Source organism: Anthonomus grandis, chromosome 16 (assembly GCF_022605725.1).
Source record: "Anthonomus grandis grandis chromosome 16, icAntGran1.3, whole genome shotgun sequence".
Classification (NCBI taxonomy): Eukaryota; Metazoa; Arthropoda; class Insecta; order Coleoptera; family Curculionidae; genus Anthonomus; species Anthonomus grandis.
The window spans coordinates 4,683,274-4,827,452 of NC_065561.1; positions in this window are offsets into that span (position 1 = coordinate 4,683,274).

The window sequence follows — 144,179 nt, forward strand, 5'->3', positions numbered from 1 at the left end:
AGGCAAGACACGATGAACATGTATCAAAACAAAACTATGATTTTAAAATCGGTGACAAGGTTTACGTGAAAGAATCTCAAATTAAGTCTAAAGCTGAAAACCTTTTTAATGGCCCTTTCGAAATAATTGAAATTTTCCAAAACTTCGCAAAACTATTAAACCTCGACAAACCAATTTTCAAAAATTAATTTCGACAGATTAAAACCATACTATGAATACATTTTCTTCTTTTCAAATTCTGCGGCCTGTTCGCAATGTCCTTATCCCAAACATTCCTTACCCCCTATAAACAACAAAAATTCTAAAACCATCAAAGATTATATCGCGAATCTTACTGATACTACGGATTAATATGCTGCGAAAATAAGAGTTCTTGAATCTCTTATGGAGAACTATGCCTTTATTAAAGAATCCTTAAATGATATTCTAAATGCCATTACCTTTGCACGACTAAAAATTCTACATAGTTCCATTATCACAATTGATTTGATCAGCTCTCTTAAACAAATCTCTCAAGCAATAAATGAAAACAATCTATCCTTACCAGTCTATTCATCTAATATTGCTCAATATCTCACCATAATTGAATTAGAAGCATATCAATCTGACTCGAAAATAGTTTTCATTCTTAAAATTCCTCTTGTAGAAGCAGAAACTTATACGTTATATCATGTTTAGCCTATACCTATATCAGATAATAGAAATGGATTTCATCACATCCTTTCAACAACACAGAAATATATTGCGCGAGATGATGATTCGATGCTTTACGTATCTTTGCAAAATTTGGAACACTGTAAAAGCTTAGGACGAAGCCAGAAAATCTGCCTGGAAACACTACCTCATCCAATCGATAGAGATGCAATTTGTGAAGCACAACTCTTGAAGCAGAACGCCCAACTACTAACACAAACCTGCCAAATTAACGTTCTCCTAGCCAAAGATGACTTCTCATCAACCTCGAGAATTCACAACCGTAAATTCCAAGGCTTTAGACTCAGCGGCATCCTCCCCAGAAGAAGACCTACCGTTCATCCTGATGACTCCTCCGAGGACTCCACAGAGTTGACCTCGCCCTAAAAAGTTGCTGCAAGGCATCAGCTTTTAACTAAATGAGGGAGCTGTTATATGTTGAAATACAAAACCACACACGTGTGTTATTTCGCAACGAACCAGAGTCAGCAGTTCTAGGAATTGGCAACAATACCATTTCCGTCGATTAGCAAACCGGTGGCCTGATTCCTTTACCATGGGAACCGCTGACACCGCTGTACTATTTTGTATAAATACAGTACACATAATAATTTTAAGTTAGTTCTGTAAGATTAATTTTAAGTTGTATATTAAATCTATGTCCATTTGAATTTTGAAGTTTTAATAATTATTTTAATTAAATAATAATTATCTTATTAAATAAAACTTTTTTAAAAAGCGAAATTGAGTTTTAGAGTAATAACATGTATATGCGAAATAGTAAATTTAAGTTATATTTGAATAATAGATAACAGTAATAGAAGAGAAAATCAGAAAAATTTTAACAATAATTTACAGCAGATCAAATGAAATTGGAATCAAATCCGACAATGCTATAGTGATTAATTGTTCTATTTTCTTAACCTTGGTTATGTCCAAAACTTAAAGAGGATCATTTGGTTCATCTTGAACAACCTAAATATTAATTTTAAAATAAATTTAAATAATAGATATCCGTAATTCAGTGAGATATGACTATTTTTTTTAAACACAATAAATCAAAATAATTTAAAAAATTAGATATAATTCAAATTATATCTAAAAATTAATATAAAATTAAATCGGAACAATCGCTAACGCTATTAGTTATTATATTTTCTTAACTCCGGTTATGTTCAAACCGTAAAAAACATCATTTCGCTATCTCGTATATATGAAATAGTAAATTTAAATTATCTTCGAATAATAGATAACAGTAATGGAGTGAAATATAATTATTTTTTTTTAAAAACAATACATCAGAAAAAATGTAAAAGTAATTTACAGTACATGAAAATAAACTTCAAAAATTAAATTGGAATCAAATCGGACAATGCTATAGTGATTAATTATTCTATTTTCTTAGCCCTGGTTCTGTCCAAAACTTAAAAAGGATCAGTTGAGTCATCTTGTATAACCTAAATATTAATTTTAAATTATATTTGAATAATAGATAACTGTAATAGAGTGAGATATGCCTATTTTCTTTAAACACAATACATCAAAATATTTTAAAAAATCATTTAGGGTTAAACAAATTATATCTAAAAATTAAATTGAAATTATATCGGAACAATAGCGATAGATAATAGTAATCGATTTTCTTTATCCTGGTTATGTCCAAAACTTAAAAAGGATCAGTTGAGTCATCTGGTATAATCTAAATATAAATTTTAAAATAAATTCGAATAATAGACAACAGTAATAGGGTGAAATATGATTATTTTTTTTAAACACAATACATCAAAATATTTTAAAAAATTATTTGAGGTTAAACAAACTATATCTAAAAATTAAATTAAAATTAAATCGGAACAATCGCTAACGCTATTAGTTATTATATTTTCTTAACTCTGGTTGTGTTCAAACCGTAAAAAACATCATTTGGCTATCTCGTATATGCGAAATAGTAAGTTTAAATTATATTCGAGTAATAGAGTGAGATATAATTATTTTTTTAAAAAACAATACATCAGAAAAATTTTAAAATAATTTACACTACATCAAATGAACTTCAAAAATTAAATTGAAATCAAATCGGACATGCTATAATGATTAATTATTCTATTTTCTTAACCCTGGTTATGTCCAAAAGTTAAAAAAGATCATTTGAGTCATCTTGTATAACCTAAATATTAACTTGAATAATAGATAACCGTAATTGGGTGAGATATGACTATTTTTTTTAAACACAATACACCAAAATAAATTAAAAAATTATTTGAGGTTAAACAAATTATATCTAAAAATTAAATTGAAATCATAGCGGAACAATCGCTAACGCTATTAGTAATAGTATTTTCTTAACTCTGGTTGTGTTCAAACCGTAAAAAACATCATTTGGCTATCTTGTATATGCGAAATAGTAAATTTAAATTTTATTCGAATAATAGATAACAGTAATAGGGTAAAATATGATTATTTTTTTTAAAAACAATACATCAAAAAATTTTAAATATAATTAACAGTACATCAAATGAACTTCAAATATTAAATTGGAATCAAAACTGACAATGCTATGATTAATTATTCTATTTTCTTATCCCCCTTGGTTATGTCCAAAACTTAAAAAGGATCATTTGAGTATTCTTGTATAACCTAAATATTAATTTCAAAATAAATTTGTATAATAGATAACCGTAATTGAGTGAGACATTACTATTTTTTTAAAACACGATAATACAACATCAAAATATTTTAAAAAAATATTTAGAGTTAAACAAATTATTTCTAAAAATTAAATTAAAATCATATCGAAACAGTAGCTATAGGTAATAGTAATCGATTTTCTTTATCCTGTTTATGTCCAAAACTTAAAGTGATCAGTTGAGTCAACTTGTATAATATAAATGTTAATTTTAAAATAAATATGAATAATAGATAACCGTAATAGAGTGAGATATGACTATTTTTTTAAAACACAATACATCAAAATATTTTTAAAAATCATTTAGCGTTAAACAAATTATATCTAAAAATTAAATTGAAATCATATCGGTACAATTGCTAACGCTAATATTTATTATATTTTCTTAACTCTGGTTGTGTTCAAACTGTAAAAAAACATCAGTTGGCAATCTTGTATATGCGAAATAGTAAATTTAAGTTATATTCGAATAGTAGATAACAGTAATAGTAAGATATGATTATTTTCTTTAAAAATCAGAAAAATTTTAATAATAATTTAGAGCAGATCAAATGAAATTGGAATCCAATCGGACAATGCTATAGTGATTAATTGTTTTATTTTCTTAACCTTGGTTATGTCCAAAACTTAAGGAGGATCATTTGGTTCATCTTGAATAACCTAAATATTAATTTTAAAATCAATTTGAATAATAGATATCCGTAATTCAGTGAGATATGACTATTTTTTTTAAACACAATAAATCAAAATAATTTAAAAAATTATTTAGGATTAATCAAATTATATCTAAAAATTAATATAAAATTAAATCGGAACAATCGCTAACGCTATTAGTTATTATATTTTCTTAACTCTGGTTATGTTCAAACCGTAAAAAACATCATTTGGCTATCTCGTATATATGAAATGGTAAATTTAAATTATCTTCGAATAATAGATAACAGTAATGGAGTGAAATATGATTATTTTTTTTTCAAAACAATACATTAGAAAAAATTTAAAAGTAATTTACAGTACATGAAAATGAACTTCAAAAATTAAATTGGAATCAAATCGGACAATGCTATAGTGATTAATTATTCTATTTTCTTAGCCCTGGTTCTGTCCAAAACTTAAAAAGGATCAGTTGAGTCATCTTGTATAACCTAAATATTAATTTGAATAATAGATAACCGTAATTGGGTGAGATATGACTATTTTTTTTAAACACAATACATCAAAATAAATTAAAAAATTATTTGAGGTTAAACAAATTATATCTAAAAATTAAATTGAAATCATAGCGGAACAATCGCTAACGCTATTAGTAATTGTTATTTTCTTAACTCTGGTTGTTGTCAAACCGTAAAAAACATCATTTGGCTATCTTGTATATGCGAAATAGTAAATTTAAATTATATTCGAATAATAGATAACAGTAATAGAGTGAAATATAATAATTTTTATAAAAAGACAATACATAAAAAAAATTTTAAAATTAGTTTACCGTACATCAAATGAACTTCAAAAATTAGATTGGAATCAAATCGGAAAATGCTATAATGATTAATTATTCTATTTTCTTAACCCTGGGTATGTCCAAAACTTAAAAAGGATCATTTGAGTCATCTTGTATAATCTAAATATAAATTTTAAAATAAATTCGAATAATAGATAACAGTAATAGGGTAAAATATGATTATTTTTTTTTTAAAACAATACATCAGAAAAATTTTAAATATAATTAACAGTACATCAAATGAACTTCAAAAATTAAATTGGAATCAAAACTGACAATGCTATGATTAATTATTCTATTTTCTTATCCCCCCTGGTTATGTCCAAAACTTAAAAAGGATCATTTGAGTCATCTTGTATAACCTAAATATTAATTTTAAAATAAATTTGTATAATAGATAACCGTAATTTAGTGAGACATAACTATTTTTTTAAAACACAATACATCAAAATATTTAAAAAAATTGTTTAGAATTAAACAAATTATTTCTAAAAATTAAATTAAAATCATATCGAAACAGTAGCTATAGGTAATAGTAATCGATTTTCTTTATCCTGTTTATGACCAAAACTTAAAAAGGATCAGTTGAGTCATCTTGTATAATCTAAATATTAATAACCGTAATAGAGTGAGATATGATATTTTTTTAAAACACAATACATCAAAATATTTTTAAAAATCATTTAGGGTTAAACAAATTATATCTAAAAATTAAATTAAAATCATATCGGAACAAGCGCTAACGCTATTAGTTATTGTATTTTTTTAACTCTGGTTGTGTTCAAACCGTAAAAAACATTATTTGGTTATTTTGTATATGCGAAATAGTAAATTTAAATTATATTCGAATAATAGATAACAGTAATAGAGTGAGATATAATTATTTTTTTAAAATACAATACCTCAAAATATTTTAAAAAATTATGTGAGGTTAAACAAATTATATCTAAAAATTAAATTGAAATCATATCGGAACAATCGCTAACGCTATTAGTTATTATAGTTTTTTAACTCTAGTTGTGTTCAAACCGTAAAAAACATCATTTGGCTATCTTGTATATGCGAAATAGCAAATTTAAATTATATTCGAATAATAGATAATAGTAATAGAGTGATTATATTTTCTCAACTCTGGTTGTGTTCAAACTATAAAAAACATAATTTGGCTATCTTGTATATGCGAAATAGTAAGTTTAAATTATATTCGAGTAATAGATAACAGTAATAGAGTGAAATATAATTATTTTTTTAAAAAACAATACATCAGAAAAATTTTAAAAGTAATTTAGAGTACATCGAATGAACTTCAAAAATTAGATTGGAATCAAATCGGACAATGCTATAAAGATTAATTATTCTACTTTCTAAACCCTGGTTATGTCCAAAACTTAAAAGCGATCATTTGAGTCATCTTGAATAATCTAAATATTAATTGTAAAATAAATTTGAATAATAGATAACCGTAATTCAATGAGATATGACTATTTTTTTTAAACACAATACATTAAAATAATTTTAAAAATTATTTAGGGTTAATCAAATAATATCTAAAAATTAAATTAAAATTAAATCGGAACAATCGTTAACGCTATTAGTTATTATATTTTCTTAACTCCGGTTATGTTCAAACCGTCAAAAACATCTTTGGCTATCTCGTATATACGAAATAGTAAATTTAAATTATATGCGAATAATAGATAACAGTAATAGAGTGAGATATAATTATTTTGTATATTATTTTTAAATTATATTCGAGTAATAGATAACAGTAATAGAGTGAAATATAATTTTTTTTTAAAACACAATACATCAAAATATTTTAAAAAATTATTTAGGGTTAAAGAAATTATATCTAAAAATTAAATCGAAATCATATCGGTACAATCACTAGCGCTATTAGTTATTATATTTTCTCAACTCTGGTTGTGTTCCAACCGTAAAAAACATCATTTGGCTATCTTGTATATGCGAAATAGTAAATTAAAATTATATTCGAATAATAGATAACATTAATAAAGTGAGATATAATTATTTTTTTTAAACATAATACATCAAAATAATTTAAAAAATTATTGAGGGTTAATCAAATTATATCTAAAAATTGAATTTAAATTAAATCGGAACAATCGCTAACGCTTTTAGATATTTTTCTTAATTCTGGCTGTGTTCAAAACGTAAAAAACATCATTTGGCTATCTTGTATATGCGAAATAGCAAATTTAAATTATATTCGAATAATAGATAACAGTAATAGAGTGAGATATAATTATTTTTTTAAAATCAATACCTCAAAATATTTAAAAAAACTATTTAGGGTTAAACAATTTATATCTAAAAATTAAATTGAAATTATATCGGAACAATAGCGATAGGTAATAGTAATCGATTTTCTTTATCCTGGTTATGTCCAAAACCTAAAAAGGATCAGTTGAGTCATCTTGTATAATATAAATATAAATTTGAATAATAGATAACCGTAATTGAGTGAGATGTGACTAATTTTTTTAAACACAATACATCAAAATATTTTAAAAAATTATTTGAGGTTAAACAAATTATATCTAAAAATTAAATTAAAATTAAATCGGAACAATCGCTAACGCTATTAGTTATTATATTTTCTTAACTCTGGTTGTGTTCAACCCGTAGAAAACATCATTTGGCTATCTCGTATATGCGAAATAGTAAGTTTAAATTATATTCGAGTAATAGATAACAGTAATAGAGTGAAATATAATTATTTTTTTTAAAAACAATACATCAGAAAAATTTTAAAATAATTTACAGTACATTAAATAAACTTCAAAAATGAAATTGGAATCAAATCGGACAATGCTATAGTGATAATTGTTCTATTTTCTTAACCCTGGTTATGTCCAAAACTTAAAAGCGATCATCTGAGTCATCTTATATAACCGAAATATTAATTTTAAAATCAATTTGAATAATAGATAACCGTAATTGAGTGAGATATGACTATTTTTTTAAACACAATACATCAAAATATTTAAAAAAATTATTTGATGTTAAACTAATTATATCTAAAAATTAAATTGAAATCATATCGGAACAATCGCTAACGGTATAAGTTATTATATTTTCTCAACTCTGGTTGTGTTCAAACTATAAAAAACATCATTTGGCTATCTTGTATATGCGAAATAGTAAGTTTAAATTATATTCGAGTAATAGATAACAGTAATAGAGTGAAATATAATTATTTTTTTAAAAAACAATACATCAGAAAAATTTTAAAATTAATTTAGAGTACATCAAATGAACTTCAAAAATTAGATTGGAATCAAATCGGACAATGCTATAAAGACTAATTATTCTATTTTCTAAACCCTGGTTATGTCCAAAACTTAAAAGCGATCATTTGAGTCATCTTAAATAACCTAAATATTAATTTAAAAATGAATTTGAATAATAGATAACCGTAATTCAGTGAGATATGACTATTTTTTTTAAACACAATACATCAAAATAATTAAAAAAATTATTTAGGGTTAATCAAATTATATCTAAAAATTAAATTAAAATTAAATCGGAACAATGTCTAACGCTATTAGTTATTATATTTTCTTAACCCAGGTTATGTCTAAAACTTAAAAAAGATCATTTGAGTCATATTGTATAACATAAATATTAATTTTAAAATAAATTTGAAAAATAGATAACAGTAATTCAGTGAGATATGACTTTTTTTTTTAAACACAATACATCAAAATAATTAAAAAAATTATTTAGGGTTAATCAAATTATATCTAAAAATTAAATTAAAATTAAATCGGAACAATGGCTAGCGCTATTAGTTATTATATTTTCTTAACTCTGGTTGTGTGTAAACCGTAAAAAACATCATTTGGCTATCTCGTATATACGAAATAATAAATTTAAATTATAGTTGAGTAATAGATAAGAGTAATAGAGTGAGATATAAATATTTTTTTAAAAAACAATACATCAAATGAACTTCAAAAATTAAATTGGAATAAAATCGGACAATGCTATATTGATTAATTATTCTATTTTCTTAACCCTGGTTATGTCAAAAATTTAAAAAGAATTAAATGAGTCAACTTGTATTACCTAAATATTAATTTTAAAGTAAACTTTAATAATAGATAACCGTAATTTAGTGAGATATGACTATTTTTTTTTAAACACAATACATCAAAATAATTAAAAAATTATTTAGGGTTAATCAAATTATATCTAAAAATTATAGAGATTTGACTATTTTTTTAGAACACAATACATAAAAATATTTTTAAAAATCATTTAGGGTTAATCAAATCATATCTAAAAATTAAATTAAAATTAAATGGGAACAATCGCTAACGCTATTAGTAATTGTATTTTCTTAACTCTGGTTGTGTTCAAACCGTAAAAATCATCATTTGGCTATCTTGTATATGCGAAATAGTAAATTTAATTTATATTCCAATAATAGTTAACAGTAATAAAGTGAGATATAATTATTTTAAAAAATCATTTAGGGTTAAACAAATTATATCTAAAAATTAAATTGAAATTATATCGGAACAATAGCGATAGATAATAGTAATCGATTTTCTTTATCCTGGTTATGTCCAAAACTTAAAAAGGATCAGTTGAGTCATCTGGTATAATCTAAATATAAATTTTAAAATAAATTCGAATAATAGACAACAGTAATAGGGTGAAATATGATTATTTTTTTTAAACACAATACATCAAAATATTTTAAAAAATTATTTGAGGTTAAACAAACTATATCTAAAAATTAAATTAAAATTAAATCGGAACAATCGCTAACGCTATTAGTTATTATATTTTCTTAACTCTGGTTGTGTTCAAACCGTAAAAAACATCATTTGGCTATCTCGTATATGCGAAATAGTAAGTTTAAATTATATTCGAGTAATAGAGTGAGATATAATTATTTTTTTAAAAAACAATACATCAGAAAAATTTTAAAATAATTTACACTACATCAAATGAACTTCAAAAATTAAATTGAAATCAAATCGGACATGCTATAATGATTAATTATTCTATTTTCTTAACCCTGGTTATGTCCAAAAGTTAAAAAAGATCATTTGAGTCATCTTGTATAACCTAAATATTAACTTGAATAATAGATAACCGTAATTGGGTGAGATATGACTATTTTTTTTAAACACAATACACCAAAATAAATTAAAAAATTATTTGAGGTTAAACAAATTATATCTAAAAATTAAATTGAAATCATAGCGGAACAATCGCTAACGCTATTAGTAATAGTATTTTCTTAACTCTGGTTGTGTTCAAACCGTAAAAAACATCATTTGGCTATCTTGTATATGCGAAATAGTAAATTTAAATTTTATTCGAATAATAGATAACAGTAATAGGGTAAAATATGATTATTTTTTTTAAAAACAATACATCAAAAAATTTTAAATATAATTAACAGTACATCAAATGAACTTCAAATATTAAATTGGAATCAAAACTGACAATGCTATGATTAATTATTCTATTTTCTTATCCCCCTTGGTTATGTCCAAAACTTAAAAAGGATCATTTGAGTATTCTTGTATAACCTAAATATTAATTTCAAAATAAATTTGTATAATAGATAACCGTAATTGAGTGAGACATTACTATTTTTTTAAAACACGATAATACAACATCAAAATATTTTAAAAAAATATTTAGAGTTAAACAAATTATTTCTAAAAATTAAATTAAAATCATATCGAAACAGTAGCTATAGGTAATAGTAATCGATTTTCTTTATCCTGTTTATGTCCAAAACTTAAAGTGATCAGTTGAGTCAACTTGTATAATATAAATGTTAATTTTAAAATAAATATGAATAATAGATAACCGTAATAGAGTGAGATATGACTATTTTTTTAAAACACAATACATCAAAATATTTTTAAAAATCATTTAGCGTTAAACAAATTATATCTAAAAATTAAATTGAAATCATATCGGTACAATTGCTAACGCTAATATTTATTATATTTTCTTAACTCTGGTTGTGTTCAAACTGTAAAAAAACATCAGTTGGCAATCTTGTATATGCGAAATAGTAAATTTAAGTTATATTCGAATAGTAGATAACAGTAATAGTAAGATATGATTATTTTCTTTAAAAATCAGAAAAATTTTAATAATAATTTAGAGCAGATCAAATGAAATTGGAATCCAATCGGACAATGCTATAGTGATTAATTGTTTTATTTTCTTAACCTTGGTTATGTCCAAAACTTAAGGAGGATCATTTGGTTCATCTTGAATAACCTAAATATTAATTTTAAAATCAATTTGAATAATAGATATCCGTAATTCAGTGAGATATGACTATTTTTTTTAAACACAATAAATCAAAATAATTTAAAAAATTATTTAGGATTAATCAAATTATATCTAAAAATTAATATAAAATTAAATCGGAACAATCGCTAACGCTATTAGTTATTATATTTTCTTAACTCTGGTTATGTTCAAACCGTAAAAAACATCATTTGGCTATCTCGTATATATGAAATGGTAAATTTAAATTATCTTCGAATAATAGATAACAGTAATGGAGTGAAATATGATTATTTTTTTTTCAAAACAATACATTAGAAAAAATTTAAAAGTAATTTACAGTACATGAAAATGAACTTCAAAAATTAAATTGGAATCAAATCGGACAATGCTATAGTGATTAATTATTCTATTTTCTTAGCCCTGGTTCTGTCCAAAACTTAAAAAGGATCAGTTGAGTCATCTTGTATAACCTAAATATTAATTTGAATAATAGATAACCGTAATTGGGTGAGATATGACTATTTTTTTTAAACACAATACATCAAAATAAATTAAAAAATTATTTGAGGTTAAACAAATTATATCTAAAAATTAAATTGAAATCATAGCGGAACAATCGCTAACGCTATTAGTAATTGTTATTTTCTTAACTCTGGTTGTTGTCAAACCGTAAAAAACATCATTTGGCTATCTTGTATATGCGAAATAGTAAATTTAAATTATATTCGAATAATAGATAACAGTAATAGAGTGAAATATAATAATTTTTATAAAAAGACAATACATAAAAAAAATTTTAAAATTAGTTTACCGTACATCAAATGAACTTCAAAAATTAGATTGGAATCAAATCGGAAAATGCTATAATGATTAATTATTCTATTTTCTTAACCCTGGGTATGTCCAAAACTTAAAAAGGATCATTTGAGTCATCTTGTATAATCTAAATATAAATTTTAAAATAAATTCGAATAATAGATAACAGTAATAGGGTAAAATATGATTATTTTTTTTTTAAAACAATACATCAGAAAAATTTTAAATATAATTAACAGTACATCAAATGAACTTCAAAAATTAAATTGGAATCAAAACTGACAATGCTATGATTAATTATTCTATTTTCTTATCCCCCCTGGTTATGTCCAAAACTTAAAAAGGATCATTTGAGTCATCTTGTATAACCTAAATATTAATTTTAAAATAAATTTGTATAATAGATAACCGTAATTTAGTGAGACATAACTATTTTTTTAAAACACAATACATCAAAATATTTAAAAAAATTGTTTAGAATTAAACAAATTATTTCTAAAAATTAAATTAAAATCATATCGAAACAGTAGCTATAGGTAATAGTAATCGATTTTCTTTATCCTGTTTATGACCAAAACTTAAAAAGGATCAGTTGAGTCATCTTGTATAATCTAAATATTAATAACCGTAATAGAGTGAGATATGATATTTTTTTAAAACACAATACATCAAAATATTTTTAAAAATCATTTAGGGTTAAACAAATTATATCTAAAAATTAAATTAAAATCATATCGGAACAAGCGCTAACGCTATTAGTTATTGTATTTTTTTAACTCTGGTTGTGTTCAAACCGTAAAAAACATTATTTGGTTATTTTGTATATGCGAAATAGTAAATTTAAATTATATTCGAATAATAGATAACAGTAATAGAGTGAGATATAATTATTTTTTTAAAATACAATACCTCAAAATATTTTAAAAAATTATGTGAGGTTAAACAAATTATATCTAAAAATTAAATTGAAATCATATCGGAACAATCGCTAACGCTATTAGTTATTATAGTTTTTTAACTCTAGTTGTGTTCAAACCGTAAAAAACATCATTTGGCTATCTTGTATATGCGAAATAGCAAATTTAAATTATATTCGAATAATAGATAATAGTAATAGAGTGATTATATTTTCTCAACTCTGGTTGTGTTCAAACTATAAAAAACATAATTTGGCTATCTTGTATATGCGAAATAGTAAGTTTAAATTATATTCGAGTAATAGATAACAGTAATAGAGTGAAATATAATTATTTTTTTAAAAAACAATACATCAGAAAAATTTTAAAAGTAATTTAGAGTACATCGAATGAACTTCAAAAATTAGATTGGAATCAAATCGGACAATGCTATAAAGATTAATTATTCTACTTTCTAAACCCTGGTTATGTCCAAAACTTAAAAGCGATCATTTGAGTCATCTTGAATAATCTAAATATTAATTGTAAAATAAATTTGAATAATAGATAACCGTAATTCAATGAGATATGACTATTTTTTTTAAACACAATACATTAAAATAATTTTAAAAATTATTTAGGGTTAATCAAATAATATCTAAAAATTAAATTAAAATTAAATCGGAACAATCGTTAACGCTATTAGTTATTATATTTTCTTAACTCCGGTTATGTTCAAACCGTCAAAAACATCTTTGGCTATCTCGTATATACGAAATAGTAAATTTAAATTATATGCGAATAATAGATAACAGTAATAGAGTGAGATATAATTATTTTGTATATTATTTTTAAATTATATTCGAGTAATAGATAACAGTAATAGAGTGAAATATAATTTTTTTTTAAAACACAATACATCAAAATATTTTAAAAAATTATTTAGGGTTAAAGAAATTATATCTAAAAATTAAATCGAAATCATATCGGTACAATCACTAGCGCTATTAGTTATTATATTTTCTCAACTCTGGTTGTGTTCCAACCGTAAAAAACATCATTTGGCTATCTTGTATATGCGAAATAGTAAATTAAAATTATATTCGAATAATAGATAACATTAATAAAGTGAGATATAATTATTTTTTTTAAACATAATACATCAAAATAATTTAAAAAATTATTGAGGGTTAATCAAATTATATCTAAAAATTGAATTTAAATTAAATCGGAACAATCGCTAACGCTTTTAGATATTTTTCTTAATTCTGGCTGTGTTCAAAACGTAAAAAACATCATTTGGCTATCTTGTATATGCGAAATAGCAAATTTAAATTATATTCGAATAATAGATAACAGTAATAGAGTGAGATATAATTATTTTTTTAAAATCAATACCTCAAAATATTTAAAAAAACTATTTAGGGTTAAACAATTTATATCTAAAAATTAAATTGAAATTATATCGGAACAATAGCGATAGGTAATAGTAATCGATTTTCTTTATCCTGGTTATGTCCAAAACCTAAAAAGGATCAGTTGAGTCATCTTGTATAATATAAATATAAATTTGAATAATAGATAACCGTAATTGAGTGAGATGTGACTAATTTTTTTAAACACAATACATCAAAATATTTTAAAAAATTATTTGAGGTTAAACAAATTATATCTAAAAATTAAATTAAAATTAAATCGGAACAATCGCTAACGCTATTAGTTATTATATTTTCTTAACTCTGGTTGTGTTCAACCCGTAGAAAACATCATTTGGCTATCTCGTATATGCGAAATAGTAAGTTTAAATTATATTCGAGTAATAGATAACAGTAATAGAGTGAAATATAATTATTTTTTTTAAAAACAATACATCAGAAAAATTTTAAAATAATTTACAGTACATTAAATAAACTTCAAAAATGAAATTGGAATCAAATCGGACAATGCTATAGTGATAATTGTTCTATTTTCTTAACCCTGGTTATGTCCAAAACTTAAAAGCGATCATCTGAGTCATCTTATATAACCGAAATATTAATTTTAAAATCAATTTGAATAATAGATAACCGTAATTGAGTGAGATATGACTATTTTTTTAAACACAATACATCAAAATATTTAAAAAAATTATTTGATGTTAAACTAATTATATCTAAAAATTAAATTGAAATCATATCGGAACAATCGCTAACGGTATAAGTTATTATATTTTCTCAACTCTGGTTGTGTTCAAACTATAAAAAACATCATTTGGCTATCTTGTATATGCGAAATAGTAAGTTTAAATTATATTCGAGTAATAGATAACAGTAATAGAGTGAAATATAATTATTTTTTTAAAAAACAATACATCAGAAAAATTTTAAAATTAATTTAGAGTACATCAAATGAACTTCAAAAATTAGATTGGAATCAAATCGGACAATGCTATAAAGACTAATTATTCTATTTTCTAAACCCTGGTTATGTCCAAAACTTAAAAGCGATCATTTGAGTCATCTTAAATAACCTAAATATTAATTTAAAAATGAATTTGAATAATAGATAACCGTAATTCAGTGAGATATGACTATTTTTTTTAAACACAATACATCAAAATAATTAAAAAAATTATTTAGGGTTAATCAAATTATATCTAAAAATTAAATTAAAATTAAATCGGAACAATGTCTAACGCTATTAGTTATTATATTTTCTTAACCCAGGTTATGTCTAAAACTTAAAAAAGATCATTTGAGTCATATTGTATAACATAAATATTAATTTTAAAATAAATTTGAAAAATAGATAACAGTAATTCAGTGAGATATGACTTTTTTTTTTAAACACAATACATCAAAATAATTAAAAAAATTATTTAGGGTTAATCAAATTATATCTAAAAATTAAATTAAAATTAAATCGGAACAATGGCTAGCGCTATTAGTTATTATATTTTCTTAACTCTGGTTGTGTGTAAACCGTAAAAAACATCATTTGGCTATCTCGTATATACGAAATAATAAATTTAAATTATAGTTGAGTAATAGATAAGAGTAATAGAGTGAGATATAAATATTTTTTTAAAAAACAATACATCAAATGAACTTCAAAAATTAAATTGGAATAAAATCGGACAATGCTATATTGATTAATTATTCTATTTTCTTAACCCTGGTTATGTCAAAAATTTAAAAAGAATTAAATGAGTCAACTTGTATTACCTAAATATTAATTTTAAAGTAAACTTTAATAATAGATAACCGTAATTTAGTGAGATATGACTATTTTTTTTTAAACACAATACATCAAAATAATTAAAAAATTATTTAGGGTTAATCAAATTATATCTAAAAATTATAGAGATTTGACTATTTTTTTAGAACACAATACATAAAAATATTTTTAAAAATCATTTAGGGTTAATCAAATCATATCTAAAAATTAAATTAAAATTAAATGGGAACAATCGCTAACGCTATTAGTAATTGTATTTTCTTAACTCTGGTTGTGTTCAAACCGTAAAAATCATCATTTGGCTATCTTGTATATGCGAAATAGTAAATTTAATTTATATTCCAATAATAGTTAACAGTAATAAAGTGAGATATAATTATTTTTTATAAACATAATACATCAAAATAATTAAAAAAAATATTTAGGGTTAATCAAATTATATCTAAAAATTAAATTAAAATTAAATCGCAACAATGGCTAGCGTTATTAGTTATTATATTTTCTTAACTCTGGTTGTGTTCAAACCGTAAAAAACATCATTTGGCTATCTCATATATGCGAAGTAGTAAGTTTAAATTATATTCGAGTAATAGATAACAGTAATAGAGTAAAATATAATTATTTTTTTAAAAAACAATACATCAGAAAAATTTTAAAAGTAATTTACAGTACATCAAATGAACTTAAAAAATTAGATTGGAATCAAATCGGACAATGCTATAAAGATTAATTATTCTATTTTCTTAACCCTGGTTATGTCCAAAACTTAAAAGCGATCATTTGAGTCATCTTGAATAACTCAAATATTAATTTTAAAATAAATTTGAATAATAGATAATTGTAATTCAGTGAGATATGACTATTTTTTTAAACACAATACATCAAAATAATTTAAAAAATTATTTAGGGTTAATCAAATTATATCTAAAAATTAAATTAAAATTAAATCGGAACAATGGCTAACGCTATTAATTATTATATTTTCTTAACCCTGGTTATGTCCAAAACTTAAAAAAGATCATTTGAGTCATCTTGTATAACGTAAATATTAATTTTGAAATAAATTTGAATAATCGATAACCGTAACGAGTGAGATATGACTATTTTTTTAAAAACAATACATCAAAATATTTTAAAAAATTATTTAGGGTTAAACAAATTATATCTAAAAATTAAATTAAAATCATATCGGAACAAAAGCTAGGTAATAGTAATCGATTTTCTTTATCCTGGTTATGTCCAAACCTTAAAAGGGATGAGTTAAGTCATCTTGTATAATCTAAATATGAATTTTAAAATAAATTTGAATAATAGATAACCGTAATTCAGTGAGATATGACTATTTTTTTTAAACACAATACATCAAAATAATTTAAAAAATTATTTAGGGTTAATCAAATTATATCTAAAAATTAAATTAAAATTAAATCGCAACAATGGCTAGCGTTATTAGTTATTATATTTTCTTAACTGGTTGTGTTCAAACCGTAAAAAACATCATTTGGCTATCTCATATATGCGAAGTAGTAAGTTTAAATTATATTCGAGTAATAGATAACAGTAATAGAGTGAGATATAATTATTTTTTTAAAAAACAATACATCACAAAGGGATCATAAAAAGGATCATTTGAGTCATCTTGTATTATATAAATATTAATTTTAAATTATAATTGAATAATAGATAACTGTAATAGAGTGAGATATGACTATTTTTTTTAAACACATCAAAACATTTTTAAAAATCATTTAGGGTTAAACAAATTATATCTAAAAATTTAATTTAAATCATATCGGAGCAATCGCTAACGCTATTAGTTATTATATTTTCTTAACTCTAGTTTTGTTCAAACCGTAAAAAACATCATTTGGCTATCTTGTATATGCGAAATAGCAAATTTAAATTATATGCGAATAATAGACAACAGTAATAGAGTGAAATATAATAATTTTTTTAAAACACAATACATCAAAATATTTTAAAAAATTATATAGGGTTAATGAAATTATATCTAAAAATTAAATTGAAATCATATCGGTACAATCACTAACGCTATTAGTTATTATATTTTCTCAACTCTGGTTGTGTTCAAACCGTAAAAAACATCATTTGGCCATTTTGTATATGCGAAATAGTAAATTAAAATTATATTCGAATAATAGATAACATTAATAAAGTGAGATATAATTATTTTTTTTAAACATAATACATCAAAATAATTTAAAAAATTATTGAGGGTTAATCAAATTATATCTAAAAATTGAATTTAAATTAAATCGGAACAATCGCTAACGCTTTTAGATATTTTTCTTAATTCTGGCTGTGTTCAAAACGTAAAAAACATCATTTGGCTATCTTGAATATGCGAAATAGCAAATTTAAATTATATTCGAATAATAGATAACAGTAATAGAGTGAGATATAACTATTTTTTTAAAAATCAATACCTGAAAATATTTAAAAAAATTATTTAGGGTTAAACAAATTATATCTAAAAATTAAATTGAAATTATATCGGAACAATAGCGATAGGTAATAGTAATCGATTTTCTTTATACTGGTTATGTGCAAAACCTAAAAAGGATCAGTTGAGTCATCTTGTATAATATAAATATAAATTTGAGTAATAGATAACCGTAATTGAGTGAGATGCGACTGTTTTTTTAAACACAGTACATCAAAATATTTTAAAAAATTATTTGAGGTTAAACAAATTATATCTAAAAATTAAATTAAAATTAAATCGGAACAATCGCTAACGCTATTAGTTATTATATTTTCTTAACTCTGGTTGTGTTCAAACCGTAAAAAACATCATTTGGCTATCTCGTATATACGAAATAGTAAATTTAAATTATATTCGAATAATAGATAACAGAAATAAAGTGAAATATAATTATTTTTTTAAAAAACAACACATCAGAAAAATTTTAAAAGTAATTTTACAGTACATCAAATAAACTTCAAAAATGAAATTGGAATCAAATCGGACAATGCTATAGTGATAATTATTCTATTTTCTTAACCCTGGTTGTGTTCAAAACTTAAAAGCAATCATTTGAGTCATCTTGTATAATCTAAGTATTAATTTTAAAATAAATTTGAATAATGGATTACCGTAATTGAGCGAGATAACAATTTTTTTAAAACACAATACATCAAACTATTTTAAAAAATTATTTAGGGTTAAATAAATTATATCTAAAATTTAAATTAAAATCATATCGGAACAAAAGCTAACGCTATTAGTAATTGTATTTTCTTAACTCTGGTTGTGTTCAAACCGTAAAAAACATCATTTGGCTATCTCGTATATACGAAATAGTAAATTTAAATTATATTCGAATAATAGATAATAGAAATAAAGTAAAATATAATTATTTAAAAAAAAAAAATACATCAGAAAAATTTTAAAAGTAATTTACAGTACATCAAATGAACTTCAAAAATTAGATTGGAATCAAATCGGACAATGCTATAAAGATTAATTATTCTATTTTCTTAACCCTTCTTATGTCCAAAACTTAAAAGCGATCATTTGAGTCATTTTGAATAACCTAAATATTAATTTAAAAATAAATTTGAATAATAGATAAACGTAATTCAGTGAGATATGACTAATTTTTTTAAACATAATACATCAAAATTATTTAAAAAATTATTTAGGGTTAATCAAATTATATCTAAAAATTAAATTAAAATTAAATCGGAAAAATGTCTAACGCTATTAGTTATTATATTTTCTTAACCCTGGTTATGTCCAAAACTTAAAAAAGATCATTTGAGTCATATTGTATAATATAAATATTAATTTTAAAATAAATTTAAAAAATAGATAACAGTAATTCAGTGAGATATGACTATTTTTTTTTAACACAATACATCAAAATAATTTAAAAAATTATTTAGGGTTAATTAAATTATATCTAAAAATTAAATTAAAATTAAATCGGAACAATGGCTAGCGCTATTAGTTATTATATTTTCTTAACTCTGGTTGTGTTTAAACCGTAAAAAAACATCATTTGGCTATCTCGTATATACGAAATAGTAAATTTAAATTATATTCGAGTGATAGATAAGAGTAATAGAGTGAGATATAAATATTTTTTTAAAATACAATACATCAAATGAACTTTAAAAATTAAATTGGAATAAAATCGGACAATGCTATATTGATTAATTATTCTATTTTCTTAACCCTGGTTATGTCCAAAATTTAAAAAGAATTAAATGAGTCAACTTGTATTACCTAAATATTAATTTTAAAGTAAACTTGAATAATAGATAACCGTAATTCAGTGAGATATGACTATTTTTTTTAAACACAATACATCAAAATAATTAAAAAAATTATTTAGGGTTAATCAAATTATATCTAAAAATTAAATTAAAATTAAAACGGAACAATCTTTTACGCTATCAGTTATTATATTTTCTTAATTCTGGTTGTGTTCAAACCGTAAAAAACATCATTTGGCTATCTTGTATATGCAACATAGTAAATTTAAATTCTATTCGAATAATAGACAACAGTAATAGAGTGAGATATAATTATTTTTATAAAAATCAATTCATAAGAAAAATTTTGAAAATAATTTACAGTATATCAAATGAACTTCAAAGATTAAATTGGAACTAAATCGGCCAATGCTATAATGATTAATTTTTCTACTTTCTTAACACTGGTTATGTCCAAAACTTAAAAAGGATCATTTGGGTCATCTTGATAACCTAAATATTAATTTTAAATTATATTTGAATAATAGATAACCGCAATTGAGTGAGATATGGCTATTTTTTTAAAACATAATACATAAAACTATTTTTAAAAATCATTTAGGGTTAATCAAATTATATCTAAAAATTAAATTAAAATTAAATCGAAACAATCGCCAAACCTATTAGTTATTACATTTTCTTAACTTTAATTGTATTCAAACCGCAAAAAACATCATTTGGCTATCTTGTATATGCGAAATAGTAAATTTAAATTATATTCGAATAATAGATATTAGTAATAGAGTGAGATATAATTATTTTTTTAAAAAACAATTCATAAGAAAAATTTTTTAAATAATTTACAGTCCATCAAATGAACTTCATAGATTAAATTGGAATCAAATTGGCCAATGCTATAATGATTAATTGTTCTATTTTGTTAACCCTGATTATGTCCAATACTTAAAAAGGATCAATTGAGTCATCTTGTATAACCTAAATATTAATTTTAAAATAAATTTGAATAATAGATAACCGTAATTGAGTGAGATATGACTATTTTTTTAAAACATAATACATACAATTATTTTTAAAAATTATTTAGGGTTAATAAAATTATATCTAAAAATTGAATTAAAATTAATTCGGAACAATCGCCAACCCTATTAGTTATTATATTTTCTTAACTCTGGTTGTGTTCAAACTGCAAAAAACATCATTTGGCTATCTTGTATATGCGAAATAGTAAATTTAAATTATATTCGAATAATAGATATTAGTAATAGAGTGAGATATAATTATTTTTATAAAAAACAATTCATAAGAAAAATTTTAAAAATAATTTACAGTACATCAAATGAACTTCAAAGATTAAATTGGAATCAAATCGGACAATGCTATAATGATTAATTGTTCTACTTTCTTAACCCTGGTTATGTCCAAAACTTAAAAAGGATCATTTATTTGGGTCATCTTGATAACCTAAATATTAATTTTAAATTATATTTGAATAATAAATAACCGTAATTGAGTGAGATATGACTATTTTTTTAAAACATAATACTTAAATTATTTTTAAAAATTATTCAGTGTTAATCAAATTATTTCTAAAAATTGAATTAAAATTAAATCGAAACAATCGCCAAACCTATTAGTTATGACATTTTCTTAACTCTGGTTGTGTTCAAACCGTAAAAAACATCATTTGGCTATCTTGTATATGGGAAATATTAAATTTAAATTCTATTCGAATAATAGATAACAGTAATAGAGTGAGATATAATTATTTTTTTAAAAAACAATTCATAAGAAAAATTTTAAAAATAATTTACAGTACATCAAATGAACTTCAAAAATTAAATTGGAATCAAATCGGACAATGCAATAATGATTAATTGTTCTATTTTGTTAACCCTGGTTATGTCCAAAACTTAAAAAGGATCATTTGAGTCATCTTGTATAACTTAAATATTAATTTAAAAATAAATTTGAATAATAGATAACCGTAATTGAGTGAGATATGACTATTATTTTAAAACATAATTTATAAAATTATTTTTAAAAATTATTTAGGGTTAATCAAATTATATCTAAAAATTGAATTAAAATTAAATCGGAACAATCACCAACCCTATTAGTTATTACATTTTCTTAACTCTGGTTGTGTTCAAACCGCAAAAAACATTATTTGGCTATCTTGTATATGCGAAATAGTAAATTTAAATTATATTCGAATAATAGATATTAGTAATAGAGTGAGATATAATTATTTTTATAAAAAACAATTCATAAGAAAAATTTTAAAAATAATTTACAGTACATCAAATGAACTTCAAAGATTAAATTGGAATCAAATTAGACAATGCTATAATGATTAATTGTTCTATTTTCTTAACCCTGATTATGTCCAAAATTTAAAAAGGATCAATTGAGTCATCTTGTTTAACCTAAATATTAATTTTAAAATAAATTTGAATAATAGATAACCGTAATTGAGTGAGATATGACTATTTTTTTAAAACATAATACATAAAATAATTTTCAAAAAGTATTTAGGGTTAATCAAATTATTTCTAAAAATTGAATTAAAATTAAATCCGAACAATCGCCAAACCTATTAGTTATTACATTTTCTTAACTCTGGTTGTGTTCAAACCGTAAAAAACATCATTTAGCTATCTCGTATATGCAAAATAGTAAGTTTAAATTATATTCGAGTAATAGATAACAGTAATAGAGTGAAATATAATTTTTTTTTTAAAACAATACATCAGAAAAATTTTTAAAATAATTTACAGTACATCAAATGAACTTCAAAAATTAAATTGGAATCAAATCGGACAATGCAATAATGATTAATTGTTCTATTTTCTTAACCCTGGTTATGTCCAAAACTTAAAAAGGATCATTTGAGTCATCTTGTATAACCTAAATATTAATTTTAAAATAAATTTAAATAATAGATAACTGTAATTGAGTGAGATATGACTATTTTTTTAAAACATTATTTATAAAATTATTTTTAAAAATTATTTAGGGTTAATCAAATTATATCTAAAAATTGAATTAAATTAAATCGGAACAATCACCAACCCTATTAGTTATTACATTTTCCTAACTCTGGTTGTATTCAAACCGCGAAAAACATCATTTGGCTATCTTGTATATGCGAAATAGTAAATTTAAATTATATTCAAATAATAGATATTAGTAATAGAGTGAGATATAATTATTTTTTTAAAAAACAATTCATAAGAAATTTTTTTAAAATAATTTACAGTCCATCAAATGAACTTCAAAGATTAAATTGGAATCAAATTGGCCAATGCTATAATGATTAATTGTTCTACTTTCTTAACCCTGGTTATGTCCAAAATTAAAAAAGGATCATTTGGGTCATCTTGATAACCTAAATATTAATTTTAAATTATATTTGAATAGTAAATAACCGTAATTTAGTGAGATATGACTATTTTTTCAAAACATAATACATAAAATTATTTTTAAAATTTATTTAGGGTTAATCAAATTATATCTAAAAATTGAATTAAAATTAAATCGGAACAATCGCAAACGCTTTTAGTTATTTTTCTTAATTCTGGTTGTGTTCAAAACTTAAAAAACATCATTTGGTAATCTTGTATATGCGAAATAGCAAATTTAAATTATATTCGAATAATAGATAACATTAATAGAGTGAGATATAATAATTTTTTTAAAAATCAATACCTCAAAATATTTAAAATAATTATTTAGGGTTAAACAAATTATATTTAAGAATTAAATTGAAATTATATCGGAACAATAGCGATAGGTAATAGTAATCGATTTTCTTTATCCTGGTTATGTCCAAAACTTAAAAAGGATCAGTTAAGTCATCTTGTATAATCTAAATATAAATTTTAAAATAAATTTGAATAATAGATAACCGTAATTGAGTAAGATATGACTATTTTTTTAGACACAATACATCAAAATATTTTAAAAAATTATTTGAGGTTAAACAAATTAAATTAAAATTAAATCGGAACAATCGCTAACGCTATTAGTTACTATATTTTCTTAACTCTGGTTGTGTTCAAACCGTAAAAAACATCAATTAGCTATCTCGTATATGCAAAATAGTAAGTTTAAATTATATTCGAGTAATAGATAACAGTAATAGAGTGAAATATAATTATTTTTTTAAAAAACAACACATCAGAAAAATTTTAAAAGTAATTTACAGTACATCAAATAAACTTCAAAAATGAAATTGGAATCAAATCGGACAATCACTAACGCTATTAGTTATTACATTTTCTTAACTCTGGTTGTGTTCAAATTGTAAAAAACATCATTTGGCTATCTTGTATATGGGAAATAGTAAATTTAAATTCTATTCGAATAATAGATAACAGTAATAGAGTGAGATATAATTATTTTTTTAAAAAACAATTCATAAGAAAAATTTTAAAAATAATTTACAGTACATCAAATGAACTTCAAAAATTACATTGGAATCAAATCGGACAATGCAATAATGATTAATTGTTCTATTTTGTTAACCCTGGTTATGTCCAAAACTTAAAAAGGATCATTTGAGTCATCTTGTATAACTTAAATATTAATTTTAAAATAAATTTGAATAATAGATAACCGTAATTGAGTGAGATATGACTATTTTTTTAAAACATAATACATAAAATTATTTTTAAAAATTATTTAGGGTTAATCAAATTATTTCTAAAAATTGAATTAAAATTAAATCGAAACAATCGCCTAACCTATTAGTTATTACATTTTCTTAACTCTGGTTGTGTTCAAACCGTAAAAAACATCATTTGGCTATCTTGTATATGGGAAATACTAAATTTAAATTCTATTCGAATAATAGATAACAGTAATAGAGTGAGATATAATTATTTTTTTAAAAACGGACAATGCAATAATGATTAATTGTTCTATTTTCTTAACCCTGGTTATGTCCAAAACTTAAAAAGGATCCTTTGAGTCATCTTGTATAACCTAAATATTATTTTTAAAATAAATTTGAATAATAGATAACCGTAATTGAGTGAGATATTACTATTTTTTTAAAACATAATTTATAAAATTATTTTTAAAAATTATTTAGGGTTAATCAAATTATTTCTAAAAATTGAATTAAAATTAAATCGAAACAATCGCCTAACCTATTAGTTATTACATTTTCTTAACTCTGGTTGTGTTCAAACCGCAAAAAACATCATTTGGCTATCTTGTATATGCGAAATAGTAAATTTAGATTATATTCGATTAATAGATATTAGTAATAGAGTGAGATATAATTATTTTTATAAAAAACAATTCATAAAAAAAAATTAAAAATAATTTACAGTACATCAAATGAACTTCAAAGATTAAATCGGAATCAAATTAGACAATGCTATAATGATTAATTGTTCTATTTTCTTAACCCTGATTATGTCCAAAACTTAAAAAGGATCAATTGAGTCATTTTGTTTATACAAGATGACTCAATTTAAATATTAATTTTAAAATAAATTTAAATGATAGATAACCGTAATTGAGTGAGATATATATTTTTTTTTAAACATAATACATAAAATTATTTTTTAAAATTATTTAGGGTTAATCAAATTATATCTAAAAATTGAATTAAAATTAAATCGGAACAATCGCCAACCCTATTAGTTATTACATTTTCGTAACTCTTGTTGTGTTCAAACCGTAAAAAACATCATTTTACTATCTTGTATATGCGAAAGAGTAAATTTAAATTATATTCGAATAATAGATATTAGTAATAGAGTGAGATATAATTATTTTTTTAAAAAACAATTCATAAGAAAAATTTTAAAAATGATTTACAGTCCATCAAATGAACTTTAAAGATTAAGTTGGAATCAAATCGGACAATGCTATAATGATTAATTATTCTATTATCTTAACCCTGGTTTTGTCCAAAACTTAAAAAGGATCATTTGTATCACTTGTATAAACAAGATGACTCAATTTAAATATTAATTTTAAAATAAATTTAAATGATAGATAACCGTAATTGAGTGAGATATGACTTTTTTTTAAAACATAATACATAAAATTATTTTTAAAAATTATTTAGGGTTAATTAAATTATATCTAAAAATTGAATTAAAATTAAATCGGAACAATCGCCAACCCTATTAGTTATTACATTTTCTTAACTCTGGTTGTGTTCAAACCGCAAAAAACATCACTTGGCTATCTTGTATATGCGAAATACTAAATTTAAATTATATTCAAATAATAGATATTAGTAATAGAGTGAGATATAATTATTTTTTTAAAAAACAATTCATAAGAAAAATTTTAAAATATTTAAAAAAATTACTTAGGGTTAAACAAATTATATCTAAAAATTAAATTGAAATCATATCGGAACAATAGCTATAGATAATAGAAATCGATTTTCTTTATTCTGGTTATGTCCAAAAGTTAAAAAGGATTATTTGAGTCATCTTGATAACCTAAATATTAATTTTAAATTATATTTGGATAATAGATAACCGTAATTGAGTAAGATATGAATATTTTTTTAAAACATAATACATAAAACTATTTTTAAAAATCATTTAGGTTTAATCAAATTATATCTAAAAATTGAATTAAAATTAAATCGGAACAATCGCCAACGCTATTAGTTATTAAATTTTCTTAACTCTGGTTGTATTCAAACCGTAAAAAACATCATTTGACTATCTTGTATATGCGAAAGAGTAAATTTAAATTATATTCGAATAATAGATAACAGTAATAGAGTGAGATATAATTATTTTTTTAAAAAACAATTCATAAGAAAAATTTAAATAATAATTTACAGTACATTAAATGAACTTCAAAAATTAAATTGGAATCAAATCGGACAATGCTCTAATGATTAAGAGTGCGGTCCACCACGTGACAAAATCGGTTTCGAAGCGCGACAGTAGTTTCGTGGCCGGTGCAGTTTTCGCTGAAAGTAGCAACACTGGCTGCCATAATTACCCATTCCACCGTTTCCTTCTCCCTGATATATCGAATCTCGATTACCAGGGACGCAAGTCAACTGTTGTTACTTCTTGTTAGGTTTATTAACTACTTTTTATGTTATAAAGTTTTACATATGTACATACAGGGTGTTGGAAGGAAAAGGAAATATTTTGGGAACATGTTCAGAAGGTCAAAATAAGATAAATTAACTCATATGTTCTAATCCGATTCTCGACCGTTTCAGAAATAATCGGTTCTGAAGTTTATTTGTAAGATTGTTGGCCGTTTGGTTCAAACGTGGCATGAGGATTTTCATCTGACTACCGATGTTCATTGTGTCGGTTATTAATTCCATTGCGAGTAAAATAAGCTTCATCGCTAAATAAAATGTAATTATGTAGGTCTCGACTTTGTGGGATCCATTCACAAAATTGAACCTCTAAGCCAAAATCACCCTCTTGAAGATGTTGAACCGGTTGAATATGGATAGGCTTAAAACCGTTTTTCCTAAGTGTCTTCCAAACGTCTACATGTGATGCTAATCGAAGTTCTTTTGTAATCCGCCTCGTACTAACACTCGGGTTCTCTTCAGCCATATCCAGAACATTTTCTTCATTTTCTACATTTAGTCTGCCTCTCGTTCAGAATTAATTCTTATGCTTGGAAACATTCCTGTTTCCTGAGCGTTTGCAAAAACTGTCTGAAAAACTTTTCGATTAGGAATTCTTCGATTTGGAAAACCACGTCGGTATTCATCAACAGCACGTAATGCGCTACCATTACAGAAACCATACACGAATAATACTCCCTATGGGTGAATGTGTGAGGCATTACGTAATGGAACCGTTTGCAACGAGGTTTCAGGCTAATCACGCGCAACTGGGATATACACTAAACTAGTTTCAAACCATTCCAAATATTGTGCTAGAACAAACCTAACGAATATATTGTATTATAATAATATGTTTGATTCTTTTGCTTTGTCTCTAAGTGGTATTCCTTTTGGACAAAGTGGATCAACTTCCGGTAAAAGGTAATGTTCATAAAAATATTTTAGTTTGGGCAACATTTTAACTCTCCAAAATTCTTTATTACGAGGAATCTTCAAGAAAAACGACTATTAAAAATTATAAGGCATAGCTATAATGAATAATGGTGATGTTTCATATTTTAAAAATCATAATACATTTTTCAAAAAAAGGTAAAAATACATTATGTAGTATATAGTTAAAGTAAGAGTTAAAATTATACCTTTATCGCAATATTATTGATCTTATAACATTTTTTTTAAATGTCCTCAACGAAAGTTAAATTTTAATACTGTTAAAATTACGGATTATAGGTTGAATGAGAACTTATTAATACAATGATTTACCTTCTATACAATTAATCCAAGAGGGCTTTATACTACAAAGAAACAGAATTTTCTTTTTGAACCTGCAACTGTCCCTCGATTTGATAGTAATAGTTGTGATTCCTTTTTAGATGTAAGGAACCATTTTCAATGATAGCAAATGTAAGTTTTTTTCTCTAATTCCCATTTCAGTACTAATTTTTGAAATTACAAATGGGCATTTAATTTTAATAATTTGAACGGAGACTCGTACTTAGAAATAAACCATTAAATGTTAAGTAGAACATGTATTTTATGTAAGATACATGTTCGCGCATTTTTCTCGACAGGTACGCAATTATCTTGACGAATAATATCCCGAACGTTGGATTGGCCGTGGAGGACCTTTGCTTTGGTCTGCGCGTGGTCCAGACTTAAACCCCATGGACTTCTGTATTTGGGGATATTTGAAATCAATTGTTTATGATAGTCCTATAATTAATAATGAACTAAATGTAAAAATTGTAAAATCTGTAAATATGTTAAAAAATAATGAGGATCTTCTTTTTAAAATACGGCAGATATAAGAATTAACAAAAGTCGTAATATTTTTTTAAAAATAATCTTAGGTATTAATTTTATTTTATTTAGGATTGCATTGCTAAAAATCTAGTAAATTTAAGTCATTACACATATTATGAAAACCTAAAAGTGCGATTATGTTCTAAAAAAGTAAAAACTAACACGACGAACGCCCTTTACCAAAAACACAAAAACTGTATAAAACTCCAAGTCACCGGTCTCAAATAACTTTAAAATTGTATAATAAATAAAATTGGTTACATATTTCGCTTTTATTACGAGCATCTCTAGACCATATACTGGGACACCTTGTACACTTATTAATTACAAAAAAAAGCATTATATTTATAGTTTAGGTGAAGTTACTTGGACAAGTATAAAAACTAAAAACGTTTAGCATGCGGCGTTTTCTTTATAGGGCATTAGCGTGCATATAATTTTTGTTTCTCTGGCTTAATATATATAGTAAAAATTTAGTTAAAAGTTATTTTACAACCAACAAAAACATTTATCAAGTCACGCAAAAGTCGTGGTTAGATTTAATGAAATATACACAGTTTTTTTTTAATTATTAAAAAAATTGTCAAAAAGTTGGGTGGTTTGTTGTTACATAGGTATAAAATAATGTCGTGGCCGTGCTGCAATAGAATATTGTTATACTTGCCTCCGCTGATATTTGTTTCGATAAGCCCAAAAATTTCCGCTGAAAAATGAATTTTCATTGAAATGAAAACGAAAATGAAATTTTTCGGCTTATCGAAATCAAATATAAGTGAAGTTAACTATGTATTCATAACTTTGCACCCACATTTTTTTACGTCCAAAAATGCTTATCTATTTAGCATCACTATCCATCTCTTCAGAACTGGATTGGCATGAATTATAATTGGATTCATTTGCGGTATCTATTATATCTATTTAAATTATTGTATTTAAGACTTATTGAACTTTGATTAAAGTAATAATAACGAAAGGTTTTGTTAAAAATTTAAACTCAAATATATTTTAAATATGTGAATAAGTCTATTTTCTTCTTCTTTTCAATATTTGAGCGTATGAGATTGATATTTAATATAAGTAACATAATACCCAAATAAGTGACTCGTTAATTTTAATGTCAAAAATTTAATTTAACCTTGAATCTTTACCTTAAAAAAACAGTACTGTATTTTTTTTGTTAAGCAAATATTAATGATATTTTTTAACGTACATTATGTTTAAAAATTATAATTCAGGTTTAAAATATATTCAGGTCAAAAATGACACGTGTTAAGAAACTGATGCTCTCTTAAAATTTGACCGGTAAAACGATCATAAACTAACAGATTATGAAATGCCTAAAAATACGTATTTACCACAACTATTCGATTCATTATTACTAGTATCAAAAGGCCGCAAAAATGTCATTTTTATTGTTCAAAAGTTGAGACGAAAGTAAATAAAAGAAAACATCAACAGTATATAACAAATAGAATAACAACAAGAACTACAGTATAATATAAACGCGAAACCGATTTTGAGGTGAGCCAAGTCTTCACCATGCTAATTTTAACACACTCACAAAATTCAAAATTGTTTTAATTATTACCATATACAGACCTATATATTATGGCAGGCATCTTAAGAAATGGTTGATTCTTCGCAACATTATTTCCACGTACAAAAGGGGTGGTCCAATAGCGCCCCAACAAGAAATATAAATTTAAATATTTTTTAAACAAATGTTCAAATGGCACATTCTTAGGCTCAAAAATGCGAAACTTCGTCCTAAATTTAACCATCTTCGTAACTCTTATATTTACCGAGATCCCAATAGTGAGCTAGGACTTTGTAACACGTCGTATAATATATAATATCTAATAAAAAATTACGTTTATAAATAATGGAACACAATAAAAGTTAATATTTTGCTTATATTTGTTTAGTTGAAGAAAACTGTAAAATAAAAATAATGAAACGTATAAAATAATTGCATTTCCTATTTTTGAGCGCGCGACTGTGTTTCCTATTTCCGGCCCGTTCACAATTCAATCCCAGCAGCATCGAGAGAATCTCGTATCTTCGTCTGTTTCACGTTATCCGCGCCGAACTTGCCTATCTTTATCTGACAAATATTGATTGTTGAACGGGCCACCGGAGGCTGTGCTGGAAAGACTCGAATCCACCGTAAATATATACGGGAATCGATCACTAAATATCGTAATATATTTTGCAGTTTATTTTAATGCGTATATGTAGTATGTTGATTGTATTTTGTACATACTTAATTTTGGAGCTTGACCAAGTCACTTCACCTAAACTATACCAGACGTTTTTTGAAATACGTTTTTTACTTTTACGAAAAGTAGTTAAACCTAAATGTTTTTTATCCACAACGTTTCGTTTATTACGACCCATAACGAAAATTTTTAAACAACGACGAAAGTACACAATCACGAAAGTACAAAACACAATGCACTAATAAAATAAAGGAAAATAATAATTGGGAATATCACTTAGAATAAAATCAAGACTACTTAGCACTACCCGTTTATCGAAACCGTTTCGACCAATGAAAGCTGACCGGCAAATATTGCGCGTCTTAAGAAACAAAAACGGTGTTGCCAGATCTGCCTAAATATCCTATGGAGACCCAATTTTTAGCCAAAATTATTATTATTTTTTGGGTTAGGTTTTAAAAGAAACCAAAAATGTTTACAACATATATATTTCGTGTGTTATGTTTTATTAGATTTAAGGAACAGGGGATGGTCGATTTTACATTGTTTTAATAAAAAATAAAAATTTTCAACATTGTTTTTTTTGATTTTCAAAATTTTAAATAGCATCCCGTCTAGATAATCCAATAAACAATCCCTACACAAAATTGGAGCTTTCTAACTTTTTTTGTCTTGGTATAGGAGCTAACCCCGTTTTACGCAGGTAGACCGCCCTCTTAATTGTTCTATTTTCTTAACCCTGGTTATGTCCAAAACTTAAAAAGGATCATTTGAGTCATATTGTTTATACAATAAACAAGATGACTCAATGTAAATATTAATTTTAAAATAAATTTAAATGATAGATAACCGTAATTGAGTGAGATATGACTTTTTTTTTAAAACATAATACATAAAATTAATTTTAAAATTTATTTAGAGTTAATCAAATTATATCTAAAAATTGAATTAAAATTAAATCGAAACAATCGCCAACCCTATTAGTTATTACATTTTCTTAACTCTGGTTGTGTTCAAACCGCAAAAAACATCAATTGGCGATCTTGTATATGCGAAATAGTAAATTTAAATTATATTCGAATAATAGATATTACTAATAGAGTGAGATATAATAATTTTTTTAAAAAACAACTCATAAGAAAAAATTTTAAAATAATTTACAGTCCCTCAAATGAACTTCAAAGATTAAATTGGAATCAAATCGGACAATGCTATAATGATTAATTGTTCTATTTTCTTAACCCTGTTTATGTCCAAAACTTAAAAAGGATCATTTGGGTCATCTTGATAACCTAAATATTAATTTTAAATTATATTTGAATAATAGATAACCGTAATTGAGTGAGATATGACTTTTTTTTTAAAACATAATACATAAAATTAATTTTAAAATTTATTTAGAGTTAATCAAATTATATCTAAAAATTGAATTAAAATTAAATCGAAACAATCGCCAACCCTATTAGTTATTACATTTTCTTAACTCTGGTTGTGTTCAAACCGCAAAAATCATCAATTGGCGATCTTGTATATGCGAAATAGTAAATTTAAATTATATTCGAATAATAGATATTACTAATAGAGTGAGATATAATAATTTTTTTAAAAAACAACTCATAAGAAAAAATTTTAAAATAATTTACAGTCCATCAAATGAACTTCAAAGATTAAATTGGAATCAAATCGGACAATGCTATAATGATTAATTGTTCTATTTTCTTAACCCTGTTTATGTCCAAAACTTAAAAAGGATCATTTGGGTCATCTTGATAACCTAAATATTAATTTTAAATTATATTTGAATAATAGATAACCGTAATTGAGTGAGATATGACTATTTTTTTTAAAACATAATACATAAAATTATTTTTAAAAATTATTTAAGGTTAATCAAATTATATCTAAAAATTGAATTAAAATTAAATCGGAACAATCGCTAACCCTATTAGTTATTACATTTTCTTAACTCTTGTTGTGTTCAAACCGTAAAAAACAACATTTGGCTCTCTTGTATATGCGAAATAGTAAATTTAAATTCTATTCGAATAATAGATAACAGTAATAGAGTGAGATATAATAATTTTTTTAAAAAACAATTCATAAGAAAAATTTTAAAAATAATTTACAGTACATCAAATGAACTTCAAAAATTAAATTGGAATCAAATCGGACAATGCTATAATGATTAATTGTTCTATTTTCTTAACCCTGGTTATATACAAAACTTAAAAAGGATCATTTCAGTCATCTTGTATAACCTAAATATTAATTTTAAAATAAATTTGAATAATAAATAACCGTAATTGAGTGAGATATGACTATTTTTTTAAAACATAATACATAAAATTATTTTTAAAAATTATTTAAGGTTAATCAAATTATATCTAAAAATTAAATTAAAATTAAATCGGAACAATCGCCAACCCTTATAGTTATTACATTTTCTTAACTCTTGTTGTGTTTAAATTGTAAAAAACATCATTTGACTATCTTGTATATGCGAAAGAGTAAACTAAAATTATATTCGAATAATAGATATTAGTAATAGAGTGAGATATAATTATTTTTTTTTAAAAACAATTCATAAAAAAAATTTTAAAAATAATTTACAGTCCATCAAATGAACTTCAAAGATTAAATTGGAATCAAATCGGACAATGCTATAATCATTAATTGTTCTATTTTCTTAACCCTGGTTTTGTCCAAAACTTAAAAAGGATCATTTGAGTCATCTTGTTTATACAAGATGACTCAATTTAAATATTAATTTTAAAATAAATTTAAATGATAGATAACCGTAATTGAGTGAGATATGACTTTTTTTTTAAAACGTAATACATAAAATTATTTTTAAAAATTATTTAGGGTTAATCAAATTATATCTAAAAATTGAATTAAAATTAAATCGGAACAATCGCCAACCCTATTAGTTATTACATTTTCTTAACTCTGGTTGTGTTCAAACTGCAAAAAACATCAATTGGCTATCTTGTATATGGGAAATAGTAAATTTAAATTATATTCGAATAATAGATATTAGTAATAGAGTGAGATATAATAATTTTTTTAAAAATCAATTCATAAGAAATATTTTTAAAATAATTTTTAGTCCATCAAATAAACTTCAAAGATTAAATTGGAATAAAATCGGACAATGCTATAATGATTAATTGTCCTATTTTCTTAACCCTGGTTATGTACAAAACTTAAGAAGGATCATTTCAGTCATCTTGTATAACCTAAATATTAATTTTAAAATAAATTTGAATAATAGATAACCGTAATTGAGTGAGATATGACTATTTTTTTAAAACATAATACATAAAATTATTTTTAAAAATTATTTAAGGTTAATCAAATTATATCTAAAAATTGAATTAAAATTAAGTCGGAACAATCGCCAACCCTATTAGTTATTACATTTTCTTAACTCTCTGTTCAAACCGCAAAAAACATCAATTGGCTATCTTGTATATGCGAAATAGTAAATTTAAATTATATTCGAATAATAGATATTAGTAATAAAGTGAGATATAATTATTTTTTTAAAAAACAATTCATAAGAAAAATTTTAAAATATTTTAAAAAATTACTTAGGGTTAAACAAATTATATCTAAAAATAAAATTGAAATCATATCGGAACAATAGCTATAGATAATAGAAATCGATTTTCTTTATTCTGGTTGTGTCCAAAAGTTAAAAAGGATCATTTGAGTCATCTTGATAACCTAAATATTAATTTTAAATTATATTTGAATAATAGATAACCGTAATTGAGTAAGATATGAATATTTTTTTAAAACATAAAACATAAAACTATTTTTAAAAATCATTTAGGGTTAATCAAATTATATCTGAAAATAAAAATAAAATTAAATCTGAACAATTGTTAATGCGAAGAGTTATTATATTTTCTTAACTCTGGTTGTGTTCAAACCGTAAAAAACATCATTTGGCTATCTTGTATATGCGAAATATTAAATTTAAATTATATTCGAATAATAGATAACAGTAATAGAGTGAGATATGGTTAATTTTTTTAAGAACAATTCATAAGAAAAAATTTAAAAATAATTTACAGTACATTAAATGAACTTCAAAAATAAAATTGGAATCAAATCGGACAATGCTATAATGATAAATTGTTCTACTTTCGTAGGGATTATATCCAAAACTTAAAAAGGATCATTTGGGTCATCTTGTATAACATAAATATTAATTTTAAAATAAATTTAAATAATAGATAACCTTAATTGAGTGAGATATGACTATTTTTTTAAACACAATACATCAAAATATTTTTAAAAGTCATTTAGGGTTAATCAAATTATATCTAAAAATTAAATTAAAATTAAAACGGAACAATCTTTAACGCTATCAGTTATTATATTTTCTTAATTCTGGTTGTGTTCAAACCGTAAAAAACATCATTTGGCTATCTTGTATATGCGACATAGTAAATTTAAATTCTATTCGAATAATAGATAACAGTAATAGAGTGAGATATAATTATTTTTTTAAAAAACAATTCATAAGAAAAATTTTAAAAATAATTTACAGTACATCAAATGAACTTCAAAAATTAAATTGGAATCAAATCGTACAATGCAATAATGATTAATTGTTCTATTTTCTTAACCCTGGTTATGTACAAAACTTAAAAAGGACCATTTGGGTCATCTTGATAACCTAAATATTAATTTTAAATTATATTTGAATAATAGATAACCGTAATTGAGTGAGATATGACTATTTTTTTTAAACGCAATACATCAAAATATTTTTAAAAGTCATTTAGGGTTAATCAAATTATATCTAAAAATTAAATTAAAATTAAAACGGAACAATCTTTAACGCTATTAGTTATTATATTTTCCTAATTCTGGTTGTGTTCAAACCGTAAAAAACATCATTTGGCTATCTTGTATATGCAAAATAGTAAATTTAAATTCTATTCGAATAATAGATAACAGTAATAGGGTGAGATATAATTATTTTTTTAAAAAACAAATCATAAGAAAAATTTTTAAAATAATTTACAGTCTATCAAATGAACTTTAAAGATTAAATTGGAATCAAATCGGACAATGCTATAATGATTAATTTTTCTACTTTCTTAACCCTGGTTATGTCCAAAACTTAAAAAGGATCATTTGGGTCATCTTGATAACCTAAATATTAATTTTAAATTATATTTGAATAATAGATAACCGTAATTGAGTGAGATATGACTATTTTTTTTAAACGCAATACATCAAAATATTTTTAAAAGTCATTTAGGGTTAATCAAATTATATCTAAAAATTCAATTAAAATCAAAACGGAACAATCTTTATCGCTATTAGTTATTATATTTTCTTAATTCTGGTTGTGTTCAAACCGTAAAAAACATCATTTGGCTATCTTGTATATGCAAAATAGTAAATTTAAATTCTATTCGAATAATAGATAACAGTAATAGAGTGAGATATAATTATTTTTTTAAAAAACAATTCATAAGAAAATTTTAAAAAATAATTTACAGTACATCAAATAAGCTTCAAAAATTAAATTGGAATCAAGTCGGACAATGCTATAATGATTAATTGTTCTATTTTCTTAACCCTGGTTATGTCCAAAACTTAAAAAGGATCATTTGAGTCATCTTGTATAACCTAAATTTTAATTTCAAAGAAAATTTGAATAATAGATATCCGTAATTCAGTGAGATATGACTATTTTTTTTAAACAAAATTAATTAAAATAATTTAAAAAATTATTTAGGATTAATCAAATTATATCTAAAAATTATTATAAAATTAAATCGGAACAATCGCTAACGCTATTAGTTATTATATTTTCTCAACTCCGGTTATGTTCAAACCGTAAAAAACATTATTTGGCTATCTTGTATATCCGAAATAGTAAATTTAATATCTATTCGAATAATAGATAACAGTAATAAAGTGATATATAATTATTTTTTTAAAAAACAATTCAGAAAAATTTTAAAAATATTTTACAGTACATCAAATGAGCTTCAAAAATTAAATTGGAATCAAATCGGACAATGCTATAATGAATAATTGTTTTATTTTCTTAACCCTGGTTATGTCCAAAACTTAAAAAGGATCATTTGAGTCATCTTGTATAACCTAAATATTAGTTTTAAAACAAATTTGAATAATAGATAACCGTAATTGAGTGAGATATGACTATTTTTTTAAAACATAATACATAAAATTATTTTTAAAAATTATTTAAGGTTAATCAAATTATATCTAAAAATTGAATTAAAATTAAATCGGAACAATCGCCAACCCTATTAGTTATTACATTTTCTTAACTCTTGTTGTGTTCGAACCGTAAAAAACATCATTTGACAATCTTGTATATGCGAATGAGTAAATTTACATTATATTCGAATAATAGATATTAGTAATAAAGTGAGATATATTTATTTTAAAAAAAAAAAATTCATAAGAAAAATTTTAAAAATAATTTACAGTCCATCAAATGAACTTCAAAGATTAAATTGAAATCAAATCGGACATTGCTATAATGATTAATTGTTCTATTTTCTTAACCCTGGTTTTGTCCAAAACTTAAAAAGGATCATTTGAGTCATCTTGTTTATACAAGATGACTCAATTTAAATATTAATTTTAAAATAAATTTAAATGATAGATAACCGTAATTGAGTGAGATATGACTTTTTTTTAAAACATAATACACAAAATTATTTTTATAAATTATTTAGGGTTAATCAAATTATAAGTAAAAATTGAATTAAAATTAAATCGGAACAATCGCCAACCCTATTAGTTATTACATTTTCTTAACCTTGGTTGTGTTAAAACCGCAAAAAACATCAATTGGCTATCTTGTATATGCGAAATAGTAAATTTAAATTATATTCGCATAATAGATATTAGTAATAGAGTGAGATATAATTATTTTTTTAAAAAAAAATTCGTAAGAAAAATTTTTAAAATAATTTACAGTCCATCAATTGAACTTCAAAGATTAAATTGGAATCAAATCGGACAAAGCTATAATGATTAATTGTTCTATTTTCTTAACCCTGTTTATGTCCAAAACTTAAAAAGGATCATTTGAGTCATCTTGTATAACCTAAATATTAATTTTAAAATAAATTTGAATAATAGATAACCGTAATTGAGTGAGATATGACTATTTTTGTTAAAACATAATACATAAAATTATTTTTAAAAATTATTTAAGGTCAATCAAATTATATCTAAAAATTGAATTAAAATTAAATCGGAACAATCGCCAACGCTATTAGTTATTACATTTTCTTAACTCTGGTTGTGTTCAAACCACAAAAAACATCATTTGGCTATCTTGTATATGCGAAATAGTATATTTAAATTCTATTCGAATAATAGATAACAGTAATAGAGTGATATAATTATTTTTTTTAAAAAACAATCCATAAGAAAAATTTTAAAAATAATTTACAGTACATCAAATGAACTTCAAAAATTAAATTGGAATCAAATCGGACAATGCTATAATGATTAATTGTTCTATTTTCTTAACCCTGTTTATGTCCAAAACTTAAAAAGGATCATTTGAGTCATCTTGTATAACCTAAATATTAATTTTAAATTATATTTGAATAATAGATAACCGTAATTGAGTGAGACATGACTATTTTTTTTAAACACAATACATCAAAATATTTTTAAAAGTCATTTAGGGTTAATCAAATTATATCTAAAAATTAAATTAAAATTAAAACGGAACAATCTTTAGCGCTATTAGTTATTATATTTTCTTAATTCTGGTTGTGTTCAAACCGTAAAAAACATCATTTGGCTATCTTGTATATGCGAAATAATAAATTTAAATTCTATTCGAATAATAGATAACAGTAATAGAGTGAGATTTTTTTTGTGATATTTTTTTAAAAAACAATTCATAAGAAAATTTTAAAAAATAATTTACAGTACATCGAATGAACTTTAAAAATTAAATTGAAATCAAATCGGACAATGCAATAATGATTAATTGTTCTATTTTCTTAACCCTGGTTATGTCCAAAACTTAAAAAGGATCATTTGAGTCATCTTGTATTACCTAAATATTAATTTTAAAATAAATGTAAATAATAGATAACCGTAGTTGAGTGAGATATGACTTTTTTTTTTAAACACAATACATCAAAATATTTTAAAAAATTACTTAGGGTTAAACAAATTATATCTAAAAATTAAATTGAAATCATGTCGGAACAATAGCTATAGGTAATAGAAATCGATTTTCTTTATTCTGGTTATGTCCAAAACTTAAAAAGAATCATTTGTGTCATCTTGATAACCTAAATATTAATTTTAAATTATATTTGAATAATAGATAACCGTAGTTGAGTGAGATATGACTATTTTTTTAAAACATAATACATAAAATTATTTTTAAAAATCATTTAGGGTTAATCAAACTATATCTAAAAATTGAATTAAAATTATGTCGGAACAATCGCCAACGATATTAGTTATTACATTTTCCTAACTCTGGTTTTGTTCAAACCCTAAAAAACATCATTTGGCTATCTTGTATATGCAAAAGAGTAAATGAAAATTATATTCGAATAATAAATAACAGTAATAGAGTGAAATATTACTATTTTTTTAAAACATAATACATAAAACTATTTTTAAAAATCATTTAGGTTTAATCAAATTATGTCTAAAAATTGAATTAAAATTAAATCGGAACAATCGCCAACGCTATTAGTTATTACATTTTCTTAACTCTGGTTGTGTTCAAACCACAAAAAACATCATTTGGCTATCTTGTATATGCGAAATAGTAAATTTAAATTATATTCGAAAAATAGATATTAGTAATAGAGTGAAATATAATTATTTTTTTAAAAAACAATTCATAAGAAAAATTTAAAAAATAATTTACAGTACATCGAATGAACTTTAAAAATTAAATTGAAATCAAATCGGACAATGCAATAATGATTAATTGTTCTATTTTCTTAACCCTGGTTATGTCTAAAACTTAAAAAGGATCATTTGAGTCATCTTGTATAACCTAAATATTAATTTTAAAATAAATTTGAATAATAGATAACCGTAGTTGAGTGAGATATGACAATTTTTTTTAAACACAATACATCAAAATATTTTAAAAAATTACTTAGGGTTAAACATATTATATCTAAAAATTAAATTGAAATCATATCGGAACAATAGCTATAGGTAATAGAAATCGATTTTCTTTATTCTGGTTATGTCCAAAACTTAAAAAGAATCATTTGTGTCATCTTGATAACCTAAATATTATTTTTAAATTATATTTGAATAATAGATAACCGTAATTGAGTGAGTTATGACTATTTTTTTTAAACACAATATATCAAAATATTTTTAAAAATCATTTAGGGTTAAACAAATTATATCTAAAAATTAAATTAAAATTAAATCGGAACAATCGTTAACGCGAAGAGTTATTATATTTTCTTAATTCTGGTTATGTTCATCATCATCATCATTTGGCTATCTTGTATATGCGAAATAGTAAATTTAAATTCTATTCGAATAATAGATAACAGTAATAGAGTGAGATATAATTATTTTTTTTAAAAACAATTCATAAGAAAAATTTTAAAAATAATTTACAGTACATAAAATGAACTGCAAAAATTATATTGGAATCAAATCGGACAATGCTATAATGATTAATTGTTCTATTTTCTTAACCCTGGTTATGTACAAAACTTAAAAAGGATCATTTCAGTCATCTTGTATAACCTAAATATTAATTTTAAAATAAATTTTAATAATAGATAACCGTAATTGAGTGAGATATGACAATTTTTTTAAAACATAATACATAAAATTATTTTTAAAAATTATTTAGGGTTAATTAAATTATATCTAAATATTGAATTAAAATTAAATCGGAACAATCGCCAACCCTATTAGTTATTACATTTTCTTAACTCTGGTTGTGTTCAAACCGCAAAAAACATCACTTGGCTATCTTGTATATGCGAAATACTAAATTTAAATTATATTCGAATAATAGATATTAGTAATAGAGTGAGATATAATTATTTTTTTAAAAAACAATTCATAAGAAAAATTTTAAAATATTAAAAAAAATTACTTAGGGTTAAACAAATTATATCTAAAAATTAAATTGAAATCATATCGGAACAATAGCTATAGATAATAGAAATCGATTTTCTTTATTCTGGTTATGTCCAAAAGTTAAAAAGGATCATTTGAATCATCTTGATAACCTAAATATTAATTTTAAATTATATTTGAATAATAGATAACCGTAATTGAGTAAGATATGAATATTTTTTTAAAACATAATACATAAAACTATTTTTAAAAATCATTTAGGTTTAACCAAATTATATCTAAAAATTGAATTAAAATTAAATCGGAACAATCGCCAACGCTATTAGTTATTACATTTTCTTAACTCTGGTTGTGTTCAAACCGTAAAAAACATCATTTGGCTATCTTGTATATGGGAAATAGTAAATTTAAATTCTATTCGAATAATAGATAACAGTAATAGAGAGATATATAATTATTTTTTTAAAAAAGAATTCATAAGAAAAATTTTAAAAATAATCTACAGTATATCAAATGAACTTCAAAACTTAAATTGGAATCAAATCGGACAATGCATTATTGATTAATTGTTCTATTTTCTTTACCCTGGTTATGTCCAAAACTTAAAAAGAATCATTTGAGTCATCTTGTGTAACCTAAATATTAATTTTAAAACAAATTTGAATAATAGATATCCGTAATTCAGTGAGATATGACTATTTTTTTTAAACAAAATAAATCAAAATAATTTAAAAAATTATTTAGGATTAATCAAATTATATCTAAAAATTATTATAAAATTAAATCGGAACAATCGCTAACGCTATTAGTTATTATATTTTCTTAACTCCGGTTATGTTCAAACCGTAAAAAACATCATTTGGCTATCTTGTATATGCGAAATAGTAAATTTAAATTCTATTCGAATAATAGATAACAGTAATAGAGAGATATATAATTATTTGTTTAAAAAAGAATTCATAAGAAAAATTTTAAAAATAATTTACAGTATATCAAATGAACTTCAAAAATTAAATTGGAATCAAATCGGACAATGCATTATTGATTAATTGTTCTATTTTCTTTACCCTGGTTATGTCCAAAACTTAAAAGGGGTCATTTGAGTCATCTTGTATAACCTATATGTTAATTTTAAAATAAATTTGAATAATAGATAACCGTAATTGAGTGAGATATGACAATTTTTTTTAAACACAATACATCAAAATATTTTTTAAAGTCATTTAGGTTTAATCAAATTATGCCTAAAAATTAAATTAAAATTAAAACGGAACAATCTTTAACGCTATTAGTTATTATATTTTCTTAATTCTGGTTGTGTTCAAACCGTAAAAAACATCATTTGGCTATCTTGTATATGCGAAATAGTATAATTAAATTTTATTCGAATAATAGATAACAGTAATAGAGTGATATAATTATTTTTTTAAAAAACAATCCATAAGAAAAATTTTAAAAATAATTTACAGTACATCAAATGAACTTCAAAAATTAAATTGGAATCAAATCGGACAATGCTATAATGATTAATTGTTCTATTTTCTTAACCCTGGTTTTGTCCAAAACTTAAAAAGGATCATTTAAGTCATCTTGTTTATACAAGATGACTCAATTTAAATATTAATTTTAAAATAAATTTAAATGATAGATAACCGTAATTGAGTGAGATATGACTTTTTTTTTTAAAACATAATACACAAAATTAATCTTAAAAATTATTTAGGGTTAATCAAATTATATCTAAAAATTGAATTAAAATTAAATCGGAACAATCGCCAACCCTATTAGTTATTACATTTTCTTAACCTTGGTTGTGTTCAAACCGCAAAAAAACATCAATTGGCTATCTTGTATATGCGAAATAGTAAATTTAAATTCTATTCGAATAATAGATAACAGTAATAGAGTGATATAATTATTTTTTTAAAAAACAATCCATAAGAAAAATTTTAAAAATAATTTACAGTACATCAAATGAACTTCAAAAATTAAATTGGAATCAAATCGGACAATGCTATAATGATTAATTGTTCTATTTTCTTAACCCTGTTTATATCCAAAACTTAAAAAGGATCATTTGAATCATCTTGTATAACCTAAATATTAATTTTAAAATAAATTTGAATAATAGATAACCGTAATTGAGTGAGATATGACTATTTTTTTAAAACATAATACATAAAATTAATTTTAAAAATTATTTAAGGTTAATCAAATTATATCTAAAAATTGAATTAAAATTAAATCGGAACAATCGCCAACCCTATTAATTATTACATTTTCTTAACCTTGGTTGTGTTCAAACCGCAAAAAACATCATTTGGCTATCTTGTATATGCGAAATAGTATATTTAAATTCTATTCGAATAATAGATAACAGTAATAGAGTGATATAATTATTTTTTTAAAAAACAATCCATAAGAAAAATTTTAAAAATAATTTACAGTACATCAAATGAACTTCAAAAATTAAATTGGAATCAAATCGGACAATGCTATAATGATTAATTGTTCTATTTTCTTAACCCTGTTTATGTCCAAAACTTAAAAAGGATCATTTGAGTCATCTTGTATAACCTAAATATTAATTTTAAATTATATTTGAATAATAGATAACCGTAATTGAGTGAGACATGACTATTTTTTTTAAACACAATACATCAAAATATTTTTAAAAGTCATTTAGGGTTAATCAAATTATATCTAAAAATTAAATTAAAATTAAAACGGAACAATCTTTAGCGCTATTAGTTATTATATTTTCTTAATTCTGGTTGTGTTCAAACCGTAAAAAACATCATTTGGCTATCTTGTATATGCGAAATAGTAAATTTAAATTCTATTCGAATAATAGATAACAGTAATAGAGTGAGATTTTTTTGTGATATTTTTTTAAAAAACAATTCATAAGAAAAATTTAAAAAATAATTTGCAGTACATCGAATGAACTTTAAAAATTAAATTGAAATCAAATCGGACAATGCAATAATGATTAATTGTTCTATTTTCTTAACCCTGGTTATGTCCAAAACTTAAAAACGATCATTTGAGTCATCTTGTATTACCTTAATATTAATTTTAAAATAAATGTAAATAATAGATAACCGTAGTTGAGTGAGATATGACTATTTTTTTTAAACACAATACATCAAAATATTTTAAAAAATTACTTAGGGTTAAACAAATTATATCTAAAAATTAAATTGAAATCATGTCGGAACAATAGCTATAGGTAATAGAAATCGATTTTCTTTATTCTGGTTATGTCCAAAACTTAAAAAGAATCATTTGTGTCATCTTGATAACCTAAATATTAATTTTAAATTATATTTGAATAATAGATAACCGTAGTTGAGTGAGATATGACTATTTTTTTAAAACATAATACATAAAATTATTTTTAAAAATCATTTAGGGTTAATCAAACTATATCTAAAAATTGAATTAAAATTATGTCGGAACAATCGCCAACGATATTAGTTATTACATTTTCCTAACTCTGGTTTTGTTCAAACCCTAAAAAACATCATTTGGCTATCTTGTATATGCAAAAGAGTAAATGTAAATTATATTCGAATAATAAATAACAGTAATAGAGTGAAATATTACTATTTTTTTAAAACATAATACATAAAACTATTTTTAAAAATCATTTAGGTTTAATCAAATTATGTCTAAAAATTGAATTAAAATTAAATCGGAACAATCGCCAACGCTATTAGTTATTACATTTTCTTAACTCTGGTTGTGTTCAAACCACAAAAAACATCATTTGGCTATCTTGTATATGCGAAATAGTAAATTTAAATTATATTCGAAAAATAGATATTAGTAATAGAGTGAGATATAATTATTTTTTTAAAAAACAATTCATAAGAAAAATTTTAAAAATAATTTACAGTACATCGAATGAACTTTAAAAATTAAATTGAAATCAAATCGGACAATGCAATAATGATTAATTGTTCTATTTTCTTAACCCTGGTTATGTCTAAAACTTAAAAAGGATCATTTGAGTCATCTTGTATAACCTAAATATTAATTTTAAAATAAATTTGAATAATAGATAACCGTAATTGAGTGATTTATGACTATTTTTTTTGACTATTTAAGGATTGCATTGCTAAAAATCTAGTAAATTTGAGTCATTACACATATTATGAAAATTTAAAAGTGCGATTATGTTCTAAAAAAGTAAAAACTAACACGACGAACGCCCTCTACCAAAAACACAAAAACTGTATAAAACTCGAAGTCAGCGGTCTCAAATAACTTTAAAATTGTATAATAAATAAAATTGGTTACATATTTCGCTTTTATTACGAGCATCTCTAGACCATATACTGGGACACCTTGTACACTTATTAATTACAAAAAAAAGCATTATATTTATAGTTTAGGTGAAGTTACTTGGACAAGTATAAAAACTAAAAACGTTTAGCACGCGGCGTTTTCTTTATAGGGCATTAGCGTGCATATAATTTTTGTTTCTCTGGCTTAATATATATAGTAAAAATTTAGTTAAAAGTTATTTTACAACCAACAAAAACATTTATCAAGTCACGCAAAAGTCGTGGTTAGATTTAATGAAATATACACAGTTTTTTTTAATTATTAAAAAAATTGTCAAAAAGTTGGGTGTTTTGTTGTTACATAGGTATAAAATAATGTCGTGGCCGTGCTGCAATAGAATATTGTTATACTTGCCTCCGCTGATATTTGTTTCGATAAGCCCAAAAATTTCCGCTGAAAAATGAATTTTCATTGAAATGAAAACGAAAGTGAAATTTTTCGGCTTATCGAAATCAAATATAAGTGAAGTTAACTATGTATTCATAACTTTGCACCCACATTTTTTTACGTCCAAAAATGCTTATCTATTTAGCATCACTATCCATCTCTTCAGAACTGGATTGGCATGAATTATAATTGGATTCATTTGCGGTATCTATTATATCTATTTAAATTATTGTATTTAAGACTTATTGAACTTAGATTAAAGTAATAATAACGAAAGGTTTTGTTAAAAATTTAAACTCAAATATATTTTAAATATGTGAATAAGTCTATTTTCTTCTTCTTTTCAATATTTGAGCGTATGAGATAGTATTTTCTAAATTGATATTTAATATAAGTAACATAATACCCAAAATAAGTGACTCGTTAATTTTAATGTCAAAAATTTAATTTAACCTTGAATCTTTACCTTAAAAAAACAGTACTGTATTTTTTTCGTTAAGCAAATATTAATGATATTTTTTAACGTACATTATGTTTAAAAATTATAATTCAGGTTTAAAATATATTCAGGTCAAAAATGACACGTGTTAAGAAACTGATGCTCTCTTAAAATTTGATCGGTAAAACGATCATAAACTAACAGATTATGAAATGCCTAAAAATACGTATTTACCACAACTATTCGATTCATTATTACTAGTATCAAAAGGCCGCAAAAATGTCATTTTTATTGTTCAAAAGTTGAGACGAAAGTAAATAAAAGAAAACATCAACAGTATATAACAAATAGAATAACAACAAGAACTACAGTATAATATAAACGCGAAACCGATTTTGAGGTGAGCCAAGTCTTCACCATGCTAATTTTAACACACTCACAAAATTCAAAATTGTTTTAATTATTACCATATACAGACCTATATATTATGGCAGGCATCTTAAGAAATGGTTGATTCTTCGCAACATTATTTCCACGTACAAAAGGGGTGGTCCAATAGCGCCCCAACAAGAAATATAAATTTAAATATTTTTTAAACAAATTTTCAAATGGCACATTCTTAGGCTCAAAAATGCGAAACTTCGTCCTAAATTTAACCATCTTCGTAACTCTTATATTTACCGAGATCCCAATAGTGAGCTAGGACTTTGTAACACGTCGTATAATATATAATATCTAATAAAAAATTACGTTTATAAATAATGGAACACAATAAAAGTTAATATTTTGCTTATATTTGTTTAGTTGAAGAAAACTGTAAAATAAAAATAATGAAACGTATAAAATAATTGCATTTCCTATTTTTGAGCGCGCGACTGTGTTTCCTATTTCCGGCCCGTTCACAATTCAATCCCAGCAGCATCGAGAGAATCTCGTATCTTCGTCTGTTTCACGTTATCCGCGCCGAACTTGCCTATCTTTATCTGACAAATATTGATTGTTGAACGGGCCACCGGAGGCTGTGCTGGAAAGACTCGAATCCACCGTAAATATATACGGGAATCGATCACTAAATATCGTAATATATTTTGCAGTTTATTTTAATGCGTATATGTAGTATGTTGATTGTATTTTGTACACACTTAATTTTGGAGCTTGACCAAGTCACTTCACCTAAACTATACCAGACGTTTTTTGAAATACGTTTTTTACTTTTACGAAAAGTAGCCAAACCTAAATGTTTTTTATCCACAACGTTTCGTTTATTACGACCCATAACGAAAATTTTTAAACAACGACGAAAGTACACAATCACGAAAGTACAAAACACAATGCACTAATAAAATAAAGGAAAATAATAATTGGGAATATCACTTAGAATAAAATCAAGACTACTTAGCACTACCCGTTTATCGAAACCGTTTCGACCAATGAAAGCTGACCGGCAAATATTGCGCGTCTTAAGAAACAAAAACGGTGTTGCCAGATCTGCCTAAATATCCTATGGAGACCCAATTTTTAGCCAAAATTATTATTATTTTTTGGGTTAGGTTTTAAAAGAAACCAAAAATGTTTACAACATATATATTTCGTGTGTTATGTTTTATTAGATTTAAGGAACAGGAGATGGTCGATTTTACATTGTTTTAATAAAAAATAAAAATTTTCAACATTGTTTTTTTTGATTTTCAAAATTTTAAATAGCATCCCGTCTAGATAATCCAATAAACAATCCCTACACAAAATTGGAGCTTTCTAACTTTTTTTGTCTTGGTATAGGAGCTAACCCCGTTTTACGCAGGTAGACCGCCCTCTTAATTGTTCTATTTTCTTAACCCTGGTTATGTCCAAAACTTAAAAAGGATCATTTGAGTCATATTGTTTATACAATAAACAAGATGACTCAATGTAAATATTAATTTTAAAATAAATTTAAATGATAGATAACCGTAATTGAGTGAGATATGTCTTTTTTTTTAAAACATAATACATAAAATTAATTTTAAAATTTATTTAGAGTTAATCAAATTATATCTAAAAATTGAATTAAAATTAAATCGAAACAATCGCCAACCCTATTAGTTATTACATTTTCTTAACTCTGGTTGTGTTCAAACCGCAAAAAACATCAATTGGCGATCTTGTATATGCGAAATAGTAAATTTAAATTATATTCGAATAATAGATATTACTAATAGAGTGAGATATAATAATTTTTTTAAAAAACAACTCATAAGAAAAAATTTTAAAATAATTTACAGTCCATCAAATGAACTTTAAAGATTAAATTGGAATCAAATCGGACAATGCTATAATGATTAATTGTTCTATTTTCTTAACCCTGTTTATGTCCAAAACTTAAAAAGGATCATTTGGGTCATCTTGATAACCTAAATATTAATTTTAAATTATATTTGAATAATAGATAACCGTAATTGAGTGAGATATGACTATTTTTTTTAAAACATAATACATAAAATTATTTTTAAAAATTATTTAAGGTTAATCAAATTATATCTAAAAATTGAATTAAAATTAAATCGGAACAATCGCCAACCCTATTAGTTATTACATTTTCTTAACTCTTGTTGTGTTCAAATTGTAAAAAACATCATTTGACTATCTTGTATATGCGAAAGAGTAAATTAAAATTATATTCGAATAATAGATATTAGTAATAGAGTGAGATATAATTATTTTTTTTTTAAAAACAATTCATAAAAAAAATTTTAAAAATAATTTACAGTCCATCAAATGAACTTCAAAGATTAAATTGGAATCAAATCGGACAATGCTATAATCATTAATTGTTCTATTTTCTTAACCCTGGTTTTGTCCAAAACTTAAAAGGGATCATTTGAGTCATCTTGTTTATACAATTTAAATATTAATTTTAAAATAAATTTAAATGATAGATAACCGTAATTGAGTGAGATATGACTTTTTTTTAAAACGTAATACATAAAATTATTTTTAAAAATTATTTAGGGTTAATCAAATTATATCTAAAAATTGAATTAAAATTAAATCGGAACAATCGCCAACCCTATTAGTTATTACATTTTCTTAACTCTGGTTGTGTTCAAACTGCAAAAAACATCAATTGGCTATCTTGTATATGGGAAATAGTAAATTTAAATTATATTCGAATAATAGATATTAGTAATAGAGTGAGATATAATAATTTTTTTAAAAATCAATTCATAAGAAAAATTTTTAAAATAATTTTCAGTCCATCAAATGAACTTCAAAGATTAAATTGGAATAAAATCGGACAATGCTATAATGATTAATTGTCCTATTTTCTTAACCCTGGTTATGTACAAAACTTAAAAAGGATCATTTCAGTCATCTTGTATAACCTAAATATTAATTTTAAAATAAATTTGAATAATATTTTTTTAAAACATAATACATAAAATTATTTTTAAAAATTATTTAAGGTTAATCAAATTATATCTAAAAATTGAATTAAAATTAAGTCGGAACAATCGCCAACCCTATTAGTTATTACATTTTCTTAACTCTTGTTGTGTTCAAACCGTAAAAAACATCATTTGACTATCTTGTATATGCGAAAGAGTAAATTTAAATTATATTCGAATAATAGATTTTAGTAATAAAGTGAGATGTAATTATTTTTTTAAAAAACAATTCATAAGGAAAATTTTAAAAATATTTTACAGTCCATCAAATGAACTTTAAAGATTAAATTGGAATCAATTTGGACAATGCTATAATGATTAATTGTTCTATTTTCTTAACCCTGGTTTTGTCCAAACCTTAAAAAGGATCATTTGAGTCATCTTGTTTATACAAGATGACTCAATTTAAATATTAATTTTAAAATAAATTTAAATGATAGATAACCGTAATTGAGTGAGATATGACTTTTTTTTTAAAACATAATACATAAAATTATTTTTAAAAATTATTTAGGGTTAATCAAATTATATCAAAAATTGAATTAAAATTAAATTGGAACAATCGCCAACCCTATTAGTTATTACATTTTCTTAACTCTGGTTTTGTTCAAACCGCAAAAAAACATCAATTGGCTATCTTGTATATGCGAAATAGTAAATTTAAAGTATATTCGAATAATAGATATTAGTAATAGAGTGAGATATAATAATTTTTTTAAAAAACAATTCGTAAGAAAAATTTTTAAAACAATTTACAGTCCATCAAATGAAGTTCAAAGATTAAATTGGAATCAAATCGGACAATGCTATAATGATTAATTGTTCTATTTTCTTAACCCTATTTATGTCCAATACTTAAAAAGGATCATTTGAGTCATCTTGTATAACCTAAATATTAATTTAAAAATAAATTTGAATAATAGATAACCGTAATTGAGTGAGATATGACTATTTTTTTAAACACAATACATCAAAATATTTTTAAAAGTCATTTAGGGTTAATCAAATTATATCTAAAAATTAAATTAAAATTAAAACGGAACAATCTTTAAAGCTATCAGTTATTATATTTTCTTAATTCTGGTTGTGTTCAAACCGTAAAAAACATCATTTGGCTATCTTGTATATGCAACATAGTAAATTTAAATTCTATTCGAATAATAGATAACAGTAATAGAGTGAGATATAATTATTTTTATAAAAATCAATACATAAGAAAAATTTTAAAAATAATTTACAGTACATCAAATGAACTTCAAAGATTAAATTGGATTCAAATCGGACAATGCTATAATGATTAATTGTCCTATTTTCTTAACCCTGGTTATGTACAAAACTTAAAAAGGATCATTTCAGTCATCTTGTATAACCTAAATATTAATTTTAAATTATATGTGAATAATAGATAACCGTAATTTAGTGAGATATGACTATTTTTTTAAACACAATATATCAAAATATTTTTAAAAATCATTTAGGGTTAATCAAATTATATCTAAAAATTAAATTAAAATTAAAACGGAACAATCTTTAACGCTATTAGTTATTATATTTTCTTAATTCTGGTTGTGTTCAAACCGTAAAAAACATCATTTGACAATCTTGTATATGCGAATGAGTAAATTTAAATTATATTCGAATAATAGATATTAGTAATAAAGTGAGATATATTTATTTTAAAAAAAAAAAATTCATAAGAAAAATTTTAAAAATAATTTACAGTCCATCAAATGAACTTCAAAGATTAAATTGAAATCAAATCGGACATTGCTATAATGATTAATTGTTCTATTTTCTTAACCCTGGTTTTGTCCAAAACTTAAAAAGGATCATTTGAGTCATCTTGTTTATACAAGATGACTCAATTTAAATATTAATTTTAAAATAAATTTAAATGATAGATAACCGTAATTGAGTGAGATATGACTTTTTTTTAAAACATAATACACAAAATTATTTTTAAAAATTATTTAGGGTTAATCAAATTATAAGTAAAAATTGAATTAAAATTAAATCGGAACAATCGCCAACCCTATTAGTTATTACATTTTCTTAACCTTGGTTGTGTTAAAACCGCAAAAAACATCAATTGGCTATCTTGTATATGCGAAATAGTAAATTTAAATTATATTCGCATAATAGATATTAGTAATAGAGTGAGATATAATTATTTTTTTAAAAAACAATTCTTAAGAAAAATTTTTAAAATAATTTACAGTCCATCAATTGAACTTCAAAGATTAAATTGGAATCAAATCGGACAAAGCTATAATGATTAATTGTTCTATTTTCTTAACCCTCTTTTTGTCCAAAACTTAAAAAGGATCATTTGAGTCATCTTGTATAACCTAAATATTAATTTTAAAATAAATTTGCATAATAGATAACCGTAATTGAGTGAGATATGACTATTTTTTTAAAACATAATACATAAAATTAATTTTAAAAATTATTTAAGGTTAATCAAATTATATCTAAAAATTGAATTAAAATTAAATCGGAACAATCGCCAACCCTATTAGTTATTACATTTTCTTAACCTTGGTTTTGTTCAAACCGCAAAAAACATCATTTGGCTATCTTGTATATGCGAAATAGTATATTTAAATTCTATTCGAATAATAGATAACAGTAATAGAGTGATATAATTATTTTTTTAAAAAACAATCCATAAGAAAAATTTTAAAAATAATTTACAGTACATCAAATGAACTTCAAAAATTAAATTGGAATCAAATCGGACAATGCTATAATGATTAATTGTTCTATTTTCTTAACCCTGTTTATGTCCAAAACTTAAAAAGGATCATTTGAGTCATCTTGTATAACCTAAATATTCATTTTAAAATAAATGTGAATAATAGATAACCGTAATTGAGTGAGATATGACTATTTTTTTTAAACACAATACATCAAAATATTTTTAAAAGTCATTTAGGGTTAATCAAATTATATCTAAAAATTAAACTAAAATTAAAACGGAACAATCTTTAACGCTATCAGTTATTATATTTTGTTAATTCTGGTTGTGTTCAAACCGTAAAAAACATCATTTGGCTATCTTGTATATGCGACATAGTAAATTTAAATTCTATTCGAATAATAGATAACAGTAATAGAGTGAGATATAGATATTTTTTTAAAAAACAATTCATGAGAAAAATTTTTAAAATAATTTACAGTACATCAAATGAACTTGAAAGATTAAATTGGATTCAAATCGATCAATGCTATAATGATTAATTTTTCTACTTTCTTAACCCGGGTTATGTCCAAATCTTAAAAAGGATCATTTGGGTAATCTTGATAACCTAAATATTAATTTTAAATTATATTTGAATAATAGATAACCGTAATTGAGTGAGATATGACTATTTTTTTTAAACGCAATACATCAAAATATTTTTAAAAGTCATTTAGGGTTAATCAAATTATATCTAAAAATTAAATTAAAATTAAAACGGAACAATCTTTAACGCTATTAGTTATTATATTCTCCTAATTCTGGTTGTGTTCAAACCGTAAAAAACATCATTTGGCTATCTTGTATATGCAAAATAGTAAATTTAAATTCTATTCGAATAATAGATAACAGTAATAGGGTGAGATATAATTATTTTTTTAAAAAACAAATAATAAGAAAAATTTTTAAAATAATTTACAGTCCATCAAATGAACTTCAAAGATTAAATTGGAATCAAATCGGACAATGCTATAATGACTAATTTTTCTACTTTCTTAACCCTGGTTATGTCCAAAACTTAAAAAGGATCATTTGGGTCATCTTGATAACCTAAATATTAATTTTAAATTATATTTGAATAATAGATAACCGTAATTGAGTGAGATATGACTATTTTTTTTAAACGCAATACATCAAAATATTTTTAAAAGTCATTTAGGGTTAATCAAATTATATCTAAAAATTAAATTAAAATTAAAACGGAACAATCTTTATCGCTATTAGTTATTATATTTTCTTAATTCTGGTTGTGTTCAAACCGTAAAAAACATCATTTGGCTATCTTGTATATGCAAAATAGTAAATTTAAATCCTATTCGAATAATAGATAACAGTAATAGAGTGAGATATAATTATTTTTTTAAAAAACAATTCATAAGAAAATTTTTAAAAATAATTTACAGTACATCAAATAAGCTTCAAAAATTAAATTGGAATCAAGTCGGACAATGCTATAATGATTAATTGTTCTATTTTCTTAACCCTGGTTATGTCCAAAACTTAAAAAGGATCATTTGAGTCATCTTGTATAACCTAAATATTAATTTAAAAATAAATTTGAATAAGAGATAACCGTAATTGAGTGAGATATGACTATTTTTTTAAAACATATTACATAATATTATTTTTAAAAATTATTTAAGGTTAATCAAATTATATCTAAAGATTGAATTAAAATTAAATAGGAACAATCGCCAACCCTATTAGTTATTACATTTTCTTAACTCTTGTTGTGTTCAAACCGTAAAAAACATCATTTGACTATCTTGTATATGCGAAAGAGTAAATTTAAATTATATTCGAATTATAGATATTAGTAATAGAGTGAGATATAATTATTTTTTTTAAAAACAATTTATAAGAAAAACTTTAAAAATAATTTACAGTCCATAAATGAACTTCAAAGATTAAATTGAAATCAAATCGGACATTGCTATAATGATTAATTGTTCTATTTTCTTAACCCTGGTTTTGTCCAAAACTTAAAAAGGATCATTTGAGTCATCTTGTTTATAAAAGATGACTCAATTTAAATATTAATTTTAAAATAAATTTAAATGATAGATAACCGTAATTGAGTGAGATATGACTTTTTTTTTAAAACATAATACACAAAATTATTTTTAAAAATTATTTAGGGTGAATCAAATTATAAGTAAAAATTGAATTAAAATTAAATCGGAACGATCGCCAACCCTTTTAGTTATTACATTTTCTTAACCTTGGTTGTGTTCAAACCGCAAAAAACATCAATTGGCTATCTTGTATATGCGAAATAGTAAATTTAAATTATATTCGCATAATAAATATTAGTAATAGAGTGAGATATAATTATTTTTTTAAAAAACAATTCTTAAGAAAAATTTTTAAAATAATTTACAGTCCATCAATTGAACTTCAAAGATTAAATTGGAATCAAATCGGACAATGCTGTAATGATTAATTGTTCTATTTTCTTAACCCTGTTTATGTCCAAAACTTAAAAAGGATCATTTGAGTCATCTTGTATAACCTAAATATTAATTTTAAAATAAATTTGCATAATAGATAACCGTAATTGAGTGATATCTATCTTGTATAATAGATAACAGTAATAGAGTGATATAATTATTTTTTTAAAAAACAATCCATAAGAAAAATTTTAAAAATAATTTACAGTACATCAAATGAACTTCAAAAATTAAATTGGAATCAAATCGGACAATGCTATAATGATTAATTGTTCTATTTTCTTAACCCTGTTTATGTCCAAAACTTGAAAAGGATCATTTGAGTCATCTTGTATAACCTAAATATTAATTTTAAATTATATTTGAATAATAGATAACCGTAATTGAGTGAGACATGACTATTTTTTTTAAACACAATACATCAAAATATTTTTAAAAGTCATTTAGGGTTAATCAAATTATATCTAAAAATTAAATTAAAATTAAAACGGAACAATCTTTAGCGCTATTAGTTATTATATTTTCTTAATTCTGGTTGTGTTCAAACCGTAAAAAACATCATTTGGCTATCTTGTATATGCGAAATAGTAAATGTAAATTCTATTCGAATAATAGATAACAGTAACAGAGTGAGATTTTTTTTGTGATATTTTTTTAAAAAAAAATTCAAAAGAAAAATTTAAAAAATAATTTACAGTACATCGAATGAACTTTAAAAATTAAATTGAAATCAAATCGGACAATGCAATAATGATTAATTGCTCTATTTTCTTAACCCTGGTTATGTCCAAAACTTAAAAAGGATCATTTGAGTCATCTTGTATTACCTAAATATTAATTTTAAAATAAATGTAAATAATAGATAACCGTAGTTGAGTGAGATATGACTATTTTTTTTAACCACAATACATCAAAATATTTTAAAAAATTACTTAGGGTTAAACAAATTATATCTAAAAATTAAATTGAAATCATGTCGGAACAATAGCTATAGGTAATAGAAATCGATTTTCTTTATTCTGGTTATGTCCAAAACTTAAAAAGAATCATTTGTGTCATCTTGATAACCTAAATATTAATTTTAAATTATATTTGAATAATAGATAACCGTAGTTGAGTGAGATATGACTATTTTTTTAAAACATAATACATAAAATTATTTTTAAAAATCATTTAGGGTTAATCAAATTATATCTAAAAATTGAATTAAAATTAAATCGGAACAATCGCCAACGCTATTAGTTATTAAATTTTCTTAACTCTAGTTGTATTCAAACCGTAAAAAACATCATTTGGCTATCTTGTATATGCGGAATAGTAAATTTAAATTCTATTCGAATAATATATCACAGTAATAGAGTGAGATATAATTATTTTTTTAAAAAACACTTTATAAGAAAAATTTTAAAATATTTTAAAAAATTACTGTGTGTTAAACAAATTATATCTAAATATTAAATTGAAATCATATCGGAACAATAGCTATAGATAATAGAAATCGATTTTCTTTATTCTGGTTATGTCCAAAACTTAAAAAGGATCATTTGAGTCATCTTGATAACCTAAATATTAATTTTAAATCATATTTGAATAATAGATATCCGTAATTGAGTAAGATATGACATTTTTTTAAAACATAATACTTAAAACTATTTTTAAAAATCAAATGAACTACAAAAACTAAATTGGAATCAAATCGGACAATGCAATAATGGTTAATTGTTCTATTTTTTTAACCCTGGTTATGTCCAAAACTTAAAAAGGATCATTTGGGTCATCTTGATAACCTAAATATTAATTTTAAATTATATTCGAATAATAGATAACCGTTATTAAGTGAGATATGACTATTTTATTAAAACATAATACATAAAACTATTTTTAAAAATCATTTACGGTTAATCAAATTATATCTAAAAATTGAATTAAAATTAAATCGGAACAATCGCCAACGCTATTAGTTAATATATTTTCTTAATTCTGGTTGTGTTCAAACCGTAAAAAACATCATTTGGCTATGTTGTATATGCGAAATAGTAAATTTAAATTATATTCGAATAATAGATAACAGTAATAGAGTGAGATATAATAATTTTTTAAAAAACAATTTATAAGAAAAATTTTTAAAATTATTTACAGTACATCAAATAAACTTCAAAAATTAAAATGGAATCAAATCGGACAATGCAATAATGGTTAATTGTTTTATTTTCTTAACCCTGGTTATGTCCAAAACTTAAAAAACATCATTTGGCTATCTTGTATATGCGAAATAGTAAATTTAAATTCTATTCGAATAATATATAACAGTAATAGAGTGAGATATAATTATTTTTTTAAAAAAACAATTTATAAGAAAAATTTTAAAATATTTTAAAAAATTACTGTGTGTTAAACAAATTATATCTAAATATTAAATTGAAATCATATCGGAACAATAGCTATAGATAATAAAAATCGATTTTCTTTATTCTGGTTACGTCCAAAACTTAAAAAGGATCATTTGAGTAATCTTGATAACCTAAATATTAATTTTAAATTATATTTGAATAATAGATAACCGTAATTGAGTAAGATATGACTATTTTTTTAAAACATAATACTTAAAACTATTTTTAAAAATCATTTAGGGCTAATCAAATTATATCTGAAAATTAAAATAAAATTAAATCTGAACAATCGTTAATGCGAAGAGTTATTATATTTTCTTAACTCTGGTTGTGTTTAAACCGTAAAAAACATCATTTGGCTATCTTGTATATGCGAAATATTAAATTTAAATTATATTCGAATAATAGATAACAGTAATAGAGTGAGATATGGTTAATTTTTTTAAAAAGAATTCATAAGAAAAAATTTAAAAATAATTTACAGTACATTAAATGAACTTCAAAAATTAAATTGAAATCAAATCGGACAATGCTATAATGATTGTTTTATTTTCTTAACCCTGGTTATGTCCAAAACTTAAAAAGGATCATTTGAGTCATCTTGTATAACCTAAATATTAATTTTAAAATAAATTTGAATAATAGATAACCGTAATTGAGTGAGATATGACTATTTTTTTTAAACACAACACATAAAACTGTTTTTAAAAATCATTTAGGGTTAATCAAATTATATCTAAAAATTGAATTAAAATTAAATCGAAACAATCGCCAACGCTATTAGTTATTAAATTTTCTTAACTCTGGTTGTATTCAAACCGTAAAAAACATCATTTGGCTATCTTGTATGTAGGAATAGTAAATTTAAATTCTATTCGAATAATAGATAACAGTAATAAAGATATATTTATTTATTTTTTTTTAAATCCATAAGAAAAATTTTAAAAATAATTTACAGTACATTAAATGAACTTCAAAAATTAAATTGGAATCAAATCGGACAATGCTATAATGATTGTTTTATTTTCTTAACCCTGGTTATGTCCAAAACTTAAAAAGGATCATTTGAGTCATCTTGTATAACCTAAATATTAATTTTAAAATAAATGTGAATAATAAATAACCGTAATTAAGTGAGATATGACTATTTTTTTTAAACACAACACATAAAACTATTTTTAAAAATCATTTAGGGTTAATCAAATTATATCTAAAAATTGAATTAAAATTAAATCGGAACAATCGCCAACGCTATTAGTTATTAAATTTTCTTAACTCTGGTTGTATTCAAACCATAAAAAACATCATTTGGCTATCTTGTATGTGGGAAATAGTAGATTTAAATTCTATTTGAATAATAGATAATAGTAATAGAGATATAATTATTTTTTTAAAAAACAATCCATAAGAAAAATTTAAAAAATAATTTACAGTACATCAAATGAACTTCAAAAATTAAATTGGAATCAAATCGGACAATGCAATAATGATTAATTGTTCTATTTTCTGAACCCTGGTTATGTCCAAAACTTAAAAAGGATCATTTGAGTCATCTTGTATAACCTAAATATTAATTTTAAATTATATTTGAATAATAGATAACCGTAATTGAGTGAGATATGACTATTTTTTTTAAACACAATACATCAAAATATTTTTAAAAGTCATTTAGGGTTAATCAAATTATATCTAAAAATTAAATTAAAATTAAAACGGAACAATCTTTAGCGCTATTAGTTATTATATTTTCTTAATTCTGGTTGTGTTCAAACCGTAAAAAACATCATTTGGCTATCTTGTATATGCGAAATAGTAAATGTAAATTCTATTCGAATAATAGATAACAGTAACAGAGTGAGATTTTTTTGTGATATTTTTTAAAAAAAAAATTCAAAAGAAAAATTTAAAAAATAATTTACAGTACATCGAATGAACTTTAAAAATTAAATTGAAATCAAATCGGACAATGCAATAATGATTAATTGCTCTATTTTCTTAACCCTGGTTATGTCCAAAACTTAAAAAGGATCATTTGAGTCATCTTGTATTACCTAAATATTAATTTTAAAATAAATGTAAATAATAGATAACCGTAGTTGAGTGAGATATGACTATTTTTTTTAACCACAATACATCAAAATATTTTAAAAAATTACTTAGGGTTAAGCAAATTATATCTAAAAATTAAATTGAAATCATGTCGGAACAATAGCTATAGGTAATAGAAATCGATTTTCTTTATTCTGGTTATGTCCAAAACTTAAAAAGAATCATTTGTGTCATCTTGATAACCTAAATATTAATTTTAAATTATATTTGAATAATAGATAACCGTAGTTGAGTGAGATATGACTATTTTTTTAAAACATAATACATAAAATTATTTTTAAAAATCATTTAGGGTTAATCAAACTATATCTAAAAATTGAATTAAAATTATGTCGGAACAATCGCCAACGATATTAGTTATTACATTTTCCTAACTCTGGTTTTGTTCAAACCCTAAAAAACATCATTTGGCTATTTTGTATATGCAAAAGAGTAAATGTAAATTATATTCGAATAATAAATAACAGTAATAGAGTGAAATATTACTATTTTTTTAAAACATAATACATAAAACTATTTTTAAAAATCATTTAGGTTTAATCAAATTATGTCTAAAAATTGAATTAAAATTAAATCGGAACAATCGCCAACGCTATTAGTTATTACATTTTCTTAACTCTGGTTGTGTTCAAACCACAAAAAACATCATTTAGCTATCTTGTATATGCGAAATAGTAAATTTAAATTATATTCGAAAAATAGATATTAGTAATAGAGTGAGATATAATTATTTTTTTAAAAAACAATTCATAAGAAAAATTTTAAAAATAATTTACAGTACATCGAATGAACTTTAAAAATTAAATTGAAATCAAATCGGACAATGCAATAATGATTAATTGTTCTATTTTCTTAACCCTGGTTATGTCTAAAACTTGAAAAGGATCATTTGAGGCATCTTGTATAACCTACATATTAATTTTAAAATAAATTTGAATAATAGATAACCGTAATTGAGTGAGATATGACTATTTTTTTTTAAACACAATACATCAAAATATTTTAAAAAATTACTTAGGGTTAAACATATTATATCTAAAAATTAAATTGAAATCATATCGGAACAATAGCTATAGGTAATAGAAATCGATTTTCTTTATTCTGGTTATGTCCAAAACTTAAAAAGAATCATTTGTGTCATCTTGATAACCTAAATATTAATTTTAAATTATATTTGAATAATAGATAACCGTAATTGAGTAAGTTATGACTATTTTTTTTAAACACAATATATCAAAATATTTTTAAAAATCATTTAGGGTTAAACAAATTATATCTAAAAATTAAATTAAAATTAAATCGGAACAATCGTTAACGCGAAGAGTTATTATATTTTCTTAATTCTGGTTATGTTCATCATCATCATCATTTGGCCATCTTGTATATGCGAAATAGTAAATTTAAATTCTATTCGAATAATAGATAACAGTAATAGAGTGAGATATAATTATTTTTTTAAAAAACAATTCATAAGAAAAATTTTAAAAATAATTTACAGTACATAAAATGAACTGCAAAAATTAAATTGGAATCAAATCGGACAATGCTATAATGATTAATTGTTCTATTTTCTTAACCCTGGTTATGTACAAAACTTAAAAAGGATCATTTCAGTCATCTTGTATAACCTAAATATTAATTTTAAAATAAATTTGAATAATAGATAACCGTAATTGAGTGAGATATGACTATTTTTTTAAAACATATTACATAAAATTATTTTTAAAAATTATTTAAGGTTATTCAAATTATATCTAAAAATTGAATTAAAATTAAATCGGAACAATCGCCAACCCTATTAGTTATTACATTTTCTTAACTCTTGTTGTGTTCAAACCGTAAAAAACATCATTTGACTATCTTGTATATGCGAAAGAGTAAATTTAAATTATATTCGAATTATAGATATTAGTGTTAGATTGTGGATTTCAAAAATAACTTTTTAAAAAAACTTTTATTTCAAATTACAAAAATAAAAACCGACATAGGTTTATCTTACACTAAATACTTAATAATAATGATTATTGAGCTAACAAGCAATGGCTTTTTATACAAACAGAAAATGCTGACTATCATGAGAACAATAAGATAAGGTTCTTTCCACAGTCTTTTTAAACAAACAACAGCTAAGCATAAAAGGTGCTACGTTTGCTTATTCCCGGAAACGCCTACGGATCTGGTTGAGACGGTAAACATGTGGGTTGGGCTTGGTATCGGGTTTCATGGTATATTCTTATCTAACAGCTCCCCTTTTAAAAGAAAAGTTGGTGTTAATCTAAACAGCAACTTTTAAGCAGAACTCTTATTGGTGTTGAGTTCCATTGCTTCTTCTTGGTCTCCTAGGTGGATACTAGGACGTCTTCTTGGGACCATCCTCGAAAGCTGCTCTCTAAATGTCCGTATTCTGGGCTTAGGTAGGAATGGTGGGAAGTCATCATTGTTTGAACTATTCGTCACTATACCAATGGTTGGAGTTCGACGTCTTCGGCATTTGCAAGTAATGTAAAGGACTATGAGCAGAGCTATGGATACAATTGTTGTAATGGTGAACCAATTCATGTGTTTTTCGATGAAGGGTTGATTGATTAGTTTGTCAAGCTGTTCGGAATACTGATTGAGATTATGTTCGGCAATGTTCAGGTCATCAACATTTAGTTCACTGATGCGTAATGGTTTCAGTTTCGGCATTTTCGTTTTCTCTGGCAATTGATCACAGCAAGAGTATGGAATCAATATTGGAGATGAGTTTGGCTTCGACGAAGTCTCATTTGTTTCTCGTTCAAGTGAAGCTTGGATCCTCGTACTTCCAACAAACGCACCACAGGTAGTTCCAAGGATTACTATGGTATTGTCCGTGAGAATTTCTGAGACTATACCCTTGTTTTGACACTTAATGGTGATTGGAACTGGACTTGATGTTGTGACTAGCCATGAGTTTTGACGGATAGGCTGCACATGGTAACCCTCTGCATAGAAAATGGAAGGTCTACAGGTTTTAGGCAGTTTTGTATGTTGCCTAAGGAGTTGTGCTTCACAGATCGCATCACTGTCGATGGGGTACGGAAGTACATTAGTACAGATTTTCGTTGCCCTGTCGATATTTTTACAATGGTCCAAGTTTTGAAATGTAGTGAAAAACAATGAATCATAATCACGCGCAATATAATTATTTGTAGTTGATATTGTGTGATAAAGACCTGTTCGATTATCTAAGATCGGGATTGGATAAAGGCGATACAGGGTATATACTGAGGGTTCAACAAGAGGTATTCTTAAAACAAATACTATTTTTGTATCAGATTGATAAGCATCTAATTCGATTAAATCTAAGTATTGAGCAATAGTTGAAGTTGAAATTGGCAAAGGTAAGTTGTATTTTTGTAGAGAGTGAGAGATTTCCCCAAGTGAATCCTCTAAATCTGATGGTTTTATTATAGAGCCATGTAATATCTTTAAGCGTGCAAAGGTGACTGCATTTAATGCGTCATTTATAGTGTCTTTAATGAATGTATAGCTTTCCATTAGCGATTCACATAAGTCTAGGATTTTAAATTGTGCACGATAAAAAGCTAGATCATCTGAAAGTGAAGCAATTAAGGTTTCTATTTCGCAAATATTCTGATTAAAGGTTTCTTCATCGATTTTAAGTTTTTGTATGGTAGAATTGAAACTCTTTATAACAGAAGTTGTAACTGAAATTTGTTGTTGCATAAGCCGTTCGATATTTGCCTCATTACTATTGATTTTGTCAATACAGTCATTAAAGTATTGTCCATCTGATGCATCTAAGTTTCCAGTTATTGCTTTCCAAACAGTTCCGATACCGTCGAATATTCCTCGTTTTTCTCTTAAATTAATATCTTTAGTACCGATGATTAATTCTTGATATTTGACGTTTACGTATTTCGAAATTTGCTTAAGAAGACTAGTGTGAGTTTGTATTTCAACAAAAGCTGCCATCATTCGATTAGATTTTTCGATTGACAGGCTGTCTAATAAACCGTTTAGGATGTTATCATTATGCTCAATTGCTTGTTTAAAGGGAAGTAAATCTTGATATACTAAAAGTGTCCATTTGTCGTTTGAAATTTTAATGTTAATTTCTTCATTGAAAAAGAGTCCAACTGTATTATTAATGGGCGTTATTCGGTATTGGCTGCTGGCGATCGAAGTCAATCCCAGTAACCTGCAAGGAAATGATAGGGAGATAAAACCTATTCGAAATATGGTTTCATTCTATCGAAATTAACTTTGGTTGTTTTATTCGTTTCGGGGTTTAATAAATTGGCTGAATTTAAAAGGATTTCAGTTATGACATACGGACCGTTAAATTTGTTTTCTGATTTGGATTTTATTTGTGATTCTCGGACGTAAACCTTATCACCAACGGAGAATTCGGGTTGTTTTTCCGATATACGTTGATCAAATCTTTCTTTTGACTTTTGTTTGGCATGTTCGGTTCTTTGCCTAGCAACTTTATAAAAATAGCTCATTCTATTATTTAGATCGCGGATGTATTTTGAAATAAGGGCTTCTTGATTGTAAAGTGTTTCTGGGGGTCTATTTGATGTATGGCCAAATACAAGCTCATACGGAGTAAAGCCGTGTGTTCTGTTTTTAGTGTTATTGTAACAAATAACAGCATAAGGTAAGATCGAGAAGGGTTGGTCTTCGGGATGTTCGGCCAGATTTACTCTTATCATTTCGCCTAGGGTCGCGTGGAAACGTTCTAAAGAGCCATTCGATTCGGGATGACCTACACTGGAAAATGTTATTTTCGTATCAAAAAGTTGACATAGGTCTTTTAGAAGTGTGTTATCAAATTCTTTGCCAGAATCGCAATGAATTCTTAGGGGCGTACCAAAGTGTTGGAAGTAAACTAAGAGTGTATTTACAATGGTAGAAGCTTTTTTGTCTTGTAAAGGATAAGCTTGAACAAATTTCGTGAGCTCATCGTTAATGGTTAAAGCGTAGTTACGAGTTGGGTATTCAAAAATGTCAATGTTTATTCTTTCGAATGGTGTTCGGGGGGTTTCCGTAATTACTAGAGGTCTACTTAAGTTTTTCCTAACAATTTTGACTTTTTGGCAAATTTCGCACTTTTTTATAAAGTCTTCGATGTTCTTATTCATACCGCGCCAATTGTATTTTTGTCTAATTCTTCGACAAGTTTCGTTAATTCCGCGGTGTAAATTGTTTTTGCCAAGGTGGTATTGTTCTATGATAATAGGTATTTGGTCTTCATCAGGTGTAGTTACAATATTTTGACAAATTTTTAATTTGATTTCTTTGTCGGCAAAAATAAATGACATCATTTCTAGAGAAGGTAGATCTAAATTATTTTCAATGCAATAAACTTCATTTAATTCAAATAAGTCTTGATATTTAAATAAACAATAAAACAAGTGTTGGCTACAAGAATTATTGTCAAATGGTAAAGGGATTATTAAATACTTCCGGTTTTTAACTGATTTACTATTAGCAACATTAATTTTTAATTCTTGGAAATCTAAATATTCTTCAAGAATGTCGTCAATAATTTTAAAATGTAAATCTTCCATTTTGTTTTGCCTAAAGAATGTAACGATATTTTTATTTGATTTGTCTAGTAGTTGGTCATTTGTAACCTCTATTTTAGAATAATCGATTAAAGATCTAGTTTTATAATTATCAACAAATCGATTGTATTCCTCGGTTATGTTTCGATCGTCTTCTTCAGTAAATGAGGGTTGAGGGCTCGGTTCAGGGATAACAGTGTCTTCTTCTAATGCAAAAATGTTTACTTTTTTATGAAAATCTACGCATTCTTTAAGGTGATTTATTTTAATTCGAGAAAGTGCGTCAGCATTTTTATTATATTTACCGGGTTTAAATTCGATTTTAAATGAATATTCCTCGAGTTTGAGGCGCCAACGCGTTAACCTGCTTCCGGGGTCTTGAATGGACCATAACCATGTAATTGGACGATGGTCAGTAACAAGCGTGAATTGTCTGCCGAATAAATACGGTCGAAAATGTTTTACGGCCCAAACTATGGCTAATAACTCACGTTCTATGGTGGAGTATTTAGTTTCTGCGGCACATAAGGTTCTTGATGCGTAAGCGATGGGCATATCTTTCCCGATCGGTCCTTGGGATAAAACGGCTCCGATTGCAAAAGCACTTGCGTCAGTAGTTAAGATGAATGGTTCTTCGAAATTCGGATAAATTAAAAGTGGGTCAGTGGTTAAAGCAGTTTTTAATGTATTAAAAGATTCTTGACATTCTTTACTGAAAATAAAAGGGGTATCTTTTTGAAGAAGGGTTGTTAGGGGCTTCGAGATTTTAGCAAAATTTGAAATAAACCGTCTGTAATAACCTGCTAATCCGAGGAAAGATTTTATGTCTTTTTGATTTTTTGGTTCTGGAAAATTTAAAATACATTCGACTTTTGCCGGATTAGGTTTTACACCGTTTTCTGTTATTAAATGTCCGAGATAGGCTACTTCTTTGCGTAAGAATTCGCACTTATCTGGTTGTATTTTTAGATTGGATTTTCTTAGGCGTTTAAAGACTTCTTGTAGGCGGTTAATGTGCTCGTGGATAGTAGGGGAATAGATTATGATGTCGTCCATGTAGACGAGGCATCTTTCGTTTAAAATTCCCATAAGAATATTATCCATAACTCTCTGAAAAGTTGATGGAGCGTTTTTTAGGCCAAATGGCATTCGAACGAATTCGTAGTGCCCATTTTCTACGGAAAACGCGGTTTTAGAAATATCCTTTGGGTCTATCTCTATTTGATGGAACCCTGACGCTAGGTCTAAAGTAGTGAAATATTGGCATTTACCAAGTTGGTCGAGGAGGTCTGAGATATTAGGTAATGGGTATTTATCGTTAACCGTAACTTCGTTTAGTTTACGATAGTCGATAACTACTCGCCACTTTTGCTTGCCTGAAGCGTCAAGTTTTTTAGGAACTACCCAAACCGGGGCTGACCAGGGAGATACGGATGGTCTTATAATATTTTCGTCGAGCATTTTAGAAATTTGTCTTTTAACTTCCTCTTTATGAATATGAGGATATCTATATGATTTTGTGTAAATGGGTTTGGCGTTATTAGTATCAATCGAGTGTTTAATTTCGTTGGTAAACGTAAGTTGATCACCTTCGATATAGAAAATATCGGAAAATTCTAAACAAAGTTTAGTAATTTCCTCACGTTCTTCTTCGTTAAGGTGGTCAATTCTCAATTGTTCTTTTATTAGTTGCCGTCTATCAACAGGTTCGGCTGACTCATAATAATTAAAATTATTTATCGATTGTAGATCAGGTAGAGGTTCAAAAGATAAATTCGAGAAATCGATTATTTTATCAATTGCGTTAGGGTTAATAATGGTTGTTAAAAATTCGCCCTGTTCGTTTACGTGAATAATAGCATTTGGGACTTTTACTTTTTCTTTTTCTTGACCTAATAAAATTACATCGGTGTTTTTTAAATTGCATTTTAGTTTAAAGACTTTTTCAGTACGGGGTTCTATTGATATTAAATTTTTATTTTTTATTGTTTTATTTTGAAAATGCTGATTAGTTTCAGTAGCAACTGTTGGGGTTAGAATTTGAGGTAGATAAGAAGAGTTTTTAGCTAAGTTTGATTTTACTACAGGTTTTTCATCCTCTGGTGTAAATTTATACATAGGAATATCTTTAAAATTTGTCTTAAGTATTTTTGATTTTAAGTCGATAACGCATTCATAGTGTTGTAGAAAATCGAGTCCTAAAATACCATCGAATTCGATATCTAAGTTACAAATATAAACTTTACAAGGATTATCTACATTAAAAGGAATCAAAGTGGATTCTTGGATCAATATTTTTTGATCAGTAATACCTTGTACGACAATATTTTCCGCAAAGCGTTGCTTAAAACCGTCTGCAACATGATCTTTAAAAACTGAAATTCCCGCGCCTGTATCTATGAGTAATTTATATGTTTTGGAAGCATCGTAAATGTAGTAAAGGTTTTTTGAGCTTACGGTGTGTAAATTATTTAAAGAAAGCTTTGTTCGGGATTTTGTTTCGGTTCGTTGATCCGCAATGTTTGGATTTGTGTTGCAATTTGCGACATTGTCTGGTCTGTTTGTTTCTGATCTGGTGGGTGGTTTTGGTTCGATATTAATGGAAAATTTCGATTTGACATTACTAAAGGATTTTGTTGTGTTGCCAAGTTATTATTAGGTTCGTGTTGATTTCCTATTGGTTGTTCAAATAAATTATAATCAATTTGATTAGAAAAATCTTCGACATTTTGATCGTAATAATAGGTTTGACTATTATCGGAATAATAGTTGTACTGCTCGAGGTAGTTATCAGAATAACTATTCTCATCAAAATAATTATTTTCGTCAAAATAGTTATATTGTGAACCATCATCAAAGTTCATATGATAGGTTCTTTGATAGTTTGGGTTTCTTTGGATGACACTGGGACGATACTGGTTTTGGCTACTTTGTCCAAAATTTGGTCGTGGTTGGGGGTTAGAAGGGTTTTGAAATGAAGGTTGATTTTGTGAATATGGCCTTTGAAAATTATTTGGGTTACTATTTAAATTTGGTGCTGGGTTTCCAAAAATATTAGGTCTGGGGCTTGACTGTATTCTACATTCAATTGAAGTATGGCCAATTCTTCCGCATTTAAAACATTTTATACTAGGATTTTGCGGGCGTCTTAAGGTAGTGTTTGGTCTGGATGATGGATGTGGTTGTATGGGTCTATTTTGTTTTTGGTTTTCAAAATAGGACAATTGCAATTCTCGCCTAATTCTAGCTTGAGCTTCAAGTAAATTGTTGGGATTACTTGCACGTACTATGTGACCAATACGTGGGTCTAAACCAGTTAATAGTGTGTTTAGAGCCATCGAGTCTATTAAATTCGTTTGTGCTATTTTTTGAGGTGCGGTTAAATTTTGTTTTTGTACGGCAGAGTGCATTTTAGAGTTAAGAGTTTGAAGCCTATTAAAGAATATTAACGGGGATTCATTTGGTAATTGTTTTAATCTTTGCAAATCTTGGATTAAAGAAGAGAGGTCTCGACTATCACCAAAATGTAAACTTAATAATTGCTTAACTTCTAAATATGATAATAAATTTCTAGAATTAATAAGTTGTGCGGCTTTTCCTTTTAATTTATTTTTTATGTGAATAACTAAAAGATCGCGTTGTTCACCGACTGCCATGTTGTAAGCACAATCGCACGCATGTAAAAATGAGCCTAAAAATATTGCATCACCATCAAATTCAGGAATTAGAGAAAAAATTTCAGATAGTTTATAAGTTTCAAGGTGAATAACGTGAGCTGACGTATTCGCTTGTCGATTATTTTGTTCAGTTTGTTCAATTTCATTTGTGGTAGACATTGTAATATTTTAAATACTTTTTTCGAAATACGAAATTAGAAAATCGAACAGTATAAAAATAATAAAATAAAATGTGTATAAAATATTAAAATACACAAAAACAAAAATATAAACGAATGATTCAATGCTTTTACTTACAAAAGAATCTTCTTAACCATTGTCTTGTTCTCTGCTTGTTGGATACCAGGGGCTTCACCAGGTGTTCCTTCCGTACCCTTGTTGCTGAGTGAGGACGCTGGATTACCTTAGGGTGCTAGTGGTTCTTACTGTAGCTAATATTACTCGCGAATTTGGATCAACCTGTTTTCGCGGCGTATAACTATCCGTTCCGACTGCGCCAATGTTAGATTGTGGATTTCAAAAATAACTTTTTAAAAAAACTTTTATTTCAAATTACAAAAATAAAAACCGACATAGGTTTATCTTACACTAAATACTTAATAATAATGATTATTGAGCTAACAAGCAATGGCTTTTTATACAAACAGAAAATGCTGACTATCATGAGAACAATAAGATAAGGTTCTTTCCACAGTCTTTTTAAACAAACAACAGCTAAGCATAAAAGGTGCTACGTTTGCTTATTCCCGGAAACGCCTACGGATCTGGTTGAGACGGTAAACATGTGGGTTGGGCTTGGTATCGGGTTTCATGGTATATTCTTATCTAACATTAGTAATAGAGTGAGATATAATTATTTTTTTAAAAAGCAATTCATAAGAAAAATTTTAAAATATTTAAAAAAATTACTTTGGGTTAAACAAATTATATCTAAAAATTAAATTGAAATCATATCGGAACAATAGCTATAGATAATAGAAATAGATTTTCTTTATTCTGGTTATGTCCAAAACTTAAAAAGGATCATTTGAGTCATCTTGATAACCTAAATATTAATTTTAAATTATATTTGAATAATAGATAACCGTAATTGAGTAAGATATGACTATTTTTTTTAAACATAATACTTAAAACTATTTTTAAAAATCATTTAAGGTTAATTAAATTATTAACATCATTTGGCTATCTTGTATGTAGGAAATAGTAAATTTAAATTCTATTGGAATAATAGATAATAGTAATAGAGATATAATTATTTTTTTAAAAAACAATCCATAAGAAAAATTTTAAAAATAATTTACAGTACATCAAATGAACTTCAAAAATTAAATTGGAATCAAATCGTACAATGCAATAATGATTAATTGTTTAATTTTCTGAACCCTGGTTATGTCTATATAACCTAAATAATAATTTTAAATTATATTTAAATAATAGATAACCGTAATTGAGTGAGATATGACTATTTTTTTTAAACACAATACATCAAAATATTTTTAAAAGTCATTTAGGGTTAATCAAATTATATCTGAAAATTAAAATAAAATTAAATCTGAACAATCGTTAATGCGAAGAGTTATTATATTTTCTTAACTCTGGTTGTGTTCAAACCGTAAAAAACATCATTTGGCTATCTTGTATATGGGAAATAGTAAATTTAAATTCTATTCGAATAATAGATAACAGTAATAGAGAGACATATAATTATTTTTTAAAAAAACAATTCATGAGAAAAATTTTAAAAATAATTTACAGTACATCAAATGAACTTCAAAAATTAAATTGGAATCAAATCGGACAATGCAATAATGATTAATTGTTCTATTTTCTGAACCCTGGTTATGTCCAAAACTTAAAAAGGATCATTTGAGTCATCTTGTATAACCTAAATATTAATTTTAAATTATATTTGAATAATAGATAACCGTAATTGAGTGAGATATGACTATTTTTTTAAAACACAATACATCAAAATATTTTTAAAAGTCATTTAGGGTTAATCAAATTATATCTAAAAATTAAATTAAAATTAAAACGGAACAATCTTTAACGCTATTAGTTATTATATTTTAGTTATTAATTTTAAAATAAATTTGAATATTAGATAACCGTAATTGAGTGAGATATGACTATTTTTTTAAAACATAATACATAAAATTATTTTTAAAAATTATTTAAGGTTAATTAAATTATATCTAAAAATTGAATTAAAATTAAATCGGAACAATTGCCAACCCTATTAGTTATTACATTTTCTTAACTCTTGTTGTGTTCAAACCGTAAAAAACAACATTTGACTATCTCGTATATGCGAAATAGTAAATTTAAATTCTATTCGAATAATAGATAACAGTAATAGAGTGAGATATAATTATTTAGTACATCAACAATCAGTACAACCCTAAAAAACATCATTTGGCTATTTTGTATATGCAAAAGAGTAAATGTAAATTATATTCGAATAATAAATAACAGTAATAGAGTGAAATATTACTATTTTTTTAAAACATAATACATAAAACTATTTTTAAAAATCATTTAGGTTTAATCAAATTATGTCTAAAAATTGAATTAAAATTAAATCGGAACAATCGCCAACGCTATTAGTTATTACATTTTCTTAACTCTGGTTGTGTTCAAATCACAAAAAACATCATTTGGCTATCTTGTATATGCGAAATAGTAAATTTAAATTATATTCGAAAAATAGATATTAGTAATAGAGTGAGATATAATTATTTTTTTAAAAAACAATTCATAAGAAAAATTTTAAAAATAATTTACAGTACATCGAATGAACTTTAAAAATTAAATTGAAATCAAATCGGACAATGCAATAATGATTAATTGTTCTATTTTCTTAACCCTGGTTATGTCTAAAACTTGAAAAGGATCATTTGAGGCATCTTGTATAACCTAAATATTAATTTTAAAATAAATTTGAATAATAGATAACCGTAATTGAGTGAGATATGACTATTTTTTTTTAAACACAATACATCAAAATATTTTAAAAATTTACTTAGGGTTAAACATATTATATCTAAAAATTAAATTGAAATCATATCGGAACAATAGCTATAGGTAATAGAAATCGATTTTCTTTATTCTGGTTATGTCCAAAACTTAAAAAGAATCATTTGTGTCATCTTGATAACCTAAATATTAATTTTAAATTATATTTGAATAATAGATAACCGTAATTGAGTAAGTTATGACTATTTTTTTTAAACACAATATATCAAAATATTTTTAAAAATCATTTAGGGTTAAACAAATTATATCTAAAAATTAAATTAAAATTAAATCGGAACAATCGTTAACGCGAAGAGTTATTATATTTTCTTAATTCTGGTTATGTTCATCATCATCATCATTTGGCCATCTTGTATATGCGAAATAGTAAATTTAAATTCTATTCGAATAATAGATAACAGTAATAGAGTGAGATATAATTATTTTTTTAAAAAACAATTCATAAGAAAAATTTTAAAAATAATTTACAGTACATAAAATGAACTGCAAAAATTAAATTGGAATCAAATCGGACAATGCTATAATGATTAATTGTTCTATTTTCTTAACCCTGGTTATGTACAAAACTTAAAAAGGATCATTTCAGTCATCTTGTATAACCTAAATATTAATTTTAAAATAAATTTGAATAATAGATAACCGTAATTGAGTGAGATATGACTATTTTTTTAAAACATATTACATAAAATTATTTTTAAAAATTATTTAAGGTTATTCAAATTATATCTAAAAATTGAATTAAAATTAAATCGGAACAATCGCCAACCCTATTAGTTATTACATTTTCTTAACTCTTGTTGTGTTCAAACCGTAAAAAACATCATTTGACTATCTTGTATATGCGAAAGAGTAAATTTAAATTATATTCGAATTATAGATATTAGTAATAGAGTGAGATATAATTATTTTTTTAAAAAACAATTCATAAGAAAAATTTTAAAATATTTAAAAAAATTACTTTGGGTTAAACAAATTATATCTAAAAATTAAATTGAAATCATATCGGAACAATAGCTATAGATAATAGAAATAGATTTTCTTTATTCTGGTTATGTCCAAAACTTAAAAAGGATCATTTGAGTCATCTTGATAACCTAAATATTAATTTTAAATTATATTTGAATAATAGATAACCGTAATTGAGTAAGATATGACTATTTTTTTTAAACATAATACTTAAAACTATTTTTAAAAATCATTTAAGGTTAATTAAATTATTAACATCATTTGGCTATCTTGTATGTAGGAAATAGTAAATTTAAATTCTATTCGAATAATAGATAATAGTAATAGAGATATAATTATTTTTTTAAAAAACAATCCATAAGAAAAATTTTAAAAATAATTTACAGTACATCAAATGAACTTCAAAAATTAAATTGGAATCAAATCGTACAATGCAATAATGATTAATTGTTTAATTTTCTGAACCCTGGTTATGTCTATATAACCTAAATAATAATTTTAAATTATATTTAAATAATAGATAACCGTAATTGAGTGAGATATGACTATTTTTTTTAAACACAATACATCAAAATATTTTTAAAAGTCATTTAGGGTTAATCAAATTATATCTGAAAATTAAAATAAAATTAAATCTGAACAATCGTTAATGCGAAGAGTTATTATATTTTCTTAACTCTGGTTGTGTTCAAACCGTAAAAAACATCATTTGGCTATCTTGTATATGGGAAATAGTAAATTTAAATTCTATTCGAATAATAGATAACAGTAATAGAGAGACATATAATTATTTTTTAAAAAAACAATTCATGAGAAAAATTTTAAAAATAATTTACAGTACATCAAATGAACTTCAAAAATTAAATTGGAATCAAATCGGACAATGCAATAATGATTAATTGTTCTATTTTCTGAACCCTGGTTATGTCCAAAACTTAAAAAGGATCATTTGAGTCATCTTGTATAACCTAAATATTAATTTTAAATTATATTTGAATAATAGATAACCGTAATTGAGTGAGATATGACTATTTTTTTTAAACACAATACATCAAAATATTTTTAAAAGTCATTTAGGGTTAATCAAATTATATCTAAAAATTAAATTAAAATTAAAACGGAACAATCTTTAACGCTATTAGTTATTATATTTTAGTTATTAATTTTAAAATAAATTTGAATATTAGATAACCGTAATTGAGTGAGATATGACTATTTTTTTAAAACATAATACATAAAATTATTTTTAAAAATTATTTAAGGTTAATTAAATTATATCTAAAAATTGAATTAAAATTAAATCGGAACAATTGCCAACCCTATTAGTTATTACATTTTCTTAACTCTTGTTGTGTTCAAACCGTAAAAAACAACATTTGACTATCTCGTATATGCGAAATAGTAAATTTAAATTCTATTCGAATAATAGATAACAGTAATAGAGTGAGATATAATTATTTAGTACATCATGGAAAAATTTTAAAAATAATTTACAGTACATCAAATGAACTGCAAAAATTAAATTGGAATCAAATCGGACAATGCTATAATGATTAATTGTTCTATTTTCTACATCCTGGTTATGTACAAAACTTAAAAAGGATCATTTCAGTCATCTTGTATAATCTAAATATTAATTTTAAAATAAATTTGAATAATAGATAACCGTATTTGAGTGAGATATGACTATTTTTTTAAAACATAATACATAAAATTATTTTTAAAAATTGAATTAAAATTAAATCGGAACAATCGCCAACGCTATTAGTTATTAAATTTTCTTAACTCTGGTTGTATTCAAACTGTAAAAAACATCATTTAGCTATCTTGTATATGCGAAATAGTAAATTTAAATTCTATTCGAATAATAGATAACAGTAATAGAGTGAGATATAATTATTTTTTTAAAAAACAATCCATAAGAAAAATTTTAAAAATAATTTACAGTACATCAAATGAACTTCAAAAATTAAATTGGAATCAAATCGGACAATGCAATAATGATTAATTGTTCTATTTTCTGAACCCTGGTTATGTCTAAAACTTAAAAAGGATTATTTGAGTCATCTTGTATAACCTAAACATTAATTTTAAAATAAATTTGAATAATAGATAACTTGTAATTGAGTAATTACTATTTACTTAGTAATTGAGTGAGATATGACTATTTTTTTTTAAACACAATACATCAAAATATTTTTTAAAGTCATTTAGGTTTAATCAAATTATACCTAAAAATTAAATTAAAATTAAAACGGAACAATCTTTAACGCTATTAGTTATTATATTTTTTTATTTCTGGTTGTGTTCAAACTGTAAAAAACATCATTTGGCTATATTGTAAATGCGAAATAGTAAATTTAAATTCTATTCGAATAATAGATAACAGTAATTGACTGAGATATGACTATTTTTTTTAAACACAATACATAAAACTATTTTTAAAAATCATTTAGGGTTAATCAAATTATATCTAAAAATTGAATTAAAATTAAATCGGAACAATCGCCAACGCTATTAGTTATTAAATTTTCTTAACTCTAGTTGTATTCAAACCGTAAAAAACATCATTTGGCTATCTTGTATATGCGGAATAGTAAATTTAAATTCTATTCGAATAATATATCACAGTAATAGAGTGAGATATAATTATTTTTTTAAAAAACACTTTATAAGAAAAATTTTAAAATATTTTAAAAAATTACTGTGTGTTAAACAAATTATATCTAAATATTAAATTGAAATCATATCGGAACAATAGCTATAGATAATAGAAATCGATTTTCTTTATTCTGGTTATGTCCAAAACTTAAAAAGGATCATTTGAGTCATCTTGATAACCTAAATATTAATTTTAAATCATATTTGAATAATAGATATCCGTAATTGAGTAAGATATGACATTTTTTTAAAACATAATACTTAAAACTATTTTTAAAAATCAAATGAACTACAAAAACTAAATTGGAATCAAATCGGACAATGCAATAATGGTTAATTGTTCTATTTTTTTAACCCTGGTTATGTCCAAAACTTAAAAAGGATCATTTGGGTCATCTTGATAACCTAAATATTAATTTTAAATTATATTCGAATAATAGATAACCGTTATTAAGTGAGATATGACTATTTTATTAAAACATAATACATAAAACTATTTTTAAAAATCATTTACGGTTAATCAAATTATATCTAAAAATTGAATTAAAATTAAATCGGAACAATCGCCAACGCTATTAGTTAATATATTTTCTTAATTCTGGTTGTGTTCAAACCGTAAAACACATCATTTGGCTATCTTGTATATGCGAAATAGTAAATTTAAATTATATTCGAATAATAGATATTAGTAATAGAGTGAGGTATAATAATTTTTTAAAAAACAATTTATAAGAAAAATTTTAAAAATAATTTACAGTACATCAAATGAACTTCAAAAATTAAATTGGAATCAAATCGGACAATGCTATAATGATTAATTGTTCTATTTTCTTAACCCTGGTTAGGTCCAAAACTTAAAAAGGATCATTTGGGTCATCCTGATAACCTAAATATTAATTTTAAATTATATTTGAATAATAGATAACCGTTATTGAGTGAGATATGACTATTTTATTAAAACATAATACATAAAACTATTTTTACAAATCATTTACGGTAAATCAAATTATATCTAAAAATTGAATTAAAATTAAATCGGAACAATCGCCAACGCTATTAGTTATTACATTTTCTTAACTCTGGTTGTGTTCAAACCGTAAAAAACATCATTTGGCTATGTTGTATATGCGAAATAGTAAATTTAAATTATATTCGAATAATAGATAACAGTAATAGAGTGAGATATAATAATTTTTTAAAAAACAATTTATAAGAAAAATTTTTAAAATTATTTACAGTACATCAAATAAACTTCAAAAATTAAAATGGAATCAAATCGGACAATGCAATAATGGTTAATTGTTTTATTTTCTTAACCCTGGTTATGTACAAAACTTAAAAAACATCATTTGGCTATCTTGTATATGCGAAATAGTAAATTTAAATTCTATTCGAATAATATATAACAGTAATAGAGTGAGATATAATTATTTTTTTAAAAAACAATTTATAAGAAAAATTTTAAAATATTTTAAAAAATTACTGTGTGTTAAACAAATTATATCTAAATATTAAATTGAAATCATATCGGAACAATAGCTATAGATAATAAAAATCGATTTTCTTTATTCTGGTTACGTCCAAAACTTAAAAAGGATCATTTGAGTAATCTTGATAACCTAAATATTAATTTTAAATTATATTTGAATAATAGATAACCGTAATTGAGTAAGATATGACTATTTTTTTAAAACATAATACTTAAAACTATTTTTAAAAATCATTTAGGGCTAATCAAATTATATCTGAAAATTAAAATAAAATTAAATCTGAACAATCGTTAATGCGAAGAGTTATTATATTTTCTTAACTCTGGTTGTGTTTAAACCGTAAAAAACATCATTTGGCTATCTTGTATATGCGAAATATTAAATTTAAATTATATTCGAATAATAGATAACAGTAATAGAGTGAGATATGGTTAATTTTTTTAAAAAGAATTCATAAGAAAAAATTTAAAAATAATTTACAGTACATTAAATGAACTTCAAAAATTAAATTGAAATCAAATCGGACAATGCTATAATGATTGTTTTATTTTCTTAACCCTGGTTATGTCCAAAACTTAAAAAGGATCATTTGAGTCATCTTGTATAACCTAAATATTAATTTTAAAATAAATTTGAATAATAGATAACCGTAATTGAGTGAGATATGACTATTTTTTTTAAACACAACACATAAAACTGTTTTTAAAAATCATTTAGGGTTAATCAAATTATATCTAAAAATTGAATTAAAATTAAATCGAAACAATCGCCAACGCTATTAGTTATTAAATTTTCTTAACTCTGGTTGTATTCAAACCGTAAAAAACATCATTTGGCTATCTTGTATGTAGGAATAGTAAATTTAAATTCTATTCGAATAATAGATAACAGTAATAAAGATATATTTATTTATTTTTTTTTAAATCCATAAGAAAAATTTTAAAAATAATTTACAGTACATTAAATGAACTTCAAAAATTAACAGACGAAAAACAATGAAAAACACAAAGTCACGGTCTCACAACATTTACTTAAAGCTACACGTGTTTCGCTCTATTCAGAGCATCATCAGGCCTAAAACAATAATAATTAGTCTTGAAAGAAAAAAGAGGACATTAAAAAGACTAAAACCTTAAAAAGCCACTGACGTTGGCAAAACAGTAAATAAACATACATTTAAGGTTAGGATGACTATACAGTTATTTAGAACCAAAAAAATAAAAAATAAAAAATAAAAAATTACACCTATTGGGAATCGAACCCGCAACAACAAGCTTACAAGCCAGAGACTATAACCTATGGGCTACCGGAACACTGAGGAGAAGTTCAAAACATTTGATGTTAAGCCAAGGCATTCTAACACAATATTAAACTTATTTCAGTTGGAAGAGATTATGTAAATATAAAATTGATTAAATAAGATTATTAAAAATAAGGTTGGGTTCAAAATTAAATACGTCATTAACACAGACAAGAACAGGACTCTTCTTGGCTTTAGTAATTTCCATCCTCTCCAGAAGGTCAAGCTTTTTCCCTTTAGGGCATTCATGAAGTATTTCAGCTCCGACCTCTGGAGAAAAGTGATGTGTGGAAGCTAACAGGTGATTCGCAAACGCTGACTTTGTATCACGGACGTCTGTATTTTTAAATTTCTCAAACAACGCTACATGTTCTTTAACGCGTGTAGAAATTTTTCTTCCAGATTGGCCAATATATACAGCGTCACAATCCCCACATTTCAAAGAGTAAACCCCTGATTTCGAAAAGACATTTGCCTTGTCTATCACGCTCACTAACTGTTTTTTTAAATTATTCGCGGTTTTGAAAGCGATTTTGATATTAGAGGTCTTAAAAAATTTAGCTAAATTTAATGAAATTGAGCCGAAAAAGGATAAAGATCTAAAGGACTTTTTGTCGTCTTTCGCATGAAGAAGGTTGTAAGTCAACCTATATTTATTTAAGAACTTAAAGTATAATTTGTTAATTAAGTAAAGTGGAAATCCATTATTAAAAGCAATATGTTTTATAATATTAAGCTCTTTAGCAAACGCTTCCTTTGACAGGGCGATGTTAAAAAGTCTGTAAAAGAAAGAATTGAAGGAGGCAAATTTGTATGGATAGGGAGAAATAGACGCATATTGAATGACATTATCAGTAGTTGTGGGTTTACGATATATTTCAAATATTAGTTTATTATTGAGTCTTTCTATAAGGAGGTCTAGGAATGGCAGTTTACCATTTTGTTCTTCCTCAATGGTAAAAGAAATCTTTGGGTGCAAAGAATTCACAAAACGAAGAAAATTTGTCAAATCTTCTTTCTGGCCATTCCAGACAATGAAAATATCGTCAACGTACCTCTTATATTCAATGAGAAACTCCCCAAACCTACCCTTAACAATCCTTTCTTCTAGGTTGCTCATAAAAATTTCACTTAACAGTGGGGAAAGGCATGAACCCATAGCCAATCCAGAGACTTGTTTGAAAATTTTATTATTGAATTGAAAGAAATTTTGATTCACAACAAGGCTGAGCAAGTCCAAGAGGTTATCAACTATAACTCGACTAAGGGAAGATTTTAATAATAGAGTTTTTACCAGATCTATACATTCTGTAGGGGGAATACTAGGAAAAAGATTTTTTACATCCAAAGAAATAAGTATATTCAACTAAAAATTCAGTGGATTTGTCAAATAGTCTGAAAAATCTTTACATACCTGACGGATCTATACTTATTTCTTTGGATGTAAAAAATCTTTTTCCTAGTATTCCCCCTACAGAATGTATAGATCTGGTAAGAACTCTATTATTAAAATCTTCCCTTAGTCGAGTTATAGTTGATAACCTCTTGGACTTGCTCAGCCTTGTTGTGAATCAAAATTTCTTTCAATTCAATAATAAAATTTTCAAACAAGTCTCTGGATTGGCTATGGGTTCATGCCTTTCCCCACTGTTAAGTGAAATTTTTATGAGCAACCTAGAAGAAAGGATTGTTAAGGGTAGGTTTGGGGAGTTTCTCATTGAATATAAGAGGTACGTTGACGATATTTTCATTGTCTGGAATGGCCAGAAAGAAGATTTGACAAATTTTCTTCGTTTTGTGAATTCTTTGCACCCAAAGATTTCTTTTACCATTGAGGAAGAACAAAATGGTAAACTGCCATTCCTAGACCTCCTTATAGAAAGACTCAATAATAAACTAATATTTGAAATATATCGTAAACCCACAACTACTGATAATGTCATTCAATATGCGTCTATTTCTCCCTATCCATACAAATTTGCCTCCTTCAATTCTTTCTTTTACAGACTTTTTAACATCGCCCTGTCAAAGGAAGCGTTTGCTAAAGAGCTTAATATTATAAAACATATTGCTTTTAATAATGGATTTCCACTTTACTTAATTAACAAATTATACTTTAAGTTCCTAAATAAATATAGGTTGACTTACAACCTTCTTCATGCGAAAGACGACAAAAAGTCCTTTAGATCTTTATCCTTTTTCGGCTCAATTTCATTAAATTTAGCTAAATTTTTTAAGACCTCTAATATCAAAATCGCTTTCAAAACCGCGAATAATTTAAAAAAACAGTTAGTGAGCGTGATAGACAAGGCAAATGTCTTTTCGAAATCAGGGGTTTACTCTTTGAAATGTGGGGATTGTGACGCTGTATATATTGGCCAATCTGGAAGAAAAATTTCTACACGCGTTAAAGAACATGTAGCGTTGTTTGCGAAATTTAAAAATACAGACGTCCGTGATACAAAGTCAGCGTTTGCGAATCACCTGTTAGCTTCCACACATCACTTTTCTCCAGAGGTCGGAGCTGAAATACTTCATGAATGCCCTAAAGGGAAAAAGCTTGACCTTCTGGAGAGGATGGAAATTACTAAAGCCAAGAAGAGTCCTGTTCTTGTCTGTGTTAATGACGTATTTAATTTTGAACCCAACCTTATTTTTAATAATCTTATTTAATCAATTTTATATTTACATAATCTCTTCCAACTGAAATAAGTTTAATATTGTGTTAGAATGCTTTGGCTTAACATCAAATGTTTTGAACTTCTCCTCAGTGTTCCGGTAGCCCATAGGTTATAGTCTCTGGCTTGTAAGCTTGTTGTTGCGGGTTCGATTCCCAATAGGTGTAATTTTTTATTTTTTATTTTTTTGGTTCTAAATAACTGTATAGTCATCCTAACCTTAAATGTATGTTTATTTACTGTTTTGCCAACGTCAGTGGCTTCTTAAGGTTTTAGTCTTTTTAATGTCCTCTTTTTTCTTTCAAGACTAATTATTATTGTTTTAGGCCTGATGATGCTCTGAATAGAGCGAAACACGTGTAGCTTTAAGTAAATGTTGTGAGACCGTGACTTTGTGTTTTTCATTGTTTTTCGTCTGTTGTATACGTCGGTCTCTTTGTGAAAAATGGATGAGATTTTCTTATTCAAAAATTAAATTGGATTCAAATCGGACAATGCTATAATGATTGTTTTATTTTCTTAACCCTGGTTATGTCCAAAACTTAAAAAGGATCATTTGAGTCATCTTGTATAACCTAAATATTAATTTTAAAATAAATGTGAATAATAAATAACCGTAATTAAGTGAGATATGACTATTTTTTTTAAACACAACACATAAAACTATTTTTAAAAATCATTTAGGGTTAATCAAATTATATCTAAAAATTGAATTAAAATTAAATCGGAACAATCGCCAACGCTATTAGTTATTAAATTTTCTTAACTCTGGTTGTATTCAAACCATAAAAAACATCATTTGGCTATCTTGTATGTGGGAAATAGTAAATTTAAATTCTATTTGAATAATAGATAATAGTAATAGAGATATAATTATTTTTTTAAAAAACAATCCATAAGAAAAATTTAAAAAATAATTTACAGTACATCAAATGAACTTCAAAAATTAAATTGGAATCAAATCGGACAATGCAATAATGATTAATTGTTCTATTTTCTGAACCCTGGTTATGTCCAAAACTTAAAAAGGATCATTTGAGTCATCTTGTATAACCTAAATATTAATTTTAAATTATATTTGAATAATAGATAACCGTAATTGAGTGAGATATGACTATTTTTTTTAAACACAATACATCAAAATATTTTTAAAAGTCATTTAGGGTTAATCAAATTATATCTAAAAATTAAATTAAAATTAAAACGGAACAATCTTTAACGCTATTAGTTATTATATTTTCTTAATTCTGGTTGTGTTCAAACCGTAAAAAACATCATTTGACTATCTTGTATATGCGAATGAGTAAATTTAAATTATATTCGAATAATAGATATTAGTAATAAAGTGAGATATATTTATTTTTTTAAAAAAAAATTCATAAGAAAAATTTTAAAAATAATTTACAGTCCATCAAATGAACTTCAAAGATTAAATTGAAACCAAATCGGACATTGCTATAATGATTAATTGTTCTATTTTCTTAACCCTGGTTTTGTCCAAAACTTAAAAAGGATCATTTGAGTCATCTTGTTTATACAAGATGACTCAATTTAAATATTAATTTTAAAATAAATTTAAATGATAGATAACCGTAATTGAGTGAGATATGACTTTTTTTTAAAATATAATACACAAAATTATTTTTAAAAATTATTTAGGGTTAATCAAATTATAAGTAAAAATTGAATTAAAATTAAATCGGAACAATCGCCAACCCTATTAGTTATTACATTTTCTTAACCTTGGTTGTGTTAAAACCGCAAAAAACATCAATTGGCTATTTTGTATATGCGAAATAGTAAATTTAAATTATATTCGCATAATAGATATTAGTAATAGAGTGAGATATAATTATTTTTTTAAAAAACAATTCTTAAGAAAAATTTTTAAAATAATTTACAGTCCATCAATTGAACTTCAAAGATTAAATTGGAATCAAATCGGACAAAGCTATAATGATTAATTGTTCTATTTTCTTAACCCTCTTTTTGTCCAAAACTTAAAAAGGATCATTTGAGTCATCTTGTATAACCTAAATATTAATTTTAAAATAAATTTGCATAATAGATAACCGTAATTGAGTGAGATATGACTATTTTTTTAAAACATAATACATAAAATTAATTTTAAAAATTATTTAAGGTTAATCAAATTATATCTAAAAATTGAATTAAAATTAAATCGGAACAATCGCCAACCCTATTAGTTATTACATTTTCTTAACCTTGGTTGTGTTCAAACCGCAAAAAACATCATTTGGCTATCTTGTATATGCGAAATAGTATATTTAAATTCTATTCGAATAATAGATAACAGTAATAGAGTGATATAATTATTTTTTTAAAAGACAATCCATAAAAAAAATTTTAAAAATAATTTACAGTACATCAAATGAACTTCAAAAATTAAATTGGAATCAAATCGGACAATGCTATAATGATTAATTGTTCTATTTTCTTAACCCTGTTTATGTCCAAAACTTAAAAAGGATCATTTGAGTCATCTTGTATAACCTAAATATTCATTTTAAAATAAATGTGAATAATAGATAACCGTAATTGAGTGAGATATGACTATTTTTTTTAAACACAATACATCAAAATATTTTTAAAAGTCATTTAGGGTTAATCAAATTATATCTAAAAATTAAACTAAAATTAAAACGGAACAATCTTTAACGCTATCAGTTATTATATTTTGTTAATTCTGGTTGTGTTCAAACCGTAAAAAACATCATTTGGCTATCTTGTATATGCGACATAGTAAATTTAAATTCTATTCGAATAATAGATAACAGTAATAGAGTGAGATATAGATATTTTTTTAAAAAACAATTCATGAGAAAAATTTTTAAAATAATTTACAGTACATCAAATGAACTTGAAAGATTAAATTGGATTCAAATCGATCAATGCTATAATGAATAATTTTTCTACTTTCTTAACCCGGGTTATGTCCAAATCTTAAAAAGGATCATTTGGGTCATCTTGATAATCTAAATATTAATTTTAAATTATATTTGAATAATAGATAACCGTAATTGAGTGAGATATGACTATTTTTTTTAAACACAATACATCAAAATATTTTTAAAAGTCATTTAGGGTTAATCAAATTATATCTAAAAATTAAACTAAAATTAAAACGGAACAATCTTTAACGCTATCAGTTATTATATTTTGTTAATTCTGGTTGTGTTCAAACCGTAAAAAACATCATTTGGCTATCTTGTATATGCAAAATAGTAAATTTAAATTCTATTCGAATAATAGATAACAGTAATAGGGTGAGATATAATTATTTTTTTAAAAAACAAATAATAAGAAAAATTTTTAAAATAATTTACAGTCCATCAAATGAACTTCAAAGATTAAATTGGAATCAAATCGGACAATGCTATAATGACTAATTTTTCTACTTTCTTAACCCTGGTTATGTCCAAAACTTAAAAAGGATCATTTGGGTCATCTTGATAACCTAAATATTAATTTTAAATTATATTTGAATAATAGATAACCGTAATTGAGTGAGATATGACTATTTTTTTTAAACGCAATACATCAAAATATTTTTAAAAGTCATTTAGGGTTAATCAAATTATATCTAAAAATTAAATTAAAATCAAAACGGAACAATCTTTATCGCTATTAGGTATTATATTTTCTTAATTCTGGTTGTGTTCAAACCGTAAAAAACATCATTTGGCTATCTTGTATATGCAAAATATTAAATTTAAATCCTATTCGAATAATAGATAACAGTAATAGAGTGAGATATAATTATTTTTTTAAAAAACAATTCATAAGAAAATTTTTAAAAATAATTTACAGTACATCAAATAAGCTTCAAAAATTAAATTGGAATCAAGTCGGACAATGCTATAATGATTAATTGTTCTATTTTCTTAACCCTGGTTATGTCCAAAACTTAAAAAGGATCATTTGAGTCATCTTGTATAACCTAAATATTAATTTAAAAATAAATTTGAATAAGAGATAACCGTAATTGAGTGAGATATGACTATTTTTTTAAAACATATTACATAATATTATTTTTAAAAATTATTTAAGGTTAATCAAATTATATCTAAAGATTGAATTAAAATTAAATAGGAACAATCGCCAACCCTATTAGTTATTACATTTTCTTAACTCTTGTTGTGTTCAAACCGTAAAAAACATCATTTGACTATCTTGTATATGCGAAAGAGTAAATTTAAATTATATTCGAATTATAGATATTAGTAATAGAGTGAGATATAATTATTTTTTTAAAAAACAATTTATAAGAAAAACTTTAAAAATAATTTACAGTCCATCAAATGAACTTCAAAGATTAAATTGAAATCAAATCGGACATTGCTATAATGATTAATTGTTCTATTTTCTTAACCCTGGTTTTGTCCAAAACTTAAAAAGGATCATTTGAGTCATCTTGTTTATAAAAGATGACTCAATTTAAATATTAATTTTAAAATAAATTTAAATGATAGATAACCGTAATTGAGTGAGATATGACTTTTTTTTTAAAACATAATACACAAAATTATTTTTAAAAATTATTTAGGGTGAATCAAATTATAAGTAAAAATTGAATTAAAATTAAATCGGAACGATGCCAACCCTTTTAGTTATTACATTTTCTTAACCTTGGTTGTGTTCAAACCGCAAAAAACATCAATTGGCTATCTTGTATATGCGAAATAGTAAATTTAAATTATATTCGCATAATAAATATTAGTAATAGAGTGAGATTTAATTATTTTTTTAAAAAACAATTCTTAAGAAAAATTTTTAAAATAATTTACAGTCCATCAATTGAACTTCAAAGATTAAATTGGAATCAAATCGGACAATGCTATAATGATTAATTGTTCTATTTTCTTAACCCTGTTTATGTCCAAAACTTAAAAAGGATCATTTGAGTCATCTTGTATAACCTAAATATTTATTTTAAAATAAATTCGCATAATAGATAACCGTAATTGAGTGATATCTATCTTGTATAATAGATAACAGTAATAGAGTGATATAATTATTTTTTTAAAAAACAATTCATAAGAAAAATTTAAAAAATAATTTACAGTACATCGAATGAACTTTAAAAATTAAATTGAAATCAAATCGGACAATGCAATAATGATTAATTGTTCTATTTTCTTAACCCTGGTTATGTCTAAAACTTAAAAAGGATCATTTGAGTCATCTTGTATAACCTAAATATTAATTTTAAAATAAATTTGAATAATAGATAACCGTAGTTGAGTGAGATATGACAATTTTTTTTAAACACAATACATCAAAATATTTTAAAAAATTACTTAGGGTTAAACATATTATATCTTAAAATTAAATTGAAATCATATCGGAACAATAGCTATAGGTAATAGAAATCGATTTTCTTTATTCTGGTTATGTCCAAAACTTAAAAAGAATCATTTGTGTCATCTTGATAACCTAAATATTAATTTTAAATTATATTTGAATAATAGATAACCGTAATTGAGTGAGTTATGACTATTTTTTTTAAACACAATATATCAAAATATTTTTAAAAATCATTTAGGGTTAAACAAATTATATCTAAAAATTAAATTAAAATTAAATCGGAACAATCGTTAACGCGAAGAGTTATTATTATATTAGTTACTATATTTTCTTAATTCTGGTTATGTTCATCATCATCATCATTTGGCTATCTTGTATGTGCGAAATAGTAAATTTAAATTCTATTCGAATAATAGATAACAGTAATAGAGTGAGATATAATTATTTTTTTTAAAAACAATTCATAAGAAAAATTTTAAAAATAATTTACAGTACATAAAATGAACTGCAAAAATTATATTGGAATCAAATCGGACAATGCTATAATGATTAATTGTTCTATTTTCTTAACCCTGGTTATGTACAAAACTTAAAAAGGATCATTTCAGTCATCTTGTATAACCTAAATATTAATTTTAAAATAAATTTTAATAATAGATAACCGTAATTGAGTGAGATATGACAATTTTTTTAAAACATAATACATAAAATTATTTTTAAAAATTATTTAGGGTTAATTAAATTATATCTAAATATTGAATTAAAATTAAATCGGAACAATCGCCAACCCTATTAGTTATTACATTTTCTTAACTCTGGTTGTGTTCAAACCGCAAAAAACATCACTTGGCTATCTTGTATATGCGAAATACTAAATTTAAATTATATTCGAATAATAGATATTAGTAATAGAGTGAGATATAATTATTTTTTTAAAAAACAATTCATAAGAAAAATTTTAAAATATTTAAAAAAATTACTTAGGGTTAAACAAATTATATCTAAAAATTAAATTGAAATCATATCGGAACAATAGCTATAGATAATAGAAATCGATTTTCTTTATTCTGGTTATGTCCAAAAGTTAAAAAGGAGTCATTTGAGTCATCTTGATAACCTAAATATTAATTTTAAATTATATTTGAATAATAGATAACCGTAATTGAGTAAGATATGAATATTTTTTTAAAACATAATACATAAAACTATTTTTAAAAATCATTTAGGTTTAACCAAATTATATCTAAAAATTGAATTAAAATTAAATCGGAACAATCGCCAACGCTATTAGTTATTACATTTTCTTAACTCTGGTTGTGTTCAAACCGTAAAAAACATCATTTGGCTATCTTGTATATGGGAAATAGTAAATTTAAATTCTATTCGAATAATAGATAACAGTAATAGAGAGATATATAATTATTTTTTTAAAAAATAATTCATAAGAAAAATTTTAAAAATAATTTACAGTATATCAAATGAACTTCAAAACTTAAATTGGAATCAAATCGGACAATGCATTATTGATTAATTGTTCTATTTTCTTTACCCTGGTTATGTCCAAAACTTAAAAAGAATCATTTGAGTCATCTTGTATAACCTAAATATTAATTTTAAAATAAATTTGAATAATAGATAACAGTAATTGAGTGAGTTATGACAATTTTTTTAAAACCCAATACATAAAACTATTTTTAAAAATCATTTAGGGTTATCAAATTATATCTAAAAATTGAATTAAAATTAAATCGGAACAATCGCCAACGCTATTAGTTATTCAATTTTCTTAACTCTGGTTGTATTCAAACCGTAAAAAACATCATTTGGCTATCTTGTATATGCGAAATAGTAAATTTAAATTCTATTCGAATAATAGATAACAGTAATAGAGTGAGATATAATTATTTTTTTAAAAAACAATTCATAAGATAAATTTTAAAAATAGTTTACAGTACATCAAATGAACTTCAAAAATTAAATTGGAATCAAATCGGACAATGCAATAATGATTAATTGTTCTATTTTCTTAACCCTGGTTATGTCCAAAACTTAAAAAGGATCATTTGAGTCATCTTGTATAACCTAAATATTAATTTTAAAATAAATTTGAATAATAGATAACAGTAATTGAGTGAGTTATGACAATTTTTTTTAAACACAATATATCAAAATATTTTTAAAAATCATTTAGGGTTAAACAAATTATATCTAAAAATTAAATTAAAATTAAATTGGAACAATCGTTAACGCGAAGAGTTATTATATTTTCTTAATTCTGGTTGTGTTCAAACCGTAAAAAACATCATTTGGCTATCTTGTATATGCGAAATAGTAAATTTAAATTCTATTCGAATAATAGATAACAGTAATAGAGTAAGATATAATTATTTTTTTAAAAAACAATTCATAAGAAAAATTTTAAAAATAATTTACAGTACATCAAATGAACTGCAAAAATTAAATTGGAATCAAATCGGACAATGCTATAATGATTAATTGTTCTATTTTCTTAACCCTGGTTAGGTCCAAAACTTAAAAAGGATCATTTGGGTCATCTTGATAACCTAAATATTAATTTTAAATTATATTTGAATAATAGATAACCGTTATTAAGTGAGATATGACTATTTTATTAAAACATAATACATAAAACTATTTTTAAAAATTATTTACGGTTAATCAAATTGTATCTAAAAATTAAATTAAAATTAAATCGGATCAATCGCCAACGCTATTAGTTATTACATTTTCTTAACTCTGGTTGTGTTCAAACCGTAAAAAACATCATTTGGCTATCTTGTATATGCGAAATAGTAAATTTAAATTATATTCGAATAATAGATATTAGTAATAGAGTGAGATATAATAATTTTTTAAAAAACAATTCATAAGAAAAATTTTTAAAATAATTTACAGTACATCAAATGAACTTCAAAAATTAAATTGGAATCAAATCGGACAATGCAATAATGGTTAATTGTTCTATTTTCTTAACCCTGGTTATGTCCAAAACTTGAAAAGGATCATTTGAGTCATCTTATATAACCTAAATATTAATTTTAAAATAAATTTGAATAATAGATAACCGTAATTGAGAGAGATATGACTATTTTTTTTAAACACAATATCTCAAAATATTTTTTAAAATTATTTAGGGTTAATCAAATTATATCTAAAAATTAAATTAAAATTAAATCGGAACAATAGTTAACGGGAAGAGTTATTATATTTTCTTAATTCTGGTTGTGTTCAAACCGTAAAAAACATCATTTGGCTATCTTGTGTATGCGAAATAGTAAATTTAAATTCTATTCGAATAATAGATAACAGTAATAGAGTGAGATATAATTAGTTTTTTAAAAAACAATTCATAAGAAAAATTATAAAATATTTTAAAATATTACTTTGTGTTAAACAAATTATATCTAAAAATTAAATTAAAATCATATCGGAACAATAGCTATAGATAATAGAAATCGATTTTCTTTTTCTGGTTATGTCCAAAACTTAAAAAGGATCATTTGAGTCATCTTGATAACCTAAATATTAATTTTAAATCATATTTGAATAATAGATAACCGTAATTGAGTAAGATATGACTATTTTTTTTAAACATAATACTTAAAACTATTTTTAAAAATCATTTAGGGCTAATCAAATTATATCTGAAAATTAAAATAAAATTAAATCTGAACAATCGTTAATGCGAAGAGTTATTATATTTTCTTAACTCTGGTTGTGTTCAAACCGTAAAAAACATCATTTGGCTATCTTGTATATGCGAAATATTAAATTTAAATTATATTCGACTAATAGATAACAGTAATAGAGTGAGATATGGTTAATTTTTTTAAAAACAATTCATAAGAAAAAATTTAAAAATAATTTACAGTACATTAAATGAACTTCAAAAATTAAATTGGAATCAAATCGGACAATGCTATAATGATTGTTTTATTTTCTTAACCCTGGTTATGTCCAAAACTAAAAAGGATCATTTGAGTCATCTTGTATAACCTAAATATTAATTTTAAAATAAATTTGAATAAAAGATAACCGTAATTGAGTGAGATATGACTATTTTTTCTAAACACAATACATAAAACTATTTTTAAAAATTATTTAGGGTTAATCAAATTATATCTAAGAGTTGAATTAAAATTAAATCGAAACAATCGCCAACGCTATTAGTTATTAAATTTTCTTAACTCTGGTTGTATTCAAACCGTAAAAAACATCATTTGGCTATCTTGTATGTAGGAATAGTAAATTTAAATTCTATTCGAATAATAGATAACAGTAATAAAGATATAATTATTTTTTTTTTAAATCCATAAGAAAAATTTTAAAAATAATTTACCGTACATCAAATGAACTTCAAAGATTAAATTGGAATTAAATCGGACAATGCTATAATGATTAATTGTTCTATTTTCTGAACCCTGGTTATGTCCAAAACTTAAAAAGGATCATTTGAGTCATCTTGTATAACCTAAATATTAATTTTAAAATAAATGTGACTAATAGATAACCGTAATTGAGTGAGATATGACTATTTTTTTTAAACACAATACAACAAAATATTTTTTAAAGTCATTTAGGTTTAATCAAATTATACCTAAAAATTAAATTAAAATTAAAACGGAACAATCTTTAACGCTATTAGTTATTATATTTTCTTATTTCTGGTTGTGTTCAAATCGTAAAAAACATCATTTGGCTATATTGTAAATGCGAAATAGTAAATTTAAATTTTATTCGAATAATAGATAACCGTAATTGAGTGAGATATGTCTATTTTTTTAAAACCCAATACATAAAACTATTTTTAAAAATCATTTAGGGTTATCAAATTATATCTAAAAATTGAATTAAAATTAAATCGGAACAATCGCCAACGCTATTAGTTATTAAATTTTCTTAACTCTGGTTGTATTCAAACCGTAAAAAACATCATTTGGCTATCTTGTATATGCGAAATAGTAAATTTAAATTCTATTCGAATAATAGATAACAGTAATAGAGTGAGATATAATTATTTTTTTAAAAAACAATTCATAAGATAAATTTTAAAAATAGTTTACAGTACATCAAATGAACTTCAAAAATTAAATTGGAATCAAATCGGACAATGCAATAATGATTAATTGTTCTATTTTCTTAACCCTGGTTATGTCCAAAACTTAAAAAGGATCATTTGAGTCATCTTGTATAACCTAAATATTAATTTTAAAATAAATTTGAATAATAGATAACAGTAATTGAGTGAGTTATGACAATTTTTTTTAAACACAATATATCAAAATATTTTTAAAAATCATTTAGGGTTAAACAAATTATATCTAAAAATTAAATTAAAATTAAATCGGAACAATCGTTAACGCGAAGAGTTATTATATTTTCTTAATTCTGGTTGTGTTCAAACCGTAAAAAACATCATTTGGCTATCTTGTATATTCGAAATAGTAAATTTAAATTCTATTCGAATAATAGATAACAGTAATAGAGTAAGATATAATTATTTTTTTAAAAAACAATTCATAAGAAAAATTTTAAAAATAATTTACAGTACATCAAATGAACTGCAAAAATTAAATTGGAATCAAATCGGACAATGCTATAATGATTAATTGTTCTATTTTCTTAACCCTGGTTAGGTCCAAAACTTAAAAAGGATCATTTGGGTCATCTTGATAACCTAAATATTAATTTTAAATTATATTTGAATAATAGATAACCGTTATTAAGTGAGATATGACTATTTTATTAAAACATAATACATAAAACTATTTTTAAAAATTATTTACGGTTAATCAAATTGTATCTAAAAATTAAATTAAAATTAAATCGGATCAATCGCCAACGCTATTAGTTATTACATTTTCTTAACTCTGGTTGTGTTCAAACCGTAAAAAACATCATTTGGCTATCTTGTATATGCGAAATAGTAAATTTAAATTATATTCCAATAATAATTATTAGTAATAGAGTGAGATATAATAATTTTTTAAAAAACAATTCATAAGAAAAATTTTTAAAATAATTTACAGTACATCAAATGAATTTCAAAAATTAAATTGGAATCAAATCGGACAATGCAATAATGGTTAATTGTTCTATTTTCTTAACCCTGGTTATGTCCAAAACTTAAAAAGGATCATTTGAGTCATCTTATATAACCTAAATATTAATTTTAAAATAAATTTAAATAATAGATAACCGTAATTGAGAGAGATATGACTATTTTTTTTAAACACAATATCTCAAAATATTTTTTAAAATTATTTAGGGTTAATCAAATTATATCTAAAAATTAAATTAAAATTAAATCCGAACAATAGTTAACGGGAAGAGTTATTATATTTTCCTTATTCTGGTTGTGTTCAAACCGTAAAAAACATCATTTGGCTATCTTGTGTATGCGAAATAGTAAATTTAAATTCTATTCGAATAATAGATAACAGTAATAGAGTGAGATATAATTATTTTTTTAAAAAACAATTCATAAGAAAAATTATAAAATATTTTAAAAAATTACTTTGTGTTAAACAAATTATATCTAAAAATTAAATTAAAATCATATCGGAACAATAGCTATAGATAATAGAAATCGATTTTCTTTTTCTGGTTATGTCCAAAACTTAAAAAGGATCATTTGAGTCATCTTGATAACCTAAATATTAATTTTAAATCATATTTGAATAATAGATAACCGTAATTGAGTAAAATATGACTATTTTTTTTAAACATAATACTTAAAACTATTTTTAAAAATCATTTAGGGCTAATCAAATTATATCTGAAAATTAAAATAAAATTAAATCTGAACAATCGTTAATGCGAAGAGTTATTATATTTTCTTAACTCTGGTTGTGTTCAAACCGTAAAAAACATCATTTGGCTATCTTGTATATGCGAAATATTAAATTTAAATTATATTCGACTAATAGATAACAGTAATAGAGTGAGATATGGTTAATTTTTTTAAAAACAATTCATAAGAAAAAATTTAAAAATAATTTACAGTACATTAAATGAACTTCAAAAATTAAATTGGAATCAAATCGGACAATGCTATAATGATTGTTTTATTTTCTTAACCCTGGTTATGTCCAAAACTTAAAAAGGATCATTTGAGTCATCTTGTATAACCTAAATATTAATTTTAAAATAAATGTGACTAATAGATAACCGTAATTGAGTGAGATATGACTATTTTTTTTTAAACACAATACAACAAAATATTTTTTAAAGTCATTTAGGTTTAATCAAATTATACCTAAAAGTTAAATTAAAATTAAAACGGAACAATCTTTAACGCTATTAGTTATTATATTTTCTTATTTCTGGTTGTGTTCAAATCGTAAAAAACATCATTTGGCTATATTGTAAATGCGAAATAGTAAATTTAAATTCTATTCGAATAATAAATAATAGTAATAGAGATATAATTATTTTTTTTAAAAACAATCCATAAGAAAAATTTTAAAAATAATTTACAATACATCAAATTAACTTCAAAAATTAAATTGAAATCAAATCGGACAATGCAATAATGATTAATTGTTCTATTTTCTGAACCCTGGTTATGTCCAAAACTTAAAAAGGATCATTTGAGTCATCTTGTATAACCTAAATATTAATTTTAAATTATATTTGAATAATAGATAACCGTAATTGAGTGAGATATGACTATATTTTTTAAACACAATACATCAAAATATTTTTAAAAGTCATTTAGGGTTAATCAAATTATATCTAAAAATTAAATTAAAATTAAAACGGAACAATCTTTAACGCTATTAGTTATTATATTTTGATAATTCTGGTTGTGTTCAAACTGTAAAAAACATCATATGGCTATCTTGTATATGCGAAATAGTAAATTTAAATTCTATTCGAATAATAGATATTAGTTATAGAGTGAGATATAATTATTTTTTTAAAAAACAACTCATAAGAAAAATTTTAAAAATAATTTACAGTACATCAAATGAACTTCTAAGATTAAATTGGAATCAAATCGGACAATGCTATAATGATTAATTGTTCTATTTTCTGAACCCTGGTTATGTCCAAAACTTAAAAAGGATCATTTGAGTCATCTTGTATAACCTAAATATTAATTTTAAAATAAATTTGAATAATAGATAACCGTAATTGAGTGAGATATGACTATTTTTTTAAACACAATATCTCAAAATATTTTTAAAAATTATTTAGGGTTAATCAAATTATATCTAAAAATTAAATTAAAATTAAATCGGAACAATAGTTAACGGCAAGAGTTATTATATTTTCTTAATTCTGGTTGTGTTAAAACTGTAAAAAACATCATTCGGCTATCTTGTATATGCGAAATAGTAAATTTAAATTCTATTCGAATAAAAGATAACAGTAATAGAGTGAGATATAATTATTTTTTTAAAAAACAATTCATAAGAAAAATTTTAAAATATTTTAAAAAATTACTTTGAGTTAAACAAATTATATCTAAAAATTAAATTGAAATCATATCGAAACAATAGGTATAGATAATAGAAATCGATTTTCTTTATTCTGGTTATGTCCAAAACTTAAAAAGGATCATTTGAGTCATCTTGATAACCTAAATATTAATTTTAAATCATATTTGAATAATAGATAACCGTAATTGAGTAAGATATGACAATTTTTTTAAAACATTATACTTAAAACTATTTTTAAAAATCATTTAGGGCTAATCAAATTATATCTGAAAATCAAAATAAAATTAAATCTGAACAATCGTTAATGCGAAGAGTTATTATATTTTCTTAACTCTGGTTGTGTTCAAACCGTAAAAAACATCATTTGGCTATCTTGTATATGCGAAATAGTAAATTTAAATTATATTCGAATAATAGATATTAGTAATAGAGTGAGATATAATAATTTTTTAAAAAACAATTCATAAGAAAAATTTTTAAAATAATTTACAGTACATCAAATGAACTTCAAAAATTAAATTGGAATCAAATCGGACAATGCAATAATGGTTAATTGTTATATTTTCTTAACCCTGGTTATGTCCAAAACTTGAAAAGGATCATTTCAGTAATCTTGTATAACCTAAATATTAATTTTAAAATAAATTTGAATAATAGATAACCGTAATTGAGTGAGATATGACTATTTTTTTTAAACACAATACATCAAAATATTTTTAAAAGTCATTTAGGGTTAATCAAATTATATCTAAAAATTGATTTAAAATTAAATCGGTACAATCGCCAACCCTATTAGTTATTACATTTTCTTAACTCTTGTTGTGTTCAAACCGTAAAAAACATCATTTGACTATCTTTTGTTTGCGAAATAGTAAATTTAAATTCTATTCGAATAATAGAAAACAGTAATAGAGTGAGATATAATTATTTTTTTAAAAAACAACTCATAAGAAAAATTTTAAAAATAATTTACAGTACATCAAATGAATGCAAAAATTAAATTGGAATCAAATCGGACAATGCAATAATGGTTAATTGTTATATTTTCTTAACCCTGGTTATGTACAAAACTTAAAAAGGATCATTTCAGTAATCTTGTATAACCTAAATATTAATTTAAAAATAAATTTAAATAATAGATAACCGTAATTGAGTGAGATATGACTATTTTTTTTAAACACAATACATCAAAATATTTTTAAAAGTCATTTAGGGTTAATCAAATTATATCTAAAAATTAAATTAAAATTAAAACGGAACAATCTTTAACGCTATTAGTTATTATATTTTCATAATTCTGGTTGTGTTCAAACTGTAAAAAACATCATTTGGCTATCTTGTATATGCGAAATAGTAAATTTAAATTCTATTCGAATAATAGATAACAGTAATAGAGTAAGATATAATTATTTTTTTAAAAAACAATTCATAAGAAAAATTTTAAAAATAATTTACAGTACATCAAATGAACTGCAAAAATTAAATTGGACTCAAATCGGACAATGCTATAATGATTAATTGTTCTATTTTCTTAACCCTGGTTATGTACAAAACTTGAAAAGAATCATTTCAGTCATCTTGTATAACCTAAATATTAATTTTAAAATAAATTTGAATAATAGATAACCGAAATTGAGTGAGATATGACTGTTTTTTTAAAACATAATACATAAAATTATTTTTAAAAATTATTTAAGGTTAATCAAATTATATCTAAAAATTGAATTAAAATTAAATCGGAACAATCGCCAACCCTATTAGTTATTACATTTTCTTAACTCTTGTTGTGTTCAAACCGTAAATAACATCATTTGACTATCTTGTATTTGCGAAATAGTAAATTTAAATTCTATTCGAATAATAGAAAACAGTAATAGAGTGAGATATAATAATTTTTTTAAAAAACAACTTATAAGAAAAATTTTAAAAATAATTTACAGTACATCAAATGAATGCAAAAATGAAATTGGAATCAAATCGGACAATGCTATAATGATTAATTGTTCTATTTTCTTAACCCTGGTTATGTACAAAACTTAAAAAGGATCATTTCAGTAATCTTGTATAACCTAAATATTAATTTTAAAATAAATTTAAATAATAGATAACCGTAATTGAGTGAGATATGACTATTTTTTTAAAACATAATACATAAAATTATTTTTAAAAATTATTAAGGGTTAATCAAATTATATCTAAAAATTGAATTAAAATTAAATCGGAACAATCGCCAACGCTATTAGTTATTAAATTTTCTTAACTCTGGTTGTATTCAAACCGTAAAAAACATCATTTGTCTATCTTGTATATGCAAAATAGTAAATTTAAATTCTATTCGAATAATAGATAACAGTAATAGAGTAAGATATAATTATTTTTTTAAAAAACAATTCATAAGAAAAATTTTAAAAATAATTTACAGTACATCAAATGAACTGCAAAAATTAAATTGGAATCAAATCGGACAATGCTATAATGAATAATTGTTCTATTTTCTTAACCCTGGTTAGGTCCAAAACTTAAAAAGGATCATTTGGGTCATCTTGATAACCTAAATATTAATTTTAAATTATATTTGAATAATAGATAACCGTTATTAAGTGAGATATGACTATTTTATTAAAACATAATACATAAAACTATTTTTAAAAATCATTTACGGTTAATCAAATTATACCTAAAAATTGAATTAAAATTAAATCGGAACAATCGCCAACGCTATTAGTTATTACATTTTCTTAACTCAGGTTGTGTTCAAACCGTAAAAAACATCATTTGGCTATCTTGTATATGCGAAATAGTAAATTTAAATTATATTCGAATAATAGATATTAGTAATAGAGTGAGATATAATAATTTTTTAAAAAACAATTCATAAGAAAAATTTTTAAAATAATTTACAGTACATCAAATGAACTTCAAAAATTAAATTGGAATCAAATCGGACAATGCAATAATGGTTAATTGTTATATTTTCTTAACCCTGGTTATGTCCAAAACTTAAAAAGGATCATTTGAGTCATCTTGTATAACCTAAATATTAATTTTAAAATGAATTTGAATAATAGATAACCGTAATTGAGTGAGATATGACTATTTTTTTTAAACGCAATATCTCAAAATATTTTTAAAAATTATTTAGGGTTAATCAAATTATATCTAAAAATTAAATTAAAATTAAAACAGAACAATCTTTAACGCTATTAGTTAATATATTTTCTTAGTTCTGGTTGTGTTTAAACCGTAAAACACATCATTTGGCTATCTTGTATATGCGAAATAGTAAATTTAAATTATATTCGAATAATAGATAACAGTAATAGATTGAGATATAATAATTTTTTAAAAAACAATTCATAAGAAAACTTTTTAAAATAATTTACAGTACATCAAATAAACTTGAAAAATTAAAATGGAATCAAATCGGACAATGCAATAATGGTTAATTGTTCTATTTTCTTAACCCTGGTTATGTCCAAAACTTAAAAAACATCATTTGGCTATCTTGTACATGCAAAATAGTAAATTTAAATTCTATTCGAATAATAGATAACAGTAATAGAGTATGATATAATTATTTTTTTAAAAAACAATTCATAAGAAAAATTTTAAAATATTTTAAAAAATTACTGTGTGTTAAACAAATTATATCTAAAAATTAAATTGAAATCATATCGGAACAATAGCTATAGATAATAGAAATCGATTTTCTTTATTCTGGTTATGTCCAAAACTTAAAAAGGATCATTTGAGTCATCTTGATAACCTAAATATTAATTTTAAATCATACTTGAATACTAGATAACCGTAATTGAGGAAGATATGACTATTTTTTTAAAACATAATACTTAAAACTATTTTTAAAAATCATTTAGGGCTAATCAAATTATATCTGAAAATTAAAATAAAATTAAATCTAAAAAATCGTTAATGCGAAGAGTTATTATATTTTCTTAACTCTGGTTGTGTTCAAACCGTAAAAAACATCATTTGGCTATCTTGTATATGCGAAATATTAAATTTAAATTATATTCGAATAATAGATAACAGTAATAGAGTGAGATATGGTTAATTTTTTTAAAAAGAATTCATAAGAAAAAATTTAAAAATAATTTACAGTACATTAAATGAACTTCAAAAATTAAATTGGAATCAAATCGGACAATGCTATAATGATTGTTTTATTTTCTTAACCCTGGTTATGTCCAAAACTTAAAACGGATCATTTGAGTCATCTTGTATAACCTAAATATTAATTTTAAAATAAATTTGAATAATAGATAACCGTAATTGAGTGAGATATGACTATTTTTTTTAAACACAATACATCAAAATATTTCTTAAAGTCATTTAGGTTTAATCAAATTATACCTAAAAATTAAATTAAAATTAAAACGGAACAATCTTTAACGCTATTAGTTATTATATTTTCTTATTTCTGGTTGTGTTCAAATCGTAAAAAACATCATTTGGCTATATTGTAAATGCGAAAGAGTAAATTTAAATTCTATTCGAATAATAGATAACCGTAATTGAGTGAGATATGACTATTTTTTTTAAACACAATACATAAAACTATTTTTAAAAATCATTTAGGGTTATCAAATTATATCTAAAAATTGAATTAAAATTAAATCGAAACAATCGCCAACGCTATTAGTTATTATATTTTCTTAATTCTGGTTGTGTTCAAACCGTAAAAAACATCATTTGACTATCTTGTATATGCGAAATAGTAAATTTAAATTCTATTCGAATAATAGATAACCGTAATTGAGTGAAATATGACTATTTTTTTTAAACACGATACATAAAACTATTTTTAAAAATCATTTAGGGTTAATCAAATTATATCTAAAAATTGAATTAAAATTAAATCGAAACAATCGCCAACGCTATTAGTTATTATATTTTCTTAATTCTGGTTGTGTTCAAACCGTAAAAAACATCATTTGACTATCTTGTATTTGCGAAATAGTAAATTTAAATTCTATTCGAATAATAGATAACAGTAATAGAGTGAGATATAATTATTTTTTTTAAAAACAACTCATAAAAAAAATTTTAAAAATAATTTACAGTACATCAAATGAACTGCAAAAATTAAATTGAAATCAAATCGGACAATGCTATAATGATTAATTGTTCTATTTTCTTAACCCTGGTTATGTACAAAACTTAAAAAGGATTATTTCAGTCATCTTGTATAACCTAAATATTAATTTTAAATTAAATTTGAATAATAGATAACCGTAATTGAGTGAGATATGACTATTTTTTTAAAACATAATACATAAAATTATTTTTAAAAATTATTTAAGGTTAATCAAATTATATCTAAAAATTGAATTAAAATTAAATCGGAACAATCGCCAACGCTATTAGTTATTAAATTTTCTTAACTCTGGTTGTATTGAAACCGTAAAAAACATCATTTGGATATCTTGTATATGCGAAATAGTAAATTTAAATTCTATTCGAATAATAGATAACAGTAATAGAGTGAGATATAATTATTTTTTTTAAATACAACTCATAAGAAAAATTTTAAAAATAATTTACAGTACATCAAATGAACTGCAAAAATTAAATTGGAATCAAATCGGACAATGCTATAATGATTAATTGTTCTATTTTCTTAACCCTGGTTATGTACAAAACTTAAAAAGGATCATTTCAGTCATCTTGTATAACCTAAATATTAATTTTAAAATAAAGTTGAATAATAGATAACCGTAATTGAGTGAGATATGACTATTTTTTTTAAACACAATATATCAAAATATTTTTAAAAATCATTTAGGGTTAAACAAATTATATCTAAAAATTAAATTAAAATTAAATCGGATCAATCGTTAACGCGAAGAGTTATTATATTTTCTTAATTCTGGTTGTGTTCAAACCGTGAAAAACATCATTTGGCTATCTTGTATATGCGAAATAGTAAATTTAAATTCTATTCGAATAATAGATAACAGTAATAGAGTGAGATATAATTATTTTTTTAAAAAACAATTCATAAGAAAAATTTAAAAAATAATTTACAGTACATCAAATTAACTGCAAAAATTAAATTGGAATAAAATCGGACAATGCTATAATGATTAATTGTTCTATTTTCTTAACCCTGGTTAGGTCCAAAACTTAAAAAGGATCATTTGAGTCATCTTGAAAACCTAAATATTAATTTTAAATCAAAGTTGAATAATAGATAACCGTAATTGAGTAAGATATGACTATTTTCTTAAAACATAATACTTAAAACTATTTTTAAAAATCATTTAGGGCTAATCAAATTATATCTGAAAATTAAAATAAAATTAAATCTGAACAATCGTTAATGCGAAGAGTTATTATATTTTCTTAACTCTGGTTGTGTTCAAACCGTAAAAAACATCATTTGGCTATCTTGTATATGCGAAATATTAAATTAAAATTATATTCGAATAATAGATAACAGTAATAGAGTGAGATATGGTTAATTTTTTTAAAAAGAATTCATAAGAAAAAATTTAAAAATAATTTACAGTACATTAACTGAACTTCAAAAATTAAATTGGAAACAAATCGGACAATGCTATAATGATTGTTTTATTTTCTTAACCTTGGTTATGTCCAAAACTTAAAAAGGATCATTTGAGTCATCTTGTATAACCTAAATATTAATTTTAAAATAAATTTGAATAATAGATAACCGTAATTGAGTGAGATATGACTATTTTTTTTAAACACAATACATAAAACTATTTTTAAAAATCATTTAGGGTTAATCAAATTATATCTAAAAATTGAACTAAAATTAAATCGAAACAATCGCCAACGCTATTAGTTATTAAATTTTCTTAACTCTGGTTGTATTCAAACCGTAAAAAACATCATTTGGCTATATTGTATGAAGGAATAGTAAATCTAAATTCTATTCGAATAATAGATATTAGTAACAGAGTAAGATATAATTATTTTTTTAAAAAACAATTCATAAGAAAAATTTTAAAAATAATTTACAGAACATCAAATGAACTTCAAAGATTAAATTGGAATCAAATCGGACAATGCTATAATGATTAATTGTTTTATTTTCTTAACCCTGGTTATGTCCAAAACTTAAAAAGGATCATTTGAGTCATCTTGTATAACCTAAATATTAATTTTAAAACAAATTTGAATAATAGATAACCGTAATTGTGTGAGATATGACTATTTTTTTTCAACACAATACATCAAAATATTTTTTAAAGTCATTTAGGTTTATTCAAATTATACCTAAAAACTAAATTAAAATTTAAACGGAACAATCTTTAACGCTATTATTTATTATATTTTCTTATTTCTGGTTGTGTTCAAATCGTAAAAAACATCATTTGGCTATCTTGTATATGCGAAATAGTAAATTTAAATTCTATTCGAATAATAGATAACAGTAATAGAGTGAGATATAATTATTTTTTTAAAAAACAATTCATAAGAAAAATTTTAAAATATTTTAAAAAATTACTTTGTGTTAAACAAATTATATCTAAAAATTAAATTAAAATCATATCGGAACAATAGCTATAGATAATAGAAATCAATTTTCTTTTTCTGGTTATGTCCAAAACTTAAAAAGGATCATTTGAGTCATCTTGTATAACCTAAATATTAATTTTAAAATAAATTTGAATAATATTATTAAACAAACTTATTACAAACCGTAAAAAACATCATTTGACTATCTTGTATTTGCGAAATAGTAAATTTAAATTCTATTCGAATAATAGATAACAGTAATAGAGTGAGATATAATTATTTTTTTTAAAAACAACTCATAAAAAAAAATTTAAAAATAATTTACAGTACATCAAATGAACTGCAAAAATTAAATTGGAATCAAATCGGACAATGCTATAATGATTAATTGGTCTATTTTCTTAACCCTGGTTATGTACAAAACTTAAAAAGGATTATTTCAGTCATCTTGTATAACCTAAATATTAATTTTAAATTAAATTTGAATAATAGATAACCGTAATTGAGTGAGATATGACTATTTTTTTAAAACATAATACATAAAATTATTTTTAAAAATTATTTAAGGTTAATCAAATTATATCTAAAAATTGAATTAAAATTAAATCGGAACAATCGCCAACGCTATTAGTTATTAAATTTTCTTAACTCTGGTTGTATTCAAACCGTAAAAAACATCATTTGGATATCTTGTATATGCGAAATAGTAAATTTAAATTCTATTCGAATAATAGATAACAGTAATAGAGTGAGATATAATTATTTTTTTTAAATACAACTCATAAGAAAAATTTTAAAAATAATTTACAGTACATCAAATGAACTGCAAAAATTAAATTGGAATCAAATCGGACAATGCTATAATGATTAATTGTTCTATTTTCTTAACCCTGGTTATGTACAAAACTTAAAAAGGATCATTTCAGTCATCTTGTATAACCTAAATATTAATTTTAAAATAAAGTTGAATAATAGATAACCGTAATTGAGTGAGATATGACTATTTTTTTTAAACACAATATATCAAAATATTTTTAAAAATCATTTAGGGTTAAACAAATTATATCTAAAAATTAAATTAAAATTAAATCGGATCAATCGTTAACGCGAAGAGTTATTATATTTTCTTAATTCTGGTTGTGTTCAAACCGTGAAAAACATCATTTGGCTATCTTGTATATGCGAAATAGTAAATTTAAATTCTATTCGAATAATAGATAACAGTAATAGAGTGAGATATAATTATTTTTTTAAAAAACAATTCATAAGAAAAATTTAAAAAATAATTTACAGTACATTAAATTAACTGCAAAAATTAAATTGAAATAAAATCGGACAATGCTATAATGATTAATTGTTCTATTTTCTTAACCCTGGTTAGGTCCAAAACTTAAAAAGGATCATTTGAGTCATCTTGAAAACCTAAATATTAATTTTAAATCATAGTTGAATAATAGATAACCGTAATTGAGTAAGATATGACTATTTTCTTAAAACATAATACTTAAAACTATTTTTAAAAATCATTTAGGGCTAATCAAATTATATTTGAAAATTAAAATAAAATTAAATCTGAACAATCGTTAATGCGAAGAGTTATTATATATTCTTAACACTGGTTGTGTTCAAACCGTAAAAAACATCATTTGGCTATCTTGCATATGCGAAATATTAAATTTAAAATATATTCGAATAATAGATAACAGTAATAGAGTGAGATATGGTTAATTTTTTTAAAAAGAATTCATAAGAAAAAATTTAAAAATAATTTACAGTACATTAACTGAACTTCAAAAATTAAATTGGAAACAAATCGGACAATGCTATAATGATTGTTTTATTTTCTTAACCCTGGTTATGTCCAAAACTTAAAAAGGATCATTTGAGTCATCTTGTATAACCTAAATATTAATTTTAAAATAAATTTGAATAATAGATAACCGTAATTGAGTGAGATATGACTATTTTTTTTAAACACAATACATAAAACTATTTTTAAAAATCATTTAGGGTTAATCAAATTATATCTAAAAATTGAACTAAAATTAAATCGACAATCGGACAATGCTATAATGATTAATTGTTTTATTTTCTTAACCCTGGTTATGTCCAAAACTTAAAAAGGATCATTCTGAGTCATCTTGTATAACCTAAATATTAATTTTAAAACAAATTTGAATAATAGATAACCGTAATTGTGTGAAATATGACTATTTTTTTTCAACACAATACATCAAAATATTTTTTAAAGTCATTTAGGTTTATTCAAATTATACCTAAAAACTAAATTAAAATTAAAACGGAACAATCTTTAACGCTATTATTTATTATATTTTCTTATTTCTGGTTGTGTTTAAATCGTAAAAAACATCATTTGGCTATCTTGAATATGCGAAATAGTAAATTTAAATTCTATTCGAATAATAGATAACAGTAATAGAGTAAGATATAATTATTTTTTTAAAAAACAATTCATAAGAAAAATTTTAAAATATTTTAAAAAATTACTTTGTGTTAAACAAATTATTTCTAAAAATTAAATTAAAATCATATCGGAACAATAGCTATAGATAATAGAAATCGATTTTCTTTTTCTGGTTATGTCCAAAACTTAAAAAGGATCATTTGAGTCATCTTGTATAACCTAAATATTAATTTTAAAATAAATTTGAATAATAGATAACCGTAATTGAGTGAGATATAACTATTTTTTCTAAACACAATACATAAAACTATTTTTAAAAATCATTTAGGGTTAATCAAATTATATCTAAGAATTGAATTAAAATTAAATCGAAACAATCGCCAACGCTATTAGTTATTAAATTTTCTTAACTCTGGTTGTATTCAAACCGTAAAAAACATCATTTGGCTATCTTGTATGTAGGAATAGTAAATTTAAATTCTATTCGAATAATAGATAACAGTAATAAAGATATAATTATTTTTTTTTAAAAATTCATAAGAAAAATTTTAAAAATAATTTACCGTACATCAAATGAACTTCAAAGATTAAATTTTAATCAAATCGGACAATGCTATAATGATTAATTGTTCTATTTTCTAAACCCTGGTTATGTCCAAAACTTAAAAAGGATCATTTGAGTCATCTTGCATAACCTAAATATTAATTTTAAAATAAATGTGACTAATAGATAACCGTAATTGAGTGAGATATGACTATTTTTTTTAAACACAATACATCAAAATTTTTTTTAAAGTCATTTAGGTTTAATCAAATTATACCTAAAAATTAAATTGAAATTAAAACGGAACAATCTTTAACGCTATTAGTTATTAAATTTTCTTAACTCTGGTTGTATTCAAACCGTAAAAAACATCATTTGGCTATCTTGTATATGCGAAATAGTAAATTTAAATTCTATTCGAATAATAGATAACAGTAATAGAGTAAGATATAATTATTTTTTTAAAAAACAATTCATAAGATAAATTTTAAAAATAGTTTACAGTACATCAAATGAACTTCAAAAATTAAATTGGAATCAAATCGGACAATGCAATAATGATTAATTGTTCTATTTTCTTAACCCTGGTTATGTCCAAAACTTAAAAAGGATCATTTGAGTCATCTTGTATAACCTAAATATTAATTTTAAAATAAATTTGAATAATAGATAACCGTAATTGAGTGAGTTATGACAATTTTTTTTAAACACAATATATCAAAATATTTTTAAAAATCATTTAGGGTTAAACAAATTATATCTAAAAATAAATTAAAATTAAATCGGAACAATCGTTAACGCGAAGAGTTATTATATTTTCTTAATTCTGGTTGTGTTCAAACCGTAAAAAACATCATTTGGCTATCTTGTATATGCGAAATAGTAAATTTAAATTTTATTCGAATAATAGATAACAGTAATAGAGTAAGATATCATTATTTTTTTAAAAAACAATTCATAAGAAAAATTTTAAAAATAATTTACACTACATCAAATGAACTGCAAAAATTAAATTGGAATCAAATCGGACAATGCTATAATAATTAATTGTTCTATTTTCTTAACCCTGGTTAGGTCCAAAACTTAAAAAGGATCATTTATGTCATCTTGATAACCTAAATATTAATTTTAAATTATATTTGAATAATAGATAACCGTTATTAAGTGAGATATGACTATTTTATTAAAACATAATACATAAAACTATTTTTTAAAATCATTTACGGTTAATCAAATTATATCTAAAAATTAAATTAAAATTAAATCGGATCAATCGCCAACGCTATTAGTTATTACATTTTCTTAACTCTGGTTGTGTTCAAACCGTAAAAAACATCATTTGGCTATCATGTATATGCGAAATAGTAAATTTAAATTATATTCGAATAATAGATATTAGTAATAGAGTGAGATATAATAATTTTTTAAAAAACAATTCATAAGAAAAATTTTAAAAATAATTTACAGTACATCAAATGAACTGCAAAAATTAAATTGGAATCAAATCGGACAATGCTATAATGATTAATTGTTCTATTTTCTGAACCCTGGTTATGTCCAAAACTTAAAAAGGATCATTTGAGTCATCTTGTATAACCTAAATATTAATTTTAAATTATATTTGAATAATAGATAACCGTAATTGAGTGAGATATGACTATATTTTTTAAACACAATACATCAAAATATTTTTAAAAGTCATTTAGGGTTAATCAAATTATATCTAAAAATTAAATTAAAATTAAAACGGAACAATCTTTAACGCTATTAGTTATTATATTTTCATAATTCTGGTTGTGTTCAAACTGTAAAAAACATCATATGGCTATCTTGTATATGCGAAATAGTAATTTTAAATTCTATTCGAATAATAGATATTAGTAATAGAGTGAGATATAATTATTTTTTTAAAAAACAACTCATAAGAATTATTTTAAAAATAATTTACAGTACATCAAATTAACTTCAAAAATTAAATTGAAATCAAATCGGACAATGCAATAATGATTAATTGTTCTATTTTCTGAACCCTGGTTATGTCCAAAACTTAAAAAGGATCATTTGAGTCATCTTGTATAACCTAAATATTAATTTTAAATTATATTTGAATAATAGATAACCGTAATTGAGTGAGATATGACTATTTTTTTTAAACACAATACATCAAAATATTTTTTAAAGTCATTTAGGTTTAATCAAATTATACCTAAAAATTAAATTAAAATTAAAACGGAACAATCTTTAACGCTATTAGTTATTATATTTTCTTATTTCTGGTTGTGTTCAAATCGTAAAAAACATCATTTGGCTATATTGTAAATGCGAAAGAGTAAATTTAAATTCTATTCGAATAATAGATAACCGTAATTGAGTGAGATATGACTATTTTTTTTAAACACAATATATCAAAATATTTTTAAAAATCATTTAGGGTTAAACAAATTATATCTAAAAATTAAATTAAAATTAAATCGGATCAATCGTTAACGCGAAGAGTTATTATATTTTCTTAATTCTGGTTGTGTTCAAACCGTGAAAAACATCATTTGGCTATCTTGTATATGCAAAATAGTAAATTTAAATTCTATTCGAATAATAGATAACAGTAATAGACTGAGATATAATTATTTTTTTAAAAAACAATTCATAAGAAAAATTAAAAAAATAATTTACAGTACATCAAATTAACTGCAAAAATTAAATTGGAATAAAATCGGACAATGCTATAATGATTAATTGTTCTATTTTCTTAACCCTGGTTAGGTCCAAAACTTAAAAAGGATCATTTGAGTCATCTTGAAAACCTAAATATTAATTTTAAATCATAGTTGAATAATAGATAACCGTAATTGAGTAAGATATGACTATTTTCTTAAAACATAATACTTAAAACTATTTTTAAAAATCATTTAGGGCTAATCAAATTATATTTGAAAATTAAAATAAAATTAAATCTGAACAATCGTTAATGCGAAGAGTTATTATATATTCTTAACACTGGTTGTGTTCAAACCGTAAAAAACATCATTTGGCTATCTTGTATATGCGAAATATTAAATTTAAATTATATTCGAATAATAGATAACAGTAATAGAGTGAGATATGGTTAGTTTTTTTAAAAAGAATTCATAAGAAAAAATTTAAAAATAATTTACAGTACATTAACTGAACTTCAAAAATTAAATTGGAAACAAATCGGACAATGCTATAATGATTGTTTTATTTTCTTAACCCTGGTTATGTCCAAAACTTAAAAAGGATCATTTGAGTCATCTTGTATAACCTAAATATTAATTTTAAAATAAATTTGAATAATAGATAACCGTAATTGAGTGAGATATGACTATTTTTTTTAAACACAATACATAAAACTATTTTTAAAAATCATTTAGGGTTAATCAAATTATATCTAAAAATTGAACTAAAATTAAATCGAAACAATCGCCAACGCTATTAGTTATTAAATTTTCTTAACTCTGGTTGTATTCAAACCGTAAAAAACATCATTTGGCTATATTGTATGAAGGAATAGTAAATTTAAATTCTATTCGAATAATAGATATTAGTAACAGAGTAAGATATAATTATTTTTTTAAAAAACAATTCATAAGAAAAATTTTAAAAATAATTTACAGAACATTAAATGAACTTCAAAGATTAAATTGGAATCAAATCGGACAATGCTATAATGATTAATTGTTTTATTTTCTTAACCCTGGTTATGTCCAAAACTTAAAAAGGATCATTTGAGTCATCTTGTATAACCTAAATATTAATTTTAAAACAAATTTGAATAATAGATAACCGTAATTGTGTGAGATATGACTATTTTTTTTCAACACAATACATCAAAATATTTTTTAAAGTCATTTAGGTTTATTCAAATTATACCTAAAAACTAAATTAAAATTAAAACGGAACAATCTTTAACGCTATTATTTATTATATTTTTTTTATTTCTGGTAGTGTTTAAATCGTAAAAAACATCATTTGGCTATCTTGAATATGCGAAATAGTAAATTTAAATTCTATTCGAATAATAGATAACAGTAATAGAGTAAGATATAATTATTTTTTTAAAAAACAATTCATAAAAAAAATTTTAAAATATTTTAAAAAATTACTTTGTGTTAAACAAATTATATCTAAAAATTAAATTAAAATCATATCGGAACAATAGCTATAGATAATAGAAATCGATTTTCTTTTTCTGGTTATGTCCAAAACTTAAAAAGGATCATTTGAGTCATCTTGTATAACCTAAATATTAATTTTAAAATAAATTTGAATAATAGATAACCGTAATTGAGTGAGATATAACTATTTTTTCTAAACACAATACATAAAACTATTTTTAAAAATCATTTAGGGTTAATCAAATTATATCTAAGAATTGAATTAAAATTAAATCGAAACAATCGCCAACGCTATTAGTTATTAAATTTTCTTAACTCTGGTTGTATTCAAACCGTAAAAAACATCATTTGGCTATCTTGTATGTAGGAATAGTAAATTTAAATTCTATTCGAATAATAGATAACAGTAATAAAGATATAATTATTTTTTTTTTAAAAATTCATAAGAAAAATTTTAAAAATAATTTACCGTACATCAAATGAACTTCAAAGATTAAATTTTAATCAAATCGGACAATGCTATAATGATTAATTGTTCTATTTTCTAAACCCTGGTTATGTCCAAAACTTAAAAAGGATCATTTGAGTCATCTTGCATAACCTAAATATTAATTTTAAAATAAATGTGACTAATAGATAACCGTAATTGAGTGAGATATGACTATTTTTTTTAAACACAATACATCAAAATATTTTTTAAAGTCATTTAGGTTTAATCAAATTATACCTAAAAATTAAATTGAAATTAAAACGGAACAATCTTTAACGCTATTAGTTATTAAATTTTCTTAACTCTGGTTGTATTCAAACCGTAAAAAACATCATTTGGCTATCTTGTATATGCGAAATAGTAAATTTAAATTCTATTCGAATAATAGATAACAGTAATAGAGTAAGATATAATTATTTTTTTAAAAAACAATTCATAAGATAAATTTTAAAAATAGTTTACAGTACATCAAATGAACTTCAAAAATTAAATTGGAATCAAATCGGACAATGCAATAATGATTAATTGTTCTATTTTCTTAACCCTGGTTATGTCCAAAACTTAAAAAGGATCATTTGAGTCATCTTGTATAACCTAAATATTAATTTTAAAATAAATTTGAATAATAGATAACCGTAATTGAGTGAGTTATGACAATTTTTTTTAAACACAATATATCAAAATATTTTTAAAAATCATTTAGGGTTAAACAAATTATATCTAAAAATAAATTAAAATTAAATCGGAACAATCGTTAACGCGAAGAGTTATTATATTTTCTTAATTCTGGTTGTGTTCAAACCGTAAAAAACATCATTTGGCTATCTTGTATATGCGAAATAGTAAATTTAAATTTTATTCGAATAATAGATAACAGTAATAGAGTAAGATATAATTATTTTTTTAAAAAACAATTCATAAGAAAAATTTTAAAAATAATTTACAGTACATCAAATGAACTGCAAAAATTAAATTGGAATCAAATCGGACAATGCTATAATAATTAATTGTTCTATTTTCTTAACCCTGGTTAGGTCCAAAACTTAAAAAGGATCATTTGGGTCATCTTGATAACCTAAATATTAATTTTAAATTATATTTGAATAATAGATAACCGTTATTAAGTGAGATATGACTATTTTATTAAAACATAATACATAAAACTATTTTTTAAAATCATTTACGGTTAATTAAATTATATCTAAAAATTAAATTAAAATTAAATCGGATCAATCGCCAACGCTATTAGTTATTACATTTTCTTAACTCTGGTTGTGTTCAAACCGTAAAAAACATCATTTGGCTATCATGTATATGCGAAATAGTAAATTTAAATTATATTCGAATAATAGATATTAGTAATAGAGTGAGATATAATTATTTTTTTAAAAAACAACTCATAAGAAAAATTTTAAAAATAATTTACAGTACATCAAATTAACTTCAAAAATTAAATTGAAATCAAATCGGACAATGCAATAATGATTAATTGTTCTATTTTCTGAACCCTGGTTATGTCCAAAACTTAAAAAGGATCATTTGAGTCATCTTGTATAACCTAAATATTAATTTTAAATTATATTTGAATAATAGATAACCGTAATTGAGTGAGATATGACTATTTTTTTTAAACACAATACATCCAAATATTTTTTAAAGTCATTTAGGTTTAATCAAATTATACCTAAAAATTAAATTAAAATTAAAACGGAACAATCTTTAACGCTATTAGTTATTATATTTTCTTATTTCTGGTTGTGTTCAAATCGTAAAAAACATCATTTGGCTATATTGTAAATGCGAAAGAGTAAATTTAAATTCTATTCGAATAATAGATAACCGTAATTGAGTGAGATATGACTATATTTTTTAAACACAATACATCAAAATATTTTTAAAAGTCATTTAGGGTTAATCAAATTATATCTAAAAATTAAATTAAAATTAAAACGGAACAATCTTTAACGCTATTAGTTATTATATTTTCATAATTCTGGTTGTGTTCAAACTGTAAAAAACATCATATGGCTATCTTGTATATGCGAAATAGTAAATTTAAATTCTATTCGAATAATAGATATTAGTAATAGAGTGAGATATAATTATTTTTTTAAAAAACAACTCATAAGAAAAATTTTAAAAATAATTTACAGTACATCAAATGAACTTCAAAGATTAAATTGGAATCAAATCGGACAATGCTATAATGATTAATTGTTCTATTTTCTGAACCCTGGTTATATCCAAAACTTAAAAAGGATCATTTGAGTCATCTTGTATAACATAAATATTAATTTTAAAATAAATTTGAATAATAGATAACCGTAATTGAGTGAGATATGACTATTTTTTTTAAACACAATACATCAAAATATTTTTTAAAGTCATTTAGGTTTAATCAAATTATACCTAAAAATTAAATTAAAATTAAAACGGAACAATCTTTAACGCTATTAGTTATTATATTTTCTTATTTCTGGTTGTGTTCAAATCGTAAAAAACATCATTTGGCTATATTGTAAATGCGAAAGAGTAAATTTAAATTCTATTCGAATAATAGATAACCGTAATTGAGTGAGATATGACTATTTTTTTTAAACACAATATATCAAAATATTTTTAAAAATCATTTAGGGTTAAACAAATTATATCTAAAAATTAAATTAAAATTAAATCGGATCAATCGTTAACGCGAAGAGTTATTATATTTTCTTAATTCTGGTTGTGTTCAAACCGTGAAAAACATCATTTGGCTATCTTGTATATGCAAAATAGTAAATTTAAATTCTATTCGAATAATAGATAACAGTAATAGACTGAGATATAATTATTTTTTTAAAAAACAATTCATAAGAAAAATTAAAAAAATAATTTACAGTACATCAAATTAACTGCAAAAATTAAATTGGAATAAAATCGGACAATGCTATAATGATTAATTGTTCTATTTTCTTAACCCTGGTTAGGTCCAAAACTTAAAAAGGATCATTTGAGTCATCTTGAAAACCTAAATATTAATTTTAAATCATAGTTGAATAATAGATAACCGTAATTGAGTAAGATATGACTATTTTCTTAAAACATAATACTTAAAACTATTTTTAAAAATCATTTAGGGCTAATCAAATTATATTTGAAAATTAAAATAAAATTAAATCTGAACAATCGTTAATGCGAAGAGTTATTATATATTCCTAACACTGGTTGTGTTCAAACCGTAAAAAACATCATTTGGCTATCTTGTATATGCGAAATATTAAATTTAAATTATATTCGAATAATAAATAACAGTAATAGAGTGAGATATGGTTAGTTTTTTTAAAAAGAATTCATAAGAAAAAATTTAAAAATAATTTACAGTACATTAACTGAACTTCAAAAATTAAATTGGAAACAAATCGGACAATGCTATAATGATTGTTTTATTTTCTTAACCCTGGTTATGTCCAAAACTTAAAAAGGATCATTTAAGTCATCTTGTATAACCTAAATATTAATTTTAAAATAAATTTGAATAATAGATAACCGTAATTGAGTGAGATATGACTATTTTTTTTAAACACAATACATAAAACTATTTTTAAAAATCATTTAGGGTTAATCAAATTATATCTAAAAATTGAACTAAAATTAAATCAAAACAATCGCCAACGCTATTAGTTATTAAATTTTCTTAACTCTGGTTGTATTCAAACCGTAAAAAACATCATTTGGCTATATTGTATGAAGGAATAGTAAATTTAAATTCTATTCGAATAATAGATATTAGTAACAGAGTAAGATATAATTATTTTTTTAAAAAACAATTCATAAGAAAAATTTTAAAAATAATTTACAGAACATTAAATGAACTTCAAAGATTAAATTGGAATCAAATCGGACAATGCTATAATGATTAATTGTTTTATTTTCTTAACCCTGGTTATGTCCAAAACTTAAAAAGGATCATTTGAGTCATCTTGTATAACCTAAATATTAATTTTAAAACAAATTTGAATAATAGATAACCGTAATTGTGTGAGATATGACTATTTTTTTTCAACACAATACATCAAAATATTTTTTAAAGTCATTTAGGTTTATTCAAATTATACCTAAAAACTAAATTAAAATTAAAACGGAACAATCTTTAATGCTATTATTTATTATATTTTTTTATTTCTGGTTGTGTTTAAATCGTAAAAAACATCATTTGGCTATCTTGAATATGCGAAATAGTAAATTTAAATTCTATTCGAATAATAGATAACAGTAATAGAGTAAGATATAATTATTTTTTTAAAAAACAATTCATAAGAAAAATTTTAAAATATTTTAAAAAATTACTTTGTGTTAAACAAATTATATCTAAAAATTAAATTAAAATCATATCGGAACAATAGCTATAGATAATAGAAATCGATTTTCTTTTTCTGGTTATGTCCAAAACTTAAAAAGGATCATTTGAGTCATCTTGTATAACCTAAATATTAATTTTAAAATAAATTTGAATAATAGATAACCGTAATTGAGTGAGATATAACTATTTTTTCTAAACACAATACATAAAACTATTTTTAAAAATCATTTAGGGTTAATCAAATTATATCTAAGAATTGAATTAAAATTAAATCGAAACAATCGCCAACGCTATTAGTTATTAAATTTTCTTAACTCTGGTTGTATTCAAACCGTAAAAAACATCATTTGGCTATCTTGTATGTAGGAATAGTAAATTTAAATTCTATTCGAATAATAGATAACAGTAATAAAGATATAATTATTTTTTTTTTTAAAAATTCATAAGAAAAATTTTAAAAATAATTTACCGTACATCAAATGAACTTCAAAAATTAAATTGGAATCAAATCGGACAATGCAATAATGATTAATTGTTCTATTTTCTTAACCCTGGTTATGTCCAAAACTTAAAAAGGATCATTTGAGTCATCTTGTATAACCTAAATATTAATTTTAAAATAAATTTGAATAATAGATAACCGTAATTGAGTGAGTTATGACAATTTTTTTTAAACACAATATATCAAAATATTTTTAAAAATCATTTAGGGTTAAACAAATTATATCTAAAAATAAATTAAAATTAAATCGGAACAATCGTTAACGCGAAGAGTTATTATATTTTCTTAATTCTGGTTGTGTTCAAACCGTAAAAAACATCATTTGGCTATCTTGTATATGCGAAATAGTAAATTTAAATTTTATTCGAATAATAGATAACAGTAATAGAGTAAGATATAATTATTTTTTTAAAAAACAATTCATAAGAAAAATTTTAAAAATAATTTACAGTACATCAAATGAACTGCAAAAATTAAATTGGAATCAAATCGGACAATGCTATAATAATTAATTGTTCTATTTTCTTAACCCTGGTTAGGTCCAAAACTTAAAAAGGATCATTTGGGTCATCTTGATAACCTAAATATTAATTTTAAATTATATTTGAATAATAGATAACCGTTATTAAGTGAGATATGACTATTTTATTAAAACATAATACATAAAACTATTTTTTAAAATCATTTACGGTTAATTAAATTATATCTAAAAATTAAATTAAAATTAAATCGGATCAATCGCCAACGCTATTAGTTATTACATTTTCTTAACTCTGGTTGTGTTCAAACCGTAAAAAACATCATTTGGCTATCATGTATATGCGAAATAGTAAATTTAAATTATATTCGAATAATAGATATTAGTAATAGAGTGAGATATAATAATTTTTTAAAAAACAATTCATAAGAAAAATTTTAAAAATAATTTACAGTACATCAAATGAACTGCAAAAATTAAATTGGAATCAAATCGGACAATGCTATAATGATTAATTGTTCTATTTTCTGAACCCTGGTTATGTCCAAAACTTAAAAAGGATCATTTGAGTCATCTTGTATAACCTAAATATTAAATTTAAATTATATTTGAATAATAGATAACCGTAATTGAGTGAGATATGACTATTTTTTTTAAACACAATACATCAAAATATTTTTTAAAGTCATTTAGGTTTAATCAAATTATACCTAAAAATTAAATTAAAATTAAAACGGAACAATCTTTAACGCTATTAGTTATTATATTTTCTTATTTCTGGTTGTGTTCAAATCGTAAAAAACATCATTTGGCTATATTGTAAATGCGAAAGAGTAAATTTAAATTCTATTCGAATAATAGATAACCGTAATTGAGTGAGATATGACTATAATTTTTAAACACAATACATCAAAATATTTTTAAAAGTCATTTAGGGTTAATCAAATTATATCTAAAAATTAAATTAAAATTAAAACGGAACAATCTTTAACGCTATTAGTTATTATATTTTCATAATTCTGGTTGTGTTCAAACTGTAAAAAACATCATATGGCTATCTTGTATATGCGAAATATTAAATTTAAATTCTATTCGAATAATAGATATTAGTAATAGAGTGAGATATAATTATTTTTTTAAAAAACAACTCATAAGAAAAATTTTAAAAATAATTTACAGTACATCAAATGAACTTCAAAGATTAATTTGGAATCAAATCGGACAATGCTATAATGATTAATTGTTCTATTTTCTGAACCCTGGTTATATCCAAAACTTAAAAAGGATCATTTGAGTCATCTCGTATAACATAAATATTAATTTTAAAATAAATTTGAATAATAGATAACCGTAATTGAGTGAGATATGACTATTTTTTTTAAACACAATACATCAAAATATTTTTTAAAGTCATTTAGGTTTAATCAAATTATACCTAAAAATTAAATTAAAATTAAAACGGAACAATCTTTAACGCTATTAGTTATTATATTTTCTTATTTCTGGTTGTGTTCAAATCGTAAAAAACATCATTTGGCTATATTGTAAATGCGAAAGAGTAAATTTAAATTCTATTCGAATAATAGATAACCGTAATTGAGTGAGATATGACTATTTTTTTAAACACAATACATAAAACTATTTTTAAAAATCATTTAGGGTTATCAAATTATATCTAAAAATTGAACTAAAATTAAATCGGAACAATCGCCAACGCTATTAGTTATTAAATTTTCTTAACTCTGGTTGTATTCAAACCGTAAAAAACATCATTTGGCTATCTTGTATATGCGAAATAGTAAATTTAAATTCTATTCGAATAATAGATAACCGTAATTGAGTGAGATATGACTATTTTTTTTAAACACAATACATAAAACTATTTTTAAAAATCATTTAGAGTTACTCAAATTATATCTAAAAATTGAATTAAAATTAAATCGAAACAATCGCCAACGCTATTAGTTATTATATTTTCTTAATTCTGGTTGTGTTCAAACCGTAAAAAACATCATTTGACTATCTTGTATTTGCGAAATATTAAATTTAAATTCTATTCGAATAATAGATAACAGTAATAGAGTGAGATATAATTATTTTTTTAAAAAACAACTCATAAGAAAAATTTTAAAAATAATTTACAGTACATCAAATAAACTGCAAAAATTAAATTGGAATCAAATCGGACAATGCTATAATTATTAATTGTTCTATTTTCTTAACCCTGGTTATGTACAAAACTTAAAAAGGATCATTTCAGTCATCTTGTATAACCTAAATATTAATTTTAAAATAAATTTGAATAATAGATAACCGTAATTGAGTGAGATATGACTATTTTTTTAAAACATAATACATAAAATTATTTTTAAAAATTATTTAAGGTTAATCAAATTATATCTAAAAATTGAATTAAAATTAAGTCGGAACAATCGCCAACGCTATTAGTTATTAAATTTTCTTAACTCTGGTTGTATTCAAACCGTAAAAAACATCATTTGGATATCTTGTATATGCGAAATAGTAAATTTAAATTCTATTCGAATAATAGATAACAGTAATAGAGTGAGATATAATTATTTTTTTAAAAAACAACTCATAAGAAAAATTTTAAAAATAATTTACAGTACATCAAATGAACTGCAAAAATTAAATTGGAATCAAATCGGACAATGCTATAATGATTAATTGTTCTATTTTCTTAACCCTGGTTATGTACAAAACTTAAAAAGGATCATTTCAGTCATCTTGTATAACCTAAATATTAATTTTAAAATAAAGTTGAATAATAGATAACCGTAATTGAGTGAGATATGACTATTTTTTTTAAACACAATACATCAAAATATTTTTTAAAGTCATTTAGGATTAATAAAATTATACCTAAAAATTAAATTAAAATTAAAACGGAACAATCTTTAACGCTATTAGTTATTATATTTTCTTATTTCTGGTTGTGTTCAAACCGTAAAAAACATCATTTGGCTATATTGTATATGCGAAATAGTAAATTTAAATTCTATTCGAATAATAGATAACCGTAATTGAGTGAGATATGACTATTTTTTTTAAACATAATACATAAAACTATTTTTAAAAATCATTTAGGGTTATCAAATTATATCTAAAAATTGAATTAAAATTAAATCGGACCAATCGCCAACGCTATTAGTTATTAAATTTTCTTAACTCTGGTTGTATTCAAACCGTAAAAAACATTATTTGGCTATCTTGTATATGCGAAATAGTAAATTTAAATTCTATTCGAATAATAGATAATAGTAATAGAGTGAGATATAATTTTTTTTTTTAAAAACAATTCATAAGATAAATTTTAAAAATAGTTTACAGTACATCAAATGAACTTTAAAAATTAAATTGGAATAAAATCGGACAATGCTATAATGATTAATTGTTCTATTTTCTTAACCCTGGTTAGGTCCAAGACTTAAAAAGGATCATTTGGGTCATCTTGATAACCTAAATATTAATTTTAAATTATATTTGAATAATAGATAACCGTTATTAAGTGAGATATGACTATTTTATTAAAACATAATACATAAAACTATTTTTAAAAATCATTTACGGTTAATCAAATTATATCTAAAAATTGAATTAAAATTAAATCGGAACAATCACCAACGCTATTAGTTATTACATTTTCTTAACTCTGGTTGTGTTCAAACCGTAAAAAACATCATTTGGCTATCTTGTATATGCGAAATAGTAAATTTAAATTCTATTCGAATAATAGATACTAGTAATAGAGTGAGATATAATTTTTTTTTTTAAAAACAATTCATAAGATAAATTTTAAAAATAGTTTACAGTACATCAAATGAACTTTAAAAATTAAATTGGAATAAAATCGGACAATGCTATAATGGTTAATTGTTCTATTTTCTTAACCCTGGTTATGTCCAAAACTTAAAAAGGATCATTTGAGTCATCTTGTATAACCTAAATATTAATTTTAAAATAAATTTGAATAATAGATAACCGTAATTGAGTGAGATATGACTATTTTTTTTAAACACAATATCTCAAAATATTTTTAAAAATTATTTAGGGTTAATCAAATTATATCTAAAAATTAAATTAAAATTAAATCGGAACAATAGTTAACGGGAAGAGTTATTATATTTTTTTAATTCTGTTTGTGCTAAAACTGTAAAAAACATCATTTGGCTATCTTGTATATGCGAAATAGTAAATTTAAATTCTATTTGAATAACAGATAACAGTAATAGAGTGAGATATGGTTAATTTTTTTAAAAACAATTCATAAGAAAAAATTTAAAAATAATTTACAGTACATTAAATGAACTTCAAAAATTTAATTGGAATCAAACCGAACAATGCTATATTGATTGTTTTATTTTCTTAACCCTGGTTATGTCCAAAACTTAAAAAGGATCATTTGAGTCATCTTGTATAACCTAAATATTAATTTTAAAATAAATTTGAATTTTAGATAACCGTAATTGAGTGAGATATGACTATTTTTTCTAAACACAATACATAAAACTATTTTTAAAAATCATTTAGGGTTAATCAAATTATATCTAAGAATTGAATTAAAATTAAATCGAAACAATCGCCAACGCTATTAGTTATTAAATTTTCTTAACTCTGGTTGTATTCAAACCGTAAAAAACATCATTTAGCTATCTTGTATGTAGGAATAGTAAATTTAAATTCTATTCGAATAATAGATAACAGTAATAAAGATATCATTATTTTTTTTTTTTAAATTCATAAGAAAAATTTTAAAAATAATTTACCGTACATCAAATGAACTTCAAAGATTAAATTGGAATCAAATCGGACAATGCTATAATGATTAATTGTTCTATTTTCTGAACCCTGGTTATGTCCAAAACTTTAAAAGGATCATTTGAGTCATCTTGTATAACCTAAATATTAATTTTAAAATAAATTTGAATAATAGATAACCGTAATTGAGAGAGATATGACTATTTTTTTTAAACACAATATCTCAAAATATTTTTTAAAATTATTTAGGGTTAATCAAATTATATCTAAAAATTAAATTAAAATTAAATCGGAACAATAGTTAACGGGAAGAGTTATTATATTTTCTTAATTCTGGTTGTGTTCAAACCGTAAAAAACATTATTTGGCTATCTTGTATATGCGAAATAGTAAATTTAAATTCTATTCGAATAATAGATAACAGTAATAGAGTGAGATATAATTATTTTTTTAAAAAACAATTCATAAGAAAAATTTTTAAAATAATTTACAGTACATCAAATGAACTTCAAAAATTAAATTGGAATCAAATCGGACAATGCAATAATGGTTAATTGTTCTATTTTCTTAACCCTGGTAATGTCCAAAACTTAAAAAGGATCATTTGAGTCATCTTGTATAACCTAAATATTAATTTTAAAATAAATTTGAATAATAGATAACCGTAATTGAAAGAGATATGACTATTTTTTTTAAACACAATATCTCAAAATATTTTTTAAAACTATTTAGGGTTAATCAAATTATATCTAAAAATTAAATTAAAATTAAATCGGAACAATAGTTAACGGGAAGAGTTATTATATTTTCTTAATTCTGGTTGTGTTTAAACCGTAAAAAACATCATTTGGCTATCTTGTATATGCGAAATAGTAAATTTAAATTCTATTCGAATAATAGATAACAGTAATAGAGTGAGATATAATTATTTTTTTAAAAAACAATTCATAAGAAAAACTTTAAAATATTTTAAAAAATTACTTTGTGTTAAACAAATTATATCTAAAAATTAAATTAAAATCATATCGGAACAATAGCTATAGATAATAGAAATCGATTTTCTTTTTCTGGTTATATCCAAAACTTAAAAAAGGTCATTTGAGTCATCTTGATAACCTAAATATTAATTTTAAATCATATTTGAATAATAGATAACCGTAATTGAGTAAGATATGACTATTTTTTTTAAACATAATACTTAAAACTATTTTTAAAAATCATTTAGGGCTAATCAAATTATATCTGAAAATTAAAATAAAATTAAATCTGAACAATCGTTAATGCGAAGAGTTATTATATTTTCTTAACTCTGGTTGTGTTCAAACCGTAAAAAACATCATTTGGCTATCTTGTATATGCGAAATATGAAATTTAAATTATATTCGAATAATAGATAACAGTAATAAAGATATAATTATTTTTTTTTAAATCCATAAGAAAAATTTTAAAAATAATTTACCGTAAATCAAATGAACTTCAAAGATTAAATTGGAATCAAATCGGACAATGCTATAATGATTAATTGTTCTATTTTCTGAACCCTGGTTATGTCCAAAACTTAAAAAGGATCATTTGAGTCATCTTGTATAACCTAAATATTAATTTTAAATTATATTTGAATAATAGATAACCGTAATTGAGTGAGATACGACTATATTTTTTAAACACAATACTTCAAAATATTTTTAAAAGTCATTTAGGGTTAATCAAATTATATCTAAAAATTAAATTAAAATTAAAACGGAACAATCTTTAACGCTATTAGTTATTATATTTTCATAATTCTGGTTGTGTTCAAACTGTAAAAAACATCATATGGCTATCTTGTATATGCGAAATAGTAAATTTAAATTCTATTCGAATAATAGATATTAGTAATAGAGTGAGATATAATTATTTTTTTTAAAAACAACTAATAAGAAAAATTTTAAAAATAATTTACAGTACATCAAATGAACTTCAAAGATTAAATTGGAATCAAATCGGACAATGCTATAATGATTAATTGTTCTATTTTCTGAACCCTGGTTATATCCAAAACTTAAAAAGGATCATTTGAGTCATCTTGTATAACATAAATATTAATTTTAAAAAAAATTTGAATAATAGATCACCGTAATTGAGTGAGATATGACTATTTTTTTTAAACACAATACATCAAAATATTTTTTAAAGTCATTTAGGTTTAATCAAATTATACCTAAAAATTAAATTAAAATTAAAACGGAACAATCTTTAACGCTATTAGTTATTATATTTTCTTATTTCTGGTTGTGTTCAAATCGTAAAAAACATCATTTGGCTATATTGTAAATGCAAAAGAGTAAATTTAAATTCTATTCGAATAATAGATAACCGTAATTGAGTGAGATATGACTATTTTTTTAAACACAATACATAAAACTATTTTTAAAAATCATTTAGGGTTATTAAATTATATCTAAAAATTGAACTAAAATTAAATCGGAACAATCGCCAACGCTATTAGTTATTAAATTTTCTTAACTCTGGTTGTATTCAAACCGTAAAAAACATCATTTGGCTATCTTGTATATGCGAAATAGTAAATTTAAATTCTATTCGAATAATAGATAACCGTAATTGAGTGAGATATGACTATTTTTTTTAAACACAATACATAAAACTATTTTTAAAAATCATTTAGGGTTACTCAAATTATATCTAAAAATTGAATTAAAATTAAATCGAAACAATCGCCAACGCTATTAGTTATTATATTTTCTTAATTCTGGTTGTGTTCAAACCGTAAAAAACATCATTTGACTATCTTGTATTTGCGAAATATTAAATTTAAATTCTATTCGAATAATAGATAACAGTAATAGAGTGAGATATAATTATTTTTTTAAAAAACAACTCATAAGAAAAATTTTAAAAATAATTTACAGTACATCAAATGAACTGCAAAAATTAAATTGGAATCAAATCGGACAATGCTATAATTATTAATTGTTCTATTTTCTTAACCCTGGTTATATACAAAACTTAAAAAGGATCATTTCAGTCATCTTGTATAACCTAAATATTAATTTTAAAATAAATTTGAATAATAGATAACCGTAATTGAGTGAGATATGACTTTTTTTTTAAAACATAATACATAAAATTATTTTTAAAAATTATTTAAGGTTAATCAAATTATATCTAAAAATTGAATTAAAATTAAGTCGGAACAATCGCCAACGCTATTAGTTATTAAATTTTCTTAACTCTGGTTGTATTCAAACCGTAAAAAACATCATTTGGATATCTTGTATATGCGAAATAGTAAATTTAAATTCTATTCGAATAATAGATAACAGTAATAGAGTGAGATATAATTATTTTTTTAAAAAACAACTCATAAGAAAAATTTTAAAAATAATTTACAGTACATCAAATGAACTGCAAAAATTAAATTGGAATCAAATCGGACAATGCTATAATGATTAATTGTTCTATTTTCTTAACCCTGGTTATGTACAAAACTTAAAAAGGATCATTTCAGTCATCTTGTATAACCTAAATATTAATTTTAAAATAAAGTTGAATAATAGATAACCGTAATTGAGTGAGATATGACTATTTTTTTTAAACACAATACATCAAAATATTTTTTAAAGTCATTTAGGTTTAATAAAATTATACCTAAAAATTAAATTAAAATTAAAACGGAACAATCTTTAACGCTATTAGTTATTATATTTTCTTATTTCTGGTTGTGTTCAAACCGTAAAAAACATCATTTGGCTATATTGTATATGCGAAATAGTAAATTTAAATTCTATTCGAATAATAGATAACCGTAATTGAGTGAGATATGACTATTTTTTTTAAACATAATACATAAAACTATTTTTAAAAATCATTTAGGGTTATCAAATTATATCTAAAAATTGAATTAAAATTAAATCGGACCAATCGCCAACGCTATTAGTTATTAAATTTTCTTAACTCTGGTTGTATTCAAACCGTAAAAAACATCATTTGGCTATCTTGTATATGCGAAATAGTAAATTTAAATTCTATTCGAATAATAGATAATAGTAATAGAGTGAGATATAATTATTTTTTTTTAAAACAATTCATAAGATAAATTTTAAAAATAGTTTACAGTACATCAAATGAACTTTAAAAATTAAATTGGAATAAAATCGGACAATGCTATAATGATTAATTGTTCTATTTTCTTAACCCTGGTTAGGTCCAAAACTTAAAAAGGATCATTCGGGTCATCTTGATAACCTTAATATTAATTTTAAATTATATTTGATTAATAGATAACCGTTATTAAGTGAGATATGACTATTTTATTAAAACATAATACATAAAACTATTTTTAAAAATCATTTACGGTTAATCAAATTATATCTAAAAATTGAATTAAAATTAAATCGGAACAATCGCCAACGCTATTAGTTATTACATTTTCTTAACTCTGGTTGTGTTCAAACCGTAAAAAACATCATTTGACTATCTTGTATTTGCGAAATATTAAATTTAAATTCTATTCGAATAATAGATAACAGTAATAGAGTGAGATATAATTATTTTTTTAAAAAACAACTCATAAGAAAAATTTTAAAAATAATTTACAGTACATCAAATGAACTGCAAAAATTAAATTGGAATCAAATCGGACAATGCTATAATTATTAATTGTTCTATTTTCTTAACCCTGGTTATGTACAAAACTTAAAAAGGATCATTTCAGTCATCTTGTATAACCTAAATATTAATTTTAAAATAAATTTGAATAATAGATAACCGTAATTGAGTGAGATATGACTATTTTTTTAAAACATAATACATAAAATTATTTTTAAAAATTATTTAAGGTTAATCAAATTATATCTAAAAATTGAATTAAAATTAAGTCGGAACAATCGCCAACGCTATTAGTTATTAAATTTTCTTAACTCTGGTTGTATTCAAACTGTAAAAAACATCATTTGGATATCTTGTATATGCGAAATAGTAAATTTAAATTCTATTCAAATAATAGATAACAGTAATAGAGTGAGCTATAATTATTTTTTTAAAAAACAACTCATAAGAAAAATTTTAAAAATAATTTACAGTACATCAAATGAACTGCAAAAATTAAATTGGAATCAAATCGGACAATGCTATAATGAATTATTGTTCTATTTTCTTAACCCTGGTTATGTACAAAACTTAAAAAGGATCATTTCAGTCATCTTGTATAACCTAAATATTAATTTTAAAATAAAGTTGAATAATAGATAACCGTAATTGAGTGAGATATGACTATTTTTTTTAAACACAATACATCAAAATATTTTTTAAAGTCATTTAGGTTTAATAAAATTATACCTAAAAATTAAATTAAAATTAAAACGGAACAATCTTTAACGCTATTAGTTATTATATTTTCTTATTTCTGGTTGTGTTCAAACCGTAAAAAACATCATTTGGCTATATTGTATATGCGAAATAGTAAATTTAAATTCTATTCGAATAATAGATAACCGTAATTGAGTGAGATATGACTATTTTTTTTAAACATAGTACATAAAACTATTTTTAAAAATCATTTAGGGTTATCAAATTATATCTAAAAATTGAATTAAAATTAAATCGGACCAATCGCCAACGCTATTAGTTATTAAATTTTCTTAACTCTGGTTGTATTCAAACCGTAAAAAACATCATTTGGCTATCTTGTATATGCGAAATAGTAAATTTAAATTCTATTTGAATAATAGATAATAGTAATAGAGTGAGATATAATTATTTTTTTTTAAAACAATTCATAAGATAAATTTTAAAAATAGTTTACAGTACATCAAATGAACTTTAAAAATTAAATTGGAATAAAATCGGACAATGCTATAATGATTAATTGTTCTATTTTCTTAACCCTGGTTAGGTCCAAAACTTAAAAAGGATCATTTGGGTCATCTTGATAACCTAAATATTAATTTTAAATTATATTTGAATAATAGATAACCGTTATTAAGTGAGATATGACTATTTTATTAAAACATAATACATAAAACTATTTTTAAAAATCATTTACGGTTAATCAAATTATATCTAAAAATTGAATTAAAATTAAATCGGAACAATCGCCAACGCTATTAGTTATTACATTTTCTTAACTCTGGTTGTGTTCAAACCGTAAAAAACATCATTTGACTATCTTGTATTTGCGAAATATTAAATTTAAATTCTATTCGAATAATAGATAACAGTAATAGAGTGAGATATAATTATTTTTTTAAAAAACAACTCATAAGAAAAATTTTAAAAATAATTTACAGTACATCAAATGAACTGCAAAAATTAAATTGGAATCAAATCGGACAATGCTATAATTATTAATTGTTCTATTTTCTTAACCCTGGTTATGTACAAAACTTAAAAAGGATCATTTCAGTCATCTTGTATAACCTAAATATTAATTTTAAAATAAATTTGAATAATAGATAACCGTAATTGAGTGAGATATGACTATTTTTTTAAAACATAATACATAAAATTATTTTTAAAAATTATTTAAGGTTAATCAAATTATATCTAAAAATTGAATTAAAATTAAGTCGGAACAATCGCCAACGCTATTAGTTATTAAATTTTCTTAACTCTGGTTGTATTCAAACCGTAAAAAACATCATTTGGATATCTTGTATATGCGAAATAGTAAATTTAAATTCTATTCGAATAATAGATAACAGTAATAGAGTGAGATATAATTATTTTTTTAAAAAACAACTCATAAGAAAAATTTTAAAAATAATTTACAGTACATCAAATGAACTGCAAAAATTAAATTGGAATCAAATCGGACAATGCTATAATGATTAATTGTTCTATTTTCTTAACCCTGGTTATGTACAAAACTTAAAAAGGATCATTTCAGTCATCTTGTATAACCTAAATATTAATTTTAAAATAAAGTTGAATAATAGATAACCGTAATTGAGTGAGATATGACTATTTTTTTTAAACACAATACATCAAAATATTTTTTAAAGTCATTTAGGTTTAATAAAATTATACCTAAAAATTAAATTAAAATTAAAACGGAACAATCTTTAACGCTATTAGTTATTATATTTTCTTATTTCTGGTTGTGTTCAAACCGTAAAAAACATCATTTGGCTATATTGTATATGCGAAATAGTAAATTTAAATTCTATTCGAATAATAGATAACCGTAATTGAGTGAGATATGACTATTTTTTTTTAACATAATACATAAAACTATTTTTAAAAATCATTTAGGGTTATCAAATTATATCTAAAAATTGAATTAAAATTAAATCGGAACAATCGCCAACGCTATTAGTTATTAAATTTTCTTAACTCTGGTTGTATTCAAACCGTAAAAAACATCATTTGGCTATCTTGTATATGCGAAATAGTAAATTTAAATTCTATTCGAATAATAGATAATAGTAATAGAGTGAGATATAATTATTTTTTTTTAAAACAATTCATAAGATAAATTTTAAAAATAGTTTACAGTACATCAAATTAACTTCAAAAATTAAATTGGAATAAAATCGGACAATGCTATAATGATTAATTGTTCTATTTTCTTAACCCTGGTTAGGTCCAAAACTTAAAAAGGATCATTTGGGTCATCTTGATAACCTAAATATTAATTTTAAATTATATTTGAATAATAGATAACCGTTATTAAGTGAGATATGACTATTTTATTAAAACATAATACATAAAACTATTTTTAAAAATCATTTACGGTTAATCAAATTATATCTAAAAATTGAATTAAAATTAAATCGGAACAATCGCCAACGCTATTAGTTATTACATTTTCTTAACTCGGGTTGTGTTCAAACCGTAAAAAACATCATTTGGCTATCTTGTATATGCGAAATAGTAAATTTAAATTATATTCGAATAATAGATATTAGTAATAGAGTGAGATATAATAATTTTTTAAAAAACAATTCATAAGAAAAATTTTAAAATAATTTACAGTACATCAAATGAACTTCAAAAATTAAATTGGAATCAAATCGGACAATGCAATAATGGTTAATTGTTCTATTTTCTTAACCCTGGTTATGTCCAAAACTTAAAAAGGATCATTTGAGTCATCTTGTATAACCTAAATATTAATTTTAAAATAAATTTGAATAATAGATAACCGTAATTGAGTGAGATATGACTATTTTTTTTAAACACAATATCTCAAAATATTTTTAAAAATTATTTAGGGTTAATCAAATTATATCTAAAAATTAAATTAAAATTAAATCGGAACAATAGTTAACGGGAAGAGTTATTATATTTTCTTAATTCTGTTTGTGCTAAAACTGTAAAAAACATCATTTGGCTATCTTGTATATGCGAAATAGTAAATTTAAATTCTATTTGAATAATAGATAACAGTAATAGAGTGAGATATGGTTAATTTTTTTAAAAACAATTCATAAGAAAAAATTTAAAAATAATTTACAATACATTAAATGAACTTCAAAAATTTAATTGGAATCAAACCGAACAATGCTATAATGATTGTTTTATTTTCTTAACCCTGGTTATGTCCAAAACTTAAAAAGGATCATTTGAGTCATCTTGTATAACCTAAATATTAATTTTAAAATAAATTTGAATAATAGATAACCGTAATTGAGTGAGATATGACTATTTTTTCTAAACACAATACATAAAACTATTTTTAAAAATCATTTAGGGTTAATCAAATTATATCTAAGAATTGAATTAAAATTAAATCGAAACAATCGCCAACGCTATTAGTTATTAAATTTTCTTAACTCTGGTTGTATTCAAACCGTAAAAAACATCATTTGGCTATCTTGTATGTAGGAATAGTAAATTTAAATTCTATTCGAATAATAGATAACAGTAATAAAGATATAATTATTTTTTTTTTTAAAAATTCATAAGAAAAATTTTAAAAATAATTTACCGTACATCAAATGAACTTCAAAGATTAAATTGGAATCAAATCGGACAATGCTATAATGATTAATTGTTCTATTTTCTGAACCCTGGTTATGTCCAAAACTTAAAATGGATCATTTGAGTCATCTTGTATAACCTAAATATTAATTTTAAAATAAATTTGAATAATAGATAACCGTAATTGAGAGAGATATGACTATTTTTTTTAAACACAATATCTCAAAATATTTTTTAAAATTATTTAGGGTTAATCAAATTATATCTAAAAATTAAATTAAAATTAAATCGGAACAATAGTTAACGGGAAGAGTTATTATATTTTCTTAATTCTGGTTGTGTTCAAACCGTAAAAAACATTATTTGGCTATCTTGTATATGCGAAATAGTAAATTTAAATTCTATTCGAATAATAGATAACAGTAATAGAGTGAGATATAATTATTTTTTTAAAACACAATTCATAAGAAAAATTTTAAAATATTTTAAAAAATTACTTTGTGTTAAACAAATTATATCTAAAAATTAAATTAAAATCATATCGGAACAATAGCTATAGATAATAGAAATCGATTTTCTTTTTCTGGTTATGTCCAAAACTTAAAAAGGATCATTTGAGTCATCTTGATAACCTAAATATTAATTTTAAATCATATTTGAATAATAGATAACCGTAATTGAGTAAGATATGACAATTTTTTTTAAACATAATACTTAAAACTATTTTTAAAAATCATTTAGGGCTAATCAAATTATATCTGAAAATTAAAATAAAATTAAATCTGAACAATCGTTAATGCGAAGAGTTATTATATTTTCTTAACTCTGGTTGTGTTCAAACCGTAAAAAACATCATTTGGCTATCTTGTATATGCGAAATATTAAATTTAAATTATATTCGAATAATAGATAACAGTAATAGAGTGAGATATGGTTAATTTTTTTAAAAACAATTCATAAGAAAAAATTTAAAATTAATTTACAGTACATTAAATGAACTTCAAAAATTAAATTGGAATCAAATCTGACAATGCTATAATGATTGTTTTATTTTCTTAACCCTGGTTATGTCCAAAACTAAAAAGGATCATTTGAGTCATCTTGTATAACCTAAATATTAATTTTAAAATAAATTTGAATAATAGATAACCGTAACTGAGTGAGATATGACTATTTTTTCTAAACACAATACATAAAACTATTTTTAAAAATCATTTAGGGTTAATCAAATTATATCTAAGAATTGAATTAAAATTAAATCGAAACAATCGCCAACGCTATTAGTTATTAAATTTTCTTAACTCTGGTTGTATTCAAACCGTAAAAAACATCATTTGGCTATCTTGTATGTAGGAATAGTAAATTTAAATTCTATTCGAATAATAGATAACAGTAATAGAGTGAGATATAATTATTTTTTTAAAAAACAATTCATAAGAAAAATTTTAAAATATTTTAAAAAATTACTGTATGTTAAACAAATTATATCTAAAAATTAAATTGAAATCATATTGGAACAATAGCTATAGATAATAGAAATCGATTTTCTTTATTCTGGTTATGTCCAAAACTTAAAAAGGATCATTTGAGTCATCTTGATAACCTAAATATTAATTTTAAATCATATTTGAATAATAGATAACCGTAATTGAGTAAGATATGACTATTTTTTTAAAACATAATACTTAAAACTATTTTTAAAAATCATTTAGGGCTAATCAAATTATATCTGAAAATTAAAATAAAATTAAATCGGAACAATCGCCAACGCTATTAGTTATTACATTTTCTTAACTCTGGTTGTGTTCAAACCGTAAAAAACATCATTTGGCTATCTTGTATATGCGAAATAGTAAATTTAAATTATATTCGAATAATAGATATTAGTAATAGAGTGAGATATAATAATTTTTTAAAAAATAATTCTTAAGAAAAATTTTAAAATATTTTAAAAAATTACTTTGGGTTAAACAAATTATATCTAAAAATTAAATTGAAATCACATCGAAACAATAGGTATAGATATAGAAATCGATTTTTTTATTCTGGTTATGTCTAAAACTTAAAAAGGATCATTTGAGTCATCTTGATAACCTAAATATTAATTTTAAAATAAATATGGATAATATATAACCGTAATTAGGTGAGTTATGACAATTTTTTTTAAACACAATATATCAAAATATTTTTAAAAGTCATTTAGGGTTAATCAAATTATATCTAAAAATTAAATTAAAATTAAAACAAAACAATCTTTAACGCTATTAGTTATTATATTTTCATAATTCTGGTTGTCTTCAAACCGTAAAAAACATCATTTGGCTATCTTGTATATGCGAAATAGTAAATTTAAATTCTATTCAAATAATAGATAACAGTAATAGAGTGAGATATAATTATTTTTTTAAAAAACAATTCATAAGAAAAATTTTAAAAATAATTTACAGTACATCAAATGAACTTCAAAAATTAAATTGGAATCAAATCGGACAATGCAATAATGATTGTTTTATTTTCTTAACCCTGGTTATGTCCAAAACTTAAAAAGGATCATTTGAGTCATCTTGTATAACCTAAATATTAATTTTAAAATAAATTTGAATAATAGATAACCGTAATTGAGTGAGATATGACTATTTTTTTTAAACACAATATCTCAAAATATTTTTAAAAATTATTTAGGGTTAATCAAATTATATCTAAAAATTAAATTAAAATTAAATCGGAACAATAGTTAACGGGAAGAGTTATTATATTTTTTTAATTCTGTTTGTGCTAAAACTGTAGAAAACATCATTTGGCTATCTTGTATATGCGAAATAGTAAATTTAAATTCTATTTGAATAATAGATAACAGTAATAGAGTGAGATATGGTTAATTTTTTTAAAAACAATTCATAAGAAAAAATTTAAAAATAATTTACAGTACATTAAATGAACTTCAAAAATTTAATTGGAATCAAACCGAACAATGCTATAATGATTGTTTTATTTTCTTAACCCTGGTTATGTCCAAAACTTAAAAAGGATCATTTGAGTCATCTTGTATAACCTAAATATTAATTTTAAAATAAATTTGAATAATAGATAACCGTAATTGAGTGAGATATGACTATTTTTTCTAAACACAATACATAAAACTATTTTTAAAAATCATTTAGGGTTAATCAAATTATATCTAAGAATTGAATTAAAATTAAATCGAAACAATCGCCAACGCTATTAGTTATTAAATTTTCTTAACTCTGGTTGTATTCAAACCGTAAAAAACATCATTTGGCTATCTTGTATGTAGGAATAGTAAATTTAAATTCTATTCGAATAATAGATAACAGTAATAAAGATATAATTATTTTTTTTTTTTTAAATTCATAAGAAAAATTTTAAAAATAATTTACCGTACATCAAATGAACTTCAAAGATTAAATTGGAATCAAATCGGACAATGCTATAATGATTAATTGTTCTATTTTCTGAACCCTGGTTATGTCCAAAACTTAAAAAGGATCATTTGAGTCATCTTGTATAACCTAAATATTAATTTTAAAATAAATTTGAATAATAGATAACCGTAATTGAGAGAGATATGACTATTTTTTTTAAACACAATATCTCAAAATATTTTTTAAAATTATTTAGGGTTAATCAAATTATATCTAAAAATTAAATTAAAATTAAATCGGAACAATAGTTAACGGGAAGAGTTATTATATTTTCTTAATTCTGGTTGTGTTCATACCGTAAAAAACATTATTTGGCTATCTTGTATATGCGAAATAGTAAATTTAAATTCTATTCGAATAATAGATAACAGTAATAGAGTGAGATATAATTATTTTTTTAAAAAACAATTCATAAGAAAAATTTTTAAAATAATTTACAGTACATCAAATGAACTTCAAAAATTAAATTGGAATCAAATCGGACAATGCAATAATGGTTAATTGTTCTATTTTCTTAACCCTGGTAATGTCCAAAACTTAAAAAGGATCATTTGAGTCATCTTGTATAACCTAAATATTAATTTTAAAATAAATTTGAATAATAGATAACCGTAATTGAAAGAGATATGACTATTTTTTTTAAACACAATATCTCAAAATATTTTTTAAAACTATTTAGGGTTAATCAAATTATATCTAAAAATTAAATTAAAATTAAATCGGAACAATAGCTAACGGGAAGAGTTATTATATTTTCTTAATTCTGGTTGTGTTTAAACCGTAAAAAACATCATTTGGCTATCTTGTATATGCGAAATAGTAAATTTAAATTCTATTCGAATAATAGATAACAGTAATAGAGTGAGATATAATTATTTTTTTAAAAAACAATTCATAAGAAAAACTTTAAAATATTTTAAAAAATTACTTTGTGTTAAACAAATTATATCTAAAAATTAAATTAAAATCATATCGGAACAATAGCTATAGATAATAGAAATCGATTTTCTTTTTCTGGTTATATCCAAAACTTAAAAAAGGTCATTTGAGTCATCTTGATAACCTAAATATTAATTTTAAATCATATTTGAATAATAGATAACCGTAATTGAGTAAGATATGACTATTTTTTTTAAACATAATACTTAAAACTATTTTTAAAAATCATTTAGGGCTAATCAAATTATATCTGAAAATTAAAATAAAATTAAATCTGAACAATCGTTAATGCGAAGAGTTATTATATTTTCTTAACTCTGGTTGTGTTCAAACCGTAAAAAACATCATTTGGCTATCTTGTATATGCGAAATATGAAATTTAAATTATATTCGAATAATAGATAACAGTAATAAAGATATAATTATTTTTTTTTTAAATCCATAAGAAAAATTTTAAAAATAATTTACCGTAAATCAAATGAACTTCAAAGATTAAATTGGAATCAAATCGGACAATGCTATAATGATTAATTGTTCTATTTTCTGAACCCTGGTTATGTCCAAAACTTAAAAAGGATCATTTGAGTCATCTTGTATAACCTAAATATTAATTTTAAATTATATTTGAATAATAGATAACCGTAATTGAGTGAGATATGACTATATTTTTTAAACACAATACATCAAAATATTTTTAAAAGTCATTTAGGGTTAATCAAATTATATCTAAAAATTAAATTAAAATTAAAACGGAACAATCTTTAACGCTATTAGTTATTATATTTTCATAATTCTGGTTGTGTTCAAACTGTAAAAAACATCATATGGCTATCTTGTATATGCGAAATAGTAAATTTAAATTCTATTCGAATAATAGATATTAGTAATAGAGTGAGATATAATTATTTTTTTAAAAAACAACTAATAAGAAAAATTTTAAAAATAATTTACAGTACATCAAATGAACTTCAAAGATTAAATTGGAATCAAATCGGACAATGCTATAATGATTAATTGTTCTATTTTCTGAACCCTGGTTATATCCAAAACTTAAAAAGGATCATTTGAGTCATCTTGTATAACATAAATATTAATTTTAAAATAAATTTGAATAATAGATCACCGTAATTGAGTGAGATATGACTATTTTTTTTAAACACAATACATCAAAATATTTTTTAAAGTCATTTAGGTTTAATCAAATTATACCTAAAAATTAAATTAAAATTAAAACGGAACAATCTTTAACGCTATTAGTTATTATATTTTCTTATTTCTGGTTGTGTTCAAATCGTAAAAAACATCATTTGGCTATATTGTAAATGCGAAAGAGTAAATTTAAATTCTATTCGAATAATAGATAACCGTAATTGAGTGAGATATGACTATTTTTTTAAACACAATACATAAAACTATTTTTAAAAATCATTTAGGGTTATTAAATTATATCTAAAAATTGAACTAAAATTAAATCGGAACAATCGCCAACGCTATTAGTTATTAAATTTTCTTAACTCTGGTTGTATTCAAACCGTAAAAAACATCATTTGGCTATCTTGTATATGCGAAATAGTAAATTTAAATTCTATTCGAATAATAGATAACCGTAATTGAGTGAGATATGACTATTTTTTTTAAACACAATACATAAAACTATTTTTAAAAATCATTTAGGGTTACTCAAATTATATCTAAAAATTGAATTAAAATTAAATCGAAACAATCGCCAACGCTATTAGTTATTATATTTTCTTAATTCTGGTTGTGTTCAAACCGTAAAAAACATCATTTGACTATCTTGTATTTGCGAAATATTAAATTTAAATTCTATTCGAATAATAGATAACAGTAATAGAGTGAGATATAATTATTTTTTTAAAAAACAACTCATAAGAAAAATTTTAAAAATAATTTACAGTACATCAAATGAACTGCAAAAATTAAATTGGAATCAAATCGGACAATGCTATAATTATTAATTGTTCTATTTTCTTAACCCTGGTTATGTACAAAACTTAAAAAGGATCATTTCAGTCATCTTGTATAACCTAAATATTAATTTTAAAATAAATTTGAATAATAGATAACCGTAATTGAGTGAGATATGACTTTTTTTTTAAAACATAATACATAAAATTATTTTTAAAAATTATTTAAGGTTAATCAAATTATATCTAAAAATTGAATTAAAATTAAGTCGGAACAATCGCCAACGCTATTAGTTATTAAATTTTCTTAACTCTGGTTGTATTCAAACCGTAATAAACATCATTTGGATATCTTGTATATGCGAAATAGTAAATTTAAATTCTATTCGAATAATAGATAACAGTAATAGAGTGAGATATAATTATTTTTTTAAAAAACAACTCATAAGAAAAATTTTAAAAATAATTTACAGTACATCAAATGAACTGCAAAAATTAAATTGGAATCAAATCGGACAATGCTATAATGATTAATTGTTCTATTTTCTTAACCCTGGTTATGTACAAAACTTAAAAAGGATCATTTCAGTCATCTTGTATAACCTAAATATTAATTTTAAAATAAAGTTGAATAATAGATAACCGTAATTAAGTGAGATATGACTATTTTTTTTAAACACAATACATCAAAATATTTTTTAAAGTCATTTAGGTTTAATAAAATTATACCTAAAAATTAAATTAAAATTAAAACGGAACAATCTTTAACGCTATTAGTTATTATATTTTCTTATTTCTGGTTGTGTTCAAACCGTAAAAAACATCATTTGGCTATATTGTATATGCGAAATAGTAAATTTAAATTCTATTCGAATAATAGATAACCGTAATTGAGTGAGATATGACTATTTTTTTTAAACATAATACATAAAACTATTTTTAAAAATCATTTAGGGTTATCAAATTATATCTAAAAATTGAATTAAAATTAAATCGGACCAATCGCCAACGCTATTAGTTATTAAATTTTCTTAACTCTGGTTGTATTCAAACCGTAAAAAACATCATTTGGCTATCTTGTATATGCGAAATAGTAAATTTAAATTCTATTCGAATAATAGATAATAGTAATAGAGTGAGATATAATTATTTTTTTTTAAAACAATTCATAAGATAAATTTTAAAAATAGTTTACAGTACATCAAATGAACTTTAAAAATTAAATTGGAATAAAATCGGACAATGCTATAATGATTAATTGTTCTATTTTCTTAACCCTGGTTAGGTCCAAAACTTAAAAAGGATCATTTGGGTCATCTTGATAACCTAAATATTAATTTTAAATTATATTTGAATAATAGATAACCGTTATTAAGTGAGATATGACTATTTTATTAAAACATAATACATAAAACTATTTTTAAAAATCATTTACGGTTAATCAAATTATATCTAAAAATTGAATTAAAATTAAATCGGAACAATCGCCAACGCTATTAGTTATTACATTTTCTTAACTCTGGTTGTGTTCAAACCGTAAAAAACATCATTTGACTATCTTGTATTTGCGAAATATTAAATTTAAATTCTATTCGAATAATAGATAACAGTAATAGAGTGAGATATAATTATTTTTTTAAAAAACAACTCATAAGAAAAATTTTAAAAATAATTTACAGTACATCAAATGAACTGCAAAAATCAAATTGGAATCAAATCGGACAATGCTATAATTATTAATTGTTCTATTTTCTTAACCCTGGTTATGTACAAAACTTAAAAAGGATCATTTCAGTCATCTTGTATAACCTAAATATTAATTTTAAAATAAATTTGAATAATAGATAACCGTAATTGAGTGAGATATGACTATTTTTTTAAAACATAATACATAAAATTATTTTTAAAAATTATTTAAGGTTAATCAAATTATATCTAAAAATTGAATTAAAATTAAGTCGGAACAATCGCCAACGCTATTAGTTATTAAATTTTCTTAACTCTGGTTGTATTCAAACTGTAAAAAACATCATTTGGATATCTTGTATATGCGAAATAGTAAATTTAAATTCTATTCAAATAATAGATAACAGTAATAGAGTGAGCTATAATTATTTTTTTAAAAAACAACTCATAAGAAAAATTTTAAAAATAATTTACAGTACATCAAATGAACTGCAAAAATTAAATTGGAATCAAATCGGACAATGCTATAATGAATTATTGTTCTATTTTCTTAACCCTGGTTATGTACAAAACTTAAAAAGGATCATTTCAGTCATCTTGTATAACCTAAATATTAATTTTAAAATAAAGTTGAATAATAGATAACCGTAATTGAGTGAGATATGACTATTTTTTTTAAACACAATACATCAAAATATTTTTTAAAGTCATTTAGGTTTAATAAAATTATACCTAAAAATTAAATTAAAATTAAAACGGAACAATCTTTAACGCTATTAGTTATTATATTTTCTTATTTCTGGTTGTGTTCAAACCGTAAAAAACATCATTTGGCTATATTGTATATGCGAAATAGTAAATTTAAATTCTATTCGAATAATAGATAACCGTAATTGAGTGAGATATGACTATTTTTTTTAAACATAGTACATAAAACTATTTTTAAAAATCATTTAGGGTTATCAAATTATATCTAAAAATTGAATTAAAATTAAATCGGACCAATCGCCAACGCTATTAGTTATTAAATTTTCTTAACTCTGGTTGTATTCAAACCGTAAAAAACATCATTTGGCTATCTTGTATATGCGAATTAGTAAATTTAAATTCTATTCGAATAATAGATAATAGTAATAGAGTGAGATATAATTATTTTTTTTTAAAACAATTCATAAGATAAATTTTAAAAATAGTTTACAGTACATCAAATGAACTTTAAAAATTAAATTGGAATAAAATCGGACAATGCTATAATGATTAATTGTTCTATTTTCTTAACCCTGGTTAGGTCCAAAACTTAAAAAGGATCATTTGGGTCATCTTGATAACCTAAATATTAATTTTAAATTATATTTGAATAATAGATAACCGTTATTAAGTGAGATATGACTATTTTATTAAAACATAATACATAAAACTATTTTTAAAAATCATTTACGGTTAATCAAATTATATCTAAAAATTGAATTAAAATTAAATCGGAACAATCGCCAACGCTATTAGTTATTACATTTTCTTAACTCTGGTTGTGTTCAAACCATAAAAAACATCATTTGACTATCTTGTATTTGCGAAATATTAAATTTAAATTCTATTCGAATAATAGATAACAGTAATAGAGTGAGATATAATTATTTTTTTAAAAAACAACTCATAAGAAAAATTTTAAAAATAATTTACAGTACATCAAATGAACTGCAAAAATTAAATTGGAATCAAATCAGACAATGCTATAATTATTAATTGTTCTATTTTCTTAACCCTGGTTATGTACAAAACTTAAAAAGGATCATTTCAGTCATCTTGTACAACCTAAATATTAATTTTAAAATAAATTTGAATAATAGATAACCGTAATTGAGTGAGATATGACTATTTTTTTAAAACATAATACATAAAATTATTTTTAAAAATTATTTAAGGTTAATCAAATTATATCTAAAAATTGAATTAAAATTAAGTCGGAACAATCGCCAACGCTATTAGTTATTAAATTTTCTTAACTCTGGTTGTATTCAAACCGTAAAAAACATCATTTGGATATCTTGTATATGCGAAATAGTAAATTTAAATTCTATTCGAATAATAGATAACAGTAATAGAGTGAGATATAATTATTTTTTTAAAAAACAACTCATAAGAAAAATTTTAAAAATAATTTACAGTACATCAAATGAACTGCAAAAATTAAATTGGAATCAAATCGGACAATGCTATAATGATTAATTGTTCTATTTTCTTAACCCTGGTTATGTACAAAACTTAAAAAGGATCATTTCAGTCATCTTGTATAACCTAAATATTAATTTTAAAATAAAGTTGAATAATAGATAACCGTAATTGAGTGAGATATGACTATTTTTTTTAAACACAATACATCAAAATATTTTTTAAAGTCATTTAGGTTTAATAAAATTATACCTAAAAATTAAATTAAAATTAAAACGGAACAATCTTTAACGCTATTAGTTATTATATTTTCTTATTTCTGGTTGTGTTCAAAAAGTAAAAAACATCATTTGGCTATATTGTATATGCGAAATAGTAAATTTAAATTCTATTCGAATAATAGATAACCGTAATTGAGTGAGATATGACTATTTTTTTTAAACATAATACATAAAACTATTTTTAAAAATCATTTAGGGTTATCAAATTATATCTAAAAATTGAATTAAAATTAAATCGGAACAATCGCCAACGCTATTAGTTATTAAATTTTCTTAACTCTGGTTGTATTCAAACCGTAAAAAACATCATTTGGCTATCTTGTATATGCGAAATAGTAAATTTAAATTCTATTCGAATAATAGATAATAGTAATAGAGTGAGATATAATTATTTTTTTTAAAAACAATTCATAAGATAAATTTTAAAAATAGTTTACAGTACATCAAATTAACTTAAAAAATTAAATTGGAATAAAATCGGACAATGCTATAATGATTAATTGTTCTATTTTCTTAACCCTGGTTAGGTCCAAAACTTAAAAAGGATCATTTGGGTCATCTTGATAACCTAAATATTAATTTTAAATTATATTTGAATAATAGATAACCGTTATTAAGTGAGATATGACTATTTTATTAAAACATAATACATAAAACTATTTTTAAACATCATTTACGGTTAATCAAATTATATCTAAAAATTGAATTAAAATTAAATCGGAACAATCGCCAACGCTATTAGTTTATACATTTTCTTAACTCTGGTTGTGTTCAAACCGTAAAAAACATCATTTGGCTATCTTGTATATGCGAAATAGTAAATTTAAATTATATTCGAATAATAGATATTAGTAATAGAGTGAGATATAATAATTTTTTAAAAAACAATTCATAAGAAAAATTTTAAAATAATTTACAGTACATCAAATGAACTTCAAAAATTAAATTGGAATCAAATCGGACAATGCAATAATGGTTAATTGTTCTATTTTCTTAACCCTGGTTATGTCCAAAACTTAAAAAGGATCATTTGAGTCATCTTGTATAACCTAAATATTAATTTTAAAATAAATTTGAATAATAGATAACCGTAATTGAGTGAGATATGACTATTTTTTTTAAACACAATATCTCAAAATATTTTTAAAAATTATTTAGGGTTAATCAAATTATATCTAAAAATTAAATTAAAATTAAATCGGAACAATAGTTAACGGGAAGAGTTATTATATTTTCTTAATTCTGTTTGTGCTAAAACTGTAAAAAACATCATTTGGCTATCTTGTATATGCGAAATAGTAAATTTAAATTCTATTTGAATAATAGATAACAGTAATAGAGTGAGATATGGTTAATTTTTTTAAAAACAATTCATAAGAAAAAATTTAAAAATAATTTACAGTACATTAAATGAACTTCAAAAATTTAATTGGAATCAAACCGAACAATGCTATAATGATTGTTTTATTTTCTTAACCCTGGTTATGTCCAAAACTTAAAAAGGATCATTTGAGTCATCTTGTATAACCTAAATATTAATTTTAAAATAAATTTGAATAATAGATAACCGTAATTGAGTGAGATATGACTATTTTTTCTAAACACAATACATAAAACTATTTTTAAAAATCATTTAGGGTTAATCAAATTATATCTAAGAATTGAATTAAAATTAAATCGAAACAATCGCCAACGCTATTAGTTATTAAATTTTCTTAACTCTGGTTGTATTCAAACCGTAAAAAACATCATTTGGCTATCTTGTATGTAGGAATAGTAAATTTAAATTCTATTCGAATAATAGATAACAGTAATAAAGATATAATTATTTTTTTTTTTAAAAATTCATAAGAAAAATTTTAAAAATAATTTACCGTACATCAAATGAACTTCAAAGATTAAATTGGAATCAAATCGGACAATGCTATAATGATTAATTGTTCTATTTTCTGAACCCTGGTTATGTCCAAAACTTAAAAAGGATCATTTGAGTCATCTTGATAACCTAAATATTAATTTTAAATCATATTTGAATAATAGATAACCGTAATTGAGTAAGATATGACAATTTTTTTTAAACATAATACTTAAAACTATTTTTAAAAATCATTTAGGGCTAATCAAATTATATTTGAAAATTAAAATAAAACTAAATCTGAACAATCGTTAATGCGAAGAGTTATTATATATTCTTAACTCTGGTTGTGTTCAAACCGTAAAAAACATCATTTGGCTATCTTGTATATGCGAAATATTAAATTTAAATTATATTCGAATAAAAGATAACAGTAATAGAGTGAGATATGGTTAATTTTTTTTAAAAGAATTCATAAGAAAATATTTAAAAATAATTTACAGTACATCAAATGAACTGCAAAAATTAAATTGTAATCAAATCGGACAATGCTATAATGATTAATTGTTCTATGTTCTTAACCCTGGTTAGGTCCAAAACTTAAAAAGGATCATTTGGGTCATCTTGATAACCTAAATATTAATTTTAAAATAAATTTGAATAATAGATAACCGTTATTAAGTGAGATATGACTATTTTATTAAAACATAATACATAAAACTATTTTTAAAAATCATTTACGGTTAATCAAATTATATCTAAAAATTGAATTAAAATTAAATCGGAACAATCGCCAACGCTATTAGTTATTACATTTTCTTAACTCTGGTTGTGTTCAAACCTTAAAAAACATCATTTGGCTATCTTGTATATGCGAAATAGTAAATTTAAATTCTATTCGAATAATAGATAACAGTAATAGAGTGAGATATAATTATTTTTTTAAAAAACAATTCATAAGAAAAATTTTAAAATATTTTAAAAAAGAAAAATTTTTAAAATAATATACAGTACATCAAATGAACTTCAAAAATTAAATTGGAATCAAATAGGACAATGCAATAATGGTTAATTGTTCTATTTTCTTAACCCTGGTTATGTCAAAAATTAAAAAAGGATCATTTGAGTCATCTTGTATAACCTAAATATTAATTTTAAAATAAATTTGAATAATAGATAACCGTAATTGAGTGAGATATGACTATTTTTTTTAAACACAATATCTCAAAATATTTTTAAAAATTATTTAGGGTTAATCAAATTATATCTAAAAATTAAATTAAAATTAAATCGGAACAATAGTTAACGGGAAGAGTTATTATATTTTCTTAATTCTGGTTGTGTTAAAACTGTAAAAAACATCATTTGGCTATCTTGTATATGCGAAATAGTAAATTTAAATTCTATTCGAATAATAGATAACAGTAATAGAGTGAGATATAATTATTTTTTTAAAAAACAATTCATAAGAAAAATTTTAAAATATTTTAAAAAATTACTTTGTGTTAAACAAATTATATCTAAAAATTAAATTGAAATCATATCGAAACAATAGGTATAGATAATAGAAATCGATTTTCTTTATTCTGGTTATGTCCAAAACTTAAAAAGGATCATTTGAGTCATCTTGATAACCTAAATATTAATTTTAAATCATATTTGAATAATAGATAACCGTAATTGAGTAAGATATGACATTTTTTTTAAAACATAATACTTAAAACTATTTTTAAAAATCATTTAGGGCTAATCAAATTATATCTGAAAATTAATATAAAATTAAATCTGAACAATCGTTAATGTGAAGAGTTATTATATTTTCTTAACTCTGGTTGTGTTCAAACCGTAAAAAACATCATTTATCTATCTTGTATATGCGAAATAGTAAATTTAAATTATATTCGAATAATAGATATTAGTAATAGAGTGAGATATAATAATTTTTTAAAAAACAATTCATAAGAAAAATTTTTAAAATAATTTACAGTACATCAAATGAACTTTAAAAATTAAATTGGAATCAAATCGGACAATGCGATAATGGTTAATTGTTCTATTTTCTTAACCCTGGTTATGTCCAAAACTTAAAAAGGATCATTTGAGTCATCTTGTATAACCTAAATATTAATTTTAAATTATATTTGAATAATAGATAACCGTAATTGAGTGAGATATGACTATTTTTTTTAAACACAATACAACAAAATATTTTTAAAAGTCATTTAGGGTTAATCAAATTATATCTAAAAATTAAATTAAAATTAAAACGGAACAATCTTTAACGCTATTAGTTATTATATTTTCATAATTCTGGTTGTGTTCAAACTGTAAAAAACATCATTTGGCTATCTTGTATATGCGAAATAGTAAATTTAAATTCTTTTCGAATAATAGATAACAGTAATAGAGTGAGATATCATTATTTTTTTAAAAAACAATTCATAAGAAAAATTTTAAAAATAATTTACAGTACATCAAATGAACTGCAAAAATTAAATTGGAATCAAATCGGACAATGCTATAATGATTAATTGTTCTATTTTCTTAACCCTGGTTATGTACAAAACTTGAAAAGGATCATTTCAGTCATCTTGTATAACCTAAATATTAATTTTAAAATAAATTTGAATAATAGATAATCGTAATTGAGTGAGATATGACTATTTTTTTGAAACATAATACATAAAATTATTTTTAAAAATTATTTAAGGTTAATCAAATTATATCTAAAAATTG